The sequence below is a fragment of the Pongo pygmaeus genome, chromosome 13, assembly GCF_028885625.2.
Source record: "Pongo pygmaeus isolate AG05252 chromosome 13, NHGRI_mPonPyg2-v2.0_pri, whole genome shotgun sequence".
NCBI lineage: Eukaryota > Metazoa > Chordata > Mammalia > Primates > Hominidae > Pongo > Pongo pygmaeus.
In genome coordinates this window covers 83,168,486-83,283,994 of record NC_072386.2, presented here as the reverse complement: position 1 = coordinate 83,283,994, position 115,509 = coordinate 83,168,486, and the positions used below count along the sequence as shown (strand labels likewise).

Below are 115,509 nucleotides of genomic sequence, written 5' to 3'. Positions count from 1 at the left end.
CTCAGCTCTGTGGCCCTGCTAGAGCTTTAGCACTCAGCTTGGGCACCACCTTCTCCAGCAAGGATTCTCTAGCCATCCAGGCTGGGTTGGGCTGGACCATAGGTTTGCTCCCTCCTCAAACCCCCTGCAGACAAATCATACCTCAAGGGCAGGAACCATGCCTGGCTCATCTCTGTGGCCCCAGAGCCCAGCATGGGGCCAGGCACAGAGCAGGCACTGGTGACGGTCTGCGGAACATGCAAGTGAGACACAGTCCGAATAGGTAATGCGGTCAATGACACTGGAAAACACCTGTTCTTTTCTCTCCTCTCACCAAATTGAGCTATAGTTCAGAATATGGAATTTGGCATCAGACCACCCTGAGCTGAAACCCTGGTCCTGAGCCAGCTGACTTTGGGCTGGTCACCTGTAGCAGATGCTGTCTGTGCCTGCCATGTCTCCTCAGCCATGCCCACTCGGGGGGCCCTCAGCCCAACTTCCAACAGCTGGAGACTCCCTCTGTGGGCCCATATTAATCATATTTTTTTATTTTCTGTATTCTGATGCTTTGACATCTTGGGGACTTGCTGACCTGGAGTGACAGCCCCTCCCAGGGATAGCCAGTCCCTAGAGAGTAAAGGACTTCCTGTGATCATGCCTTTCAATTGCAAACCAACCAACCCAGAGCCCACATCCTATACCTCCTCTCCAGGGCTACCATACTCTGGGCCACCATCCCCCTGCACTTCTCACCCTGAGGCAGGTACCAGACACTCAGCAAGAGCCTCTGTGCCCCAGAGCTCACTGAAATGATTCACACCAGCCAGTACTCAGCCTGCTTACCCTGCCTTGCCCATGCCTTCCTTCAAAACCACAGTAAAGGCTCCGGCCCACACTTCCCCCATTCCCTCTGCCTCCTGACCAACCCTGGTGCTTCCCTGTGTGACCCTGCAAGGGTGGAGGCCTCTTCCACTTGGGATCTGTGATAGCAAGCTATCTTCTCAATGGTAGTTGTCTACTGATCTGCTGGCCTCACCATACCTGAATAATAATCAAGCCGGAATCATTTTCAAACAGGTCCAGGCCAGGCGCGGTGGCTCACACCTGTGATCCCAGCACTTTGGGAGGCCGAGGCAGGCGGCTCATGAGGTTAGGAGATCGAGACCATCCTGGCTAACACAGTGAAACCCCGTCTCTACTAAAAATACAAAAAATTAGCCAGGCATGGTAGCAGGCGCCTGTAGTCCCAGCTACTTGGGAGGCTGAGGCAGGAGAATGGCATGAACCCGGGAGGCAGAGCTTGCAGTGAGCCGAGATCGCGCCACTGCACTCCAGCCTGGGGGACAGCGAGACTCCGTTTCAAAAACAAAACAAAACAAAACAAAACAGGTCCAAAGCCCCTCTGCTCATGCAGGGCAGGTCAGAAATGTGGGGGAATGAATTAATGGTCCCAAGAGCAGCCCTCAACCAGTGTCTCCAAGTGTCTCCTGGTGTCTCCCAGGTGTTAGAGGGTAAATGCCCAGCTGGATGGTACCGGGGTGACTGTCTACCCTGTGAGAAGCTGGCATTCACAGCTCCTATTGAACATAAACAATCTCACAGGGCATCAATATCAGACAAGGCCACTTCAACATCTTATCTTGGCACAGAAAAAGTCACAGGCCAAGTGTGGTGGCTCACACCTGTAATCCCACCACTTTGGGAGGCTGACGCAGATGGATAACCTTGAGCCCAGGAGTTCAAGACCAGCCTGGCTAACATGGCGAAACCCCATCTCTACTAAAAAATACAAAAATTAGCTGGGCATGGTGGTGGGCACCTGTAATCCCAGCTATGTGAGAGGCTGAGGCAGGAGAATCATTTGAACCCGGGAGGCAGAGGTTGCAGTGAGCCGAGATCGTGCCATTGCACTCCACCTGGGTGACAGAGCAAGACTCAGTCTCAAAAAAAAAAAAAAAAAAAAAAAAAGGAAAAAAGTCCCTGGAAAGACAATACCAAAATCCTGGGTGATATGAGTGGCTGCTGTTTCATACCAATTGCAGCTTGAGCCTCATTTCATTCCTCTGCTTTCTGATGGAATGTATTAAAATACCAAAGCACAGAATTGCTCCCGATAGCATCCAGTGCAGACTGGCTTTTGAACCCCCCTCAAAACCACCTAACGCAGCCCAAATCCTACTCTACGTCCTCCCTAACAGCATCCCATTGCAATGCCCTAGGCTTTCCCAACGCATGTGCTCCCACTCATTGCAGCAAGTCTGCAAACCCAACTTTGTTCATCAGCAGATGTGTTCTAGGGCTTTTAACTGGAGGGATGGAGTAGTAGCTACCAGACTCCCCAGCAGACTAAGTTCCAGTTGCCTCCAGACCTAATAGCTTAATTACCCACCCTGTGTGTTAGTGTCCTATGGTCACTGCAACAAAGTACCACAAATCGGGGCCTCAAAGCAAAGGCATTCTTGGTACTCCTTGGCTTGTAGTGCACCACTCCAATCTCTACCTCCACCACCACATCTCTGTGTCTTCTCTTCTTATTGGGACACTAGTTATTGGATTTATGGCCCATCCTAATCCAGTATGACTTCTATATCTAACTATATCTGCAAAGATCTTATTTCCAAATAAGATCACATTCTGACATTCCAGGCAGACATAAATTTGCAGGTACACTATTCAACCCACTACAGTTGGAACTCCCAAAGGTCACTGTGGTCCCATGTTCAAAATACATTCACCTCATCCCAATATCCTCCAAAGTCTGAGCGCCTTCCAAAAGGGAGAAAAGGGGCCAGGCACGGTGGCTCACGCCTGTAATCCCAGCACTTTGGGAGGCTGAGGCGGGTGGATCACGAGGTCAGGAGATTGAGACCATCCTGGCTAACGAAACCCTATCTTTACTAAAAATACAAAAAATTAGCCAGGCATGGTGGCGGGCACCTATAGTCCCAGCTACTCAGGAGGCTGAGGCAAGAGAATGGTGTGAACCCGGGAGCCGGAGTTTGCAGTGAGCGGAGATCGCACCACTGCACTCCAGCCTGGGCAACAGAACGAGACTCCATCTCAAAAAACAAACAAACAACAACAAAAAACAAAAAACAAAAGGGAGAAAAGGGAAGAAACGAAAGGGTCACTTGGTCCTAAGCAAGTCTGAGGCCCAGCAGGCAAGTTCCATTAGGTTTCATGGTCTGAAAATAATCCTCAGTGGCTCAGTGTTCTGTCCTCTGGGCCCGTGTTGTTGGCACTGCACTCTGGGGCCTTGCCAGCAGCAGTAGCCACCCTCCTGCCACACCCCCCCGCCCCACCCCTAGCCTGTCTCTGCACCCATGTCTGCTGTCCTCCAAGACCTTCTTCCTTCATTTCATCCCATCCCCATGCCTTTCTTTTCTTTTTTTTTTTTTGAGACGGAGTCTCACTCTTTTGCCCAGGCTGGAGTGCAGTGGTGTGATCTCGGCTCACTGCAAGCTCTGCCTCCCGGGTTCACGCCATTCTCCTGCCTCAGCCTCCCAAGTAGCTGGGACTACAGGCACCCGCCACCACGCCTGGCTAATTTTTTTGTATTTTTTTAGTAGAGACGGGGTTTTCACCGTGTTAGCCAGGATGGTCTCCATCTCCTCACCTCATGATCCACCCACCTTGGCCTCCCAAAGTGCTGAGATTACAGGTGCGAGCCACCATGCCCAGCACCCCCATGCCTTTCAATCCAGGCTGGCAGCATTTCTGCTGGTGTAACATTCTCAGAAATCTTGTTGGTCTCCTGTGTAGTTTACAGGGACCCATGCCATCAGACAAGAGGCTGTATCCACAGATCATTCCTAGATAACCTCATCTCTATTCCTCAATTCCACTGAGATGGTTGATTGGATCCACGAGTCACATTCATAATGTCTTCAACAAAATGTCCAGCAACATCCTTGGTGTTCTCTTCACACTTTCTCAATAGTGAATTTGCTAATTTTAGCAATCTGGACAGGCTAAGGGCTTCCCAGATTACCAAGTACAGTTCCTTTTTGCTTAACAGTTCCTTCCTCAATTTATCTCTTTTCTCTTAAAAGAGATAAATTGCTACAAGCAGCAAAGACAAACCAGGCCATACCTTCTACACTGGAAATCTCCTACTTTCTTTTTTTTTTTTTTTTTTTTAGATGGAGTCTTGTTCTGTTGCCCAGCCTGGAGTGCAGTGGTGCGATCTCGGCTCACTGCAAGCTCCGCCTCCTGGGTTCGCACCATTCTCCTGCCTCAGCCTCCCGAGTAGCTGGGATTACAGGTGCCCGCCACCATGCCCGGCTAATTTTTTTTTGTATTTTTAGTAGAGATGGGCTTTCACCATGTTAGCCAGTATGGTCTCGATCTCCTGACCTCGTGATCTGCCCACCTTGGCCTCCCAAAGTGCTGGGATTACAGGCATGAGCCACCACGCCCAGCTGGAAGTCTCCTACTTTCTACCCAACACTAGAATGTAGTTCAGCCAACTTCTCTGCCACTCTATAACAAAGATCACTTTTCCTCCTCTTTCTAATAGCATGTTCCTTACTCTCTTCTAAGGCCTCACCAGAAGCACCTGTGATGTTCCTATTTCTACCAACATTCTCTTTTTTTTTTTGAGATGAAGTCTCGTTCTGCCACCCAGGCTAGAGTGTAGTGGTGCGATCTCAGCTCACTGCAACCTCCGCCTCCTGGGTTTAAGTGATTCTCCTGCCTCAGCCTCCCCAGTAGCTGGGACTACAGGCGTGTGCCACCACACCTGACTAATTTTTGTATTTTTAGTGGAGACAGGGTTTCACCATATTGGTCAAGCTAGTCTTTTTTTTTTAAAATTTTTTATTATTTTTTTTTTGAGATGGAGTCTCGCTCTGTCGCCCAGGCTGGAGTGCAGTGGCCCAATGTCGGCTCACTGCAAGCTCCGCCTCCTGGGTTCACACCATTCTCCTGCCTCAGCCTCCCGAGTAGCTGAGACTACAGGCGCCTGCCACCATGCCAGGCTAATTTTTTGTATTTTTAGTAGAGACAGGGTTTCACCGCGTTAGCCAGGATCGTCTCGATCTCCTGACCTCATGATCCGCCTGCCTCGGCCTCCCAAAGTGCTGGGATTGCAGGTGTGAGCCACCGCACCCAGCCTGTTCTTGATGATATATATATTCTTTAAGATTATAGATTTTGGTTGGGCATGGTGGCTTATGCCTCTAATCCCAGCACTTTGGGAGGCCAAGGCAGGTGGATCACCTCAGGTCAGAAGTTCGAGACCAGCCTGGCTAACATGGTGAAACCTCATCTCTACTAAAAATACAAAAAATTAGCCAGGCGTGGTGGCAGGCTCCTGTAATCCTAGCTACTCAGGAGGCTTAGGCAGGAGAATTGCTTGAACCCAGGAGGCAAAGTTTGCAGTGAGCCAAGACCACGTCATTTGCACTCCACCCTGGGCAACATGAGTGAGACTCTGTCTCAAAAAAAAAAAAAGGTGATAGATTTCTCTACATTTTTCTTTGATTTCTAAGCCTCATGAGGAGCACCTTAAATAAATGTCCACTTTTCTACCAACAAGCACTTGAAGGCCATCTAGGCTTTTTCTATCAAGCACCTCAAAACTCTTCCAGGTTCTACCCATTATTCAACTCCAAAGCTACTTTTGTATTTTCAAAAATTTGTCACAGCAGCACCTCACTTCCTGGTACAAAATCTGTATTAGTTTTCTAGGGCTACTGTACAAATTAATTCTCTCACAGTTCTGGAGGCCAGGAGTCTAAAATCAAGGTGTTGGTAGGGCCAAGACCCCTTTGAAAGCTCTAGGGGAGGAGGATCCTTTCTTGCCTCTTCCTAGTTTCTGGTGACTCCCAGAAATCCTTCATATTCTTTGGCTTGTAGAGGCATCACTCCACTCTCTGCCTCTGCTGTCCCATGGCCTTCTTCCCTGAGTGTATCTCTCCTCTTTTTCCTTTTTTTTTTTTTTTTTTGAGACAGAGTCCTGCTATGTTGCCCAGGCTGGAGTGCAGTGGTGCGATCTTGGCTCATTGCAACCTCCACTTCCTGGGTTCAAACGATTATCTTGCCTCAGCCTCCCGAGTAGCTGGGACTACAGCCATGCACCACCACACTGGTTAATTTTTGTATTTTTAGTAGAGATGGGGTTTCACCATGTTGGGCAGGCTGGTCTCGATCTCCTGACCTCGTGATCCACCCACCTTGGCCTCCCAAAGTGCTGGGATTACAGGTGTGAACCAACCGCACCCGGCCCTCTCCTCTTCTTATAGGGGCAAAAATAATCGGATTTAGGGCCTTTCCTAATCCAATATGGCTGTTATAACTCTCATTCATATTAATGCTGCCTCAACATCCATCTTGTCCTGTCCCTGGCTTGTCACACCTGACCTACATATTTTGACACAGTCTCCATGCAGTTCCTGTTTTTGCATTTTGGATAGATAAGGTCTCATACTCTGTACTGCAGGATCACATTACTTCTGCTTTAAGTCTGGTGAACTTGACAGTGTAGCCAAGTTCCGGTGCTTACCCTCACGCTCCCTTTAAATCAACCAATGAGCCCCTGACTCGGGAAACCCACGTAGGTAACACCCTGGACCCCAGTAAAGACTTCGGCCCCCAGATCCCTCTCTTTTTCTCCTTACCTGCTGCTGAGCACATGTGTCCCAGACGTCCCCTCCCCTTCCCATGGGCCTTGTGAACCATGCTGCCTTCTGCTCCCTGGGCTTTGTGAATTAGAAACTCAATCCTTTCACCATTTTGGTCTGAGGTCCCCCACTGACTAAACCGAACCTAACCTAAATGCCTCACTTAAGTCACAAACAGTGACCTCATCTTAATTTAACGAATTACATCTTATTTCCAAATCAGGCCATGTGCTGAGGTTCTGGATGGACATGAATTTGGAGGTGACATTATTCAACACACTATCCTTGAAAGGCTTTCAGCCTTTCTCTGCCTCAATCTCCACTCCCCTACTCGGTTTCCTGGATCACTTCCCAAATAAACTCCTTGCATTGAAATCTACATAGCAGGGCCTGCTACTAGAAGAACATGCCTAAGGCGTGGCCTCCCCATGCTGAGCTGCACGGTCCTTCTCTCCATGCAGGTGAGGGCAGTAGCGCTTTCCTCTGAGGTTTTGTTGAGGGCAGAGGAGAGAATCCTGTTGTCTCACAGAGCAAAATATTCATTTCATGACTCCGGGAAGAGGAGTGCTTTGAGACTATACCCCAATATAATTTTTCTTTTCTTGGTTTTTTTTTTTTTTTGAGAGAGTCTCACTCTGTCGCCAGGCTGGAGTGCAGTGGTGTGATCTCGGCTAACTGCAACCTCTGCCTCCCAGGTTCAAGCGATTCTCATGCCTCAGCCTCTTGAGTAGCTGGGACTACAGGCGCATGCCATCATGCCCAGCTAATTTTTGTATTTTTAGTAGAGATGAGGTTGTTTCACCATGTTGGCCAGAATGGTCTTGATTTCTTGACCTTGTGATCCGCCTGCCTTAGCCTCCCAAAGTGCTTTACAGGCGTGAGCCACCGCGCCTGGCCATGATTTTTCTTAAATGTGAATGGGCTATTCAGGTGTCAGCAGTTTTTCAATGTCTCTTTGGGACAGATGTTGATGGAAGGGGTGGATCTTTTTTTTTTTTTCCTGAGATGGAGTCTTGCTTTGTTGCCCAGACTGGAGTGCAGTGGTGCAATCTCAGCTCACTGCAACCTCCACCTCCTATGTTTAAGGGATTCTCCTGCCTCAGCCTCCTGAGTAGCTGGGATTATAGGCATCCACCACCACGCCTGGATGATGTTTTTGTGTTTTTAGTAGAGATGAGATTTCACCACGTTGGCCAGGCTGATCTCAAACTCCTGACCTCAGGTGATCTGCCTGCCTTGGCCTCCCAAAGTGCTGGGATTACAGGCGTGAGCCACCATGCCTGGCTGGGGGTGAATAATTTACGTGAGTTTTGGTAAGGTAAAGGGAAAGCCAAGCTTCCTTTCTGAGATGGAGATTCATGAGGAAGTTGTGGTAGAATTTATAGTGGGCAGCACTGGGGCACTGAAGACTGAGCTCTCCAAGGGGCCAGGCCTGGCCCCGGCAGAAAAGAGGAAGAGATGCTATGAGCCTGGCTGCTGGGTGGGGGAAATATGGCCAAGGCAGAAATTTTGGAGAGCAGAGGCTGATCCCTGCAACACAGTGGCTGCTGGGTGGACAAGGACAGCAGTTAGCAGAAAACCTGACTCCACGTGAAATTTATTGACTCATGTAACTACTCTAGATGAAACCAGAGATCTGACTTCCTCCAACCTCTGTTTGGGCCTCACTGGGAGGCTCTTCTAGTTCCAAGATGGCTGCCCAAGCTCAGCAGCCAGGCTCCCTCCTGCCATCAAGGGGTGGGGAGGCCATCTTGGGCCATGTGACCATGCAGACCAATCACTGTGGCCAAGGGAATGAGGATGCTGATTGGCTCGGGTCAGGTCACAGGATCCCAAGAGGTGGAGTCTGCTTCCTGAAACACCTTGACTTTCCAGAAATTCGGGGCTCAGCTGACACACACCCAGCCTCCAGCTCTTTCTCTCTTAGGTGATGATACCCATTGCTGTCCCCAAGCCTCCAGGGCACAGCCTTGTGTTTGCCCCGCCCTGACTAGACAGGGAGGGTTGAGTCCAGCCTGGGGCCAGTACTGGGCATCCGTCAACTAGGGTGGGAGGAGGCCCCAACGGAGCAAGGACAGAAGCGTGGAAGTGGGCAGGCTGCTGCCGTCAGGGACCCCGGGAACACTCATGTCCAAGGCAGCACTAAGGCCTGCACCTCCTGTGGCCCAGCTGGAAGGGGCCTTAGTGCACAAGGGGTTCAGGGGCCATGGAGCCTGACAGCTGGGAGATGGCATGTGGCTGCTGTCCGACCACACAGTTGTCATCCTGGCTAAGCTGCAGCCTTCTGGAGGCTTGCGGGAGCCTCTGTCAGAGCTTCCCACCTAGGAGCAGGGCACCAAGCCCAGAAATCCACCAAGGCAGTGTGAAGAGAGTGGGGTAGGCCCTGGGGCAGGGCAGCCCAGGCGGCTGCTTTCCAGGATAGAATGTGCAGAATGTGGGGTGTGGCCCTGGCTGCTCCCTGATGGCCTGCCCTGCCTCCCTTTTTGGCCTACCCAGACCTCCAGGTTTATCTAACAACCCTGGAACTGAGGGAGGAACCCTGGAGGTAGACGGAGCCCGTGGCTTCCAGTGGGTCCCTTTCCCCAACCTCAGTTTTCTCCCCAGTAAATGGAGAGGAATCCTTCACCCAGAGTAACGACGTGAATGATGTTGTGGGCAGGGAGCAGCCTGGCCTCTTGTCGCAGCCAGCTGCTACAGGGACCACCAGGTGCCCCTGGGGAACCATGACTGCTTCAATCTGGGGTGAGAGGGAGGTCCTGAGGGGAAGGGTGGAGGGGCCTGGACCATACCTGCCCAGTGCCAGGCGCTGCCTGCATGGACATAGTGTTTCAGCTTCAGAGCCAACCGCCACTGGCCCTGCCTACTGAGACCCAGAAAGTACGGTGTCTTGGGGTGGGTGCCTGAAGGAATGGGCTGTGGGGTCATGATGCAGCCACCCCCAGGCACCGGCTGGGCCCAAAGCTCTCCCTGGATGTCCCTGGAGGGATCGTCCAGAGGGAGTTTGTTGGCAGAAACAGAGCAAGCAACCCCAAGGGGAGGTGAGCCCACCCTTCTTCCTGCACGCTCACTGCCAGAACTGGCTGCTCAGAGGGGCTTGGATTCTGGGAAGTGGGTGATGCTCCTGGGGCAGCTGGTGATAAGACAGAGTTCTGAAGGCCCCCATGGCTGCAGGGAGGGCAGGGCTGGGACCACCCGAAGGCCTGGGCTCTGGCTTCTGGGGTAAGACGCCCTCTTAGGCTGGGGCTTGTGGGGGCCAGTGCCTTTTCAGAGGCCCTGTCCTACTGCAGATCCTGCTGCCTCCGTGGGACGGTGGGAGGCAGGCCCAGCGGGAATTGGACTGACCTGCATCCCAGTCTCCCTCTGCCCATGTCCTGGGGGCATGGAAGCTTGTCTGGGTCTTAGTGTGCCCGTCTTTACAACAGGACCAACCATCTGAGAAGGAGCTGACTCTAATGTCCCCGAGACCCAGGACGGTGAGTGAGGCAGGGGAGCACTGAGCCTTTATGGCCTCAGGCAGCCTCTACTTTCCCATCTATAAAATGAGGATTCCAGACCCAAAGTGCTCAGGGCCCCTATGGCAAGGCAGGAGTCACTGAGCCTTTCCAAGGCTATGGACAGGTATTCACTGAGCACCTACTGTGGGCCAGGCACTGCTAAAGGGGCTGCTCCCTGCCCTCTCGGAGCTTCTATTCTATGTGGGAAAAGAGAGATTAAACAAGAGAGCAAATGGCTAAACAAAAAAGTGGAAAGGCTGGAGGGCTGTCTGCAGAGGCAATGTCTGAGCACAGTAAGCGTTGAGGAGGCGGCCCACAAAGCCTTGCAGGAAGAGCCCCCAGGCCCAGGGAACAGCATGTGCCAAGGCCCCAGGGGGAAAGGAGGCTGGCGGTTCTGAAGGCCAGGTAGCTGCAGCCTGGTGATGGGGCTGAAAGTGTGACTCTGGCTGGGGCTACAGGTGGTGTTTTGTCCTCTGTCCCAGAAATCCAAATGATGCTCAGTGCACTTGCTTCCCTATGGGACAGGCACTTGGGAGGCCCGCCCCCGCTGTGTGGTGGCCCAGGCTGAGCCCCCAGAGAGTCTGCTAGCAGTACCTGGTACATGAGCAAATGGAAGAAAAATAAATTAGGGGCCGATCGCGGTGCTCATGCCTGTAATCCCAGCACTTTGGGAGGCTGAAGTGGGTAGATCACCTGAGGTCAGGAGTTCCGGACCAGCCTGGCCAACATGGTGAAACCCCGTCTCTACTAAAAATACAAAAATTAGCTAGGCGTGGTGTGATGGTGCACACCTGTAATCCCCATTACTCAGGAGGCTGAGGCGGAGGGTGCAGTGAGCTGAGATCGCACCACTGCACTCCAAGGCTGGGTGACAGAGTGAGACTCCGTCTCAAAAAAAAAAAAAAAAGTGAATGAGGAAATCCTGGCCAGTCCCTAACTTACTGTGTGACCTTGGGAAAGTGCACTTCCCTCTCTGGGTCTCAGTTTCACTACTGCCAAGACGCCTTCTCAGTCACAATTCTCCTCTCAGGCAGCTGGGGAGCACTGGGCTTGCAGCAGCCCCTCCTGGAGGCTCATTCATCTTCTCCAGGTCTGCCAGGCCACAGCCAGCACCCTGGTCTGGGCCTAGTGAGGTGTGGTGTGCTGGGTGGGGAACCTGCCCATGGCAGAAGCACACTCCCTCCCCTCTGCCCTGGTTTGCTCTCTCCTCCCCGCTTCAGCTCTTGCACCTGTGAAAGCCTTTCTGCTCTGGTGTCCAGTGTGCTCCAACCTCAGGCCCTGGGCTGGTACCAGGAGCCCCCATCCTACAGGCTATGGTGCGGGGGAGCCTCGGAAGGGCCCCCAGCCCAGTCCCTCCCTGACACCTGTGGTGATGGACTCCCCAGACTCTGTGCTGCCCCATTCGTTCTTCAGGCCCGAGACCCTGGGAGCCACCTCCTACTCAGCCACAGGCATCCCTTCCCCCACTGCCATCGGGTGGTCTCCTATGCCTCTGGAGGGGGGTGGCCTTGGGGAGAAAGGGGAGGGAGGATCGTAAAGAGGCCAAAAGCCAGCATGCGACCAGCCAGCATGTGTCCAGGCTCTGCCACTCCATGGTTGGGCAGTGGAGTGTGCCCACTCCACTGTGGGGTGGGGTGGGAGGGCTGGAGCGGGGGACAGGGCAGTGTGTGGTGAGAGGCCAGGCCCAGGCAGCCAGCTCCCCAGCAGCATCCTTGCTGGGGTGTCCCGCAGGAGGGGTCTCTGGGGACAGACCCTAGGAAGGCCAGCTTCTGTAAGGGCACAGCACGCAGGCTCTGCATGCTGGAGGCCTCTCACTGCCCCTGTCTGAGCCTCAGCTTCCTCTTTTGGAAAAAGTGGGAACAACAGACTACAGCCACCAGTATGACAGCAAACAAGCTCCCATCAGGACTGGCCTCGCAGCGGGCCTTGTCTCTGCCTCCCAGCAGACTAGCCAGGCTGGTGGGTGCAAGAGAGAGGGCTCGAGGCTAGGGGACTCGCCATGGTGACCCCACAGCAGAGTCTTTGGCCCCAGCAGACCCCTGCCCTGCTGGATTCACCATGGCCGGCAGGCCAATTCCAGGTGTCTGCTCGGTTCCGGAGCTGTGGGGCTCTGGGGGTGTCCTCTCTCTGACTCAGTTTCCTCAGCTGTCAAGTGGGGATTTCCTGGGGTTGTGGTGAGACGGCAGAAATAGAACTACTGAAGCAGGCAGAGGACGGAGCCCTGACCCTTCAAAGAAGGGCCTCATTAGGGCTGCAGCGGATGCTCAGTAGATGTGTGGGAGGGAGCGGCTCCGGCACTGCTCTGTAGGGGATGAATGTGGGTCAGAGCTCAGCTCTGCAGGGGAGAAGGCAGGGCCAACGGGCTGGGGTCCCCTCGAGGCCTCCTCCACCCACTGTCCCTGCTCCAGCCCGAGCTGGGTGAGGAGCTTTGCTGCTTCCTTGGGCAGCAGCCGGAGCCTATTGAGATGCCTCTGTGCAGCTGAAAGGGTCTGATTCCGTCTCCCCCTGGTGGGCACTGTCCAATGTGGAAGCATGCAGGTTGTTTAGCATCCCTGAGCCTCAGTTTCCTCAGTGTGAAGTGGGACCAGAACATCCAGCATAGCGTGGGAAGCTGTGGCAGAGGCCCAGGTAGCCAGCAGGGGCTCCGTGTGTAGTGGCTGCAGCAGCATCCCAAGCATGGCCCAGCTAGAGCTCACGGGAGCTCATCTGTGCCCTCACCTGTGTTCCCATCTCACCTGTCCCCCCCATCACCTGTGACCAGTCTCCCATTTCTGGCTCTTCCTCCTGCCCTCTCAGTCCCCCAGGTAGGTGCCCTGCTTGTCTTCCCAGGTGTCTCCACGTGGTGCTACATGAATATTAAAGGGGCGGGGGTCCTGACCAGTGAGCACCCCCAATCACTGGTCCCTAAATTCCCCCACTCTCTCCCAGAGGCCCTCAGGGCTCTGGTGCAAACAGCACCCCCACCCCAGTAGCCTTTGCAAGGTCCCCACTGGCACCATCTTGAGTGCCCTGCACTCCACCCTCCCCATCTCTCAGCCTGGCCATCTTCACCTGCCACCTGCCCACCCCCTGGCAGGACAACAGATGCAGAACTGCTTTCCAGGTGGTGTGTGTGGCCGATGTGATTCCATCACCCTTGTCCCTCAACCCTTTATCAGCCAGCCCACCTTGCGGGGGGACGCTGCTGAGGGGCTGGGGAGAGATCACCGAGGCTGCGCCCACTGCTGGTGGTCAGTGTTTATTTATGCAGATAAGCACTGTGTGCCACTAGCATCAGGAACAGCCACAAATCTCATGCGCCTGCCACTCAGTGGCTGGGGTAAGTCCTAGCAGAGCTTCTGAGCGCAGTTATTTAGGAACCATGAGTCCAGCTAGGATGGGGCAAGGCCCACCTCCTGGGGGCTGCAGGCAGAACCTCAGAAGAGGACAGAGAAAGGAGGTGGGAAGCGAGTCACGATTCAGCTCACACGGTGTAGACAGGCTGGGCAGAGGCAGGGTGGACCACACTGCAGACCAGCAGGATGTGGCTGTCCCTGGCAGTGCCCATGCTGCCTCCTTCTGCCTTCCGGGCCAGCATCACTACACGGCCCATATGGATGATGGTTACTTTGGCAGTCGGCCCCTGCTCTGGGCCACACTGCTGGGGCTGGAGGCCAGGCTCTTAGCCAAGACTTGCTGGGTGACCCTTGGCCAGTGGTTGCCCCTCTCTGGGCCTCAGTTTCCTTCCCTCCAAAGCCAAGTGTCCTGAACTCTGGGCTGCTGGCCCACCCTTAGCAGTCCAGGGCGCTCTTCATGGGGCCTCCGACACCACCTCCCAGGACAGCACAGGTCCAATGTGGTGTGGTGTGTAGGGCAGTGGAAGACTCAGCTCACGGAGCAGCTGCGCCCATAGGGACCTGAGGCTGCAGGGCCCCCGGGCTGTCCTGGGCTGTGTCCCCACGGGCAGCAGTGCTTAGGGTTTCCAGCCACCGCTGCTGCAGCTCTGCGGAGGAGGCGCTCAGGTACCAGGACTGCTTGGCCCACTGCAGCTTCCACACATGCCCCGAGTCCAGCCTCTCCTCAGGGTCCGGCACACTCAGTTTGCAGCTGGGGAGAGGGATGGTGCGGGGCAGCCAGCCGTCCTGCAGCAGAGGAGCAGATGGTCAGCGGGACCACAGCTTCCCGGCCTCGGGCTCACCTCAGTGATGGGGGCCTTTCCCAGGAAGCCACTCCCAGACCCTTGCAACGCAAGGCAAGTGCTGAGCCCGAGAGGTCTGGTGGCTGTGTCTGCACTGCCTTTTGTCAACAGGAGGACAGTTCGTGGGGGGACCCACTGGTTCTTCCCGAGGGAGATATAGGGAGGGGGATGCCTTCCCTACCTCACCAGACCCCCAGACTCCATGGCCTTCTTTGGGCTGTCTGGCCCCTGGGGAGGCGAGGCAGGACAGGCCAGCCCCTGTGACAGTAGCAACTGGGGCTCCAAGGGGCCAGGCCAGGGCTGCGTGGGTTCCTGAGTCTCACCTGACAGGTTCTGCGGCTCCTGGCCACCCTTTGTGCCCCCTTGGCCCACCCCTCCTTGCCCCCTGGCTGGTTCTGGGGTCCACCCAGGTGCCGGTGGGTTCTGTCTCCTGTGACTGGCAAGCAGAGGGAATTCTGCACTGCTGGGGAAACTGAGGCCCTAGGTAACACTGCTCAAGCAGGTGGGCCCCACCTGGTGGTGCAGGCCTGCTGTGGGTGCCTCAGGCCTGAGGCTCTGGGCTGCTCGCCTGAGGGCCTGGTGGGGTGGGGACACGTACCTGGCTGCCTCCCTGCAGGTGCAGCACCTGGGGATCTGACATGGGGATAGCGGCCCACACCTCACTCCAGGTCTCACCGCTCTCTGACAGCCGCAGGGGGCCGCAGAGCAGGCTGGGCTGGGGGTCTGCAGTGGGTGTCTTCTGGGAACACAAAGACACAGGTTAGGGGCAGTCTCGCCTGCAGTGGTCACGCCCTGTTCTGAGGAGGCTGGGGTAGGGCCAGGGCCACTGCTTGGGAGGAGCTGGCTGTGGAGACATGGCCAAGGCCTGCACAGAGACTGGGACCAGCCTCACCCGGCTTGCAAGGGTCACTAGAAGCCTGCAGGACATAGGCGTGTGTGGTATCAGATGGGGTTTGCAGGCTGGGCCCTCCAAGGGGAGAGCATCCATATGCTGGGTCAGGACACATCAAAATCATAGGAAAACCGGACAGCAAGTACCTGAGGGTGGGTCATGGGACAGGGACTTCAAGCGTGTCAGTTCTACACACACCATATACATGCACGTGCATGCACACACAGCACACACACCACACACGCCACACACACAGGCCCTCCCTCTGTCATGTCACTGTTGGAGCTACTGTCCACCATTTGGACATGGCTTAGACACCCCCTGCCAGAGCTGGACCCCTCAAACCTGGGCCCCCCTTCGAGGCCAGAGTCCACCTTGCAGGGCCCTGGAGGCCCATGCCCCAAGGACCTGGGGCTCTCAGAACACACCTCGGTATTTAAATTGCAGGCATGAGGGAGCTCGGTGGGCAGTGCAAGGTTCTTCTTCACCATTAAGACCATTTAACGCTCAGTCCTAATAGACTTATATCCTTGACTTCTTAGACCAAGGACCTAGGTCAGGGCTCCAACCACAGCTGTAAGTCAGAGCAGCTGGGACCCTGAAAACACACTGACCCCCTGATCACCTCACTGAGCCTCTAGGAGGGAGATCAACACTAGAAGCTTCCCAGGAGACCCCAACGTGCAGCTGGCGCTGCAAACCGCAGGCTGTGTCGAGTGGAGAGAAAGGGCGATGAGCTTTTCGGGAAACTCACGTTTTCTTTTTCAGCTTTCCTGCAACCCCCAGAATAGACTGTATTCTTGAGGAACGAAGGCAGGGAAAGCAGCAGCTACTCTCAGAAAGAGGAGTGGAGGAGGAAAAGAGGAAGAGAAAGAGAGGAGTGCCGGGGAGAAGAAGATGGGGAGGAGGAGAAGGGGAGAGGGAGGAGGAGAAGGGGAGGGGGAGGGGGAGGGAGAGAAAGGAGGAGGAGAAGGAGAGGGAAGAGTAGAAAAAGGGTACGGGGAGGAGAGGGAGCAGGAGGAGGAGGGAGAGGAGAAGGAGAAAGATAGGGAGGCGGAGGGAGAGGAAGGAGGGGGAGGAAGAGGAGAAGGAGACAGGGAGGAGGAGGAGAAGGGTATGGGGAGGAGGAGAAGGGTACAGGGAGGAGGAGGAGGGGGCGCCTGCCTCCAGGGCCCTGCTCACCCTCTGACAGCTGGAGGTGAGGCAGGCGGAGAGAAGGGCAGTATCTCCCCTCAGGTGGGCCTCAAGGCCTGGACTTGAGGGCAGCTTCAATCCATGCCCTCCAACCAGGTGACCAGGAGTGACACTTGTTCCCATCTAACTCCTGGATGCAAATGGTTCCCAAGTCTTGGCCCTGGCTGGTCCCGAGAAGCCAGCGTGCACACACAGGATCTTCTGAGTGTGTTCCCAGCCTGGGGGCCCCACTGAGACACACCCACATCTATCCTGGTCCCAGGGACCCTCCGAAAGCAGAGGCAGCTGGAGCTGCTGGGGCACAGGAGCAGGTAGGTGTCTGGAGGCTCTGCCGCGCCACCAGGAGGGGAGCAGGAGCTGGGAGCACACACCTCTGTGCTCTGCCTGGGCTTGGCCGGAGCCTCGGGGCTGGGGCTCTCGGGGGCCACTGGCTGTGTCAGGAAACACTCTCTGCAGACACGGCTCTGCCGGCTGTTCTCGGCCTTGAACTCGGAGCACTTCCCGCAGATGACCTGCCAAACAGAGGGCACCTGTGACCCCAGTGCCCTGGGACAGAGGATTATCCAGGAAGAGGCCAGAGGAGAAGTGGAGCGGGTGGGAGGTGGAGTGGGCTGGAGGAGACTTAACACAGTGTGGGGAGGGGTAAGAGCTTCTCCTTGAGGGGAGCCCTGTCTGAGGGCAGAGAGCAAGGCTGGCCCTGCTGGGTGTCTGGTACGCACCCTCCTGTCCTGGAGGATCCAGAGTCCAGGAGTCTTGTGTGCATGGGAGGAAGAGTGAGAAGAGCCACCAAGCACACGGGAAGACGCCCCATCACTGGCCATCAGGGAAATGCAAATCAAATTCATAACCAGAAACCACCTCTCACCCCTCAGCATGGCTATTTTCCAGACAAACAATGACAACAGCGACAAAAAGAAAATAGTGTTGGCACAAATGTGGAGAAATTGGAATCCTTGCACTGTTGGTGGGAAGTAAACTGGTGCAGCCTCTGTGGGAAGCAGTAGGGTGGTTCCTCAAAATGTTAAACACAGAGTTACCATATGATGCAACAGTTCCACTCGGGGTATGCACCCGCAAGAACTGAAAGGAGGATCTGAAGGGATGTTTGTACATTCATGTCCATAGCAGCGTTATTCACAATAGCCAAAAGCTGGAAGCAACCCGTGTCCATAGGCAGATGAATGGATGAAGTCGTCATGGTCTGTCTGTACAGTGGAATGTGATTCAGATGCATGGGTGGAGCATGGGAATTTAGCCAAGGAGTGCTCCTCAGTGACTTTTCCAGAGCTTTTCCTACCCTGGACACTCCCAGCAGGCCCCTTTGTGCCCCCTCCTCTGGCCCCTCCAGCTGCATCCCATCGATGGTCCTGTCTCTCTCTGCCTCGGTCTCCCTCCCTCTGCTGGATCCTTTTCCCAGCACACAGAGGCTCCTGCTGTCTCAGCGCCACCCACACCCACTTCTGCATCTGCTTCTCCTGTTCCATCCTGCCCCGAGTACTGAATGTTGCAGAGGACTTGGAGATCCTTGTTCAAACCTTGGGAAATTCTAGTTTGAACCTAAACCTGCAGGCACTGGCTGCTAAGGGACCATGGCACTCAAACACTGAGCTCATATCGCAGGTCTCAGGAGCCACAGCAGAGGGGAGATTGCTCTTTTTAAGTAGACGGAAGGCACCCTCTTCTGGAGTCCTACTTTTATGGGGATTTTTGGAATTTCTCTTTTCTCTATCACTTCTTGTGTGAGGAAGCAGGAATACTGGGCAAAGCAAGGCAATGAAAGCCAAGCTAAGCCCCAGCAGGCTGACACAGAGATGCAGTGACGTCACTGAGGGCACTGAGCCACCTCTGCTGTGCGGGGAAGTCCAGGTTGGCCATGAGGACGCTCACTCCAAGGAAGATTAACGGAGGCCGCAGCTTCCGATCCTGAGTAGTCACAAAGCCTGAAGCCTGGAGCTGAGCAGGGACCAGGGCATGTATTCTGAGGATGGCTCTTAAAGCAACAGATTCCCCTCACGTCTGATGGGGAAACCAGGTTTGAGTTAAATCCCCCAATTCTGGAGTACAAACTGGGCCCCAAACTGAGAGTTCTTTAAGAGGCACGGATCACATTTCCCACTTGCCTGCCCATCCATCCTCTACCATCCATTCATCCATCCATCATCCATCCATCCATCATCCCTTCATCCACCCATCCATCCATTCATCCACCCATTCATTATCCACTCATCCATTCATCCATCCATCCAACCATTCATCTATCCACCCATCCATCCATACTTCTGTATGCCATCCAACTATTCGTCTGTTCATCCATCCATCCATCCATCAAATCTCCAGTCATCCATTTATACTTCCTATATATCCACTTCCATTCATACTTCCATATGCCATTTATCTAACTACCCACCTATCCATCCATCCCCTCATCCATCCATCTCTCCATCCATCCATCCATGCATCCATCTACCTATCAATTCACCCACCTCTCCATCCACTCATCCACTCATCCATCCTTCCACCCACCCATCCATCCATCATCCATCCTTCCAAGGATTCATCTACTTATTCCCCTCCCCCTGCTGCCCCCCGCTATGTGGCAAAGGTATGACAAGCAACATCAACTGCTTCAGGCACAGGTTGCTGGTGCCCTTTGGAAAAACACCTCCAAAGCATACTGTGCTGAGATCCAGTTGCTAACACAGATTCAACTTTAATCTCTTAACCTAAAGATACTTAAATGATCCATTCCTCCCTCAGGGATACTTTTACATTCAACATTAAGCATTGAATTTTCTCCATTCTCAGGAGAAAGGGTTTTGGAGTGAGGGGAATGGAGATGGTGTGCAGCTGGGGCGCCAGTCGGAGGCATTGCCTCATCACATGGGCCCACTAGGCCTTCAGCATCACTGGAGCGCTGGGGCAAAGGCCAGCAGTAGGAGCTTCCAGCACAGCCACACCCTTCACCCGTCTCCAATACACCTTGCAAGGAATGAGGACTATCATCTCCTTGTTCTCAAGGTCACCCAGCTAGGGGTTCTGTGGTTCCAATTCCAGCACTTTTTCAACCACAAGGAGTGTTTGTTGAACACCAGAGCTGACCAGAGAAAAGTGATTCGATTCTACTTCGGACAGGACAGTTTTGCACTCAAGGGCATCTATATCCATGAGCCAGGATCAGGAAGCCCTTCTATGCAGGGCTGGTGTGCATGGCTGGTGTGCTGCTAGTGAGGACTCAGCTGCTCTGTCAGAGCAGAGGACGGGTGGCCTCCTGTCCCTGTCCCCCTCTCCCGGGACTCACCACCCCGCACAGCTTGCAGTGATGCCTCCTCTTGGTGATGGAGTTGAAGGTCTCACCACAGCTCTTACAGCTCTGCTTCTCCTTGTCACGTCTGGTCTTAGAGGATAGTTTTCTGGGCTCGAGCTACAAAGAGGCAAATAGATGCCATCAACTTCCGAATCATGTGTGCACCCTACCCCACACGGCAGTGGAGTGGCAGCTCTTGTGACTGTAAAAGCCACACAGGCTTAAGGCAAAAAGTGGAACATGCAGAAGGGAATGAAGAGCCAAGTCGGCCACGTCTCTCTTCCCTCCCTCACCTCCCAGCGGCTGCCTGTGCCCATTGCACCAAGTAAAGATTTTAAGTGGATCAAGATCTTCAGGTTTGGAACAACTTGGCCAATGACTTTATCTGGTGCATCTGAGAAACTATTGAAAGGAGCCACAGCTGGAGGAACACAGCACTTACTAGGGTGGGCAGTGGGCAGCACAGCCATGGCCTGCAGCCCTGGGGACGGGGGCATCCCTGCCTGCAACCGGAGCTGTGTGGCCATGCGCCTACTCTATGCTGGGCACCGGGGGCCACACCCTCCAGGCACGCCACATGGATGAATATGGGTGTGCACCCACATGGCTGAGTGTGCAGACAAGCATGGCAACATTTTAGGGGGAGGCTGGACGCAGTGGCTCATGCCTGTAATCCCAGCACTTTGGGAGGCTGAGGCGGGCAGATCACTTGAGGTCAGGAGTTTGAGACCAGCCTGGCCAACATGGTGAAACTCCATCTCTACTAAAAAAAAATACAAAAAATAGCCGGGCGTGGTAGTGATAGTGGATGCCTGTAATCCCAGCTACTCGGGAGGCTGAGGCAGGAGAATTGCTTCAACCCAGGAGGCAGAGGTTGGTTGCAGTGATGCAGTGAGCCGAGATCGCGCCATTGCACCCCAGCCTGGGTGATAGAGCGAGACTCTGTCTCAAAAAAAAAAAAAAAAAAAATCTGTGAGGACATGTGAGGAAGCCATGAAGAGCTGAGGCCAGGGTCAGGGGCTGTACCCTCCTCTGTCTCCTATGCCTGAACTGCCTACAGAGAAGGGTGGTGTGGAGGCTGGAGCAGGTGTAGCCTGGGGCTGCCCAGTCCAGCCTTGGTTTCCCTGTCTGATTATGAACAGTGCCAGGTGGAGAGACCCCAGGCTCCTGCCTCATGTCAGCCATGAGACCCTGGATGACTCACCTCTCCTTTCTGAGCCTCAGTTTCCTCACCTGTAAAATGGGATGGGTGACTGGTCCCTGGGTCCTAAGCCTCATCACAGTACATAAAACCCCGACTGCGTTTGGCAAGTTGCTAATTACCCTTTCCTGTTACAATAGCCTGCAGCCCCTGGAAAGGCCCCATCATTTGATGAAATAACTTCCTGGGCTTTTGAAGCTTGGTCCACACCCAGCATTTCCTCTGGGGAGGAGGCGCCTCCCTTGAGACACTTTGTTATGGGTGCAGAAACCACTGTTAAGAAGACTTTAGGAAAAGGCAAAGATATGTATCGAGTTCCCCAGGATGTCAGAGCTGGAGCTGCCACTAGAAATGTTTATCTCAACTTCTCCAGTCAGGGAAACTGAAGCCTGCAGGTGTTTTTCTTTCTTTCTTTTTTTTTCCTGTTTAAAAGAAAACTACCTAAAATAAGCTTACCATTACTGTAGCTGAGCAGAATAAAAAGAGGTCCGGGATATGCTTTAAAATATTACAGAAAATAGAAGTGTGTGTGTGTGTGTGTGTGTGTGTGCACGCGCGCGCGCCTGTGTGTGTGTGTGCGGGATATGCTTTAAAATATTACAGAAAATAGAAGTGTGTGTGTGTGTGTGTGTGTGTGTGTGTGTGTGTGTGTGTGTGTGTGTGGCAGGGCTGGGGGCCGAGGGGCCATAAGAACAGCACCAGGCTGAGGTTTCTGGAGCTGGGGAGGGATACTCACTGCGGTTATCCCCACTTGTATGGGTCCAAAACTGCCATAGGAAAATGCTAAACAACATATGCTTAAAAAAAGTTTAACATAAACTCTTCAGGTTTAAGGAGAAAGAGGGCCAGGCGCAGTGGCTCGCGCATGTAATTCCAGCACTTTGGGAGGCTGAGGCGGGAGGATTGCTTGAGGCCAGAAGTTCGAGACCAATCTGGGCAACATAGTGAGACCCCGTCTCAACAAAAATTCAAAAAATTAGCTGATGTGGTGGCACGTGCCTGTAGTCCCAGATATTTGGGGGGCTTAGGTAGGAGGATTGCTTGAGCCTGAGAGGTCAAGGCTACAGTGAGTTGTGATCACACCACTGCACTCCAGCCTGGAGAGCACAGCAAGATCCCAACTCAAAAAAAAAAAGAAAGAAAAAGATGAACTGAACTGGTTGGGGGTGAAGAAGCAAGAAAGGGGTGGCTCAGATTGGGCATAAGCATTGGAGGCTGTGATGGGCTGAACTATGTCCCCCCAAATTCATATGTTGAAAATATAATTCCCAGTAACTCTGAATGTGACTATATTTGTGTCTTTATAAGAAGAGATGAGGACACAGAGACACAGAGACACAGAGGGAAGACCATGTGTGGAAACAAGGAGGAAACTGACATCTCCAAGCCAAGGAGAGGCCTCAGGATAAACCAACCCTGCCCACACCTTGATCTCAGACTTCAGCCTCAGGTAGTATTTTGTTCTGGCAGCCCCAACAAATTGACACCAGTGCCTCTGTGCAAATTCTAGCCGGGCACTTCCAGCTGTGTGGCCTGGTCTGTGGTCCCCCTTCATTGGCCCACCTGCAGGTCCCCCCAGCGCCTGGCCTGCTTGGCACAGGAGCCCAAGGGCAGGGCTGGCTTCTTTGAGGGTGACAGGGACTCTCACTGGCTGTGCTGCAGCTCCCCAGCACCTCTGTTGAATGGGCCTTGCTCCAAAGACACAGGTGAGGCGGCCTGGGCTCCCTCTGCAGTTTCTCTCACACCCAAGACCACAGTGGGGGCTCCAAGCACACTAGGCAGGGAATGGGCATCACTGACCTGGCGGCAAAAACCTCTTCTCCAGATGGGCACCCAGAAAGGCTGGGAAGTGGGAGTGATTAGTGGAAGGGCGGCCCCGATGTGCACCTCAGCCCAGAACTGCCTGCTTTTGACCCCGGAAGGGGGACCCCGGCCACAGCACCCAGGGGCAGCACTGCATGGCAGCTGAGAACAACATAGGGCGTGCCCATGGGGCAGCGGGCAGCAGGGGCTGAAGGAGCAAAGAACAACCATGTGGGAGGACAGGTACCTGCGGGGCTGGGTGCACAGCAAGAGCTTGGCCTCTGAGGACCAGCGGGGACCGGGTCCCAGTGAAGGGACAGAGGACAATTCTGGAAGCAGCGAGTGTGGCTCAGGGCTGAGGCAGTGCCGGGAGTCCCACTGGCTTCCTTTATCTGGCAAATCTTCCCAGCTATGGAGCTGAGCTGAGCACTCGGGGTGGGTCCTGGCCCTGCACCCGCTCCCATGGAGCTGAGGTCTGCAGCCCACCGAGGCCAACCCTCCAGCTCCCATCATCAAGGTGTGGCTGAATTTGTAGGCATGACCCAGTAGCTGAGAGGCAAGAGGCCCACCTGAGTAGCCAGCGATGGTCTCTCGGCCATGCACACGCCCCTTTGTGGATGAAGTTACCACGCAGGTTGACCCAAAGAAGGGAGCTCAGGTTTTCGTTGTGGATGTCGGGATATCAGAAAACCTGAGCCCAAGTCTCTCCAGGAAGATGGAGAACTGTGGCTTCCTCAGTATCTGACCGAGTGACTTCACCCCCAAAGCGCCCAAAACACACCAGCGTTGACCCAAAAAGTGGTCTCCACCAAGGGCCAACGGGGCTGCTCCCTCCAGCATTTTTTCTTGAGCAAATTGAGCTGCACATCTAGGAACAGGGGGCACAGCTGAGTTACACAGAATTGGAGCCCAGTAAGTGGCCCTGATGAAACCGAGTCAGTTTCATCAGATGCTGGAAATGACCCAGCAGGGGACACAGGCTGTGAGGCGCAGGCACTGCCTGGGGCTATTCCAACAGGAGGGTGGCCAGGCTGAGGCCTCATGCCTCTGCTCCAGCCCTGCCCTGGAGCCCCGAGGGTTGACACAGGGCGTGGCCTTGTCCCAGGAGGGGCAGTGCCTGAGAAGAGGCCCTGGCACTGGCCTGTCAAGGGTGCCCTTAGATGCCTCACTGGCTCCTTGGAGGGGTTCGTGTGTCACCCATGGTGGGTCGTAGGCCCTAAGAGACCTTTTGGATTCTGACATTTTGTGTTTCTGTTAAGAGCAACTCGATGCTTGCCCATCAGGGAAGGCTTTGAATTCTGCAAGGCCTCTTGCAAAACTTCCTGGCTTGGGTGTAGCTTCTCGTAGGAAAGGGGCTTACAGGGACTATACCACTGAAGAAATTGGGCTCAGGAAGTAAGTTGAAGTTTGGTATACTGTAGCAAAAATCACTGTTGTTGGTGAGAGAATGAACTTGCTTTTGAGTGCTTTGTAAAATGCACACTGAGCTCACCTCCATCACACCACATTCACCCTGTGCAGCTTGACACAGACACTGAGCTGTCCCAGCTCCTACCCTCGTCTCAACTCTGCTGTTTTTGCTCACAGGAAGACACCAGTGAGGAACACAGGGCCAGGCCAGGCCACATCCACTGGGCGTAGGGAGGCCCTGGGCTGGAGCCGAGGTCTGTTGTTGTTTGGTGGTCTGTCGTGGGCCCAGCTCTGGCTTGGTGTGGATAAGGAACAGAGACAAGAGATCGGAACTGGAATTGTGACCCTGAGTACCTGGCTCCCCAGGCTGCTGCAGAACCTGAGGCAGCTGAGCCCTGGGCCAGGGGAAGTAAAGGGAGTGGGGCAGGCGGCGCTGTCCACCCAGCTGGGCGCACCCATCGAGGCACAGCGGGTCTGCTGGCCACAGCCTGGTCCAGCAGATGCCCGGACACTGACTGAAGCCCTGAGCCCCAGTTACCTTCTCGCCTGTGACGGAGGCAGGTGGCCAATAGGGGCATTGCCTGTGTGGCCAGCGGCGCCTGACAGCTTCTCTGATCTCTCTGCCCAGAGCCAAGTGAGGCTCAAGAGGCGGCATTTGCTCAAAGCCCTGCTCCAAGGCCATCTCCAAGCTGTGTCTTCCCACAAGTTAAAACATTTTAAACCATGGCCTTGCAGGTTCTTCCAGCTAGAACATTCTCCTGTCTGGGTACCAACCCGGGGTTAGACTCCCCAGGACCCTGTCCCACACTCAGATGCCCTATGTGGATCCCCTCAGCCAGGCCTGGGCTCCTGCTGTTCCTACAACCCGCCCAGGTCCTGCCCACCCAGGGCATCCCTCAGCACGTGGCCTCCACCCACTTCTGCTTCCTTGCCTCCCCAAGACACTGAAGGTGGCTCTCCATGTCCTGTGGGCTCACATCCAGGACAGATGCATTCACAAAGGACAGGTGGCTCTCACTGAGCCTTGATGCCTCTGTGGCAGGACTGTGACCACGGATGTCTCCATAAGCCTGGCCCAGGGCCCGGGGCTGGACATGGAGGGTCATCGGGCAGAGGCCAGCCAAGTTCATTCCTTATGTGAGCTGTGCGTGTGGGAGGCAGTGCTCTGTGCCAGCGCGTCACCATGGAAACTGTCAGGGATGTCTGCCCTGGCTGTGGGATGCCAGGCAGTGGGGCTGATCAGGCAGTGCCTCGCACGCATGGGTGTGGGCTGTCACATCCCCACTGTGACCCTGCGATTGTGTGTCCACTGTGGGCAGCTCACGCTTCTGTGGCTGCACTCACACTATGAGTACACATTGCTTTTCATAACTTTCCTAAATGCTCCAGAAAAGGGCCTAAAGAACTCTGTGAGTCTGGGGCACAGCCAGCCTCACACTTACTGTTTGGCAATACAAAAATTTGCTGATGGGCGGATTCTCATCATAGGCTGGGCATGGTGGCTTATGCCTGTAATCCCAGCTGAGGCGGGCGGATCACAAGGTCAAGAGATTGAGACCATCCTGGCTGACATAGTGAAACCCCGTCTCTACTAAAAATACAAAAAATTAGCTGGGCATGGTTGCATGTGCCTGTAGTCCCAGCTACTTGGGAGGCTGAGGCAGGAGGATCACTTGAACCTGGTAAGTGGAGGTTGCAGTGAGCTGAGATTGTGCCACCGCACTCCGGCCTGGGTGACAGAGCGAGACTCTGTCTCAAAAAAAAAAAAAGTTGCTGATGGGCGGGTTCCTGTCATTGAGACATTTTTATCAGGGGCCCCCGGGGCAGGATACGGGGCTTCATAGATTTGGACAGAGCAAACAGCAAGTGTCAAGGCCCTGGGGTCTAGCAGGGCAAGGGGAACCCAGGGCATCTCAGGGGAGGGTGGCCAGGAAGCCAGGTGAGGCCAGACACAAGAAGAAGAGACAAGTGAGAGGAGATTCTCTCCTAGAAGGCCAGGGCATCACTTTCCCCCAAGCTGCCCACCCCGTGTCAGACTTCCTCATTTCAGTGTTAATAAGATGTCCCCGCAGGGGGCCTGTCTGCTCTGCAGAGGCCAGGTGGCTGCGCTTTGTGAATCTGGGGTCTGTCCTCTTGCCCGTTGAGATGTATTTGCAAGCCCCCCACGCCTCCATACTCCGTCGTGCTCCTGAAGCACTACATCCTTCCCGAGACCTCCTGAGTTTCTTCATGGTTTCCCAATGCCCGGCCAGCCCAGATCATGATGGGTGGGGCCTGGTAAAGCTCAGGTCATGGGAGGGGGCAGCCAGCGGCCAGCCCACCTGGACACACCCGTCTTGGATGGGGTTAGGGCAGCAATCTGGGGCCACGTCATTCCTGGGCCTGCACAGCATGGGGTGAGGCGAGGTGCCTGGAGAATCACCCTCCTGCATCTCGGTGCAGCAGCCGCATCGGGGTGTTCCACGGTGATGTTGCTGTCAGCGTTGGTGAGTGCCAGGCCTGGGCGCCAATGATGATGGCTCCAGGTACAGATGTTCTCGGCACTCATCCTCTTTAACTTCCCAGATTAAATGGAGGGAGGCAGGCCTTATCCCAGTTCCCTCTCCCCTGGCAGGCGGGTGCGTGGACACAGGCTGCCTGGCCGGAGCAGCACCCTTGTGCCGAAGCAGCTGCCATAAGGCACACGAGAACACAGACGGGGAGAGGCAGGGAGGCTCAGGCCTCCCTGGCCGCGGCTTGGGGTGAAGGACTAAGCAGTCCTCTGCATTACCGAGCCTCCTAAGGACCTTGCACTGTTAATACATGCTTTATGGGACGATTCACACACGTTAAGAGCATAAATGTTCACTTGGAGCTCAGAGGATTCTCACATGTGTGCCCAGCTGTGTGACCACCTCCAGCCAGGTAATGGACATCCCCACACTGACAGGCCTCTGCGTGCCCGCCTTATAGAGTCCCCTGCAGTGACCACACAATTCATCAGTGCCTGGACTCAGACATAGCTTCACCTCCGCACACCCAGGCCCCCAGTCACGGTGAGCAGGGCAGGCTGGCACCTCAGCCCTCCGCCTCCAGGAGGCCCTGGTCTGACCCTCCCTCTCCATCTTCCCTATAGGTCATCCTGGTCTGACCCCCTGCTCCGCCTTTCACCCCTGCTGACTGCTGAGCATGGGGCACTTACCCCTGCTGCACCCGAACCGCCTTCGGTGGTCACCACAGGCTCCACAGGGCTGGTGCTCGTGATCTGGAAGGGACACAGAGGCGGAGTGAGAGGAGATTCTAGGGCCACGCAGCCACTGTGCAGCGGGGGGACAGTTCCTGAAGCCCCCAGCACCTCCATGCATTGAGGGCAGGCTCGGGAGCAGGAATTTCCAGGCCTAGGATTTGCTGTGCCTCTGGGGAAGCTGCTCCCTCCCTGGGCCTGGCCTGAGCTGGAGGCCTCTCCTAGAAGGAGCATCTCCCAGTGAGGTGGGTGGCTGGTGGGTGACGCCTCCCTCTGGCCCGCCCTGTTCAGGGGCTCTAATTTATACCAAGTCACCCAGTGAGTAAGGAGGGTCCCTTTGGGTTCTCTCTCATCCTCCAGGGTTCCTTGTGGAGTCTCTGCAGCCCCCCAACTTTCTCAGCACAGTGAGGCTCTGGACTCAGCCTCTGGACAGAAAGGGCTTGGCCAGATTTAAGGACAGCCAGGCTCAGTGTCTCACATTCCCAGGTCACCTCCACTCAAGGCAGTCCCAGGACTCTTTCTTTCTGGATGGTGCAAAGTTCTTGCAAAGTAAATGCAGAAAGCAGAAAAAACCTAGTGGACTTGATACAAATATGAAGTGGATATGGGGGAGGTGGGCTGTGCCAGGCAGACCCCTGGAGGTGGTAGGGAGGGCAGAACCAGCCTGGAGTTGGGATTCAGGCCTGCGGGGTCTGGACCAGGCGGCGAGAGTTGGGGCACCCTCACTCTGAGTCATGCCTGGTGCCCCCATGAAGGCTGGAGCAGAGGGCCTGGCATAGGGTTCAGGGCACCCCGGATATGTCCTTGCTACAGTTCCAACCCCTATGCCTTGTCCAGGGCCAGTGGCTCCAGGGCCTTCCTCGCAGCAGGCAAAGATCAGCCTCCTCACCCAATCCTCTCTCCCTGACTCCAGGGAAGCCCCGGGGGGAGAAATGGCCAAGGCTCGGCCCTGGGGCTGCAGCCCTGAATCCCTGGCCAGGCTTCTCGGCAAGGACCCTGCAGCCCCGCCTCTTTCCCAGTCTAAGTCTCCACATGAAATCCCCCTGGGCCCTTGGGGCAGCTCCACGTGAGGATGGGGAGTGAGGTGCTCCTATTGCTTCCCTCAAGGGGCTCTGAGCCACCATCTCCCAGGGCACAGGGGCACTGGGGGGGGGAAATACAATCACAGAAAGGTGTCTGCAGTCATGGGCTGTGCTGGGCCAGACAGAGTGGTATGCGGGCAGTGCACCACAGCCCTGTGATGCCAGTTTCACCACCTATGGCCTGGGGACGTCACAGAGCTCCTCAGACTCAGTTTATGTGGGGATGATGTAACATGCCTTGGTGTGTAGGATGCTGTGCAGAAGGCACCAGACAACCAAACAGGTCACACAGGAGCGCTTCCTCCACGCCCACATCCTGCTTTCCCGCCCACCTGGGCGCTGACCACAGGCCTGGGGCCCAGCAGGCTGCAGTGGCACTTAGTGGAGGGTGGGTAGGGGTGAAATTAAGTTCAGCCTAGAGCTGCCATGGAAAGGTGGCCGACTGTTCAAACCATGTCCAAATACGGCAAATGCGGAGCTGTAACCAACCCAGCTGTTTCTGTGCCTCACTTTCCTTTTTCTGTCCATAAATCCTCTCCGACCACACAGCAGCACAGGAGGCTCTCTGGACCTATTCTGGTCTCAGGGGTTGTAGGGGGCGGGTGCTATCCCATCCACAAATAGTTGTTTGCTCAATTAAATTGTTAAATTTAATTTGTCTTAAGTTTTTCTTTTAACACAAGGGAGTGCCCATTGTCCTGGTCCCTGGTGTAGCAGGAGGAAAGCCTGGAGGTCAAGCTGCCCACCCAGACGCCAGTGCCTTCTGCTCTCCACAGGCAGCCTGTCCCCTGGAGGTCCCTCTGCGCTCCAGGCCACTGACTCACAGGCATGTCTGGAGAGAGGCTGGGGTCCTCATCCTGGCTGAAGGCGCCACCGAAAGCCTTGAAGGTCTCGCTGTTCTGTTTGTGCTTCTCGATGGTGGCCTGGATGATCTGGACACAGCAACACAACAGTGAGGACTATCAAGGAGCATGGGAGGATGCTACCCACAGGAGGGACACGCCTGCCTCTGTCCCAACGACGGGCCTTGGCGTTCCCAGAACAATGCCCAGGCCACTGGCCATCTCCCTTCCCCCCTAGCAATGATGTGGTCTCCCCTTGGAGCTGTCCAGATTGAGGAGATCCACCCTGAGCGGGGAACCTGGCCTGTGACTCCACCAGGCTCGTTCATGTTTATTTGGGGGCCTTCAAAGAAATGAATGAGTTGAAAGGCTTGTGGCATCTGAAGGTGCTTATGAAGGCACAGTGTGGTCACTGCATCCCTGCAGGGTGCAGCACAAGGCCAGCAGTCCCGGAGGCCAGGGCCCCCACCCTCTGCCCCAACATGAATGGCCTTACTGCTCAATCACTTGGTCATTTGGTTACTTTACAACTTTAGAAGCTTCACCTGAATCCATTCTTTCTTCTCTTCCTCTGTCCTATAAAACCAAAACAGTCTTGTATTAATCCAGTCTTGGATACTGACTCTAAATGACCAGCCCTCTCTCAGCCCTGCAGCACACCCGAGCCACGCACTGGCTTGTCAACGCAGCTCAAGGATTGGAAGATTGGCCCCAAGGGCCTCAAAACACTCGTGACCTGGTGGGGCCAGGTGAGCCATGTGGAGCCCTCTGCAGTGGCTGTAATTTAGTGCCTCCTTGGACCATAATGGGTCATTATGAAGATCCCACTGTTGGTGAGGTGTGGGAGAACAGAACTCCCATGTATGGCTAGTCAGAGCACAGCCTGACATCACCTTAAAGGATAGTGTGACAACAGCCACCAAAATTTGAAACAGATGCACTACCCTGTGACCAGCAAATCTATGTCAGCAATCTGTCTGATGGCTATAATTACACATATGCAGAAACACCTAAAAACAAGGACACTACTTGCAGCAGCATTTGCGATGGCCAGGTTCGGGAGGAGCCCAGGTCCTCGTCAGTGGGAACTAGCTAATGATCATAATGGAAAATTATGTTGCTTTAGGAATGGTGTGCAGATATGGGATGATTCTTGACAAATTAAGTGAAAAAGCAAGGTGCATGACAGGTTATACAGTAAACAGCCATCTGTGATTTAAAACAGATATATATGCATGTGCATGGAAAATCCTAGAAGGGGCTGGGAGCGGTGGCTCACACCTGTAATCCCAGCACTTCGGGAGGCTGAGGGGGTGTGGATCACCTGAGGTCAAGAGTTCGAGACCAGCCTGGCCAACATGGTGAAACCCCGTTGGGTTTTCACTCAAACAAAAAATTAGCCTGGCGTGGTGATGGGCGCCTGTAATCCCTACTACCCAGGAGGCTGAGGCAGGAGAATCACTTGAACCTGGGAGGTGGAGGTTGCAGTGAGCCGAGGTTTTGCCACTGCACTCCAGCCTGGGCAACAAGAGCGAACCTCCGTCTCAAAAAAAAAAAAGAAAATCCTAGAAGGATACTCCAGAGAGTATAAGAATGTGCTGGGCCTGCTGAACAGGAGGTGGGCAGAGGCTTAATTTTCATCAACTTCCCTTGGTACTGAAACCGCCCTGAGTCCCATAGATAGTTTATCTGATAAACATACAAATTGACCCTTCTGGTCTTAAAGCTTGAAAGTTAACATTTGTTTTATCTGAGTTCCTTCCTCAGAAAACACCTTCAGGCCTCTCAAAAAAACCACCAAGGGACTGAAACTCACCAGGTCACCACATCCAGACAATGAGATGCCCAGACCCTTTATTCATCATGATTGCTTTCTTGCCCCTCCCTAGTTCCTGTTTTCTTACACATTGTTACATTTATTCCCTGCTGTGTATGCCCCTAGTTTTAGTTGGTCAGGGAGATGGATTTGAGACTGAGTTCCCATCTCCTCGGCCAATTAAAGCTTCTTCCTTGGCAATAATCATCTCAGTGATTGGCTTTCTGTGCAGCAAGCGCAGGACCTAGACGGAACCCTGGTGCTTCGGTAACAGTACTATTAAATTTTAAGCCATGCATAAATAAAAATATATTACAAGGTTAACCAGTTTAGAAAAAGAAGACATGAGGTCAAAGACATTCACTAGAAACAGCCCGTTCCGTACCGCGTCTGCAGCTCCAGGGACCTTTTTCTTCCCGTTATGATGAATGTATGTGCTGTGTTTGGCTTGACGATATCCTGCACCTGAAGGGGCAAGAACAAAGAACAAAGCAAACCCAAGCTGGTCATTTTAGCTCCAGCCTCATGTTTTCTGACTTAGAAGTGTTTCCCCAAGGAGGTAACAGAGGTGAGCCTGCAGCCCCACAGTTCTGCAGGGAGAGGGGCGCAGAGGCTCAGGTCACCGTGGCTGCTGCATGAGCTGGTCCATCAGGGACAGCGGGCCTCCCATCCTGCTCAGACACAGCTAGGACCACTCATCTTCTGTGCTTGGAGCTCTGCTGACCAAACCCACCCCCCAACACCCAGCCCGTCAGGCCTCCTCCCCATGTCGCCCCATCCATCCTCCTTGAAGCCAAGCCATTCCCCACAGGCACCACTGGGCACTGCCCCCCACAGCAGCCACGTCCCCTTAGGATGGAAAGAGATCTGATGAGAAGAGCGAGGATGGCCTTAGCCACCCTGCAGAGTCTGAGCCCCTGAGCAGGTGCGCCCTGAGATTAGAGATGTAAATAGGACAATGTGTGCCCAGAACTAATGAAAATGGGGTCACTTCTTCATAGAACCGCAGCCACAGATTCCATCCTCTTCCATCAGGATGAGACCACAGAGACCATGGCTGGGTGCAGTAGCTCACGCCTGTTCCATGTCTCATTGCAGTGGTAGCTGGGGGACTGGAATGGGTCCCTGTCCCCTGTAGGGAGGGCTTTGAATTAATGGGTGCTCCAAAAATATTTGCTAAATCAAAATATGTAATCATTTGCTTAATGCCACCAAAAATTCCTTCTTACCTTGAAATTCTCTGAATTCAGGTTAAGAAAAAAAACACTAACTACAGAAAATACCTTTTTTTTAAGGTTGTTTCATTATTATTTTTAAAATTATTTTTGAGACAGGGTCTTGCCCTGTCAGCTAAGCTGGAGCACTGTGAGTGGCACAATCATAGCTCACTGCAGCCTTGACCTCCTGGGCTCAAGCAATTCTCCCACCTCAGCCTCCCAAGTAGCTGGGAATAGAGATGTGTGCCACCATGCCTGGCTAATTTTTTATTTTTTATAGAGACACGGTTTCACTACATTGCCCAGGCTGGTCCCGAACTCCTGGGTTCAAGTGATCCTCCTACCTCAGCCTCCCAAAGTACTAGGATTGTAGGCGTGAGCCACCAAAACTACGTGTCCAGCTTTTTATAGTAGTTAGAATAAACCACTTTTCTAGTGTTTCTCTACAAAAAATCGGTCATGGCTGGGCATGGTGGCTGACGCCTGTAATCCCAGCACTTTGGGAGGCCAAGGCGGGTGGATCACGAGGTCAGGAGTTTGAGACCAGCCTGACCAACATGGTGAAACCCCGTCTCTACTAAAAATACAAAAATTAGCTGGGCATGGTGGCGCGCACCTGTAATCACAGCTATTCCGGAGGGTGAGGCAGGAGAATCCCTTGAACCTAGGAGGTGGAGGTCGCAGTGAGCCGAGATTGCGCCATTGCACTCCAGGTTAAGAAATACCATTAAAAATAATGACTAACTAGGCTGAGTGCAGTGGCTCACGCCTGTAATCCCAGCACTTTGGGAGGCCGAGGCGGGTGGATCACGAGGTCAGTTCGAGACCAGCCTGGCAAACATGGCAAAACCCCGTCTCTACTAAAAATACAAAAATTAGCTGGGCGTGGTGGCACGCACCTGTAATCGCAGCTACATGGGAGGGTGAGGCAGGAGAATCCCTTGAACCCAGGAGGTGGAGGTTGCAGTGAGCCAAGATCATGCCATTGTACTCCAGCCTGGGCGACAGAGCGAGACTCCGTCTCAAAAAAAAAAAAAAAAAAAAAAAAGAAGGTAATTCTGGACCATGCTACAGATCTGCCTGGAACTCTCCCCCGGCTCCGGTGCAGGAGGACAGGAAAGAGCTCAGGACCCAGGAACCAGGCAAGGGAAGCAGGTCCCCCCACCCCAGCCAGGATTTCTCCCTGCAACCCTGGGCTTCATGTTTGGGTTTGTAAATAGGGCCCCAAGTCCCAGTCTCACAGGTGACAGGGTTCAGTCCAGGTCCTGGTGCCATCCCTACTGCCCCCTGCATCCTCCAAGGCTCTGCAGAAAGGGGAGTTGACAGCAACGTGGCAGGTAGGCCAAGCAGAGAAGGGTGGAATCCTGCCCTTCCAGCCTGGGGCACCAGGACTGAGGCAATGCCTTGGTCACAGATAGGGTCTATGGCTCGGAAAAGCAGGTAGGGGTGCCAGGCTGCACAGAGGTGAGTGCCTCAGCGGCCAGAGCCCGGTGTCCCCAGCCCTGCTCAGTGCCCCTTCCAGGGGGACAGGTTTGAGATGGAGGAGCTCACCCACCTGGAGGCCTGAGATGTCCATCTTCTCCCGGACGCTGAACTTCTGGCCCATGAGCCGCAGCTTGGGCACGCAGTAAAGGATCATGCTGTTGAACTGCAAGAGGGATGGCACAGGTGAGGAACGAGAGCTGCCCGCAGGCCACCCCAGGGGCCCCAGCGAGCTTCTCACATGGGATCCTTTTCATTTTTTTTTAATGTTTTAAAGTGAAAAATATCTTTAAAAGATATGTGCAGTAATTTTAACTATGGTTACATCTTTGAGTGAGGAGACTCTAGTCGCTAGCTTTATTTTTGTTCATTTCTATTTTTAAATTTTTAAACCATGAACATGAGCTAACTGTATAATTTAAAAAAAAAACACTTTTTTAAATTTTTTTGAGATGGAGTCTTGCTCTTGTTGCCCAGGCTGAAGTGCAATGGCGCGATCTTGGCTCACTGCAAACTCCGTCTCCCGTGTTTAAATCTCCTGCCTCAGCCTCCCAAGTAGCTGGAATTACAGGCAGGTGCTACCATGCCCGGCTAATTTTTGCATATTTAGTAGAGACGGGGTTTTGCCATGTTGGTTAGGCTGGTCTCAAACTCCTGACCTCAGGTGATCCGCCTACCTCAGCCTCCCAAAGTGCTGGGATTACAGGTATGAGCCACCATGTCCAGCCAAACCAAATCTTTTGAATGAGCTACTGATACCTTCACCAACATGGATGAATCTCTCAAACCCACATGGTGAGCTAAAGGAGCCAGACTCATCTCATGGCATTGATGTGACATTTGGGAAAGGCAAAATTCTAGAAACAGAGAAGAGATCCATGGTTGCCAGGGCAGGCGAGCGCTTGCCCACAAAGGGGTGGGACAAGGGAACTTGGGGGGGTGGGCGGGGGTAGTGATCAAATTGTAACTTGGCCAGGTGAGGTGGCTCACACCTGTAATCCCAGCACTTTGGGTGGGCGGATCACCTGAAGTCAGGAGTTCGAGACCAGACTGGTCAACATGGTGAAACCCCATCTCTACTAAAAATACAAAAATTAGCCGGGCGTGGTGGCGCACGCCTGTAATCCCAGCTACTCAGGAGGCTGAGGCAGGACAACTGCTTGAACCTGGGAGGTGGAGGTTACAGTGAGCCGAGATTGAGCCATTGTACTCCAGCCTGGGCGACGGAGCGAGACTCTGTCTTAAAAAACAAAAACAAAAACAAAAACAAAAACTTGTTCTGTAACTTGATTGTGGTCACAACTGTATTAGTCAAAAGTCAGAATTGTAAAGCAAAAATGAGTTTTAGTTAACGTAATTTTTAAAAACTTAAAAACCTTTTGAAGAAATAATTGTTTATTCAAGGAGAATCAGAAGGTAGAGGAAAATGGAGGAGGAAAGAAGAACCACATCTGTTTCTACTGCGCCATGGCACCCGGGGTGGGTCTCGAATTACACTTCCATCCCACCTTCCCCCTCCCTCCCGGCCAGGGTTTGGCTCAGGAATAGTTGAAACTGTGATTCGCTGCTACAGTTCTCTGTGCTCTCCTGGTTGCTACAAGCTGGAGTCTGCTCATTTCTGGGGAGGAAAGAGGTATTGGCTGTGAGGGATTTAAAAATGAGATATTTGCAGCAAATGGGGAAGAGCCACTGGCAAAAGTTTGGTGTCTGGATGTGGAGGAGGGAGGCTCCCCATGGCTGGGGGAGGGATGCTGAGGGTCTCAGAGGGAGCCAGAGTCCCCAGTAGGAGAGGCCACAGAAGAGCCATGTCCTCGGGCAGCCAGAGCCCTCCTGGCACTGCCCTGGGCTTGAGGCAAATGGCAAGGGAGGCTCTGCGGCTGGGCTGGCAGGGGCCAGGCTCACCAGGAAGAGGTGGCGGTCCTGGGGGGTGCCGTTCTTGGCTGACAGCTTCTGGATTTGGCCCTCCTTGATCAGCTCATTGGCTGGGTTGACAATGTCTTCTTCCCCACCCAGCTGCTCGTACACCTCCAAGAGCTTGTGCATTTTCTCCTGCAAGAGACATGGGACTCAGGCACCAAAGGTCTGTGAGAGTGGCTGGTGACCTAGAAATGCGCTGAGTCCTTCCCTGCAACCGTGGCCCAGAATCCAGAGAGGGCAATGAGCTACTGACAAGGGTGGGAGGGAAAACAGAGTGATGTTTGAGTTGGGTATTGAAGGATGAATAGGAGTTCACCATGTAGAGCATAATAACAATGATAAACAGCAACAGAGCTAACCATTGCTGTGAGCCATGTGCTGTTCTACATGATACATGTTTTAACTCACCTAGTGAGGTGAGTGCCATTGTTATCTTCATTTTACAGACAAGGAAACTGAGGCACAGAGAGGTCAGTTGAGTATCTGAGACCCAGACTCAGACAATCCATGTCACCTTCCCCTGGCCATGGTGACTGGTGGGGCGGTCACATGGGTAACCAGCACCCAGAAGTGCGATGGGACAGGGTCAAAGCTCATGGTCCAGCTCTGAGCCAGACGCCAGTGTAGCAGAACGCAGAGCTGAGCCTGCGGCAACCTCGACAACAGCCACATGTCCAAGTCTGGACCTGCCGTGCCTCGGAAGCCCCATCCTTGGACCTGAGTGATCTCAGCCTGTACACCCTGGAGGCGGCTGGGTTTGGCTGACCCTTCCGTCTCTGGCACCAATGCAGGTAGGTGCAAGTGGGCATAGGGTGTGGGGGGCACTAGAGGAGCCAGCTGCAGAGAGCTTAGAGGAGCAGACTAAGGTAGGGGTGAGGGTCTTTTGACAACTGGGGGAATGGGCAGCTACCTGGTATATACACAGAGGAGCTGGGTGTGCACCTGCCCACTACTGGGGGCTGGGTGTGCAGTTGGTGTGTACCAGTGGGGCTGGGTGTGAACCTGGTACGTACTGGGGAGCTGGGTGTGTAGCTGGTGTGTACCGGGGGGGCTGGGTGTGAACCTGGTATGTACTGGGGAGCTGTGTGTGCAGCTGGTGTCTAACAGTGGAGAAATGCATGCACCTGGCATGTACTGGGAGGGCTGGGCAAGCACCTGGTGTGCACTAAGAGGGCTGGGTGTGTACCTGTCATGTCTTGGGGGGCTGGGTGAGCACAGAGCCAGTCCATGAAGGGACTAATGCAGCTTTAGTGAGTGAATGAATGACAATAACACTGAGCATTGACACTTCCTGCACCAGGCAGGTCCTGTTCTGAGCATTCTATGTAGACTGATTCTTTTTTTTCTTTTTTCCCTACACCTGGTGGCTTACAGGTGTGTGCCACCACGCCTGGCTAATTTTTGTATTTTTAGTAGAGACAGGGTTTCACCATGTTGGCCATGCTGGTCTTGAACTCCTGACCTCAAGTGATTCGCCCGCCTCGGCCTCCCAAAGTGCTGGGATTACACCACGCCTGTCCTTGCTGAGGCTTTTGAACACAGAAGTTGCCATGGGCTCAGGCCATTTAGGGCTGAGTTCCATGGTAACACATGGCCGACACTTTCCGGGGCAGGCCAGGGACCACTTTGTGGGGCAGGACTTGGGGCTGACCCTGGACATGTTGCAGCTCTCACTCTCCTTAGTGTTTTAGGAGTCATGAAACAGCCGTCTTCTGAGAGGCGTGTGAGTTTTGGGTGAAAAGACTCGGATTTGTATAATTAAATGAAACTGCCTAGGGAAAGTACCTGGAACATAATGGATACTTAGAAAACAAAGGAAATTCCTTTTTTTTCCCCTGGTTTTTGTTTGTTATACATTTTTGTTTTTATTATTATTTGAGACAGAGTCTTGCTCTGTTGCCCAGGCTGGAGTGCAGTGGCGTGATCTCGGCTCACTGCAAGCTCCGCCTCCCGGGTTCATGCCGTTCTCCTGCCTCAGCCTCTTGAGTAGCTGGGACTACAGTCGCCTGCCACCACGCCCAATTTTTTTGTATTTTTAGTAGAGACAGGGTTTCACTGTATTAGCCAGGATGGTCTCGATCTCCTGACCTCATGCTCCGCCCGCCTTGGCCTTCCAAAGTGCTGGAATTACAGGCGTGAGCCACCGCGCCTGGCCGTAGAGTGATTCTTTTTTTTTTGAGACGGAGTCTCACTCTGTTGCCCAGGCTGGAGTGCACTGGCACGATCTCGGCTCACTGCAACCTCTGCCTCCTAGGTTCAAGTGATTCTTCTGCCTCAGCCTCCCAAGTAGCTGGGACTACAGGCATACACCACTACGCCCAGCTAATTTTTGTACTTTTAGTAGAGACGGGGTTTCACCATATTGGCTAGGCTGGTCTCGAACTCCTGACCTCGTGATCTGCCCACCTCGGCCTCCGAAAGTGCTGGGATAACAGGAGTGAGCCACTGCGCCCGGCCCGTAGAGTGATTCTTTTACTCTCCACAGATGCCCAGTGAGACAGGCTCTGTCGGGGCTCCCATTTTATAGATGGAGAAACTAAGGCATAGAGTGCTAAATAAGTCCCAAGGACACAGATCTATTATAGCAAGGGGCGGGGCTGTCCAGCTGACCCCCCTGGGGATGGGGTTGGAAGGAGGTGTAAAAGAGTCACTCGTGGAGCCCCCTGAAGGATGGGGGTGAAGGGGCTGGCCCAAAAGGGCCCCTGGCCCTCACTCTTGCTGCACCACCCTGCCGGTTGCCGCCGGAGCCCCACACTCACCACTTTCCGAATAGCGGCATTGGAGTGGTTGGCGGCTGTGGAGATGAGCTCCAAGGACCCTGCAGGAGGAAGACTGGGTTCAGCCTGGGGCCACGGTGGCTCTGTTTTTGCTTGCCTGAGGGGCTCCAGGGCAGCTGCCTCCAGAGAGAGGATCTGTCTCTGCTCTCGGCCTTTCCCAGGGTGCCTGGGCTACTCTAGAGGACTGGCCCAGAGGAAGGCGGTGACCCTGCCTCAGACCCTCCAGACACATCCCTTCTGGGGCCAATACCAGGCAGGGGGCTCCCATGATTCTGCACAGACGCCTGTCCGGGTTGCCTGCCAGCCACACCAGTTGCTGCCCTTGGACCAGGAGCAGCCCCCACCAGCCCCATGAGGCCCATTCCTGAACAGGGCCAGCATTTAGTAGCACCTTCCCCAGACCAATGTCCACCCGCATACTTCAAGCAGGGGAGATTTTTCTCTGCCCTCAAAGACACTAAGTCCCTTCCTGGGCTGCTAGGGGGCTCACTCGTTCTCTCTCTTTCTCTCTCTCTGCCCCTCCTTTCTCTGTCTCTGTGTGTCTCTCTCTCCTCCCCTCCTCTGTCTGTTTCTCCCTCCCTCTCCCTCTCCCTGACGTCTCCCTATCTCTCTCTCTGTCTCCATCTCTCTCCCTCCCCGTCTCTGTCTCTTTCCCTCTGGTCTCTCTGTTTCTCTCTCCCGTACCCCCGTGACCCCACGACTCTCTCTCCCCCCCTCCCCACCCCCAGAGTTCTTGACAGGTGCCCCTGCACCCTCCTGGGAGCCCTTGGCCCCAGCTCACTCTCCGCATCCTTCTGGTCTGGGGCGTCCTGCGGGAGCCTCTTCAGATAGTCCTTGAGCAGCAGCTCGTACCGGGGGACCCTCTGCACGGGCTCCAGCATGTGGTGCTGCAGCGTCAGGTTCCCGCATACCTCCTGCTTCTGTGGGGACAGAGGGAGCATTGGGCACCCCAAGGACGCGTGTGTGGATGCCAGCCCCACCCCGGCTTCTGGCCACCACAGCCCCAGGAAGCTGCCCGGAACTGACTGTCCTTCAAGACATGGCTGGCACAGACCACACTTTACAATGGGGGAAACTGAGGCTCAGAGAGACTGACCAATGGAGCAAGAACTGGAACCCCAGGCAGGCTGGCCCTTGGCCCAGAGCTGGCTCTCTTACACGCATCCTCGGTGGTGAAAATAAATGCCTGGACAGGACTGTCTCCTCCCGTCAAGAGTGGCTTCTCCCCACTCTCACCCATCCGTGGGCCTAAGCAGGACTCCCTCGACCCCTCTGCTGAGAAATCAGGCAGAGCTTTGCCCAACCATCCCCACTGGGAATCAGGCCAGGGCTTGTCCTTATGACTAGAAGCAGCTTGGGGAGTTCTTCTGCAGATTGCTCTCGATGTAAATGCACCAGTGTTCCAATCGGGTGCTGAGACCCTCGCGCTCCACCCGTGCCCAGCTCTGCTCACCGGCTCCCTGTGCCTCCCCTCGCACCCTGCAGCACCTCCTCGCTGCCATGTCTCCATCTGGCATCTGAACCCCAGACACGTGCGCTGAATGCTGCCCACCTGTCACCTCTGTGCTCCCCAGTCGGGTCCTCCTGCCCGGGCCACGTTGCCTCTGCCTCCCCTGACGATGCCCACTGGGCAGCCTGTGAGGGCCTGCTGACTTTGTCGTCCTGCCCACCAGCTTCCCCACCCACCTGCCAGCAACTCGAGGGCCTCAACCACCCTCATCTGGCTCAGGGCCCAGAACAGAACGGCTTCCAGCTCAAATGAGTTCAAAAATGCCTGGGATACAACAGGGTGAGAAACCCAAGTCGACAATCTTCATAAAAACAACTGTTTCTGTCAAGATATTCACATAATCTCCAAGTATCTCCCTACAAGAAACTTTTTTTTTTTTGAGACGGAGTCTCGCTCTGTTGCCTGGGCTGGAGTGCAATGGCACGATCTCGGCTCACTGCAACCTCCGCCTCCCAGGTTCAAGCGATTCTCCTGCCTCAGCCTCCTAAGTAACTGGGATTACAGGTGCACACCACCACACCTGGCTAATTTTTGTATTTTTAGTAGAGATGGGGTTTCACTATATTGGTCAGGCTGGTCTCGAACTCCTGACCTTGTGATCTGCCTACCTCGGCCTCCCAAAGTGCTGGGATTACAGGTGTGAGCCATCGCGCCTGGCTGAAACTTTTTTTTTTTTTTTTTTTGATGGAGTCTTGCTCTGTCGCCCAGCCTGGAGTATAGTGGAGTGATCTTGGCTCACTACAGCCTCCGCCTCCCCAGCTCAAGCAATTCTGTCTCAGCCTCCCAAGTAGCTGGGATTACAGGTATGAGTGCGCCACCACACCCAGCTAATTTTTGTAGTTTTAGTAGAGATAGGGTTTCACTATGTTGCCCAGGCTGGTCTCGAACTTCTGACCTCAGGTGATCCGCCCACCTGGGCCTCCCAAAGTGCTGGGATTACAGGCGTGAGCTACCAAGCGCGGCCAAGAAACTTATTAATAGGGGAAGAAACCCAGCTTCACCTGAAGAGTCGTGACAGACACGCCCTTTATCAAGTGAATATCCCCAGGATTAGGATGCAGAGACTGCGTCACTGGGCAGGACGCAGGGAGAAGAGCACAGCCTCACTCCAGGAAAAGGCACAGCCTCAATCAAACTGTGGACAAACAGCAGAAAAACCCAAGCAGGCAGTCTACAAGTAACTAGGCTGCACCCCTCAAAAAGACAAGGACAGAGGCCTGTTCCAGACCCAAGAGAACAAATACAATAATGAGCGCAATGTGTGGCCCTGGGTTGGGTTATGGATCAGAAAACAAGAACGTTATTGGGACAATCGGTGACATCTGAGTGTGGGCTGCGGAGTAGATAGCACCAGGACGTCAGTGTAAAATCCCTAATTTTGATCACTGTGCTAGGAGTATGCAAGAGAATATCCTTGTTCACATATTTAGTGATAAAGGGTTACGGTGTCTGCAACTTAGTTTCAAAACGCTCAAAAGTCATCATCATCTGTATGAGTTTAGAGAGAATAATAAAGTAAGCCAGACAAAATGTTAATAATGCATAACAATTTGTCATTTTTGCAACTTTCCCATTAAGGTTTAAAGTTATTTCAAAATAAAAGTTTAACGTTTAAAATATGCTTTGAATTAAAGGAAGGAAACCTGCAAAAGGCCATGGGCAACTTGACTGTCACGCGATCCTGTTTTGTCCACACCAGGGCTTCTCAGCCTGGGCACTATGGACATTCGGGTTGGAGAATTCTCTGCGGTGGGCCATCCTGTCTGCTGCAACGTGTTTTGCAGCATCCCCGGACCCCACCCACCAGATGCTGGGTGTACCCAATGTCTGCAGATATGGCCTGGGATCCCCGGGGGGCAAAGTCACCTTCAGGGAATGGCTGGATGGTACTGAGTCCAGGTGGACAGCCCTCCCCACAGCCTGCCTGGCCCTGTGCCCAATCTGCCTAGGATGAGGGGATGCGCAGACCAGTGGCTGGCCTGCAACCGGGACCGTGTCTGCCTCGAGTGTCCCCAGGCAGACGTCATCCAGGACATGGCAGGCGTGATCTCAGCTCACTGCCACCTCTGCCTCTCGGTTCAAGCAATTCTCCTGAATCAGCCTTCATTTCAGAGTAGCTGGGACTATAGGCATGCCACGCCCAGCTAATTTTTGTATTTTTAGTAAAGATGGGGTTATATAGTCTTGGGTAGTGGGAAATGCATTTAAAAATAAGCTTTACATTTTAAGAAGTGGTGAGTGGAGGTACTTAAAAATAAAAAATTCTGGGCCAGGCGCGGTGGCTCACGCCTGTAATCCTAGCACTTTGGGAGGCCAAGGCGGGTGGATCACAAGGTCAGGAGATCAAGACATCCTGGCTAACACGGTGAAACCCCGTCTCTACTAAAAATACAAAAAATTAGCTGGGCGTGGTGGCGGGTGCCTGTAGTCCCAGCTACTCAGGAGGCTGAGGCAGGAGAATGGCGTGAATCTGGGAGGCGGAGCTTACAGTGAACTGAGATTGTGCCACTGCACTCCAGCCTGGGCTACAGAGCGAGACTCCGTCTCAAAAAAAATTAAAAAATAAATGAATAAAAATAAAAAATAAAAAATTCTGTATGGCAAACAACACCACAAAGTTAAAAGATCAGGCTGGGTATGGTGGCTCACGCCTGTAATCCCAGCACTTTGAGAGGACAAGGAGGGCGGATCATGAGGTCAGGCGATTAAGACCATCCTGGCTAACACAGTGAAACCCCATCTCTCCTAAAAATACAAAAAAATTAGCTGGGCGTGGTGGTGGGCGCCTGTATTCCCAGCTGCTCGGGAGGCTGAGGCAGGAGAATGGCGTGAACCCTGGAGGCAGAGGTTGCAGTGAGCCGAGATTGTGTCACCACACTCCAGCCTGGGAGACAGAGTGAGACTCTGTCTCAAAAATAAAATAAAAAAATAAAAGATCAATGGGGGAAAATAATCTGTGACATGCATGACAGAAAGCAGTTGATGTTCTTAGCATATAAAAGCCTTGTGAATCAAGAAGAAAGAGACCAGCCCTATAGGAGACAAGAGCAGCCAGGGCTGTGAGGAGGCTGTTAGCAGAAAGCGAAAAACAAAAAAGCAATGTAACATTTAAACAAAAATGCCTGCACTAGATATCGAGGGACACTGTGCCATCAAGAGACTGTCCTTTGAATTCAGGTTCCATCAGATAATAGCTCGTGATGCTGTAGCTTGCACAGCCTCTTGAGCCATGATTTTCCAATGGGAATGCTGATTCATCTCTGGGAGTTATTGTAAGGCTCAAAGCATCAACAGAGCATCTGGGCACATCCCATAATTTTCCTAATTTTCTCTATGTTCCAAAATTCCAGTAATGTCATATGTTACTTTTTGGAGTAAAATATACATATATATGTTTTTAAAAAATAAAACACTGGGCTCTGTGCATCTTGAGAATATCCGTGTCCACACTCCCACTGCCCGCCTTACCTGGATGCTGTGGACGACGTCTTTAAACAGTGGGGAGCGCTGGGTCCACGTGCTCACCAGCCCTACGGCTCGGTCAAAGTTCTTGACGTACTCGCCGTACATCTTCAGGAATGGGGCCAGCTTCTGCAGGATGTCCCCGAGCCGTGGGTTTGTGTCCCTTTGTGGAGAAATGAATCATCAGAGAAACAGCTGGGTGCAATGGGGGCTCTGAGGTTAGTGGACATGAACTCCACCAGGGGAGTGTGGGGTGGAGGCCAGCTCGGTGTGATGGTGAGCAAACTGTTCACCCTCTCTGAGCCTTAGCTTCCTCCCCTATGTCATGTAGAGTAGAAAATAGTTAACTGGGCACTTAAATGAAAGATGCCTGTAAAACAGTTAAAAGTGCAAGCTGCAAGCTTAGAACCAGTGACCCAGACACAGGAGATAACAGTAGTAGCAGAATCGCTTGAATGATGAACCACAGTTATCAAAGAGAACCAACAAAATACCATTATGCTCCTTTTAAATGGGCAAAGATTAGAAACAACGGTTCTATCCAATGCTGGCGAAGTCCTGGGGAAAGTAGCTCTTTGTAGTACTGATAATGAAAAAAGCTGCTTTGGACAGGGATTTGCAAATAATTTTCAAGAAACAGAAAAATATACTAATCGTCTTTGACCTTAGGACTGTTTCAAAAAGAAAGAAAAAAGCCACAGGCACAAAGCCATCACTAAGGCGTGACTGTGAACTGCACTCATACATTTAATTAAAGGTCCAGGCCGGGTGCGGTGGCTCATGCCTGTAATCCAGCACTTTGGGAGGCTGAGGTGGGCGGATCACGAGGTCAGGAGATGGAGACCATCCTGGCCAACACGGTGAAACCCCGTCTCTACTAAAAAAAAAATACAAATAATTAGACGGGCGTGGTGGCGGGCGCCTGTAGTCCCAGCTACTTGGGAGGCTGAGGCAGGGGAATGGCGTGAACCCAGGAGGCAGAGCTTGCAGTGAGCCGAGAGCGCGCCACTGCACTCCAGCCTGGGCGACAGAGTGAGACTCTGTTTCAAAAAAAAAAAAAAAAGTCCAAAGGGCAGAGTGGCTAAGTCATTGGACCCCTGTGCTGTTATAAAAGTTGCAGAGGAGGTCACACATGCACTCATGAGTTAGCAGTCTCCAGGGCCTTGCAGGAGAAAACCTGTCTCTACCAAGCATGGATTTTTGTCAGCCAGAAGGCTGCATCCAGTCCTGACTGCCTCGGGGACACAATGTAACCTGTTCGGCAGCTGGACCATGTCCTTGTACAGATTTATAAACTGACACAGCCCTCCCTGAGCAACAGGTGAAAGGACTCCCCCCGGCCTCCCATTCCAGTCAAGCCTCTGTGGTCTCCTGGGTTGCAGCTTGGAGAATGGGCTTGTGGAACACAGAAGGGCCAGGCTCCTGATGCAGAGGGAAGCTGGGCCTGCAAAGGACGCAGGCAGCAGAGACCCTAAGTCAAACAGCAGTGGCACCCAGAATGAGGGGAAACGCAACATGCAACGTGGGGAACTGATGAGTCTGGGGGCTAGCCTGGGATGTTTCATGAATTGTGACTTGCACTAAGCTGTCCCTCTGCTAATGAACAGAAGCAGCAGTGAGACAGAGGGACAGGCCACAGGGACAGCAGGAGGAGGATCTGAGGTCCACTGTTGAGAGGGAAAAACAGCATTTTTAAAACAAAGATGGAGTATAAGCTAGGAGGGAAAAGAAAACCAACTAGCACTATCCACTGTGTGGTGTTTCCAGATGTCAAATCTCATTTTAGTTTCAGAGCCCCAAGTGGGGCGTTAAAAGCCCTTCATTCCGCATCATCTGCTTTCTCAGGAACTAAGCCTTGGAGACCGTAAGTGGCCGGTCAAGGTCACCAACCAGGAAGGGGTGGAGTCTGGATCGGACCCAGGACCGTGCAGAGAAGGGAGGCGCCCAGCCACCATGAGACAGTACCCCAGCACTTGCCTGGCTCTCAGGCACATGAACCCAGGTCTAGAGACCACTTGAGGGGCCCCATGGGCATCCGCAGATGGTACTCACCACTCCTCCGTGATCCGCGTCTTCAGCTCCGGCAGCAGGAACTGCCCGTGGAAGCGGTGGATGGAAGAGATGTTAGAGAATATGCCCATGATGACTTCTGGAGGGATCCCCACATCCGTCAGCCTGGTGCAGAAAACCTGAGCACAGAAAAGCCCACGTGTGGCCAGTGAGCCTCTTCTTCCACTGAGCACAGTTGCCGCCCTGCTTCGGCCACTGGTGAGGGCGCTTGGGAGGGGCCGCTGCTGCCACGTTGTGTTTTCTTAATGAATTTCAGAATTATCGTCCTCCCTTTTCATCGAACTGGTTCAGACAACCTCATGGTCTTAATGCAAGCTCACTTATGACTTACGGATGTGGGTGAGGCAGGGACAGTCCCCTGAGGACAGGGAATGACATCTTTCCTCAGCCACCTCTCATGCAAAATGGAAGGTTCAGACTTCCTTTTCTTTCTCGTGAGGTAAAAACAGCAGCAGTACCATCTGTCAAAACCCCAGCTTCCATGGGTGCTTTATTTCCTGTGCTCATAAACCCCACGTTGTCATGTGGATAGAGATGAGTGGCAAACCCTGTCCCAAGTACTTATGCAGAAAAACATCCAGAAGCCATTTACATGCTCAGATCATGCAGCTGCCTAGAAGAAATGTCCCACAGGTGACTTGGCAAAGCCTTTTCCTCAGAGCTACAAGCACTGAAAACAAAAAATAAGTTTCTAGGACGGGCGTTGTGGCTCACACCTGTAATCCCAGGACTTTGGGAGGCTGAGGCTCGTGGACCACCTGAGGTCAGGAGTTCAAGACCAGCCTGATAAATATGGTGAAACCCTGTCTCTACTATAAATACAAAAATTAGCTGGGCGTGGTGGCGTGTGCCTGTAGTCCCAGCTACTCAGGAGGCTGAGATAGGAGAATTGCTTGAACCCGAGAGGCGGAGGTTGCAGTGAGCTAAGATCGCGCCACTGCACTCCAGCCTGGGTGACAGAGTGAGACTTTGTCTCAAAAAAAAAAAAAAAGTTTGTAGACCAGACTTAAATTTGTCTGAGTTTTAGTATTTAAGTCATTCATACTGCACCTATAATGCCCAGCCAATGCTAAGAGATACTGAAACTGCCCCCAAGCCATGTGGGCTACCTGGTCCAGCAGGTGCAGCCGCTTCACATAGGTCTCCTCGGTGTGCAGGAGCTCCTGGGCAATGTGGAGAAGCTTCTGGGGGCCAGAGTGCTGTGGAGAGAAGAGATGCAGCTCACCTGGGGAAGATGAGCCTTGGGGAATCGGCACCTAACGGGCTGCCACTGTGTGCAGGAGAACAAGGGGCCACGGGGGTGGCAGGAGGCCACTGAGGCAGGAGGGGCCACTGTGGTGGCGATGTGGTGCTCAGTTCTCGTAGATGGGCCTTTGACTACAGAGCAGTTGCAGCGACCACGTCAAAATATATTGCACAGTGATGTCAGCAAGATGATGGACTAAACAGCTCTCAGCCCTCCTTCTGCTCAGAGACATAAGGTTAACAACAATATATGGGCCAGAACACCTGTGTGAGAATTCCAGAGACCAGCTGAGAAGCTACAGCACCCAAGCCATTATAAAGCCAAGAAAAGATTTCAGTAAAAGGTGTAGGGAAATTGGTGATGTTTGGCAGGCTTGTCTTAGTCCATTTTACCTGCTCTACATGCGTACCACCATGTCCAGCTAGTTTTTTTCTATTTTCGTTTTGTAGAGATGAGGTTTTGCCATGTTGCCCAGGCTGGTTTTGAACTCCTGGACTCAACCTGTCTGTCCGCCTCAGCCTCCCAAAGTGCTGGGATTACAAGTGTGAGCCACTGTGCCTGGCCTCCTCCTGTTTTTGACATCGGGCAGGCTAACAAACCTCTGTAAGTTTCAGTGACCCCAAATGCAAAACAGCAGCGTCACCACCTAGTACCTACATCACAGGGATGTTATGAGGATTGAGTGGAACAACACATATGAAACACTTCATGCAGGACAGGGCACAGAGTATGAGCTAATCAAAGCTGGAAATCATCACTATGGAAATTTTCACTGAAAATGCCTGAGACTGGGTAATTTCTAAACAAAAGAAGTTTATTTCTCACACTTCTGAGGGTTGATCTCTGCTTCCAAGATGGTGGCCTGAACACTATCCCCTCACATAGTGGAAGCAGTAGAAGAGAAAAAGGGACATTAAGGCTGTGTCTTCACATGGTGGAAGAGCAGAGAGCAAACCCATGAACTTTCTCTTTTATAAAGGCCCTAATGCTATTCATGATGGCTCTGACCTCATTACTTAATCACCTCCTGAAGGCCCTATTGTGGCAGTCCAGTTCTCCCTGACAATCACATAGACAGGACTGCATGACAGTCACACAGACAGATTTCCACAGCATGGCCTTAACATGGAGCAAGTAGTTAAACCTAGGGAAATCAGTGCCCAGACATCAAAGCTAGAAATAAAACACAGTCAGTAGGAGCCTTGCATAAGCTTCTCCCTAACCTGGAGCAAGTCAAAATAATGGAGGCAGTCTTACATTCCTAGTGCCAGGACCCGTCTTGGGTCAACGGAATCTGAGACAAGTCAAGGTAACAGAGACAGCTGTTTAAATAGATTCATTGGAGAGTCTAAGGCGGCTCTCCAGACCAAGCTGTAAAGAAGATAATATAGAAATAATCACTCCAGTACCACAGTAGACAGGCCTTGAAGGTACTGGGGCTCTTTTAATCAGACTTAGCAAGCATTTTTTGCCTCTGACCTTCTAGATGAAACAAAATTAGCTACAAAGAAACAGAAAAATGTAGCCCAATCAAAGGAAAAAAATAAAATACTTCAAAACTGATCTTAAGGAAACACAGATCTATGAGCTGCTTGAGAAAAAAACATAGAAATAGTTGTCATAAAGATGCTCAATGAGATAAAAGAGAACAGATAGATGACTTTAAAAAAAATCAGGAAATGATGCATGAACAAAGTGAGAATATCAACAAAGAGATAGAAACTATTAAAAAGGACAAACCAGACATTCTGGAGCTGAAATACACTTTAATTGAACCGACAAATTTTTAAGAGGGGTTTGACAGCAGACTTGATCAGGCAGAAGAAAAACTCGGCAAACTTGAAGAGAGGTCATTTGAAATCATAGAGTCAGATAAGAAAAAAAAAAAGAAAGAAAGAAGAGCAAGGAGAGCCTAAGGGATGTATGGGCCACTATCAAGTAGATCAATATATGCACTTGTAAGTTCCAAAGGAGAAGAGAGAGAAGGGGGCAAAGAGTTTATTTACAGAAATAATGGCTGAAAATTTCCCAAATTTGAGGAAAGCAATGGACTTAAAAATTCAAGACTCTCAAAGATCTCCAACTGGGGTAAATCAACAGAGAACCATACCAAGACACATTATAATTATATAACTGTCTAAAGTCAAATACAAAGAAAATCTTGAAAGCAGTGAGAGAAAAATAATTTGTCTCATGTAAGGGGTCTTCCATAAGATTATGAGAGGATTTGTCAGTGGTAACTTTGCAAACCAGAAGGCAGAGGGAGGATACATTCAAAGTGCTGAAAGAAAAAAAACTGTCAACAAAGAATATTGTATTTGATAAAACTGTTCTTCAAAAATGGAGAAATAAACACTTTTCCAGTTAAACAAAAGCTGAGGGAGTTCTTTGCCATTAAATGTGCTCTAAAATAAAAAAGATTAAGGAGTACTTTATGTTGAAACAAAAGGATGGTAAAAAGCAACACAAAACCACAGGATAATATAAGGTTCTTCAGTAAAGGTGAACACATGGATAAATACAATAATTTGTACTATTATCCTTTTGGTGCATAGAATTCAAATCACAAAAACATTTAAACATTTAAATCTATATGAATAAATAAAGATGAATTCATGACATCAATCAGAGCAGGGAGAGGGAGGTGGAATTGTAAAAGAGTAGAGTTTTTGCATGTGATTGAAGTTGTTATTAGTTTAAAATAGAATGCTATAACTTTAAAATGTTTTATGTAATTGCAATGGTAAGCACAAATAAAATATCTATAGATAAAAGAGGAAATGAGAAAGAAATAAAAGCATATCACTACAAAAATAAAATCAATGAAACACAAAGAAAGATAGTAAGAGAGTAAAGGAGGGACACAAAAAACCTAAAAGACATCCAGAAAACAACCAGATGGCAGTAGTAGGTCCTTTCCTATCAGTAACTACTTTAAATGTAAACGGATTAAACTTCCCAATCAAAAGACATATTGGCAGCCAGGCGTGGCGGCTCACACCTGTAATCCCAGCACTTTGAGAGGACAAGGCGGGGGGATCATGAAGTCAGGAGTTTGAAACGAGCCTGACCAACATGGTGAAACCCCATCTCTACTAAAAATACAAAAATTAGCTGGGCATGGTGGTGGGCACCTGTAATCCCAGCTACTCAGGAGGCTGACGCAAGAGAATCGCTTGAACCTGGGAGGCGGAGGTTACAGCGAGCTGAGATTGTGCCACTGCACTCCAGACTGGGAAACAGAGCGAGACTCTGTCTTTAAAAAAAAAAAAGAGGTTCCAAGATGGCTGAATAGGAAAAGCTCCAGTCTGCAGCTCCCAGCATAAGCAATGCATTAGACGGGTGATTTCTGCATTTCCGATTGAGGTACTGGGTTGATCTCACTCGGGCTTGTCAGACAGTGGGTGCAGCCCATGGAGCAGGGTGGGGCATTGCCACACCCGGGAAGCACAAGGGGTTGGGGAATTCCCTTTCCTAGCAAAGGGAAGCTGTGACAGACAGTACCTGGAAAATCGAGACACTCCCACCCTAATACTGTGCTTTTCCAATGGCCTTAGTAAACGGCACACCAGGAGATTATATCCTGCACCTGGCTCAGAGGGTCCCATGCCCACGGAGCCCCACTCACTGCTTGCACAGCAGTCTGAGATGGAACTGCAAGGCAGCAGCAAGGCTGGGGGAGGGGCGTCCACCATTGCTGAGGCTTGAGTGGGTAAACATAGCGGCCGGGAAACTTGAACTGGGTGGAGCCCACCACAGCTCAAGGAAGCCTGCCTGCCTCTGTAGACTCCACCTCTGGGGGTAGGGCATAGCTGAACAAAAGGCAGCAGAAACTTCTGCAGACTTAAACATCCCTGTCTGACAGCTTTAAAGAGAGTAGTGCTTCTCCCAGCACAGAGTTTGAGATCTGAGAACGGACAGACTGCCTCCTCAAGTGGGTCCCTGACCTCCCGAGTAGCTTAACTGGGAGACACTTCCCAGTAGGGGCCGACTGACACCTCATACAGCCAGGTGCCCCTCTGAGGCAAAGCTTCCAGAAGAAGGATCAGACAGTAACATTTGCTGTTCTGCAATATTTGCTGTTCTGCAGCCTCCACTTGTGATACCCAGGCAAACAGGGAGTGGACCTCCAGCAAACTCCAACAGACCTGCAACTGAGGGTCCTGACTGTTAGAAAGAAAACTAACAAACAGAAAGGACATCCACACCCAAACCCCATCTGTACGTCACCATCATCAAAGACCAAAGGTAGATAAAACCACAAAGATGGGGAGAAACCAGAGCAGAAAAGCTGAAAATTCTAAAAATCAGAGCACCTCTTCTCCTCCAAAGGAATGCAGCTCCTTGCCAGCAACGGAACAAAGCTGGAAGGAGAGTGACTTTGGCGAGTTGACAAAAGTAAGCTTCAGACGATTGGTAATAACAAACTTCTCCAAGCTAAAGGAGGATGTTTGAACCCATCACAAAGAAGCTAAAAACCTTGAAAAAAGGTTAGATGAATGGCTAACTAGAATAACCAGTGTAGAGAAGTCCTTAAATGACCTGATGGAGCCGAAAACCATGGCAGGAGAACTATCTGATACATGCACAAGCTTCAGTAGCCGATTTGATCAAGTGGAAGAAAGGGTATCAGTGATTGAATATCAAATGAATGAAATGAAGTGAGAAGAGGAGTTTAGAGAAAAAAGAGTAAAAAGAAACAAACAAAGCCTCCAAGAAATATGAAACTGTGTGAAAATACCAAACCTGTGTCTGATTGGTGTACCTGAAATTGACGGGGAGAATGGAACCAAGTTGGAAAACACTCTGCAGGATATTATCCAGGAGAACTTCCCCAACCTCGTGAGGCAGGCCAACATTCAAATTCAGGAAATACAGAGAACGCCACAAAGATACTCCTCGAGAAGAGCAACCACAAGACACATAATTGTCAGATTCACCAAAGTTGAAATGAAGGAAAAAATGTTAAGGGCAGCCAGAGAGAAAGGTTGGGTTATCCACAAAGGGAAGCCCATCAGACTAACAGCGGATCTCTTGGCAGAAACTCTACAAGCCAGAAGACAGTGGGGGCCAATATTCAACATTCTTAAAGAAAAGTATTTTCAATCCAGAATTTCATATCCAGCCAAACAAAGCTTCACAAGTGAAGGAGAAATAAAATCCTTTACAGACAAACAAATGCTGAGAGGTTTTGTCACCACCAGGCCTGCCTTACAAGAGGTCCTGAAGGAAGCACTAAATACGGAAAGGAACAACCAGTACCAGCCACTGTAAAAATGTGCCAAATTGTAAACACCATCAATGCTAGGAAGAAACTGCATCAACTAATGAGCACAATAACCAGCTAACATCGTAATGACAGGATCAAATTCACACATAACAATATTAACCTTAAATGTAAATGGGCTAAATGCTCCAATTAAAAGACACAGACTAGCAAATTGGATAAAAAGTCAAGACCCATCAGTGTGCCGTATTCAAGAGACCCATCTCACGTGCAGAGACACACATAGGCTCAAAATAAAGGGATGGAGGAAGATCTATCAAGCAAATGGAAAACAAAAAAAAGCAGGGGTTGCAATCCTAGTCTCTGATAAAACAATCTTTAAACCAACAAAGATCAAAAGAGACAAAGAAGGCCATTGCATAATGGTAAAGGGACCAATTCAACAAGAAGAACTAACTATCCTAAATATATATGCACCCAATACAGGAGTACCCAGATTCATAAAGCAAGTCCTTAGAGACCTACAAAGAGACTTAGACTCCCACACAATAATAATGGGAGACTTTAACACCCCATTGTCAACATTAGACAGATCAACAAGACAGAAAGTTAAAAGGATATCCAGGAATTGAACTCAGCTCTGCACCAAGTGGACCTAATAGACATCTACAGAACTCTACACCCGAAATCAACAGAATATACATTCTTCTCAGCACCACATCACACTTATTCCAAAATAGACCACATAGTTGGAAGTAAAGCACTCTTCAGCAAATGTAAAAGAACAAAAATTATAACAAACTGTCTCTCAGACCACAGTGCAATCAAACTAGAACTCAGGATTAAGAAACTCACTCAAAACCGCTCAACTACATGGAAACTGAACAACCTGCTCCTGAATGACTACTGGGTACATAACAAAATGAAGGCAGAAATAAAGATGTTCTTTGAAACCAATGAGAACAAAGACACAACATACCAGAAGCTCTGGGACACATTTAAAGCAGTGTGTAGAGCGAAATTTATAGCACTAAATGCTCACAAGAGAAAGCAGGAAAGATCTAAAATTGACATCCTAACATCACAATTAAAAGAACTAGAGAAGCAAGAGCAAACACATTCAAAAGCTAGCAGAAGGCAAGAAATAACTAAGATCAGAGCAGAACTGAAGGAGATAGAGACACAAAAAACCCTTCAAAAAAGTTAATGAATCCAGGAGCTGGTTTTTTTAAAAGATCAACAAAATTGATATACTGTTAGCAAGACTAATAAAGAAGAAAAGAGAGAAAAATCAAATGGATGCAATAAAAAATGATAAAGAGGATATCACCACCGATCCCACAGAAATACAAACTACCATCAGCGAACACTATAAACACCTCTATGCAAATAAACTAGAAAATCTATAAGAAATGGATAAATTCCTGGACACATACACCCTCCCAAGACTAAACCAGGAAGAAGTTGAATCCCTGAATAGACCAATAACAGGTTCTGAAATTGAGGCAATAATTAATAGCCTACCAACCAAAAAAAGTCCAGGACCAGAAGGATTCACAGCTGAATTCTACCAGAGGTACAAAGAGGAGCTGGTACCATTCCTTCTGAAACTATTCCAATCAATATAAAAAAAGGTTATCCTCCCTATTTCATTTTATGAGGCCAACAACATCCTGATACCAAAGCCTGGCAGAGACACAACAAAAAAAAGAGAATTTTAGACCAATATCCCTGATGAACATTGATACAAAAATCCTCAGTAAAATACTGGCAAACCAAATCCAGCAGCACAGCAAAAGGCTTATCCATCACCATCAAGTTGGCCTTATCCCTGGGATGCAAGGCTGGTTCAATATACACAAATCAATAAACGTAATCCATCATATAAACAGAACCAAAGACAAAAACCACATGATTATCTCAATAGATGCAGAAAAGGCCTTCAACAAAATTCAACAGCCCTTCATGCTAAAAACTCTCGATAAACTAGATATTGATGGGACATATCTCAAAATAATAAGAGCTATTTATGACAAACCAACAGCCAATATCATACTGAATGGGCAAAAACTGGAAGCACTCCCTTTGAAAACTGGCACAAGACAGGGATGCCCTCTCTCACCACTCCTATTCAACATAGTGTTGGAAGTTCTGGCCAGGGCAATCAGGCAAGAGAAAGAAATAAAGCGTATTCAATTAGGAAAAGAGGAAGTCAAATTGTCCCTGTTTGCGGATGACATGATTGTATATGTAGAAAACCCCATCATCTCAGCCCAAAATCTCCTTAAGCTGATAAGCAACTTCAGCAAAGTCTCAGGATACAAAATCAATGTGCAAAAATCACAAGCATTCCTTTACACCAATAGCAGACAAACAGAGAGCCAAATCATGAGTGAACTCCCATTCACAATTGCTTCAAAGGGAATAAAATACCAGGAATCCAACTTATAAAGGATGTGAAGGACCTTTTCAGGAGAACTACAAACCACTGCTCAACGAAATAAAAGAGGACACAAACAAATGGAAGAACATTCCATGCTCGTGGATAGGAAGAATCAATATTGTGAAAATGGCCATACTGCCCAAGGTAATTTATAGATTCAATGCCATCCCCATCAAGCTACCAATGACTTTCTTCACAGAATTGGAAAAAACTACTTTAAAGTTCATATGGAACCAAAAAAGAGCCCTCATTGCCAAGACAATTCTAAGCCAAAAGAACAAAGCTGGAGGCATCATGCTACCTGACTTCAAACTATATTACAAGGCTGCAGTAACCAAAACAGCATGGTACTGGTACCAAAACAGAGATATAGACCAATGCAACAGAATGGAGCCCCCGAAAATAATACCACACATCTACAACAATCTGATCTTTGACAAACCTGACTAAAACAAGCAATGGGGAAGGATTCCCTATTTAATAAATGGTACTGGGAAAACTGGCTAGCCATATGTAGAAAGCTGAAACTGGACCGCTTCCTTACATCTTGTTGCCCGCACCACCATGCCCAGCTAACTTTTTAATTTTTTTGTATAGACAAGGTCTCACTATGTTGCTCAAGCTGGTCTTGAATTCCTTGGCTCAAGCAGTCCTCCCACCTCAGCCTCCCAAAGTTCTGGGATTACAGGTGTGAGCCACTAAACCTAGCTGATGTGATCTTATATATAGAAAGCCTACATTGTATCACAAAACTCTTAGAACTGATCAACAAACTTCATAAAGTTGAAGGGCACAAAATCAATATATGAACAACAGTAGTGTTTCTATACACAAACAACAAACTAGCTGAAAAAGAAATCAAGAAGGCAATCTTATATACAATAACTGCAAAATAAATACCTAGGAATACATTTAATGAAGGAGGTAAAAAATAAAAACCTCTACAAGGTGCGAAAGGAAAAAAAAAAAAACACAGGACCCCAATTCATGATGCCAAAAGAAAAAAATTAAGCTGAAAGCTGAGTCATGCAAGAAACTGCCTTTCCTTTTGTTCCTAAGCAGACAGCTATAGATGAAAGGTTAAATATCTCCACAGGTGGCTGCCCTACGTTTACCTCATCTTATGTAAAGTGCCGATTTACTGAGAACCAGATGAATACATAATTGACTATTCGCCTACTGGCTCCTTTTCTCTTGCAACATGTGGATTAACATACCTTCCCTTTCTCCCCTCCAGCCCACTTTTCCCCTTTAAATACTGAAGCCTTCAAAGTCCTCTTTGGAGAAAGGCACAGGCCACAGACAGTTTTTCTATGATTCCATGTTTATTTCTTCCAAGCATGACCTCAACCTTGGCAAAATAAACTTCTAAATTGGTTGAAACCAGTCTCAGATACTTTTTGGTTTACAAAAGAAAACTAAAAAACACTGATGAGGCCAGGTGTGGTGGCTCACGCCTGTAATTCCAGCACTTTGGGAGGCCAAGGTGGGTGGATGAAGAGGTCAGGGGTTGGCCAGGCGAGGTGGATCATGCCTGTAATCCCAGCACTTTGGGAGGCTGAGGCGGGTGGATCTTGAGGTCAGGAGATCAAGACCATCCTGGCTAACATGGTGAAACCCCGTCTCTACTAAAAACACAAAAATTATCCAGGTGTGGTGGCAGGCATCTGTAGTCCCAGCTACTCGGGAGGCTGAGGCAGGAGAATCACTTGAACCTGGGAGGCAGAGGTTGCAGTGAGCCTAGACTGCGCCCTTGCACTCCAGCCTGGGTGACAGAGCAAGACTCCATCTCAAAAACAAAACAAAACAAAAAAACACTGATGAAAGAAATTGAAGTGGATAATGTTTCATGAAAGGGCTGTGCATGCAGAGATCCCTAAATGCTGAAGGAGTTGAGGAACCAAAGAACAAGGCAGACTAATGTAGTTTCTCGGCAGAGGGTGATTTATTGGGGAACTTACAGACAGGAGCATGGTCTTGGGTGGCCACAAAACAGGTAGATCTTCACACTGTCAACCCTCAAATCCAGGACTTATATGCCATAGGGAAAGGGTATACAGTGCTTCAGAAGGAGTGTGTAGAACATTGAAATCAACCCCTCAGGGAAAGACAAGAATGTTGTATTTATCATAGCCTAAGGGCAGGATTTATGGTAAGTACGTGTTTATGATAACATCAAGGTTGTCATGACCTAAGGTTAAGATTTACAGTAAGTTCTTGCTCTTATATAAGGAACAGTAATAAGATAGAAATCTTAGAGGCATTCCTGGAACTATGATTAATCAGAAGTCAACATGGCAGATTAGTGTAAGGTAGGTAGCCAGGCAGACATGAGCAGGGGAGCAGGGGCCCCGCCACACCAGGAATATCAGGTGATGGTCTTGATAGATGCAGGAGGCAGATAAGAAAGGGTCCCTGGAGAATCTCCAACCTGCCCCACAAGCATTTATGCCAGATGTTTTTGTGTAGGTAAGGGAACCTGGGCAGGGTCTTGCCTGGGCATGCCCACAATGGACTGGAGGCCCACAGGTACTGGGGAAATGGGGTGGAGCTACCAGGAATTCGTGCCTTATGCAGGGGAGAAGCCTGGCTTCTTCAACTAGTGTGTGGTGGCCTGGTATTCAATCTGTGAGGTGGGAGCCTGTTGGCAGGACCCCCTCTTTCTTTGCTGAGAGCTTTGTTTTTGTCTAATAAATCCGCCCTCCTCACCCTTCAATGTGTCCTAATTTTTCCTGGTAATGAGACAAGAACCCGGATTTTAGCTGAACTAAGGAGCAAAAAATCCTGCATTGGTCAGGTGGTTGCTAAACAGCCTCTCTAAAATAATAACTGGTTGCAGCCAGCACCAGGGAAAGGCAGTCTCCCAATAGATAGAAAAACCTGAAACAGATAATCAGCTTCCTGATAAGATCTCAAGAGTTGGATAAATGGGCTCATGCATGCGCGCTAAGGGGTGAAATGGTGAAGTGTAATTGGTATATGACCTTCTAGGAACACTTGACAGGTACAGGAAGAACAGCTCAAGTGAGCATGCTCACAACTCCAGTAAACACACTACACATATGGCCCCTCCCAAGGGCTGGTGGGCCACTGGGCATGCAGACAGCCCACCACACGAAAGAATCAGGGGAGAAGAGATGTAACTCCCTGGAAGCATGCCAGTGCAGAATACCCCAAGTCAAAGGTTAAACGGAGCACTTGAATCTCTCAAGTCAGAGAGGAGGGACCTTGGAGTCTGCACTGAGTAGAATTGAGGCACCCATGGCCCTCCTAGACAGGAGGCTCATGAGAGTGGTAGGGCTAAAGCCTAACACCGTGCAATGTCTGTTGTTTCCTCTGCCTTTTCTTTCTTTTTTTTTTTTTTTGAGACAGAGTCTCGCTCTGTCGTCCAGGCTGGAGTGCAGTGGTGCTATCTCGGCTCTCTGCAAGCTCCGCCTCCTGGGTTCACACCATCCTTCTGCCTCAGCCCCCCAAGTAGCTGGGATTACAGGCACCCACCACCACGCTTAGCTAATTTTTTGTATTTTTAGTAGAGATGGGGTTTTACCGTGTTAGCCAGGATGGTCTCGATCTCCTGACCTCATGATCCGACCACCTCGGCCTCCCAAAGTGCTGGCATTACAGGCGTGAGCTACTGCACACAGCCTCCTCTGCTTTTTCAACTAAAATTGGTTCTTTTCCAAAAACCCATACTGCCTATTCTCCTGTTTTCTCTGTGTGTATTCTGAAATGGCTTGTGCACTCACTAGACTGTCTACCTCGGAGGCAAGTCTGCCTCTTTGTTTTCACTTTGTATGTCGCTGGACTTCTTAAACACACACTCCCTGTTATTCATGCACTCATGGCTCTTGCTGAATTTGTGTGGCAGCAAAGACACAGGCTCCCTTGGGGATACGCCATGAGATTTATACTTGTTTTTACCCTACCAGCTCGGATGACCTCTTACCCTTCCCCTGACTACTGGCACATGGCCAGGACAGACACTAATTGGAACCCTGGCTCTGCCAGCTCCTTCTGACTTACCATGTGCTTTTCATTCCTGTTATGCCCCAGGGCCAAGTTTTCCAGTGGCTTTTGAAGCAGTTTGTCTGCGGGCACAGGGCCTCACTCTGTGGTCCTTTAAGGATCCTGCCTACTTGCTTTTTTGAGTTAGCACCTTTTTGGGATAAGGGAACATTCTTCCTTTGCCATTATAAGTTCTTACCCCAAGCCCTAAGTCCTCCAGAGGTTCTTCTTTTATGTCAACGGGGAAAATAAACATTGCCCTCTCAAATGGAAGGGCTGCTATTTTTGTAAGCATATAAAGGCTTTCCATGAGTATTCCTCTCACCTCCTCCCACTTCCTCCTGTAGCCTCCATTTCTCTAATCACTTCCACACCCCTCTCAACATGCATCAAGACCTTCAAGGTCATATTCAAAGGCAGTGGAGTCAGCCCCCTTGTGGCAGTTAGCTGAAAAACAGGCTTCTCATCTACTTAAAGAACATGAGAAATGGGACTCTGAGAAAAGAGATCATCATTTTGTTGCCAGAATGCTCCGAGCAAGTCACTATAAGGTCATGGAGATAAGGATATAGGCCGGCTGAAGTCCACAGGCACAAGAGACCCATAGGACAGAGATAAAGGCTGACAGATTATCATTAAAACAGAGATGAAGGCAAGGTTAGGGGTACATGGTAAGACTGTTTCATTCCAGAACCCCAGGGATGAGCAGGGGGCCCACTGTTCACTCTGGTATTTCCTCTGTTGTCAAGTGGGTAATTGTGATGAAATGGGACCAAGGTTAAGGGTACACAGTAAGACTGGTTCATTCTGGAACCCTAAGGATGAATGGGGGATGCCCTATTCAAGATAATAGGAAAGTAAGAAGGAACACATTTTACCTTTTTCCTTTTTTTCTCCGCTGTTCTTTCTTCACAGATGGGTAATCACATCTCCATACCACAGGACACACCCTCAGATGTATTCCCAAAAAGTGGGAAAAGTTTGATCCCCCAAACCTTAAAACAGGAAAATGGGCCAGGCGCGGTGGTTCATGCTTGTAATCCCAGCACTTTGGGAGGTCGAGATGGGTGGATCACCTGAGGTGAGGAGTTTGAGACCAGCCTGACCAACGTGGTGAAATCCCATCTCTACTAAATACAAAAAATTAGCCAGGAATGATGGGTGACACCCGTAATCCCAGATACTTGGGAGGCTGAGGCAGGAGAATCACTTGAACTCGGGAGGCAGAGGTTACAGTGAGCTAAGATTGTGCCACTGCACTCCAGCCTGGGCAACAAGAGCAAAACTCTGTCAAAAAACAAACAAATAACAAACAAACAAAAATAGAAAAACTAGGTTTTCTTTGTAATACTGTTTTTCCTCAAAATTAACTGGGAAGAAATAACAAAAGTCATTGTCTCTATGCAGGAAATCCTCAAAGTCACCTCCTCAGTCTTTTATAACTGGGAGTAGAATAAGGAGGACAGGGCTAAGGAAAAGGAGAAATGCAGGGACCAGAGGCAGGCTTAACTACTGGCTGCTCTGGAAGCCCACCAGCCTCCTCCAGGTTACCCTACGGACACTCCTCCAGGTAACTGTCATTGGCGCGGGAAGCCAGGCCACTCGAAGGCAAACTGCCCCAGTGGGACAAACGGGAGGAAACCTCACATGGATTTCCCCCTCTGCCAAAAGCTTGGCCACTGGAAACGAGACTGCTTTGAAGGCTGAAGGGCCCCCAGGACAGAATCCCAACCCCTGATGGCCTTGAGCTGGAGAGCTCTCTGCTCTAGCTGGCTTCCAAATCAGACATTGGCACTAACAGGACAAAGCCAAGGGTGACTCTGGAGGCAGCAAATAAAATTATAAATTTCCCTTTTGGGTTCAAGAGCTGCCTACTCTGTGCTAATCTCCTCTGAGCAATTCTTCTCCAAATGCAGTCAGGTAATGTGGGCAAATAGCACTCCCTCCCTCCAAAAAAAAAAAAAAAAAGATTCACACCCTTTTATATTATTTAAGAGACCAATTACCACATTCCCACCAGTCCCTGGTAGTGTCTAAATACCTGACACCTCTTTGGGGCAAAAATATACTTTCCCAGATGGGTGTTTGCTTAACATTTACCTGACCTCTGAATTCATCTTTATCTCTAAGAGCTCTATTTCTCCTGGGAAAGCCACCTAAATCTTTAACCAATAACTTTAACCTGGACAGTCTAACCTCAGGGATTTAGAAATAGCCCACACTTATTTGGACAAACCCTAGCAAAAATCTAACCAAGGCATCTCTCAAGGAGGGATAACTTCTACAGTATGTAGATAACCTCTTTGTCTGCTCCCCCTTCACAGGACCCATACAGCAACATGTAGTATAAACCATAACTTCCTAACAGAAGGAAAATTAATTTGTCTAATTCAAAAGTTATAAAGGTAAAGGTATTGTTGGTAAGGAAGGTTATAAAGAAAAGTGATTTTGCATGAAAAGGATTTTGTATGGTAAATTCTTGTCCCAAAGTAAAATAACTGGTTGTTTAAAAGAGGGATGTTTAGGTCAAGTCAGAAAGTCCAAGCATGCCGTAGATGGTCAGTGCAAGTTGTAAAATGCTTTATAAACTGCGATCATGACTCTTAACTGTACAATTTGCCTGCTTTACAGCTAGGTAAGGCCTGGGGACATACAGAGCTAGCTGTATCCCCTCATCTATGCTGGAAAGAGTCAAACCTTATCTGCATTTCTGTTGGATGTCCTAGGCTCCAAACCTAGTGCATAATTAGAATTGCTTACTTACCAGGTTTTTCACCAAAAGTAAAAGTTGCTAAGAGTTAACAGTGTAACGTGTACTTGACACTACTGGAAAAACAGTTTACATGCAAGATGTGTAGGGAAAACAGAATGTGCTTTTGGTAAAAGATTATAAGAAGGCATGGAAATGTGGATATTTTTGCCTAGTTTAGAGGGTTAAAGGATTGTTTTAAATCATATACGATAAAGATAAAGGTTAAAGCAAGTTGTGGAAGGTTTGTAAAAATTAATCTTGTAAAAGAAATTCTGTATGTGACTATATTGGCTAGAGTTAAAGGAGTATTCAGTTTTTCCATAAATTGAACATTGGAATAAAAGCACAACAGAGTTTTATTAAAGCATTATTCTGCTCCTTATAAATGTGTTACTGGTACATGTTCCAAAATTATGCAAAACTTCTATAATTATGACATAACTTACTATGTTATCACTAATAATGATAATTGTTTTTTGTTTTTTGTTTTTTTTGAGATGGAGTCTCGCTCTGTTGCCCAGGCTGGAGTGCAGTGGCGTGATCTCGGCTCACTGAAAGCTCTGCCTCCCGGGTGCACGCCGTTCTCCTGCCTCAGCCTCCTGAGCAGCTGGGACTACAGGTGCCCGCCACCTCGCCCAGCTAATTTTTTTTTGTATTTTTAGTAGAGACGGGGTTTCACCATATTAGTCAGGATGGTCTTGATCTCCTGACCTCGTGATCTGCCCACCTCAGCCTCCCAAAGTGCTGGGATTACAGGAGTGAGCCACCGTGCCCAGCCAATAATGATAATTGTTATGTTAAATTAGTGTGCCACAGAGATAACAAATTTCTTTTTCAATTGTGTCTTTGACTGTGGCACCATAAGACTTTTTGTCATCCACAGACAATTGCTGACTTGTTTTAATCCTCTTTAAAAGGTGAATTTTTTTTTTTTTAGACAGAGTCTCACTCTGTTGCCCAGGTTGGGGTGCAGTGGTACGATCTTGGCTTACTGCCACCTCTGCCTCCCAGGTTCAAGCAATTCTCCTGCCTCAGCCTCCCAAGTAGCTGGGATTACAGGCAAGCACCATCATGCCCAGCTAATTTTTGTATTTTTAGTAGAGACAGGGTTTGGCCATGTTGGCCAGGCTGGTCTTGAACTCCTGACCTCAGGTGATCCATTTGCCTCAGCCTCCCAAAGTGCTGGGATTACAGGCATGAGCCACCATGCCTGGCCAAAAGGTGGTTTTTATAGTCAGCTATAGGACTCTAACAGGTGCTCCTACATGTAGGTTTCTGATAACGTTGGAGATTGTGATATTAGAATAGAGGAAAAACTTTCAGGACTCTTATGGAGAGCTGAAATGTTCATGAATATCAAGCAGAACAGGAGCTAACTGCATGAACAGTGATCTTGCCATTGCACTCTAGCCTGGGTGACAGAGCAAGACTCTGTCTCCAAAAAAAAAAATGAATGAATACATTCTTTTTAAAAAGAAAAACCATAGAACTACTATATGATCCAGCAATCACACTACTAGACATTTATCCAAAGGAAGGGAACTCAGTATATTGAAGGGACAGCTGCACCTCCATGTTTATTGCAGAACTATTCACAGCAGCCAAGATATGGAGTCAACCTGGGTGTCCAACAACAGATGAGTGAATAAGGAAAATGTGGTATATATAGGCAATGTCATACTACTGAGTCATGAAAATATGAAATCCTGTCATTTGTGGCAACATGGATGGAACTAGACAACATTTAGTTAAGCAAAATAAGCCAGGAACAGAAAGTTAAACACCACATATTCTCACTCATACGTGGAAGCTAAAAAAAGTTGATCTCACAGAAGTAAAAAGTACAGCAGAGAATACTAGAGACTAGGAAGGGTAGGAGGAAGAGAAGGATAGGGAGAGATTTGTTAAAAGATATAAAATTGCAGATAGATAAAAGGAGTAATTTCCAGTGTTCTATGACACTGTAGGAGGACTATTGTTAACAATCGTATAGTATATAGTTTCAATAGCTAGAAGGAGGGTATTGAGTGTTCCCAACATAAAGAAATGATAAATGTTTGAAATGATGGCTATGTTAATTGCCATGATCTAGTCACTATATATTATATGTATCAAAACATCACTATGTAACTCAGGTATATGTACAGCTAGTATCTGTCACTTAAAAAAAAAAAGAATCACTGCTGCCAACTGGAAAAAAAATAACTGTTACAAGAAGCAAAGAATGACATTATATAGTGATAAAAAGGTCAAGTCACCAAAAAGATGTAACAGTTATAAATATTTATGCACCAAACCTCAGAGCTCCTAAATATATGAAGGAAACTTTGGCAAAATTGAAGGAAGAAATAGAGAGTGGCAAAATAATATTAGGAGACTTTAATATCCCACTTTCAATAAACCAATAGAATCAACAGACAGAAGATCAATAAGGAAATAGAGAACTTGAGCAACTCTACAGACAGTTGAACCAAACAGACAATTACAGAACACGCTGCCCAAAAACAGCACAATATATGTTCTTCTCAAGTGTACATGAAACATTCTGCAGGATAGACCATATGTTAGGCATAAAACAAGTTTCAACAAACACACAAAGACTGAAATTATACAAACTATCTTTTTCTTTCTTTCTTTCTTTTTTTTTTTTTTGAGATGGAGTCTCGCTCTGTCACCCAGGCTGGAGTGCAGTGGTGCGATCTCAGGTCACTGCAAGCTCTGCCTCCCAGGTTAATGACATTCTCCTGCCTCAGCCTCCCGAGTAGCTGGGACTACAGGTGCCCACCACCATGCCTGGCTAATTTTTTGTATTTTTAGTAGAGACGGGTTTTCACCATGTTAGCCAGGATGGTCTCAATCTCCTGACCTCATGATCCGACCGCCTCAGCCTCCCAAAGTGCTGGGACTACAGGCGTGAGCCACCGCGCCTGGCCCAAACTATCTTTTTCAATCACAATGGAATGAAACTAGAATTCAATAACACATTGAAAATCCACAGACATGTGCAAATTAAACAACACATTTTTTTCTTTTTTCTTTTTTTTTTGAGATGGAGTCTTGCTCTGTTGCCCAGCCTAGAGCACAGTGGCGGGATCTAGGCTCACTGCAACCTCCACTTCCCCAGTTCAAGCAATTCTCCTGCCTCAGCCTCCCGAGTAGCTGGGATTACAAGTGCCCACCACCACGCCTGGCTAATTTTTGTATTTTTAGTAGAGACAGAGTTTCCCCATGTTGGTCAGGCTGGTCTCAAACTCCTGACCTCAGGCAATCCACCTGCCTCAGCCTCCCAAAGTGCTGGAATTACAGGAATGAGCCACTGCACCTGGCCTAAACAACACATTCTTAAACAACCAAAGGATAAAAGAAAAAAATGAAATCATCATATTTATGGAATGCAGTAAAAGCAGTGCTAAGAGGGAATTTTACAGCTATAAATACGTACATTTTTTAAAAAAGAAAAATCTTGAATCAACAGCCTAACTCTGCACATCAAGAAACTCAGAAGAGTAAACTGAAACTGAAGCTAGCAGGAGGAAGGAAGTAATAAAGATCAGACCTATAGAGATGTCTATATACATATAGGTATCTGCAATAGAGAATAGAAACACAATAGGCAAACCAACATGAAAAGTTGGTTTTTTGAAAAGAGCAAAAAAATTGACAAATATTTAGCTAGGTTAACTAAGAAAAAGGAGGCTGGGAATGGTGACTCACACCTGTAATCCCAGCACTTGGGAGGCCAAGGCAGGTGGATCACTTGAGGCCAGGAATTTGAGATCACCCTGGCCAAAATGATGAAACTTCATCTCTACTAGAAATACAAAAATTAGCTGGGCGTGGTGGCACATGCCTGTAATCTCAGCTACTTGAGAGGCTGGGGCAGGAGAATTGCTTGAATCCAGGAGGTGGAGGTTGCAGTTAGCACCACTATACTCCACCCTGGGCAGCAGAGTGAGTGAGACTCCATCTAAAAAAAAAAATCTATTCTATTGTCTAAATGTATAGATTTTTTTCTAAATGTTGTGATTTTTAAATAGACTGCCTAAAAAAAAAAAGAGAGAGAGAGAAGACTCAACTAAAATGAAAGAGGGGACATTACAAGAGGTGCCACAGAAATAAAAAGACTAAAAGAGATTACTATGAACAGTAATGGGTAAATTCCTAGAAACACACAACCTGGGATGACTGAATCATGAAGAAATAGAAAATTTGAAAGAGCAACAATGAGTATGCAGATTGAATTAGTAATAAAGAACCTCCAAACAAACAAATGTCCAGGACCAGATGGCTTCACTGATGGATTCTATAAACATTTTAAAAAGAAATAAAACCAATCCTCCTGGAATTCTTCCAAAACAATTGAAGAGGAGGGCATACTTCCAAGCTCATTCGATAAGGCCAGCATTATCCTGATACCAAGGCCATATAAAGACGATACAGGAAAATAAAACTACGGGTCAATATCCCTGATGAATATTGATGCAAAAGACCTCAACAAAATACTAGGAAATGAAATTCAACAGTACATTGAAAGGATTAATCACCATGACCAAGTTTATTCCTGGAATGCAACTCTGGTTCAACATAACAAAAATCAATTAATGTAATACACCACATTAACAGAATGAAGGACAAAAGCCACATGATCATCTCAATTGATGCAGAAAAAGCATTTGAAAGGATTCAACATCCTTTCATGATAAAAACACTCAACAAACTAGGAACAGAATGAAACTACCTCAATATAATAAAGCTCATATATGAGAAGCCCACAGCTAACATCATATTCAATGGTGAAAGACTAAAAGCTTTTCCTCTAAGATTAGAAATAAGACAAGGATGCCCACTCTCACCACTTCTATTTAATATAGTATGGGAAGTCCTAGCCAGAGCAATTAGGAGAGAAAAAGGAAGAAAAGTCATCCAAATTGGAAAGGAAAAAGTAAAATTAGTTCTGTTCACAGATGACATGATTTTATAGTAGAAAATGCTTAAGATTCCATTAAAAACTGTTAGGACTAATGAACCAGTTCAGTAAGGTTACAGGATACAAAATGAACACAAAAAAATCAGTTGGTGCTGGGCATGGTGGCTCACAGCTATAATCCTAACACCTTGGGAAGCCAAGGCAGGAGGATCACTTGAGTCCAGAAGTTTGAGATGAGCCTGGGCAATATAATGAGAGTCCGTCTCAAGGAAAGGGAAGGGAAGGAGAGGGGAGGGGAGGGGAGGGGAAGAGAGGAGTGGGGGGGATGGGGGAGGGGAGGGGGTGGGGGAGGGCGAGTGGGGGAAGGGAGGGGAGGGGAAAGAAGAGGGGGGAGGGGAGGGGAGGGTGCCTGTAACATGCAATTCATGTTCACCTTGGGGTGGAGCCTTAACATTTAAATGTATTACAGTCAGGCTCTATATGCCAAAAGGTCTTTTCAGGACACAAATGCACGCAAGTGTGCAGCCTCTGTAAACTGGCCAGAGCCAGTCCATACAGAGTCAGTGATCTTCTTACTGAAAGAAAGTTACTAAATCAGTCTCTTGTCCAATCAAAGCTGCAGTTATGGCTGGTGGAATGGGGGTGGGGTGGGGGGTGGGCGGTGGGAGTGTCAGTCAGCATCTGGTGGAGCTACAGTTGTTTTAATATTGCTTATTGCTTGTTTAGCTGCTAAAGAAAAAGAAAATACCTCGTGGCTATTAGAATATAGTTTATTCTTTTTTTTTTTTTGAGATGGAGTTTCGTTCTTGCTGCCCAGGCTGGAGTGCAATGGTTCGATATCGGCTCACCGCAACCTCCGCCTCCTGAGTTCAAGCGATTCTCCTGCCTCAGCCTCCCAATTAGCTGGGATTACAGGCATGTGCCACCACACCCAGCTAATTTTGTATTTTTAGTAGAGACAGGTTTTCTCCATGTTGGTCAGGCTGGTCTCAAACTCCCGACCTCAGGTGATCCACCCACCTCGGCCTCCCAAAGTGCTAGGATTACAGGTGTCAGCCACCGCGCCCAGCCAGAATATAGTTTATTCTTTAAGTGTATGGTGTGTACACTTGCCTGGTCCTGTTTATAATTTGGTATCTTATTGCCACAGAGTCTAGTCTGTCAGTCTTCTGATCTCTATTTTAAGATTAATGCTGATCAGTTGTGTGTAAACTACAAAAGTGAGGGAGTAGAACCAGGTGTGTCTGACCTCCCATCCCATCATGGCTGGGAACTCAAGTTTCCTGCAGAAACCACATTACCGTCTCAGGCCCACAGTTCCCCCTCGAGCCCTCTGCCTCCTGACTGACCCTGGGCTTCCCTGTGGCCCCACGGTGTGGTGTGACATGCCCCTTTCTCTTGGAAACTGAGGATGACAAACCATCTTGTCAATGGCAGTGGTCTCCTGATCCTTCCTACACCTGAGTGATAATAAAGCCTCCATTGAACACAGCCCTGGCCTCATCTCCGCGAAGCTGGCTCACAGTGGTCCAGGCACCGGACTGCCCTTCACCTGCCCAGCCCGTCTCCCGATGGTCCCCGTGTAAGCCAGCAACGTCCCCACCCAGGAGCCAGCAAGCCTGACGTGCAAAGCGCTCCGAGGACCTGGTCACTTGGCAACTTACATAAGCTGTGTGCTCCATACCCACAGTTTCTCTGAGCCTGAAGCCATCTGCTGCCTCTCCATCTCCCCAAGATCCCAGCACCGAGCCAAGAGCCCCATAAATGCTAATGAGAACGCAAACAAACTCCCTCTATGCAGCCCCATCGTGTTGTGCGAACTGTCTGCTCTGGTCTCCACACTGCACTGCGGGCCTCACAGGTCCTGCCCCACCATGTCCTGAAGAGCACAGGGCACCCAGCCTGTGCCACATCTCATGGGTGACCCTGGCCAGGTACCACGCCCTCTGTGCCTCAGTTTCCCATTGAGGAAAACAGTTTCCCCACTCACACTGTCTCCTCCCAGGAGTTTTATAAAGTCAGCAGTGAGCACTGTGCAAAGGGCGGCTTTGGCAGCACCACCAGTAGGACTGACCATCATACCTTCCCAGGGTCGGGAGGTGCCCACTGCGCAGTTGTGGAAACTGAGACTCAGGACTGAGGTCACTGCTGAAGGTGTCAGGTGGGCTTGGCCTGGCCTGCATGGATTTTTCCCACAGGCTTTTCTAGGGCAGACTGCATCCCAGTACCTCCCCTTGCACACAGCACGAGCCTGTGTGCCACATTCCTGGAAACAAGGTGTGGGATGATGCCCACTGAAAATCTCAAACCCCTCCTGAGGAAAGGCCTGCAGCCCACAGCGGGGACAGAGAAGGGGAAGCCTACCTGGGCCAGGCCGGCATCCTTGTCAGCCTTCTGGGGGGTGTTCTCAGAGTCAGGTTCCTCACCCACATCGCTGTCCGCCTCCTCCTGGGGGGTGACCTTCGGGACCTGGCTGTCCAGGGCCATCTCTGGGTGCGCCCCCAGTACAGTGGGGCTTGGGCCAGCCTCCAAGCCCTCCTCACAGGGGAAGTTCTCTCCAGCCACACTGGAGGATGGACTGTCGATCCCGCTGTCCCGGTTGGGGATCTTTAAGCTACCACTCAGCTCTCCCGTGGAGCCTGTGTCTAGAGAGCCGTCCCCTGCTGCAGCCAGGCTGCCAGGGTCCCCACAGTGGGCTCTGGGCCCGACAGGGAGCGCCTGAAGCTTCCCTAGGGAGGAACTGCCAGGCCCACTGTCTGGCATCCCTAGGGCAGCAATGGGTCCTGGAGGGGTTGAGGACCCCCCGCCTGACTCCATCCTTAAAGCTGAGCTCACTGGGCTCAGGTGGAGGCTGGCCAGGGGCTTCCTGTAGGGGAGAAACAAGCCGGAGTCAGTGCTAGCCAGGCATGGACCAGCCCCCTCAGGTGCAACCCCCAAATGCAGCCCCCAGGCAGTACCCTCCGCCCCCAACCCAAAGCCTGGAGCAGGTGGGCTGGGTGTTGTGTGTGAAGTGTGAATGCCCTGGTCAGCTTCAGCTGGGTCTTGTACAGACAGGCTTTTAAAGAACAGAAAATGGAAAATGTTTTGTTTTAAAATTGTTTCTTCCACATAAAAAAAATTAACCCTGTGGTGTCAAGCTATCTGCTGTTCAATAAATTCAAAATAGATGCTCAAGGTAGTGACCATAACCAAAAGGAACACAGTGGCTTCTGTTTATAGCGCATCCGTGGTGCTTTTCAATCCTCTGATACTGGCAGGACATGAGGCCAGTGTACTCCTCCTCCTCCCCACCACTGCCTGCTGGATAGGTCAGAAAACAGCCCCCAGGGGTCCAGGGTCCCAGCTGTCTCTACTATCTCCCTCAGGGGAGGGCTGGGGCAGGAGGTGTATCTTGCCAGAGGATGTGGACCAAGGTCTTTGCCCCAAAACTCCTCCTCCCTCCTGTGCACTGGAGCCACCTCACACTGGCCCACCACGCCTCTCATGGGCCAAATTCAAGTGTCAATTCTAAGTGCACAGAGAATTCACCAGGCACCTCTGAGGAGGAGCAAAGGTGAGACGGGCCTGGAGGGAGACTATCATCCCTCAAAATCATCCTCTTGAACCCAAAACACAGCTGCCGAGGAGCCTAGGGGCTGCAAGTGGCGGTCACTTATCCCCATACCTGATGCCACCAGCCTTTCCGAGGAGGGTGCTGAGGGTCGGCGGGCACAGGCGCCTGGCTCCGTGCTGGGGTCTGGGGTTGGCTGGCAGGGGCTCACACACGGTAGATGGTTTCCTTGAAAATCTCTTCCTTGCCCAGCAGGTTCAAAGTAGAGCCATTTAGGAGGTACTGAAAAGACATTAGAAGAGAAAGAAAACCACCTTCTCCAACTGGCATTTGGAGCAGCCAGAGGCCCCGGCTCTGCGGGGATGTGAAGGAGGGACGCTCCATGCCACCACCTAGCATGGTGGACCCCAGGATTGGGGCATGGCCATCTGCACAGTCATATCCTCAGCCCCCAGGCTGGCACACAATGCCTCCAAAAGGGTGGGGCCTGCACCAGCAGCCATGCACTGTGGGGTGGGCAGTGTCTTGCTCGGCTGGACATTCTGGGGCTAGGGCTGAGCTTGTCCCTTGCCATGCAGCATCTTGCGGCCCAGGGGAAAGGGTCACCTTGAACACGCAGGCGCTGTCTAGTGTGAGGCGAGCCGGTGGGCATCGCCAGGCCCCTCCCCAGCCCACACCTCACACCCTCCCCTAAGCACATACAGACAGGCTCCCTCAAACACTCACACTGATGGGCTGGCTCACACTCACAGTCACACACACACTCACACTCACAATTAGATATTCCTCTGCCAGCAGCTTCACATGTTCCTGCCTCACTTGCTAAGCGGAATAAAGAAGAAGCAGTGAAGAAACAGGCTTCACACAGTGACAGGCACACAGTGAACTGGCCCTGGCTGCCTTGAGCCTGCCCTGGTTGCCTTGAGCAGGCAGGTGTGCCTCTGGGCAGGGCGTGGCGCAGGCCTGGGCTCTGGCAGCGTCCCAGTGGCTGTGGATGCCGACCAGCTCCAGGGTGGAGCACCCCCACCCTGCACAGTCTCCTGAGTGCTCACTCTCCTGGGGCAAAACCCCTTTTGAGTGGACGTTTCTTTAAATGACTCCAGAATCACTCAGGTGGGCATTTATGATTGGCTACTGCCGCATTCCTAACGAGTTCAATGGGGGGCAATATTAAGATTTCTAAACAGAAAATACATGTTTTGCTGCATTCTTCTCATAGCACAAGAGATAAACTCAGGTTTCCAGAGGTCAAACATGGCACAGCAATAAAAACGCACCAGATGGAATGTGAGCTGTGCTCAGCCTCGGTGTGTTCAAAGGTAGCTGTCTGGCGAGACAGAGCCTGGTTCAACCCCATCTCAGGGGAATTATGCTTCTGGTTAGGATGGAGTAATAGAAACCAGATTTACTCTCACCTGGAACAACAACAAAAATGGACAAAACCTACGAAACAACTTTGCAAGGCTCTACACCAAGCAGTAAAACACTGTGGTCCCTGAGAGATGGGAATGAATGAGGTGAGCCCTCCTATTGCCCCACCTCACTGCCCGGAGACCATTTCTGGGCCATGGATCAGGGAAAGGGAGCCCTGTGGGGCCCAGTGGACTCTCTGAGTTGAGAAGACAAAACTGGGAGGCCCAGAAGACTAAGGTGGCCAGAGTCCACGGCATGGAGCCCTGAAGACGAGAGAGCTGCAGAGAGAGAGAGAACCCGGAGATCTCAGAGGGGCTCCTCGAGTACCGTTCAGCATGTGTGTGGTGGGGAGAGCACATGAGGCCAGAGAAAGAACCACCTGTGAGGACCACAGGGAGCTTTCACAGGGCAGGGCATGCCTGTGCCCACCAGCCAGCCCTAAAAGCCCCACAGGTCACGGGGCATTGCGTTGAATACTCAGAGGGTCTTGCTTCAGAAATGATGGATAATTAGCCCTGCAGTGATCACTGCTCTGGTCCCACCTAGCAAATATTAACAAACCTTAACAGGAAGAAGTCCATATGTTTACCCAACTGCATCCCTGAACAAAACTAAAAAATATTTATAGAACTACAAAAATATCTAGTGTATGGCAAGGTAAAATTCCCATAGTCTGGCATCCAATCAAAAATCACCAGGCAGAGGCCGGGCGCAGTGGCTCACGCCTGTAATCCCAGCACTTTAGGAGGCCAAGGCAGATGGATCACTTGAGGGCAGGAGTTCGAGACCAGCCTGGCCAACATGGAGAAACCCTGTCTCTACTAAAAATACAAAAATTAGCCAGGAATGGTGGTGCGCGCCTGTAATCCCAGCTACTCAGGAGGCTGAGGCAGGAGAATTGCTTGAACTCAAGAGGCGGATGTTGTGGTGAGCTGAAATTGCGCAACTGCACTCCAGCCTGGGTGACAGAGCAAGACTCTGTCTCAAAAAAAAAAAAAAAAAAAAAAAAGTTACTAGGCGTAAAAGGGACTATAGATAATGAAGAGAAAAAATTCAATATAAACTGACCCATAACTAACACAGATGTTGGAATTAGCAAAAAGGGACATTAAAAACTGCTATCATGTCTGTGTCATCCTATGTTCTAAAATCCAGTAGAGACGTGGAGAATGTAAGAAGGCCCACATTAAACTTCCAGAGATGAAAACTACGAAGTGTGAGACCAAAAACACACTGGAAGGAATTAACAACTAGTTAGACATTGCAGAAGAAAAACTAGTGAATTTGAAGAGATAGGAACAGAAACTACCCAAAATGAAACACACACACACAGAGAAACTGAGCAACAGTGAAACGTGGGAAAACTTCAAGTAGTGTAATACATGTGTGATTGGAGTCTCAAAAAGGGGTGGACAGAAAAAATATTTGAGGAAATAATGACAAGTTTTCTAGATTTGATGGAAACTATAAATCTACACATCTAAGAAGCTCAATGTAAAACAAGCACAAGAAATCCTTGTAGTTAAAACTTTTCCCACATGGAGAACTTCAGGCACAGAGATCTTCACTGGTGAATTCTACAAACATTTCAGGAAAATAATGACGCTAATTCTACACCTACATCTAATGAGTTTTCAGACCTTTTTTTTTTGTTTTGTTTTTGTTTTTGTTTTTGTTTTGTTTTTGTTTTGTTTGAGATGGAGTCTCGCTCTGTCACCCAGGCTGGAGTTCAGTGGCCGCAATCTAGGTTCACTGCAACCTCCTCCTCCTGGGTTCAAGTGATTCTCCCACCTCAGCCTCCTGAGTAGCTGGGATTACAGGCACCCACCACCACGCCTGGCTAATTTTTGTATTTTTTTTAGTAGAGATGTGTTTTCACCATGTTGGCCAGGCTGGTCTCGAACTCCTGACCTCAAGTGATCCTCCCACCTCAGCCTCCCAAAGTGCTGGGATTACAGGCATGAGCCACCACATCCAGCCAGATCTTTCAGACCATTTTTAAAAAGGGAATAGAATACAGATGAATCTAGAAATAATTATGCTGAACAAAAGGAGCCACAGAAGACCTACTGTTTTCTCATTACTACAGAATTCTAGGAAGTGCAAAGTAGCCATGGTGCTAGGAAGCAGATCAGTTGGGTGCCTGGAAGGAATGGGAGGGGCTGTGGGGGTTGGTGTGGGGGAGGGGGGTGGGTAGGTGGAGGGGGCTGGGGAGGTGGGGAGTGCTTACAAAGGAGCACAAGAGCTTTGTGGGATGTTGCACACATACTCATTACCTTGATTGTGGTGATAATTTCATGAGCATACCCCGTGTCAAAGTTTATCCAACTGTACACTTTAAACTTTATGCATCAACGGTACGCCAAGTATACCTCACAGGGCTGATCAAGAAAAATCCCACCCTAGCCAGGTGTGGTGGTGGGCTCCTGTAAACCCAGCTACTCGAAAGGCTGAGGCAGGAGAATCGCTTGAACCCTGGAGGCGGAGGTTGCAGTGAGCAGAGATCTCGCCACTGCACTCCAGCCTGGGAGAAAGAGCCCGATTCTGTCTCAAAAAAAAAAAAAAAGAAAAGAAAAGAAAAATCTCACCCTTATCACCTTTGAACTGTACAAACTTGGTGAGTTTCAGACATTCCTGAGCATCATTTTCCTTACCACAAAAGGGAGGATGGATCATGATGGATCATGAGGAGAGGTGAAGAGGTGTGTGGTCGCAGCCTGGGAGGCCCGAGCAGCCCGGGTCCCCAGACATCCTGTCCAGAGGAGAGGGGTGCACTGTGCTCATCGGAGGCCCTCAAATCACTCCCATCTTGGAAGGGCTTTTGTCCAAGAGCAGATGAACCAAAACAAATGAAGGACACTCACCTCCAGCTTTGCGTTTGCAACTCTGTATTGCAAACACCTGTGTTATGGATCCTGTCGGTACGCCCCAATTCACACACTGAAGTCCTAGCCCGCAGTACCTCAAAATGAAGGCATGTTTGGAGACACGGTCTTTACAAAGGTAATCAAATTAAAAGTGAGGTTTTTAGGGTGCCCTTGGTGGGGGCAACCTGGGTTGAGGAGCCCCTAATTGTCACTTCACTTCCTTCTATTCTGTTGCAAGGACTTTTTACAGAGTATGCGTTGTTTTAAAATAAAAGAGGTAATGAGAACAGAAAACAAAGAGAGCTGGATAGAGGAGCAGGAGAGGGATGAGCTACTTTGGGAAGTGTAGCTGGGCAGAGCCCCTCTGTGGCCAAAGGCTTTGCCAGCAGCAACCCTCCTGGGCTGGTGTGGCCACTGCCTGGCCTTCAAGGCACAGGTGCATGCACACATGCATAAACAAACGCACATGTGCACATACATACACATGTGTGCACACATATGCTGAAAAATAAAAAGACCTTTATCTGAGGAATGCCAGCCCCTTTATATAATCAGGCATTGAGAGGCGCTGGAATGCAACACAGTCACTCCCCATCGAGCAAAATAGGTCCCACCTGAAACCACTTGCTACGCAGGCTTGAGACTAACAGATGCCAAGTAGCCCTAAAATGCCACATTCTCTGTAGTTCAACAGTGGCTGGCCAATCACTAACCAGTGTTATTTCCGTGAACCAATGAGAGTTCCTGATGAACAACGGTCACCACCCCCTCTCCTGATTCATCCTTTCTTTTCTTTAAACACTTGAGCCTCTCTTTTGTTCTCCAGACATTCCTTGAGGCAACTTGGAAGTGTCTCCCTGGCTGCAGTCCTCAACCCTGTGCTTGAATAAACTCTCTTTAGACTATATTCTGATTCTCTTGATTATTTTAGGTTGGCAATGCATACACACATATAATGCAAGTACACCCATGCACACCCATGTGCAGGGTCAGTGCTGAGCCCTTTCTCACATTCGCAGGGGACGTTTCTGTCCTTCATATGAGGACGCCAAGGCTCAGAGAGGCTGGCCCTGGCACACAGGTGCTGGAAGCCCCTGGGCTTGGGTCACTCTGGTCCACCCAGGGCTATGCCTACGTTTCCACAGGGGCATTGAGGGAGCCGAGGTCAGTCTTCTGTATCCAGCCACCTCAGCTTTCCCTTTAGGAAGCCCTGAGCTGCCTGAGGTGAGCACAAGGCTAGAGCTGCTGACCCAGGTGAGCCGTGCCCACTGTGGACTCAGCCAGGGAACAGGTCCCAGACACTCAGGGCTGCCACCACGTAGCACGAGGAAATCCACAAATCTGAAGAAATTTAGAATGCCCCAGAATCCAGGGTGTCCTAGAACTGTTCATGTGTCTCCATCACAGCAGCCAGTGAGCAGGGGGAAGCGCTCTGGTCCCCGCCCCGTGTCCCTCCACAGTGCAGCGGCCCCCCAGATAGGCAGGGCTGGTCCCACAGATGGGCCACCAGTCTGCCTACCACCCAGCTCTATCTGCCACCAGATGTCCCTTCCCAGGGGCCATGCGGGAGTCCCCCCCCCCATCTGAAAGAAACCCACCACGGCACCTGTCTACTGTGCTGCCCGGAACCTAGCAGGCAGGGACCTCCCCTGTCCTGTCGCTGGAGTGGCCCAGTGGCCCCCCGGCACACAGGAGGCTCCATAACAACGGCATGTTATGTGGGGGGAGCAACAAACACGTTAGTGGTGGTTTTTAAACTGCCCGTATATTCTTTGACGCCACTTCAATCTAAAAGCCGACTCTGACATCCCTCCCCTAAATACAGAGCCCCTAAGAGACTCGCTGTAACTAGAGAGGGCAGCATGCGGGAGGCCAGGTCAGGAGGGAAGACAGCTCCGGGCTCTCACACTTGGAAGCCAGCACCTCACTGTGAGGGAGCCTTGGCCACTCAGAGAGGCATGCGGGGGCATCCCCACCGACAGCAGGTGGCAGCCAGGCCTGAAGCCTTTGGGGGAAGCCTTATGCAATGGGTCCCAGTCCTGTGGGCAAGAGCCGCCTGCTGCACCCGGGTGGCCCAGAATCATGAGGGATGATGACGACAAGATCTCCCTTGTGGGTTACCCTGTGATAGAGAATCCAGGCAATACTGTAAGTGCCTCTAGGTGATACAATAAACCATGTGAACTGCCTACATCTGCTGGTCCCCATATGGCTTCTCACTGGCTTAACTTTGGTCCCTTGAGGTCCCAAACCCACTGAGGCCACCCACAGTGAGCAAGGCCCAGGGCACCCTGGCCATGCCCAGGTGTAATGGCCGATGGCAGTCAATTAAAGCCACCAGGCTGAGCGCAGTGGCTCACACCTGCAATCCCAGCACTTTGGGAGGCCAAGGCACTTTGGCAGACCTCCACCTGAGGTCAGGAGTTCGAGACCAGCCTGATGAATGTGGTGAAACCCCATCTCTACTAAAAATACAAAAATTAGCCAGGCGTGATGGCTTGCATCTGTAGTCCCAGCTATTCTGGAGGCTGAGACAGGAGAATTGCTTGTACCCATGAGGCGGAGGTTGCAGTGAGGAGATCACACCACTGCACTCCAGCCTGGGCCACAGAGCGAGACCCCGTGTCAAAAAAAAAAAAAAAAAGAAAGAAAGAAAGAAAGAAAAAAGAAAAGAAAACAAAAATTAAAGCCACCTTGTGACCTAGAGGTGCCTGGAAGCCCAGAGTAATTACCTTGGGGTCTCAGCCTGGGAAATGCCCTGTCTGCTGTGGGCATGGATGGAGGGGGGTGTCTCCATCATCTCTGCTGAGAACTCAGTGAGGTGCCACATGCTCCTGAATTGGGATGGGGGTCAGAGGGACCTCGGAGAGGGCAGGAAGTGAGGGCAAGCTGAGCAGGGAGAAGAGGAGGCAGATCAACGCAGCAACTCCCCGTTTGCAGTCATGCCATGAGCAGACACTCACAAATATGGCTCACCCCACCACCTTTACAAGTTACTTCTACTGTTTAAGACTGTATGAGTCTTCATGACCCAAAGCCCTGGCATGACGCTGTGACTGTGGACTGGGAGAACAGGCTGGACAGCCTGGAATCGGGGGCTGGTGGGCGGGGGGTGTCTACCTCTCCCAAGGATGCAGCAGCTTTTCTTAGGGCAGCCACATTTCTCCAACACCAGTTTCCCATGTGAGTCCATCTAGTCAAGAATGTTTCTCCCAAAAGGTTTGAAAGCAGGGTCTTAAACAGGTACTTGTACACCCACATACACAGCAGCATTCCCTACAATAGCCAAAGGGTGGAAGCCCCTCAAGTGTCCATCCCTAGATACCTGGATAAAGAAAAGGTGGCCTCTCCATAGAACAGAATCATGTTCAGCCTTAAACAGAAGGAGGCCGGGCGCAGTGGTTCACGCCTGTAATCCCAGCATCTTGGGAGGCAGAGGCGGGTGGATCACAAGGTCAAGAGATCGAGACCAGCCTGGTCAACATGGTGAAACCCTGTCTCTACTAAAAATACAAAAATTAGCTGGACATGGTGGTGCATGCCTGTAGTCTCAGCTACTTGGGAGGCTGAGGCAGGAGAATAGCTTGAACCCAGGAGGCAGAGATAGCAGTGAGCTGAGATCGCGCCACTGCACTCCAGCCTGGCGACAGAGTGAGACTCCATCTCATAAATAAATAAATAAACCAGAAGGAAATACTGACCCATGCTGCAACAGGGGTGGACCCTGAGGACATTATGCTAAGTGAAATAAGCCAGTCACAAAGGGACGAATCCTGTGTGATTCCACCTACGTGAGGTCCTAGAGGAGTCAAATTCACAGAGACAGAAACCAGAATGGTGGCTGCCAGGGCCAGGGGAGGGAATGGAGAGTGACAGAGTTTCAGATAGGGAAGGTGAAGACGCTCTGGAGATGGATGGTGGTGATGGTTGCACAGCAATGTGAATGTGCTGAGGGCACTGTACTGATCACTTAAAAACGATGAAGGAGGCTGGGCACGGTGGCTCACGCCTGTAATCCCAGCACTTTGGGAGGCCAAGGCGGATGGATCACCTGAGGTCAGGAGTTCAAGACCAGCCTGACCAATATGGTAAAACCACCTCTCTACTAAAAATACAGGAAATTAGCTGGGCTTGGTGGTGGGCGCCTGTAATCCCAGCTACTTGGGAGGCTGAAGCAGGAGAATCGCTTGAACGCAGGAGACGGAGGTTGCACTGAGCCGAGATGGGCTCCGTTGCACTCCAGCCTGGGAGACAGAGTGAGACTCCATCCCGAAAAAAAAAAGAAAAAAGAAAAAAGATGAAGGTGCTAAGTTTTAGGTTATGTGTATTTTACTGCCATTTTTAAAAAGAAAACTTTTTTTAAACATATGCAGAAGATTCTCATAAGAAGTTTCTTGAATTTGCACCAAAATGACAAGGTGCAAAGGGCAAGGCCCTGCACCAGGCCAGCCTCCTTGTCAACCTTCCTGCCCAGCTGGGGGTGTCCGGGGGAGGCGGGATCGTTAGTGTCCCTTTCTGAGGCTGCAGAGCTCAGCCCGCATTCACACACTCTTGCCCTGCTTCCTTGGTCCACATGCACAGCCACTGCTGCTCCTCAGAAGACTGGCACCCTGGGCAGAGGCCTCATACAGACTCCCAACTGGGGTGGGCCCCGGGCAGGGCCCACGGGTGCAGCCTCCAGGCCTGAATCTGCGGTGCCCCCACCTGGGGGGTGGGGCTGGGGGACAGCACACCTTGTGGCACAGAGTGGGGGGGGCTCTGTCCTGGAGGGCTGAGATTATTGTTAGGGGTTCAATACTTGCTTTCGGGGAAATGCAGCAACTATTTGCCTGTGGGCTACTTTCCTGAGACCAGGGACACTCACCGGCAGGCGGCAAGCTCATAAGGAGGGAGTGGGGAAGCTCACGTGTGGGGACGGAGGCACCACAGGCACAGGTTCGTGTCACTAGGCAGCAGGCAGCTTGTCCCCAGACCCAGACGTGGCTGCCCCCATTTCACACAGGGCCTGCCCTGCACTGTCCTTGCAGCCAGCCAGATCAAACCGTGGCAGGCTCATGTCCCTGTCTCCCTCCTCAGACAATGGGCCCCTTGTCACCTACCAGGACCCACAATATCTGCAAAAGAGAAGGCAGCACATGGGGAGAAATGTAAGGGATGAATGAAGGTCCTCGTATCCTGTTTCCTTCCCGACCGGCTCAGTCCCCACGGCTGATGGTCGTCCCGCCTAGGGACAGGCAGGCACCACAGTGCCCGGCTCTGCTCTTCCTCCTGTCCTTGTTCATTGTTTTCGGCACATGCTTGCCTCTGAGCCTCCTTGTTCCACAAGCCCAGTCTCATCCTTGTCTAAGTATCACACCTGCCCAGCACTGCCCTTACTGAGGGGCCTCAGTTTCCTTATCTGTAAACCAGGTTCCTGATAGACCTATCGGGGCAGGTGGGGAGGATGTTTCGGGAGCTCCCAGCACATGCACCAGTGACTCCCAGGTCACTCTTCTAGCCCCAGGACTAACCTGGGAGTCCTCAAGGGGCACAGGCCAGGAAGGTCAGGCCCATCCTTGGACAGTGGTGAGGCTTCTCAGGAAAAGGTCATTTCAGCTCTAACCTCTGTACAACACGGCTGCAGGCCTCTGTGTGCAGGGCACTCGGCCTGGTGTCGCTCCAAGGGGTCTTGCACACTGCGTGGTGCTGGTTTTTGTGTAGACGTGGACCTCCGCCCCCTGAGGAGTGGAACCGGGGCCTCCTCCGGCCTCCTGTAACAGCCCAGCTGGGGACAAACCACTTCCTCCCTTTCACACCCAGCCGGCCAGCCCCACCCGCCTCTGGGGCCACTGAGCAAGTTGTGAAGATTTGTACTGGGGCTCAGTCAGACACTTTGCAGGCTGGGGGTCCCAGGGAAAGTCAGCTGTGTGCCTTGGTTTCCTCCCCTGCAAGAATGGCTGACCAGCATCCGCCCTGGGCGTTGGCAAGCCCCGATCTGAATGGCAGTGGCACCTGCTGAGCATGTCCATCCCTGAACTACAGTGAGCCTGGCACGACTCAGTCACCACTTTACAGATGAGTGTGGCCGTGCTGTGCGACCCGAACATGCCTCTGCCCCTCGGGCCCCCTCTGCACAGTGGGCACAATCACGGTGGCATCGGGTTGTGCCGCCACTGCTGCTGGGACCCTGCCATCAGTCCATGCACCTCTTGAGGTGGCCCCGCCACTGTCCCACACTGCCAGGCACAGCACGGAGTGCTGAGGAGGCTTTGGTGGGCGCAGCACTCCTTCCTCATAGCCCCATGCTACACAGGCCCGCATCTGCTAATATCTAAACTGCAGAGTGCAGAGGAAGCTTCTGGAGCCACACTGTGTGGGAAAGCCTAGCCCCCAGGGCACGTCTGGGACCACCCTCCTCTGTTCAGGCAGAGGAAGGCTCGCGCTACCCCCTGCCCCCCAGGCCTGGGTGACATGAGAGGGGCTGGCCGTTGTCTCGATGCCCTGGCTGATGTGCTGCCAGCCGATGGGAAAAGGCTCCCTGCATCTGGTCAGCCTCGGACCCGGGCCCCTGCCAGGCTTCGATGGGGACACAGGCAGGCAATGTTCATCTTGTGAGAGCCTAAGCCACCCCCAGACGATAGGCAACACTGTCCCAGCACTGAGCAGTTTACAAAGGCTTTTCACACTTGCCATTCAAGGCCCACAATAACTCTGAATTTTTACGCATCATGCTACAGGAACCCAGAGAAAGACAACAGAACAAAAACAAGACACCATTCCGTGCCACCACAGCAACTTCCTGCCTTGAAAACATCCGTCTCCCTCAAATGGCTCCTGCCCTGAATGTTCCTACCACCCCAAAGTTCCACAAAAGCAGTTAGGATCTCAGGGCTCGGCCAACACCTCAGGACCAACCCCACTCACCTGTCTTCTGAAGGTGAGCGAGTTTCTCCTCCGGGCTGAACTTCGTGCAATAGCGAAACACAACTTCCTTTTTTCTAATTTTCGCAATATGGGTCACAACATGATGGTGCATTTGCATTTCCGCATCATTATGCTGGGTGAGAGGCGCTTGGCTTGCTGGTTCTAGAAGGTGCAAACTGCAGGGTGGCGGGGGCAATGGCAAACAAACATGCAATCCACAGCTCTCCACTGATCAGGTGCTAGGCTCACAGCTGCGGCAGCCGTGCTGGTTTAAAGGTTAACAGGGCTGCGCACAGAGGACCCACAACCACCATCCTCCTGCTTCTGCTGGGTGGACTTTTGTGAGTAGATCTGCTGTGTAGATCTTCAGGGAGGAGGGGCCCAGCAGGGAATGAGGGGGCCGGCCCTAGAACAGACAAGCCCAGAGTGAGCCCAGAAACACACCATCAGAGGCTTCCTCAGACCCTCTTGGTTGGGAACAATGAAATGGCCACAAGTTAGAAGGTGAAGAGGCCCCCTGCAAACAGATATTTCAAGATGCTTCCTGGGAGACCTGACCCATGAGGGCTGCTCCAGCAGGCCCAGCACCTGCCCCGCTGAGCAGCCCCACCAGGAGGGCACCCTCATTGTTTTAGGGAGAGAGTCAATAAATAATAACACCAGGTCCTGAAGGGCTTAGAGTGCAAAGTCGGATTCAATTTTAATGATGTTTGTTAATCCAGCCTTAAATTCATTTTTTTAAAGCAATTTGTCACCTGGGCATGGTGGCTCATGCCTGAAATCCCAGCACTCTGGGAGGCCAAGGAGGGAGGATCACTTGAGGTCAGGAGTTTGAGACCAGTCCGGCCAACTTGGTGAAACCCTGTCTCTACTAAAAATACAAAAATCAACTGGGTGTTGTGACGCATGCTTGTAATCCCAGCTACTAAGGAGGCTGAGGCGGGAGGACTGCTCGAACCCTAGAGGTGGAGGTTGCAGTGAACTGAGATTGCGCAACTGCTCTCCAGCCTGGGGGACAGAAAGAGACTGTCTCAATAAAAATAAAATAAAATAATAAATAAATAAATAAATAAATGCAATTTATCTGGGCCTCAGTTTCCCTGTGCCAGGTGCTGCCGCAGGTGCCCTGTGAATGGTTGCTCATCGGGCCCCTTCATGCCCCTGTGAAGTATGGTTATCCCCGTCTGACAATAGGGAAACTGAGGCTCGGGACAGAGTGGTGTGCCCCTCCCTCCCAAAAGCTAAAGGCTGAGGTGATGTGGAGTTTGTCCCCAAGTTCCCTGCCTGTGTGAGGATGCAGAGCTACACCCAGCCGTGACAAGGATGGGGTGGACAGTGTCACCTGAGCTCGGACGCATGGGTGCTGTGGCCTCAGCCACATTGCTGAACTTCTTCTTCTTCTTCCTTTCTTTTTCCTTTTCTTTTCTTTTTTTTTTTTGAGACGGAGCCTCACTCTGTTGCCCAGGCTGGAGTGCAGTGGCACAAAGTCAGTTCACTTCAACCTCCACCTTCCGGTTTCAAAGATTCTCCTGCCTCATCCTTCCGAGTAGCTGGGATTATAGGTGCCCACCACAATGCCCAGCTAATTTTTTGTATTTTTAATAGAGACTGGGTTTCACCATGTTAGCCAGGCTGGTCTCAACTCCTGACCTCAGGTGATCTGTCTGCCTCGGCCTCCTAAAGTGCTGGGATTACAGGCATAAGCCACCACGCCCGGCCATTGATGAACTTCTTGAAGCCTCCATTCTTCCTCCACGAAATGGAGAAAATATGGGATGCATGTGGTGGAGTTTTTGTGAGAAATGAGGGCTTTGCCCATGGTAGGTACTCAAGGGATCCCAGCCACCAACATCTGAATCACCGTTGCTGTGCTGTCAATGCCCAGGCCCTGGAGTCTTGGCTCCTGCCCCCTGAGGAGGCAGCCCTGGACCATCCGGATGCTTCCATCCCAGGCCAGGAAGGACAGCGGTGCCTGCCACCACCACCTGGTTCAGCCTTCTCCTCTACAGACGTCCCCTGTGCCAGAAGGCCAGCAGTGGGGTCCCATGAGGACCAGGGACACAAACCCAGGTACACTAGGAATACACAACTGTCGTCCTAAGAGGGTCAAGACAAATTCTGGCAGCACATCAGCAGGCTGGCTGTGATGACCTGAAAGGTGAGGGGTTGTGGTAGGTGAGGAACAAAAAGAGGATGGGGAGGGGTTTGTGGCTTGAAAGTAGAACTGAGGCCAAGTGTCCTGTTGTCCCTGGTGGGGGTGAGTGGGAGGAAGTGGTGCCTCCACCTGGGAGTGACATCATTCAAAAAGAAACATGTTTGTGGCAGCCAGGCCCTCAATGGCCCAGTGATCATCAACTGCTGGTTATCTGCCTCTCCCACTGTGAATAGAGCTGACCTGTGGACACTACTGTACAATAGGACATTACAGAAATGATGAAGGTGACTTCCAAGGCCAGGCCATACATAATACTGCAGCTTTTGCCTTTCCTTGCTGAATCACTCACTGTGGGGGAGCTGGCTGCCATGTTGTGAGGATGCTCAAGCAGCCCTGCAGAGAGGCCCATGCGGAGAGGAACTGAGGCCCCCAGCCAACAGCCAGCAACAACTTGTGATGTGTGAATGACTCACCTTGAAAATGATCCTCAGTTTCAGTCAGGCTTTCAGATGACACTGCAGCCCCAGCCACCATCTGTAGCCTCATGAGAGATCTCCAAGCCATAGCCAAGCCACACCCCAATACTGACCCATCAAAACTAAAGAGTTAAGTGTTTCCTGTTGTTTTAAAGTGATGTAGTATTTTCATCAGGAAAAAGGGCAAGGGGTGACCTGAAGTTGGGGAATGGTGGGATCAGCCCACAGTGGAGAAGCGACCACCAGGAAGTATCAACGCATATTCCAATTTCTCTGACCAATTATTTCACTCATGTTCCAATGGCTCAAATGAGTCCTCTACCCTGGAGGGCTCCTGGTGACCATGGAGGGCTCCTGGGGACCACAGTGACAATCTATTGGTGCCACTCAGTCTCAAAGCCCTTGAATAACTTTGTGGAGTCAGAGACTCTGCAGAGAAGGACCTGTGCCTCCAGTGTCCCTTAGCCTGTCCCTCAGGGGTGCTGCTCATCCTCCCCCAGGTGGCTCACTTCATGAGGGATGGGAGCCTCTGCTGAGAAAGGGGGTTTCCCCAGGACTCCTGCTTTGTCCCAGGGACTCCCAGCCCTGTCTTCCAGGAAAGCTGGCCACGGCCGGGCAGAGGAGCTCTGAAGTCCAGGACCCAGAGTGGCCTGTGTGGGACCACAGAGGCCAGGATGGAGAGAGCCTATGGGCAGAGAACTGCCAACCAGGGGGAGTGGCTGCCCACCAGGAGAGAGGCCCAGGGGGAGCACCCCACTAGGAGAGAGGCCTGAAAGAGCACCCACTCACCAGGAGAGAGCCCCAGGGGGAGCACCCACTCACCAGGAGAGAGGCCTGGGTGGAGGGCCCACCCACCAGGAGAGAGGCCCAGGGGGATCACCCACTAGGAGAGAGGCCCAGGGGGAACACCCACTCACCAGGAGGGAAGCCCAGGGGCTCTACCCTATTCAGCATCCCCTGGCCTCATTTCTCTCAGCTGGCCTAGGGGCTCTTCCCTGGTGGGTGAGTGCTCTCCCTGGGCCTCTGTCCTGGTGGTGAGTGCCCCCCATCTGACTGCGAGGAACAGAGCCCCCACAACTCTCCCATTGCCAGCACTGCACTATGACTAAGCCTGGGACTGTTACAGCAGCCAGCTGGCCCTGGCTGTTACACCCCATTCCTTCCCAGGGTTGCTACCAGTTTATCCGCTGTGGGGGAAAGTGTCCATCTGACGTCTAGTAGTGACACTTGGGGTACATTTTTTCAGGGAAGCCATCTTACCCATGGTGATTCTGCAGCCTTTGAATGGAAGGTTTAAGGAGGAAGGCAGCTCATATTTACCAAGCACACAGCATAAGGCAAACTCTGCTCTGGGCTGGTTTATGGGTGACATGAGGACGTGGGGATAAGAGGGGTCCTCATGGGGGAATGAGGACATGGGGATGGGGGACTTGGGGACACGAGAGACATGGAGACATGCAGACATGGGGACATGACGACAGGACGTAGAGGACATGAGGATATGGGCATTTTGGGACATCAGAGCATGGGAAGTGGAGGTCATGGAGACATGGGGACGTGAGGATAAGTGGACATGGGAACCTGAAGACATAGGGATGTGAGGACATGAGGACACGGGGACATGACATGAGAAAATGGGGAAAGAGGACATGGAGACATGAAGAATATGGAGACTTGGGGCATGAGGACATGGAGACATGGGGATATGGAGACATGGGAACACAGGGACTCGGGGACGTGAGGGATACGGGGACATGAAGAATATGGAGATGTGGAGGTTATGGGGACATGAGGAATGAGAACACGCAGACATGAGGAATGTGGAGCCACATAGACATAGAGAAATGAGGGCATGGGGGTACAGGGGACGTGGGGACGTGAGGTCTTGGAGATATGGGGGCATGGGGACACAAGGACATAGGATACGCAGACATAAGGGACACTCGCCTCAGCCATCGACCTTCCAAAACACCCACACAAATGAGCAAGGACATTTTATACAGTCTTATTAGGGCTGATTTTTTTTTTTTTTTTTTTTTTTTTTTTTGAGACTGAGTTTCCCTCTTTGCCCAGGCTGAAATGCACTGGACCGATCATGACTCACTGTAGCCTCGACCTCCTATGCTCGAGGGATCCTCCCATCTCAGCCTCCTGAGTATCTGGGACCACAGGTGTGTGCCACTATGCCTGGCTAAGTTTTTATTATTTGCAGAGACGGACTCTGGCTATGTTTCCCAGGCTGACCTTGAACTCCCGGGCTCAAGCGATCCTTCTACCTCAGCCCTGCAAAGTGCTGGGATTTACAGGCATGAGCCACTGAGCCTTGTACAATGTCAGAGATGTGCTGAAGGTCCAACAACAGAGAACTAGTTCAACCAATTACCCTATTTCAAGACTTACTATAGTAATTATATTTTATTAACTAAAATAATTTTATTATAGTAATTATTTTCATTAATAAAATAATTACTATAATACAATAAATTTTGGCTGGGCGCAGTGGTTCACGCATGTAATCCCAGCACTTTGGGAGGCCAAGGTGGGCGGATTGCCTGAGGTCAGGAGTTCGAGACCAGCCTGGGCAACACGGTGAAACCCCGTCTCTACTAAAAATACAAAAAAATTAGCCGGGCATGACGGCGGGCGCCTGTAGTCCCAGCTACTGGAGAAGCTAAGGCAGGAGAATTGCTTGAACCCGGGAGGCAGAGGTTGCAGTGAGCCAAGATCATGCCACTGCACTCCAGCCTGGGCGACAGAGCAAGACTCCATCTCAAAACTAAATAAATAATAAAATAAAATAAATTCCAAAAGCAAGATAATGTGGTGTCGACATAAGGATAAATCAATGGAAATCAATGAACTAATAGATTTTCATTCATTTGTTCAATTGATTTTCAATGAAGGTGCCAGTACATATCAATAGGGAAAGATACTTCCTTTCAACAAATAGTAATGGAACATTTAGATAGCCGTACCAAAAAATGAACCTTGACTGCTTACACTATACGCAGAAAAAAGCTAGAAATGAATCCAAACCTTAATTGTGAATGCTAAAACTGTAAAGCTTCTGAAAACACATAGGTGAAAATATTTATGAATTTGCGGTTGGTAATGATATCTTAGGGTATAAAAGGCACTAAGCTGCACACACAAAAAACTTGATAAACAACTTCTTCAACCTGAAAATATGTTTCATCAACATAGAAAACTTCTGCTTATCAAAAGGCACCATTAGGAACGTGAAAAGGCCAGCCACACATGGACTCCAAGTGATAATGATGTGTCAGTGCAGGTTCATCAATTGTAACAAATGTCTCCTCTGGGGAGGATGTTGATAAAGCGAGTGTCTCTGAACGTGTGGGGTCAAGGAATATATGGGAAATCTCTGTACCTTCCTCTCAATTTTACTGTGAATGTAAAACTGCTGTAAAAAAATTAGGTCTTTAAGGCCGGGCACGGTGGCTCATGCCTGTAATCTCAGAACTTTGGAAGGCCAAGGAGGATGGGTCACCTGAAGTCAGGAGTTGGAGACCAGCCTGGCCAACATAGAGAAACCCTGTCTCTACTAAAAATACAAAAATTACCCGGGCATGGTGGTGCGCACCTGTAATCCCAGCTATTCAGGAGACTGAGGCAGGAGAATCACTTGAACCTGGGAGGTGGAGGTTGCAGTGAGCCGAGATCATGCCACTGTACTCCAGCCTGGGTGGCAGAATGAGATCCTGTCTCAAAAAAAAAAAAAAATTAAATCTTTTTAAAAAATTTCAAAGGCGGCCGGGTGCAGTGGCTCATGCCTGTATTCCCACTACTTTGGGAGGCTGAGGTGGGCAGACCACCTGAGGTCAGGAGTTTAAGACCAGGCTGGCCCACATAGCGAAACTTCATCTCTACAAAAATACAAAAATCAGCTGGGAATAGTGGTGCACACCTGTACTCCCAACTACTCTGGAGGCTGAGGCAGGAGAATCACTTGAACCTGGGAAGTGGAGGCTGCAGTGAGCAGAGATCATGCTACTGCTGCACTCCAGCCTGGGCAACAGAGCAAGACTCTGTCTCAAAAAAAAAAAAAAAAAAAAAAAGAAAATTTCAAAGACAAATCACAGATTGGGAGAAAACATTTGCAATACATATATCTGATGAAAGATTTGTGTCCAGAATACATAAAGATTCCTACAAATCAATGAAAAAAAAAGACAAACGATTCCATTTTTAAAATGAGAAAAAAAACTGGAATATATATTTGACTTGAGTTACCTAAATAGACAATAAGTATATGAGCTGGTGGGCAACACTGCCTGCCATCAGGGAAACTAAAAACCACACTGAGGAATGATTACAGCCCCAGCTGAATGGCTACAGTGAAAAAGACTGACAATGCCACCTGCTGGCAAGGATGTGGAGCAAACGTAACTCAGTGTGAAACTCTCATGCTGGTGGAAGCAGAAAATTGTTCAACCACTTTGGAAAACTGTTTGGCATTTTCTCACAAAGTTAAATATACACCTTCTCTGTGACCCAGCAATTGCACTTCTAGGTATCTACCCAAGAGGAAAGAAAACATCTGTCCGCACAAAGACCTGTACACAAATGTGCAGAGCAGCTGTATTCATAACTCAAAGCTGGAAACAACTTCAAGTGTCTGACAACTGGAGAATGCATAATAAGCAAAGTGTGGTGCAGCCACAATATGGATGGAACAGGATTCAGCAATAAAAAGGAGTAAGCCACTGATATAACAATGATGTAGAGCTGGGTATGGTGGCGTGTGCCTGTAGTCCCAACTACTCAGAGGCTGAGGCAGGAGATTGCTTGGGCCCCGGAGGTCAAGGTTGCAGGGAGCTATCATTGCACCATTGCACTCCAGACTGGGAGACAGAGCAAGGCTCTGTCTCGAAAAAAAAAAAAAGACAGCAATTATATGGATGGATCTCAAAGCCAGACACAAAAGACTGTTACATGAAGTTCAAAGACAGGCAGAACTAGTTTCTGAAGTATGAACAGAGGTGCCCTGTGGTACTCTGGAAGGCAGTGTCTTAGTTTATCGTGGTTATTATAACAAAGTCTCACTGGCTAGGTGGCTGAAAAGTCAAAAATTTACTTTCTCACATTCCAGGAGGCTGGAACTCTGAGATTAAGGTGTTGGCAGGGTTGGTTTCTCCTGAGGCCTCTCTCCCTGGCTTGTAGGCAGCCATCATCTTCCTGTGTCCTCACGTGGTTGTCCCTCTGTGAGTCCTCAGCTCTTCTTATTGGACACCAGTCATGACAGATCAGCACCCACTCTCAGCACCTCATTTTAACTTTGTTACCTCTATAAAGGCCCTGTCTCCAACACAGTTACATTCGGAGGTACTGGGGATTAGGGCTTCAACATGTATTTTGCAGTGACATAGGCAGGCCCATAATAGTCCCCCAAAGTGAGAACAAGGCAAGGATGCCTGCTCTCACCACTCTTATTCAACGTAGTGGAGAAGGTTCTAGCCAGTGCAATAAAACAAGAACAGAATCGAAAATGCATGCTGAGCAGAAAGGAAGAAATAAAATTGTCCATGTTTGCAAATGACATGATTGTCTACAAAGAAAATGCCAAGAAGCGAAAACAAACAAACAAACAAACAAAAACTCCCAGAACTAGTATGTGAATTTAGCAAGGTCAGGGATACAAAATCAAGTCACAAAAATCACTTTAATTTGTATATACTGGCAATGAACATGCAGACATGGAAATGAAAACTATGTTGTCATTTACACATTAACTGTGGTACATCCATGCCACACAACAGCACTCAGCAATAACAAGGAAACACTATTGACACACACAGCAGCCTAGATGTGTGATGATTCCCCTGCATGAATTCCCTTAGAGGAATCCCAAGGGATTATGCTGGTGGAAGAAAGATAATTTCAAAAGGTTACATGCTATATGACTCCATTTATATAACATTCTCAAAATGACAAAATTGTAGAAACAGAGAACAGATTGGCTGCTGTCAGGGGCAGGCAGGGAGCAGGTGGACATCAAAGGGCCACAGGAGGCTCCCTGTGCTGGTGCTGCTCTGTGTCTTGACTGTACCAGTGTCAAGGTCCGAGCTATGATATGGTCCTATATCGTTTTGCAAGCCGTTACCACTGGGGAATCCTGGGTAAAGGCCCACAGTATCTCTGCATTATCTCTTATGTGTCTATACAGTCATTTCAAAATAAAAAGTTTAATTAAACAACCAGCTAGTGGCATCCCTTGGCTCTATTTTATTTTTATTTTTTAGAGGGAGTTTTGCTCTCATTGCCCAGGCTGCCTCAGCCTCCCGGGTAGCTGGGATTACAGGCATGCGCCACCATGCCTGGCTAATTTTGTATTTTTTTAGTAGAGATGGGGTTTCTCCATGTTGGTCAGGCTGGTCTCGAACTCCTGACCTCAGGTGATCCGCCCACCTCAGCCTCCCAAAGTGCTGGGATTACAGGCGTGAGCCACTGTGCCTGGCCATCCCTTGCCTCTTAAGAGAAGCAGTGAGCCGACAAGTGACTCACAGTAAAGCTGGAATCCTCAGTGTCATCTCAGAGTTGGCCCAGCTGGAACCTGGCCATTGCAGCCTCCCAGCCTCATTCCCGGCCTCTACGATGATTGGGAGCACCTCTCCCTACCCTCACGGGCCCTGCCTCTCACGTCTGTTCCCTCCGCTCCTTGGCCACCTGACCACACCAGCTTTAGAGCTTCCCTCTGGGTGCAGCTGGCTCTCGGACACATAGACACCATATCGCCATCACTCTCCAGGCAGACCGTGAGTTCCATGAATGCAGGCAACGATGCTCCAAGCATCCTCTCATTTCTCCTTTTCCAGAAGACAAAGCTGTGGTTCAGAGAGGTGGAGGAAATGTCAAGGCCACGACACTCAGAGCCTAGCAAGATGCAGCTGAGGTGGCTGGTCTCTAGGACACAACCCAAGGTGTAGGACAAAGGGGAACCAGGGGGCCAGGGCTCAGGGGAGTAAAGAGCTTGGAAGTAAGAATCCCATTCAATGACCAGGACACTGAGGTTCAGAGAGGCCAAAGTGCCGTCACTCAGTCAGTCAACAACCATTTGCTGAGCGGCTCCTAGGACACAAGAATCCTCGGCAGGCTTGGGAGATGGCCCCTGAGGAAGGAGCAGCTCTGGCCTGCAGAGACCCTCATGGCTGCCACTCCTCCTGTGCAAGGTGACCCCGGCCCCTGCCCTTCTGCTCACTTATTAGGGTCACAGCCAGTCACTTGGGCCACACGGGCACAGGACTCAGAGCCCGGCTGCTTCTCCAATCACCTGCCTGCTTTTGGGAACCAAGAACCACAGCTCTTGGATCCTTCCCAGAACCCTTGAGACCCAAGGATTGGACAAAGTGCCCAGGTTGAGTTACTCTCATTCTTTTGACAAGACAGGAGAAAGCCACAAAAATACCACACTAGCCAGGGCAGGAAGTGGGTGGGACCAGAGTAGTCATTCCCGTGTGGCTTTGGATGGGGTCCTAGGGTGGTGCACCTTTGTCAGCGTTCAGGCTCCAAGACAAATCCTACTCAACATGTGACCTAACAATAGACAAGACCAAAGGAAATGAAAGCTCCCCGCAGGGAGGCTGTGTGAAACCCTGAGAGTGACCGTCTCTGGGTGGTGAGCTTCTGGGAATTTTCATTTGCTTCTTGATGCTTCTCAGTAACATATAAATTTCTACATAGAACATTATATTTGCAGTTGGGAGGAAAGCCAACCCGTTTAAAAATATGAGAATCGAAGCTGCTCATTGCTCATTGGAGATTCCCAGCCGGGAACTATTGCCCAGTGAAAGCCAGCTGTCTCCATGTCTGTTTACATATGGAAAATTTAATTTCTACTTAGCTGTCCTAAATCTCTCTAATGAAAGATGTGGTTGAGAAACCAAAAAAAGAAGGGATACTGAGTGTAATTCTGCTTTCTGAAAACACATTTTTTGCAAAACATTTTCTAGGTTACTTTAAATTGAAATTACATTTGGTCCAAAGGCAGACAATATTTCCTAAACCTTGGCACTGCCCTTAACTTTACCTGCCTTCCTCCCAGGCAGGCAGCTGGGAGAGTGGACCAGCCCAGATCTGGAACTGTGAGGCCCGTGTGCAGGTGACATTGTGTGAGCCCCTTCACCCCAACATGGGGAAAATATCCCTGGACACCAAGTTCCTGGGGGCTCCCTGGGAAAACGCGTGTAAAATGCTACAGTGTGAGCAGCGAGGAGCTGGCTAGTCATCACTCACTATACCTCATTTCTTAAAAGTTGCTTTAAAAATATGTGATGCTTTAGTCATCTTGGCCAAAGTGGAGGGGCAATCCCAGCTTCAAACTCTTAGACCAAGTGGCATGTTGAGAGCTTTCCACTCAGGAGACGTAATTACAGAGCGGCTCTGGCAGTTGGCTATGATAACATTAGAGCCCGAAGTGGAAGCGATTCTTTCTTATCCTTAACAAAGAGCCCTGATGTGTCTATACTTACACAAAAGTGCTGCATCTGGTGCATTTTTTTTTTTTTTACCCTGTAGAAAAAAATTATCAATGTGTAAATAGAGAATGATATACATTAAAAAATAAGTCAATAAAGGGGTGGCCACGCCCCCACTCAATCAGGCCCTGAATAAAGGATAATTCCAGCATTGTTATGGGGCAGCTGCACAGCGTCAACCAGAAACACTCATATGCCCAGGGAGGTGTGGGTCCCTTCCTATGCACTCCGTGTCCAATCCAGACGTCACATTCTGCCAAGTGGTATTCTCACAATCACTTGGATCCACCCTTTACTATTCAGTCCTTAGTCTAAGCTCCTGATCAACCAGAGGCTATTCAGAATGCAACAGCACATGTTTATTTAGGTTTCCTTTAAGGGCAGATGCTGAGCTGGGGGACCTCGGGGGAGGAAGTAATCAGAAAGCTTAGAATTGGAGGCACCTAAAGGTGATCACAGCAGCACTATCCTAAAGAAGAAAAAAGGGAAATAAGGAAGGAAGGAGCAAAAAAGGGAAGGAAAGAGAAAAGGAAGGAAGGAGAGAAAGAAGGAAACAGAGAAAGAAGGGAGGGAGTGGGGCCTTAGGATTGGAGGGTAGAGGATGAGGTGGGGGGGGCCTTCAGCTTTAAAACAGTTTGATTTTCAGGCCGGGCGCGGTGGCTCACGCCTGTAATCCCAGCACTTTGGGAGGCTGAGGCAGGCGGATCACGAGGTCAGGAGATCAAGACCATCCTGGCTAACACGGTGAAACTCCGTCTCTACTAAAAAATACAAAAAATTAGCCGGGCGTGGTGGCGGGTGCCTGTAGTCCCAGCTACTTGGGAGGTTGAGGCAGGAGAATGGGGTGAAGCCAGGAGGCGGAGCTTGCAGTGAGCCGAGATCGTGCCACTGCACTCCAGCCCGGGCGACAGAGCAAGACTTCATCTCCCAAAAAAAAAAAAAAAAATTGATTTTCAACAATGATACGTGTATATATCCTTTGCATACTTGAAAATAAACAGAGATGTGCTCTGGTCACCCCCTGCATTGACTCACATGAGCTGGAAACCAGGGATATTAAGAAGCCCTTGGGGAGTCAAGTGTGGTCTCTAATGGATGAATTAGGGCCACGAATTATTCCTTATGCAGCATAGTTTGTTTTGCAGACAAAATATTTTGGAACTTGTTTAAAAGCAAGATCAGGGAGAGGATCAAATAACCAGATGCCCCTTTTGCCACTGAAGATCTTAGACCCTTAGATTTTGTCTGCCCTGGAACTGGGGGCAGGGGCATCCTCTCTGCAGCCATAAAGTCAGGGTCTTCTGACTGGGATCCCCCCCAAGCCTCCTTTGCACCTACTTTGCATGGTCAAAGACCAGAGTTTTATTCATTCAGTTTACCACCTCCACAGCTACATGAATCCTTCAGGCACTGGTGTTTCAAGGACCAAGAACATAAGCGTGCTCAGACACAACCCTATATCTGGCAAAATCTACACAACTTTCATTAATTAATTAATTTTTTTGAGACAGGGTCTCGCTCTGTCACCCAGGCTAGAGTGCAGTGGCACAATCACAGCTCACTGCAGCCTCAACCTCTGGGTTCGAGCAATCCTCCCACCTCAGTCTCCCGAGTAGCTGGGACTACAGGCGCATGCCACCACACCTGGCTTATTTGTGTATTTTGTGCAGAGAAGGGTTTCACCGTGTTGCCCAGCCTGGTTTCTCAAACTCCTGGGCTCAAGCCATCCACCCACCTCGGCCTCTCAAAGTGTTGGGATTATAGGCATGAGCCATCCTGTTCGGCTATACAACTTTATTTTAGGAAGTTACAAGTTCCATGTAAGACACATTTCAATGAAAAATTCTACCTTATGGGTTGTGTCTAGCTGGCATATTCTGAGAAGCAAAATAATTTACCCAGGGAAGACAAGCTAGGAATACTTAGAATTACTGGATATCAGTAACTAGAAAAATAAAAGGCCTTTTTCATGTATTCATTCAACAAGCACATATTAGTATGCTATATACCATTTTCCTTCTAAAAGCCCCACATTCCTTAAAGGCCTGTTGGAATTCCCTCATGAACACACTAGACCTAGAGCGGGACCCCCAGAGCAACTGGTGTCTCAGCAGCCCCTGGCCACAACCCTCAGCCTGCAGGGCTCCCTCCACCTCTACCACCTTTCTCCTAGGCACCCTTGCCTCTCCTCATTCTCTTCAGGGCCTAAGCAGGCCAGGGGCAGCCAGATCTCGGGGAGAAGCCAATCTCCAGTGCTGGACGCAGGGGATATGGCACAACAAGGACCCTGGCTCCATTTCCATCTGCCTAGGCAGAAAGGGCAGCACTGTCCCTGAGCTGTCCCCAGGTCACTTAGGGGCTGTCGTCCACAGATCCCTCCTGGGTGGACTCATCTGCACTGGATTTAATTCTTTAGACCAAATGTCACCAGGCACCCTAGCCACAGACTACCACAGCCTCCACAGTTCATGAGGGCCCTACCAGGGGTCAGAAGGGACTCAGGCTACATTTGCCAGCCTTGAATGAACCCCTCCTGCCCCCTTCTTTCCCCACCATCAGTCAGGGACCCAGGAGTTTTGGTCCAAGTCCAGAATCCACACGGAACGGTCCTGGCCTCTGTGAACAAGGACTGCCAAGCTGCATGGGGCCGGAGCCTCCCCAGTGTCCTCAGACTTCGTCATCCCCATGACAAGTTCTGTCTAGCAAATCCAACCTGCTCTTCCTGCTCTTACTTTTTACCCGTTTGCTTTTTTTTTTTTTTTTTTTTTTTTTGAGATGGAATCTTGCTCTGTCACCCAGGCTGGATTGCGTAGTGGCCCGATCTCAGCTCACTGCAACCTCTGCCTCCTGGGTTCAAGCCATTCTCCTGCCTCAGCCTCCTGAGTAGCTGGGACTACAAGCACCCGCCACCACGCCCGGCTAATTTTTTGTATTTTTAGTAGAGGCGGGGTTTTACCGTGTTAGCCAGGATGGTCTCGATCTCCTGACCTCGTGATCCACCCGCCTCGGCCTCCCAAAGTGCTGGGATTACAGGCGTGAGCCACCGTGCCTGGCCCCATCTGCTTCTTTTTATCCTTTGCACTCTATGCTGAACCAGATCCTTCCTGGAATAACAGGTGAACAGATGAAGGGAGGAGAAAAAGAAAAAAAAAAGAGGAAGGAAAGAAGGGAGGGGGGAAGGAAGGGAGGACAAGAAGGGGTAGGAGGAAAAGGAGAAAACAGAGAAGAGAAAGGGAGTTGATGAATTAGCTGGTTGGTTAGTTGGTCAGCTGTTGGTTAGTTGGTTGGTCAGTTGAGCCTCTGCCGGTGGGCACAGGGCTCCTTGGCCAGCAGGACAGGGAGAGCTCCTCAGAGGGTTGTGGTGGGAGAAGGGAGCCCCACCCCTCACTGGCACACTCGAACAGGGGTGCTGTGGAGGAAGCCTGAGTCTCCCCTGTCCTTCCTGGCACATTTCTGCACACACGAGCACCTCGCCTCTTCTTGGACCACACAGATACACTCAGGGCCAAGAGCCGCTGCCTGGTGGCCCTGGGCAACCTGAGACTACGGAGCTATGGCTACCACCCAAACCCATCCTGTCCCTGAGGGTGGGACCCTCAAGGAGGGCTGCTGGATCCCTCGTTGGGATGTCCTGGAGAATGAAGACACCCCAAGACTGAACTGACGCTGCAGGACTGAGTCAGCACTGTTGCTCATGAGCTTGGGAAGGGACACGCAGGGATGATGGGGAAATGGGCCCACATGTCCCCATAGCCAGAGTGGAAGGATGCCCCGCTGCAGACTGGCAGGCGCTTGTCAGACACTGTCATGGATGACAGGCTTCCGTATAGGTTACACACAGCAAAAATGCAGTCCTCAGCTCTTTCACCCAACAGCAAGCCACCAGTGGGTGACACATAACCCCATTTACAAATGGAGAAACTGAGGCACTGGTCCACGGGATGAGGCCAGATTTCCTTCCACACTGCTCTGCGTTCCGGCACCAGTCCCTCAGTACATGTGCTTCATGGTGACAGGAGGATGTATCCTGCTCTGACCTCCCCCAGATCATGTGTGACCCCCTCTCCGGGGTGTCCAGAGAAAAGCCAGTACCACGATGGGCTTGGAGAAGGCTGCAGTCCCCTAGGAGCCCAACTAAAGGCTTTTGCAGATAAGGAAACTGAGGCCTCCAGTCCCAACCCAACCTCTGCCCAGTGAGTCCTGAGGTTTGAGGATGAGGAGGGGCACTTGGGACACAGCCCAATCCCAGAACAGATGGTGTGAGCCGCTAAGTCTCAGTGAATGAGCTGGGACCCTGGGCACAACACAGAGAAGGCGTTGTGTCCAAAGCCAGCTGGCTTTCAGCTGACCACCCCCTTCCCCAACACAAGGGCCTGGGAAGAAGAGCCATGGGCAGCGGCCAGAAAGCAGCCAGGTTTCCCTGCTGTTGAGAAATGTTTAACCTTTCTGCACAATATGAAAAAGAGGGTCAGCCTCACTGGGGCTGGAGTTTGCTATCATCCTAATAGTTCACAACATTAAATCCTGTGCACACACATACGTAGATGCAACACACACACACGCACTCATTGTTTACATTTCAAACTGATTTTAGGCAATGATACCTGTGTTTCCCAGCCATCCCAGAAAATGACAACATTCTAACTGCCCTAATTCACAGACACAGAGCATAGGAAACACGCAGTCAAAGAGCCGGGACAACCTGGATCCCCAAGGACCAGAGGCACGAACTACAAAAAGGGGCACCGCCAGCCTTGTGGCCTCTTTCCGCCCATGTCTATCCGAAGAACTGGAGGTCTTAATGAACCTCAAACTTCTGCCTAGCAGCGCCAAAGCACCCGCCTTCACCCTGGTTTTATATTCTCCCTTAAGAGAGGTGACACTTAGGGGAAATGCCGAGTGGCAAGAATAAGGTAACAAAAAGAAAAGACAATCTCAGCATCCGACATGGGGTCCCCGTTGCCATGGCAATCGCCCAGGCAATGACATGTGTTCTTTTTTTTCAAGCAGACTATTTTCCTTTCCCATCCATTTGAAAAGAAATGGGAAGAATGGCGAAGGGTGGAGAAGGGTGGAGAAGTCCAGAAATAAAACAGGTCTCATCACAGTCCAGCCCAGCACTTAATCATTCAGTAGGTATCCTGGAGAATCCTGTTCCAGAGCCGGGGGTCCCAGGACCCACCGCGAGGACTGCCAAGGTGGTCTTCTTCAGCTCAGTCTCCACTGGGCTGTGCTCAGGAGGGGGCAGAAAGCTGATTAAAACCCCTCTCCAAACTATACACCAGGCAGTCACCTCCTCCTTCTGCAGAAGGGTCCCGCCAGCCCGCCCCCTGGAGAAGCCCTGCTCAGCCGCGGACACCCAGAAAAATGAGCCCGCACAGGATCTCAAAGCCACCTGAAACAAGCGAAAATCGCCACCTTTTCCAATGTAACCTACTCACCGCCTTCCTCTGGGGACGAAAATAATTTACAAAGCAAACAGGAAAGCCGGAGGCTCCCCCAGCTCCGCACAGGCAAACTCAATGCTTGCCAGAGCCGCTTCCAGAGGAGCCCCAGGGAGGTCGCTCACAGTGGGCAGCAGGAGGCTGGGGTCTCCTTGGGGACCTGGAGGGCCGGGCTGTGCTTCCCGCGCCAATCAGCCCAGGACTGAAGCCGCTGGGGTTCTGAGGAGCGGTCCCGCCTCCCTGGCCCGCCCCGAAGGTCCACGGCACCCACAGGCAGCCGCCCTGCCTCCTCCTCTCCCAGCAGCTGCAGGGACGCGCTGAGCCCTGACAAAGCCGCCTGCGGAGAGCCAGCGGGAGGGCTAGGGGCGCCGGCTCGGGTGCACAGGCCGCTCTCCATGACAACAAGGGCTGGGGGCTGCGGGCGGAGCGGGTCCCTTAGGCCAAGGGGGAAATGCTGTTTATTTTTCCTGACACCTCTGCCCGGAGCCATTACCTCTGCCAGACTTTCTAGAGGGTCCTGGGGCAGCAGTAACTTTCTTTGCTCCTTCACCACAAGGAAACCCCTTTTTAGGTGTGTGCACTTTCCTCCAGGCTTAGAGAGGGTGGAGTGGGAAATAGGCACTTGCTTAAAGAGGTGTTGGTGCAGAGGCTGTGCGTGCATGTGCGTGTGTGTGCCGTGCGTGTGTGTGCTGTGCATGCTTGTGTGTGCGGTGTGTGTGCAGCGTGTGGCATGTATATGTGGTGTGTGTATGTGTGGTAGGCTGTGTATGGTGTATCTGATGTATGGTGTGTGTAATGTGCTTTGTGGTGTATGTGTGTTGTGTTGTGTGTACGTGTTGTATGTGGGATGTGATGTGTGTATGGTATGTTTTGTGGTTTTAGTGTGGTGTGGTATGTGTTGTGTTGTGTATGTGGTATGTTGTGTGTTGTGTGTGTGATATGGGGGTGTGTGCAATGTGTAGTGTGTGTTGTATGCATTGTGTGTGTATGGTTTATGTGGTGCATGTTGTGTTGTGGTATGTGTTGGGAATAGGCCCCCAAATTGGGCCATAAACTGGCCCCAAGACTGGCCATAAACAAAATCTCTGCAGCACTGTGACATGTTCGTGATGGCCATGACGCCCACGCTGAAGGTTGTGGGTTTACCGGAATGAGGGCAAGGAACACCTGGCCCACCCAGGGCGGAAAACTGCTTAAAGGCGTTCTTAAACCGCAAACAATAGCATGAGCGATCTGTGCCTTAAGGACATGCTCCTGCTGCAGATAACTAGCCATTCCTTTATTTCCCATAAGGAATACTTTTAGTTAATCTATAATCTATGGAAACAATGCTTATCACTGGCTTGCTGACAATAAATATGTGGGTAAATCTCTGTTCAAGGCTTTCAGCTCTGAAGGCTGTGAGACCCCTGATTTCCCACTCCACAATCTATATTTCTGTGTGTGTGTCTTTAATTCCTCTAGCGCCGCTGGGTTAGGGTCTCCTGGACAGAGCTGGTCTCAGCAGTATGTGTATGATGTTCAAATCGCTTGAACCCAGGAGGCAAAGGTTGCAGTGAGCTGAGATTGCACCACCGCACTCCATCCAGCCTGGGTGACAGAGAGACTCTGCCTCAAAAAAAAAAAAAAAAAAAAAAAAAAAAAGCAATGAAGAGAAAACACTTTGAAGGAAAAGGATGTCCCTAAGTGCCAAAACCCAGGTCCGAGCCTCGGCCCGCACCTCAGGAGAGGGGCCTTGTTACCCTCAGCTGTAAAGTGGACATCTTCTACATCTAGCCGGGCCTCCTTCGGCATTGCCAGAGAATTCCATGGGACACAAATGCACACACAGCCCAGCTCCCGCTCATTGCTCTGTTCATGCCAGCTGGTACCATTCTACTACTCTAGTATTTACATGTGCTTTTTATTTTTTAATCAGACTCTACCAGGCCTGTTATTTTAGGTGTGTTTTTCTCACCCTGCAACATATTGCAACATTTTTGCTTTTAATAAATGTTCTCTTATGGCCATGGGGTTCTTCCCACCCTGTCCTTCCTGGGTCCCAGCCAGTTCTCTGCTGGTGCTTCTCTACTCTTTGCCCTTGCAGTCCCTGACAGGAGGTAGACATGGGTGGAAATCAGCAATCAAGCGCTTTTTCCCTTCTCTGCCGGGGGCCTCTCTCTCACCAAGCCCTGAGCCACAGACCCTACTCTGCCCAGATAGTCTCAAGGCACCATGAACAATGGCTCATTTTTACACTCTCACACGCCTATCTTACAGAGGGACAGAGAAATTCCTGCAAACCCAGGACACCACACACCACCCAGAGCATGTGGACCCAAGACCCTCCAGACCCCTTGTTCTTTTTTTTTTTTTTTTTTTATTCTTGAGATGGAGTCTCACTCTGTTGCCCAGGCTGGAGTGCAGTGGCGTGATCTTGGCTCACTGCCATCTCTGCCTCCCGGGTTCAAATGATTCTCCTGCCTCAGCCTCCAGAGTAGCTGGGATTATAGGCGTAAGCCACCACACCCGGCCTAGACCCCTTGTTCTTACAAGGGGAGCGCAGGTCTGTCAAGCTGAGGACCTCCTGTGGGTCTGCATTTCTGGTTTGTTCTTGGGACTTGTGTTGGCCAAGAACCAGCAGTGAGGCAGGCAGCCTGCACCCTGGTCCCACAGGGTCAGCCTCACGGGGCTGCCAATTGGTCACTCCGTGCCCACATGGCAGGTGACTTCCCACGCAGTGTCTGGACCAAAAGGCAATGCCCGGGGATAGCTCTCGGGACTCAGGTAATCCTGTGCTTCTCGTCCCTTCCCGTGGAGACAGCTCTGGGTTCCTCACTCTAGCTGTCCTGATCTGGCCTTCGCTGTGCCGGGAAAAATCCCACAAATAAAAACATAGACTCGTGGTCTAGGAAAAATGCCGTCGTCTCACTAAATGGTTTTTTGCTCCTGAAGAGCTGATGCACAGAATACCATGTGGCTGTTAAAATAATCAGGAGTGTTATGTGGCAACATGGGAAAACACTGCAAACAATGAAAACAGAATCATGAAAGCTGCAATTACCACCTGGTCAAAACTATTTCTGCACGTGTGGAGGGGACAGAGCATGTGGTGGGACTCTGTGCAAATATTCTTCTTGTTTTCTTTTGTTGTGATGAGAAACGTATAATAGGCCGGGTGCAGTGGCTCACGCCTGTAATCCCAGGACTTTGGGAGGCCAAGGCAGGCAGATCACGTGGTCGGGAAATCGAGACCATCCTGGCTAACACAGTGAAACCCTGTCTCTACTAAAAATACAAAAAATTAGCTGGGCATGGTGGTGGGCACCTGTAGTCCCAGCTACTCAGGAGGCTGAGGCAGGAGAATGGTGTGAACCCAGGAGGTGGAGCTGGCAGTGAGCTGAGATTGCGCCACTGCACTCCAGCCTGGGCGACAGAGCAAGACTCTCTCTCAAAAAAAAAAAAAAAAAAAAAAAAAAAAGTAATATATAATAAACTAAAACCAGGGGAAAAAAAAAAGGAACTTCTTTTGTTTTCTAAGTATCCATTATGTTCCAGGTACTTTCCCTAGGCAGTATCATTTAATTATCCAAATCCTGGTCTTTTCACCCAAAACTCACACACCTCTTAGAGAACAGCTGTTTCATGACTCCTAAAACACTAAGGAGAGTGAGAGCTGCAATATGTCCAGGGTCAGCCCCAAGTCCTGCCCCACAAGGTGGTCCCCGGCCTGTCCTGGAAAGTGTTGGCCATGTGTTACCACGGAACTCAGCCCTAAATTGCCTGAGCCCATGGCAACTTTTGTGTTCAAAAGCTTCAGCAAGGCCAGGCGTGGTGGTTTACGACTGTAATCCCAGCACTTCGGGAGGCCGAGGCGGGCAAATCACTTGAGGTCAGGAGCTCGAGCCCAGCCTGGCCAACATGGTGAAACCCCATCTCTATTAAAAATACAAAAGTTAGCCCGGTGTGGTGGCTCACACCTGTAATCCCAGCTACTGGGGAGGCTGAGGCAGGATAATCACGTGAACCTGGGAGACAGAGGTTGCAGTGGGCTGAGATCGCGCCATTGCACTCCAGCCTGGGCAACAGAGTGAGACTCCATCTCAAAAAAAAAGCCTCAGCAAAGAAAAGGTGTCTTCACTTGAGGTTTGAGCAATGTGGATTTCCCCCAGAAAAATGAAGAAACACTTCAATTCCAAGCTTTATTTGTTGGGTTTTTAAATATCCAAGTGGCTGCCCACACCAATAAGATAGTCCTCCTTTGCTACCTAGGAGCACAAAGGTGCCAGTGCCTCATCCCAGAGGGATGCTCTCCTTTCTTTGCAGCTTTCAGCCATGAGCTTGTGACATTTCACAGGAGAAGCATCAACTACAGCTTCCTGTCACCCCAGCAGACGGTCTCACACCCGCTCCTGCTAGCCTCCACCCTCCGGTCTGATTCTGGAGGAGAAGGAACAGGTGGTGGCACCAACTGTTTCCAAACTGCTGAGCCAGGAACAAGCTTCAGCATCTGGGCACGTGGCCACAGGGCACTGGCTGTGTCTGACCTGCCAGGGCCCAGCAGCCTAGGAATGGCAGCCTCCCTCCGAGAGCCTACCCAGACATATAACACACTGTGCTGTGTTATATGTTATATAACATAGAACACACCAATCAGTGGCCTGAGGTGAAAGCCCAGCACAAAACAGAATTTGCTTTCTGTAGCAACTGGTCAAAAGGAAGGAGTAAAGTATTACATACTAAATTGGAATTAAATAAGAACTCTTTACGAAATAACTGCATATCCATCTGTACATGGAATATATGATGAACACATAGTTCTAAATACTTTGTACGTGCCAGGCCCTCACACAAGGATATCATTTGCTCCTGGGTGGTCCATCATTAATTCTGTTCCACAGAAGAGGAAACTGAGACTTAGAGGAGGGCATGGCTCAGCCAAGGCCCCACAGCTGGCCATCAGGGGCGCCCCACAGCAGCCCCTCTATTCCGGTCATGGAGACTGCTTGTCCCACTTGGCTCATCTCCGTCAGCGATGTGTAAAATCCTTCGGGAACAGCAGTTCTGGGTAAGGGTGGGCAGTGAGTGTCCCTGGACATGGGAGCTCCAAGATTCTCCTTCCTGGACTCCTGGGCTCTCTGACCTCAGTGCCAGCCCTGGCAGGCTCTGGAGCTGAATTGGTGGAGCCCTGTCAGCCCCTGGGGACATCAGCGTCCCTGAAAGAGAAGGCTGTTCCCCAGGTGGCCTCAAGAAGCACCCCACTACCTAGTCCAGGTTGCCCCTCCTGCCCTCTGGACTGCATCTGCAGGGGATGGCAGTTTTAATTTTCAGTGGCGATGGCTCCTGGAACACAGCACTGAGACCTGAGACCTGAGGATGCTGGCAGGTCAGAGTGCTGGTGGCCGCCACAGCCAGGTAAGGGACACCAGGGAGGGTAGACCTGCCGGGCATCCAGAATGTGGGAAAGAAGCTTTACTGACACCTGCGCTGCTCCAGATACTCCCTCAGGGGGACCTCACTTGCAAAATGATGAAATGATGTCTCCTTGCCACCAGGGCCCTCCCTGTCAGGGCCTCACTGCCTCCCTACTCCGTCCCTGCAGCTCCACTTTCCAGCTCCACCCAAGGCTCCAGCACTCTGGGATGATGCATCCCAGATCCCCAATCCTATCATTACCAGCTGTGCAAACCCACGAGAACTAAACACAGGGAAACACACAGTGTTTCCACCCGGCTGAGGCACGCTGCCTGCCCACAGCTGCTGGTCTGTGTATAGGCCCATGGCAGAATGATGGTAAGGGCTGCATCTGCCTGTCAATGTTCTGGGAATATGGTGTTTAAGACCAGTGCCAACTCAGCCTTGGTAAACGGCGTGTTAAAAACCTCAACTTAGACACTATTTCCACTTGGCATCAGGGGACCCAGAAGCCCAGTCAAGTCCCTGGCCTGGTGTCCTCTTAGCTTTGACGTCTGGACTTTGTGGGAGAGAAGACTCCAGGCCCCAAGCCATGACGGCAGCTGACAAGGTTCTCTCCTTAACCAGACTCTACTCAGGCTCCACTGAACTCTCTTTCAACCAAGCCCTGATTTGGGGGTTTCTATGTTTGTCTCTGCATTGTCCAATTTTTTTTTTTTTTGAGATGGAGTTTCCCTCTGTTGCCCAGACTGGAGTGCAGTGGTGCGATCTCGGCTCACTGCAACCTCCACTTCCAGGGTTCAAGCAATTCTCCTGCCTCAGCCTCCCAAGTAGCTGGGATTACAGGCACCTGCCACCGTGCCCGGCTAATTTTTGTGTTTTTAGTAGAGAGGGGGTTTCACCATGTTGGCCAGGCTGGTCTCGAACTCCTGATCTCAGGTGATCCACCCGCCTTGGCCTCCGAAAGTGCTGGGATTACAGGCGTGAGCCACAGCACCTGGCCTCCATTGTCCAGTTTTAGCAAGGATGCTACTAAATCAATTTAGCCAGAATACCCCATCCTCAGTCATCTGGTCACCTTCACTAACTGGCCAGACTCCCCATCCCCTACCACACCCTGGGTGCTGTCTGGTCGCCGTGGCCAGCTTTCAGCAACAATCCCGTTAGGCGGCTTGAGCCAGAATGGCCCTTCCCCCTGCTGTTTTCCCTCCATCATTCTCCGTCCGGCAACCCCCAACCTGCTCTTGGCTCTCAATCCCCAGTTGTCCAAGCTGTGTTTGGAACTGAGCCAAATATCTCTCTCCCACTACAAGACCCTGTACCTATCTCAATGGGCCTGAACAAAGTTGGCCTTATGGGGTTTTAAAAAGCACCAGGAATATTTTTTCTTTAACACAGCTGATCCCAACATCCTCCAGCTCTATGCTCCACCTCTGCAGCCCAACACTGCCCTAACCCAGAGTGGATCTCCACAACCACCCCCTCTTTGACCCTGGGGACAACCTGGATCTCACCCCTCCTTGTCCTGGAGGATGCTCTGATGTTCACCTTCAGGTACTGGCCAGAGTGAAGGTCCCCACCACAGTTCCCTGTGCTGTGTGAACTCCATGCTCCAACCTTCTCCCAAAAGTCTGGCGTGCATGCTGGCGTCAGCCCTACAGTAGCTCTTTGAGGGGCTGCTGCCATTGCCCCTGCACCTTAGGGAGACCCCAGGCCTGGCCAAGGGCCCAGTGGAGGGTGATGGTGGTGATAGCACACTGGACCACTGGATCTGGCTATGTGCTACGTCTTGGGCCTGGAAGACCTCAAGGATCCTGCCCTCCACATTCATCTAGCACAAGCTCAAGTTCCATCCAAGAGGGAATTGGGGCCCAGAAAAACTTTCAGATTCCCCACACCATGTGGTGGGTCAGGTCCAGGTCCCTCTGCCACCCTCACTGAGGGGGTGCCACTACCACTCTTGCTTAGTGGGCTTCCTTCAACCAACCAGCCTGGTTGGGGCTTGGTTGGGGCTTCCTTCGTCTGCAACCCAGCAGCTTCCATTAGCAAGACACCAGGTAGAATATCATTGCTGCACCAGGGCCACACAGGACCCTGCACACAGGAGAGCTCAGACAACTGACAAAATTTAAATGGGCTCTGCTCATCAGAGCAGCCAAATAATGACACCCTATAACAATGAGCATGCCTTGTGCCCAGAGCTTGGTCCCTAAGCACCAATTTCCGGTAATAGAAATCAGGGTTCTCAGGGGAAGTGACTGACTCCAGGGCTGGGGCAGAGAACATAGAAGATGAGCCTGGAGCATCTTGTATACCAGAAAGTGAAGAGGTACTAAGAGAAAGAAGGAAAGGAGGAGAGGGAGGGAGGAAGGGAGGGAGGAAGGAAGAAAGGAAGGAAGGGAGGAAGGAGAAAAGAAGGAAGGAAAGAAGGGAGGGAGGGAGGGAGGAAGGAAGGAAGGAAGGAAGGAAGGAAGAAAGGAAGGAATTTGTCCAAACAGGACCCAACCTGAAGGAGCTCCTAATTGCCAAGGATGGAATAATTTGAGCAACAAAATAAAGGATGATATTAGATTTTAACCCACAGAATAGAATATCCATCATGCTGATATTAGTAATGGCAAAAATCAATAAACAAATGGGGAAGAGATGATGCTTCTTCACATAATTCCAATGAAGAAATGAAGATAGAAACATTGCCAACAGGTAAACACCAGGAATAAAGGCTGCAGACACAATCCCACAGTAGAAGCAAAAATTAGTGGGTGAAATTTTGGGGGGAATGGAATGTACATAGTCTCCCCCAAGATACTGAACTACAACAAGAAAGATGGTAACTATAAAGTGGAGAAATTTCATCAAAGTGTACAGTGGAGAAATTTCATCAACTTAACCCAGTGGTCAAAGTTCACATGGCGAGTATCAGACACATAGACATCCTGGGCCTCTCGGTAGGATGCACCAAAAAGGGCATAACGTTTCCATGGTATTCAGATCAAGACCATCCTGGCTAACATGGTAAAACCCTGTCTCTACTTAAAAATACAAAAAAATTTGCTGGGTGTGGTGGCAGGCACCTGTAGTCCCAGCTACTCGGGAGGCTGAGGCAGAGGAATTGCATGAACCTGGGAGGTGGAGCTTGCAGTGAGACGAGATCGCGCCACTGCACTCCAGCCTGGGTGACAGAGTGAGAGTCCGTCTCAAAAAAAAAAAAAAAAATGCATACACATAGACATAGAGTGTGGACTGATAGACAATAGAGAGTTGGAAGCATGAGACAGTGGGAGGGAGTGGATAATGAGAACTTCCTTAATGAGTACAATGTACTTTATACAGGTGATGGATACCCTAAAATCCCTGACTTAACCACTATGCAACCTATGCACGTAACAAAATTGCACTAGTACCCTACCAATTCATTCAAATATAAATAAATAATGCTAGAGATGAGTGAGCAAGAGGAAGAAGGGGAAAGGGGTACAGACAAAGGGGAACGAGGAGTGACATGTTTTGTCTCATTTTGGTGGTTGGGTTGCTGCCTGGAGATAAAGTTGACAGGAACATTATCTTCTGACTTTCCCCATTAGGCGCAATCCCACAGGCAAGTGGGCTTGCCAAAGAAGAGTCCTGCTCCTGACGCCCAAACAGAGATGAGCCTCTCCCTCTCCTTTCCTGAAAAGTCTCTTCTCCATGGCTTAGACAAACTGTTACTGCTTCTCTAGAGGGAGACCCCATACAAGAAAAAGAAGGAATAACTTCCCTCCAGCCCTCCTTCTTACCATGAGGCAATTATCAGAATGGGATCTCAACATTCATGGGGTAAAATGTGAAATCAGATTCTGAAAGTGGAAGTCTGCATATTGACAGCATTTGAGATATTTGTTTATTAACGTCAACACAATTCCGAGGACTCTTTTGGAAAGTGGATTTTGAGGGTGATCCACCAAGGTGGGAGGAACATTATTTTACCTTAGGCTGAATTTCTCCACATGGGTAGATTTAACAGAGATTATGCATTCAGAGTATCATTTTGTACATCTGGATGTGATTCTACTAGTTTACTGAATTGGACAATAAATTACCCAATAGAGTTTTAGATGATGCAAAAGAAGTTTAGATGCCATAAAGCTCTTGACATCTTGCACAGACTTGGAAACATAAGAATGCTGGACTGTGCATCACGTATGCCCCATCCACACACTGTGTCCCTTAAGAGTACTGGGAAGATTCAGCCTGCACCAGGAGTGGTCCCCAATCTTTTTGGCACCTGGGAGAGTTTTCATGGAAGACAGTTTTTCCATGGATGGGGAGGGGATGAGGAGGATGGTTTCAGGGTGAAATTTTTCCACCTCAGATCATCAGGCAGTAAGTTAGATTTTCATAAGGAGCACGCAACATAGATCCCTCCCGTGCATAGTTTGCAATAGGGTTTGTGGTCCTATGAGACTCTAATGCCGCTGCTGACCTGACAAGAAGTGGAGCTCAGGCAGTAAAGCTGCCTCACCAGCGCTCAACTTCTGCTGTGCTGCCTGCTTCCTAACAGGCCATCAACCAGGCCTGGTGCCTAGGGGCTGGGGACCGCTGCTCACCAGGATTGAGAAACATATCGATATGAGAAGCAACAGTTCTTTTAAATGAGTTTTACCAGCTCTTCTAAGAAATTAAATAAGAAGACAAATGAGGGTTGCACAATGACCATGGGTTTTATTTTCTCTGTTCAGTGATTTTTTAATTTCACTAGTGGCCTCTGCATACAGTAAAATTACTCACTCAATTATCTGAATTTTGATTTAGATCATGGTCCCTAAACAATTAAGAAATTTAGAAAGTGCCCTATGTTAATACCATAGAACACAATCACTATTGAAAATAAGCACTGATTGCAACACTGCACTCCAGTGTGGGCAACAGAATGAGACTGTCTCAAAACAAAAAACAAACAACAACAACAACAAAAAAAAGCAAAAAAAGAAAGAAAAAGAGAAAATAAGCATTTGTCAGAAAAATATGACATCTTGAAACTTTTTATCTTAACTGTGTAGATACACATATTTTTCCATTTTATCTGATACTTACAAGAACCAGTTTATAAAGCAAATTTAGGAAGTTAAATTTACTTTGCCGTTTAAAAAAATCTATATTCTTGCATGAGCTAAAATATCATTTTGCATTTTTATTTCTCACTGGGGAAAATCTCCAGATTTTCACACCACAAAGAGCCATCTTTTACCCAAAATGTACCCCCCAGATTTAATCAATCAAATAGTTTGCCTTGATTTGGAATACAGAGTTATTAAAATATACTTCTCTCATTTTTCTCTTACTGAGTACTATTACACTCATCTATATCTTGATTAAAAGTCTAAATACAGGCCAGGCGCAATGGCTCACGCCTGTAATCCCAGCACTTTGGGAGGCTGAGGCGTGTGGATCACCAGGTCAGGAGATCAAGACCATCCTGGCTAACACGGTGAAACCCCATCTCTACTAAAAATACAAAAAATTAGTCGGGCATGGTGGTGGGCGCCTGTAGTCTCTCTACTAGGGAGGCTGAGGCAGGAGAATGGTGTGAACCTGGGAGGCGGAGCTTGCAGTGAGCCGAGATCACGCCACTGCATTCCAGCCTGGGTGACAAAGGGAGACTCTGTCTCAAAAGAAAAAAAAAAGTCTAAATATAAAGTGTTCTTTAAAGATTTTTGGCTGAGCACAATAACTCATGCCTGTAATCCAAAGGCTATGGGAGACTGAGGTGGGAGGATCACTTGAAGCCAGGAGTTCCAGACCAGCCTATGCAACAAAGTGAGTCTCCTATCTCTATAAAAAGTAAAATACAGATTTGTTGAGGCACACCTGTAGTCTTAGCTGCTCGGGAAGCTGAGGCAGGGGGATCCCTTGAGCCCAGGAGTTTGAGGGTGGACTGAGCTGGCATTCCACCACTGCACTCCAATCTGGGCGACAGAGTGAGACACTGTCTCCTAATAAGTAAATAAATAAATAAATAAATAAAAACATTTTAGGATTTTTTATGGCTAGGTATTGTGGCTCACACCTGTAATCTTAGCACTTTAGGAGACCAAGGCAGGCAGATCGCTTGAGCCCAGGAGTTTAAGACCAGCCTGGGCAACATGGAAGGATCCCATCTTAAAAAAATAAAATTTAAAAAATAAGAGTTTTTATGACCACTAATTGTTGGCATGATATAAATTCGCATGTTTGTTCTTTAGCTTATAATTCAGCAGGAATGATTAGAATTTTCCTTTCACTCATCCAAAAGCTTTTGAGAGATAGAATGTTTTTAAAAATAAGAATACTGCGGCCAGGCGCGGTGGCTCATGCCTGTAATCCCAGCACTTTGGGAGGCTGAGGTGGGCGGATCACGAGGTCAGGAGATCGGGACCACCCTGGCTAACACGGTAAAACCCCGTCTCTACTTAAAAATACAAAAAAATTAGTGGGGCGTGGTGGCGGGCGCCTGTAGTCCCAGCTACTCGGGAGGCTGAGGCAGGAGAACGGCTTGAACCCGGGAGGCGGAGCTTGCAGTGAGCCGAGATTGCGCCACTGCACTCAGCCTGGGTGACAGAGCAAGTCTCCATCTCAAAAAATAAACAAATAAATAAGAATACTGATTACATTTTTATTAATAAATTTGTATTAATTTGTTTTGTATAGTTATATGGATTCATTTTTCCTTATCAGAACGTAATATTTATCTTTTCATTAAATGTCACATAACTTAATTCAGTGATTTTTTTCACTTAAAAATATCCTTTTTCAACATGAAAACCATAAGATTCTGTCCCTTCAAGACTAATTCAATTAACCTATGTAATATATTTCTGAAAGATAATAAGTATAATTAGTGACTTGGCTCTCTTTTCAAACACTGTGAAGTTTTAAGGTGTCTTTTTGTTTTTTTTTTTTTTTTGAGATGGAGTCTTCTCTGCCACCCAGGCTGGAGTGCAGTGGCGCGATCTTGGCTCACTGCAAAAAGTTCCGCCTTCCGGGTTCACGCCATTCTCCTGGCTCAGCCTCCCGAGAAGCTGGGACTACAGGCGCCCGCCACCACGGCCGGCTAATTTTGTTCTTGTATTTTTAGTAGAGACAGCGTTTTACCGTGTTAGCCGGGATGGTCTGGATTTCCTGACCTCATGATCCGCCCACCTCGGCCTCCCAAAGTGCTGGGATTACAGGCGTGAGCCACCGGGCCCGGCCAAGACGTCATTTTTTTTTTCCTGACAATTATTACCTTTTCACCTGGCCTAGAGAGAATCTTTCTTAAAGATTATTATATGTAAAACATTATCAGTTTTGTTTTTAATTTTACTTAACTTCTCCCTACACCCGTACAGCAGTCTTTGAGATTTTTTATTTTAGATTTTTATAAGCACTTACAAATTTCTTGGATTTAAACAAAATAGAAACTGTTTAATTTGAAATATCTTACAACCTTTATTTTCTAACACCTCCAATTCAAAGATGCTCTCTGAAGGAAATTATTTTTCTTTGTCATCCATGGAGTATACATAGCCCTAATCCTTGGGGGAATTAACAACTTTGGCAAGCATACTATTCATTACTAGAAAGGCTGGAGTCTCTACTAGGGTCTTTGAATTCTCTTAGAATTTCAATTCTCAATTCATATGGGTTTGGACTTAAGAAAAAAATATATTCAAACAATGAAAAAATATTATTTGGTGGCAAGTTGAAGATAATATGGAATCTCTTCTTTCATGGAAAGGAAAGGGGTAACAGAAACTGCTATCTGTCCTTCACTATCCATTCTATCCTTATCCCATACAACTGAAAGTGTAGCCTGTCACATGACTAGCCAGCTACACCATATTTCCCAGCATCCTTTGCAGTTAGATATGGTCACGTGACTTGGTCTTTTCAGTAAAATGCAAGCAGATGTGATGTCTGCCACTTGTAGTTCAACACCCTAAGACCCGACTGTGTCCCCTCCATTTTCTCTTCCTCATTCCCGCTGGTTACAACCCAGTTTTAATAAAAAAGACGAGTATAATACACTCTGGAGGGGAAGAAAGACAAGATGAAAAGAACCTGGGCTCTTGAATTGTGGAGTAGAGTTCTTCACTGACTTCTGTTCTAGCTACTTCATGTTTGGGAGCTCTCCATCATGGCAGTTTAACCTACTCTAAGCCCTAATGTTAGATTTTTCTCAGCAAGATAGAGCTTTAACAGTGTTCTCTGCTGGTTAGAAACACGTGGCAGAGGCAGGTGAGACTCCTGACTGATAATCAGTCGTGGTAAAACTTAATTCCTTTCATTGCCTCATACATTGGCTCATACTATCCTTAGTGCTCTACTTTCAGCTCGGTTTATCCAAATCACATCACAGCCTCAGCTGTTCATTTCCATGAGGCAAGACTGTAAATCTTTGATTAAATAAGAAATCTAGCCCAAGTCTTATTTTTTCTTACTTCACGCATGGAGGAGAAGGGAGAAGTGTCCGTGACCCTTTTTGTATTCACAAGTATTTATACTTTTTGAAAAACACAAATGTCCATTTCAATATTTTTGCCAGAACAATATGCTATTAATTAAATCAACCAATCAGAACTTACAACTCTTCTAGAAGTTAAGGAACACTTTCACAGGATATAGCAATAGTATCTAAGTTCTAGTGACTTTTCAGACTACCTAAACAGTACATATACAGAAACAGTTTTATCATGCAGGATACCATCTGCCTTTCTCTACATCTATAAGGGAAGGAGGAATATTTTCTCTTATGTTATAGAGACTTTTTGTACCAACAGTTAGAAGAGCCTAGAGTTTCAAAGTCATGCAGTAAAGTTCCATTAGTAAACCTGGCCTGGGGAGCCCAAAATTTACAATAGATAAGACAGAATAGGATTATTAGCAAGTGGAATACATAACATGTAATATTTTACATCTATTTATCAATAGTTGATATAGGGTTGCTACTACAGGATGGATTTGAAAGGAAACTGGTTATAAGGATTACATGAAAGAGAAGAAATATTCAGGGAAAAGGCCGGGCGCAGTGGCTCACACCTGTAATCCCAGCACTTTGGGAGTCCAAGGCAGGCGGATCACGAGGTCAGGAGTTCAAGACCAGCCTGGCCAACATGGTGAAACCCTGTCTCTACTAAAAATACAAAATTAGCCTGGTGTGGTGGTGGGCACCTGTAATCCCAGCTACTCGGGAGGCTGAGGCAGGAGAATCACTTGAACCTGGGAGATGGAGGTTGCAGTGAGCTGAGATCACACCATTGCATTCCAGCCTGGGCAACAAGAACAAAACTCCATCAAAAAAAAAAAAAAGAAATATTTGGGGAAATTATGAAAAATTGATATCAAAATATAGATAAATGCAGAGTGCTATTGACATAAGAGGCAAACATCAGTAAAGCAATAGAATACAGGAAAAAAGAGAAAGAAATTCAGACTATGATACAGGAAGTTTCAAATTTGTGGAGAATGAGTGAACCATAAAATAAGAGAACTTGGGACATTTGGCAATCCACTATTTTCATAAGGTTAGTTCCTACCTAATGCCGTACCCCAAAGTAAATTCCATGTGAATTTTAAAAACATCAAAACAGAGTAAATTATTACAAGAAAATATAAAGGTACCACTTTTATACTTCCAGCAGTACAACAAACTAGGTACTTTGAAGTACTCTCCACTACAATAAACAAACATGTTGCTACTACAATACCGTCTGCAATACCAAAAAGTAAGGGAAGTCAGTAAGTATTGGTGACAAAGTAAGTAAGGAACTAAGTACAAGAAACTAAGTGTGAATGGTCCCAGTAAGCCAATGATCAAGAAGACCTTTCATGGACCAAATAAATGCCTGTTCTAGAGCTAGAACATACAGACTAAGCCCAGGACCATCTGCTAGACTGAGGCATTGAACCCCAGACTTGGCATTAAGCTAGGGTCCCTTTAGCTAGAGCTAAGGTCATCTTAGGTGAGACGCACCCACCTTGACTCCTGGAATAAGCAAACTACAAATGATCTATGGGGAACAGCCATCCCAATTGAGGCCCTCAAAGTTCCCACAGATTAACTTCCATCAGGTATAAGTTCACAATCAGAAACCGTTTCACTCAGAAGAAAACAAACACACCATGAGTGAGAACCAGCAGAAAGAATGACTGCAGATTTAGTTACCCGGGGATTTCATATACTGGACTTTGATACAGAATACAAAATAACTATCTGTCAAAGCTTAAAAAAATGAAAGATGGAATCCAAAAAATCAATAAAGAACAAGGGATTTAATTCCCAAGAAGTTTCAAAAAGAACTCAACAGAACTTTTAGATATAAAAATTGAATAGAATTCCACTTCTGGCCATGACAAAGTAACTATTATCAGACCAGCCCTCCTGCTATAAACAACTTAAAAAATGAAACAAAATATGGAAGGACTGTGTTCAGACATTGTATCATAGCCATCAGAGGACTGTGGCCCCTGAAAAGGGGTAAGCCATGAGCCCTACAACCACCCCAGCCTTCTTTCCAGAGGCAGTTTCTAGACCACAGGGCAGAAGAGAGGACACAAGCAGAGCACAGTGACTTCATTGTGCTTGGGAGAAACAAAACCAAGTCCAGGAAAGGAAAGGGGACTGAAATATACAGGAAGGAGTGTGAGAGAGAAGCCAGCATGCAGAGCAAAGGCTCCAGAAATGTGCATAGGGGATTTGTACATGTTTCCTATTGCTGCTGTGTCAAGTCACCACAAACTCAATAACAACATAAGTTTATTATATCATAGTTCCAGAGGTCAGAAGTCCAACCTGCATGGACTAAAGTAAAAGTCTCAGCAGGACTGATTCCTTCTGGAGGCTTTGGGGGTTCATCTATTCCTTGCCTCTTCAGCTTCTAGCAGCTTCTGGCATTCCTTGGCTCATGACTGCATCACTAAAACCTCTATTCCTGTCACCACATTGCTTTCTCCAGCTTTGACCTTCTTGCCTCTTCTCACAAAGATGCTTGTGATTACATTGAGCCCATCCAGATGATCTAAGATCATCTCCCCATTTTAAGATTCTTTTTTTTTTTTTTTGAGACAGAGTCTTGCTCTGTCACCGAGGCTGGAGTGCAATGGCATGATCTCAGCTTACTGCAACCTCCGCTTCCCAGGTTCAAGTGATTCTCCTGCCTCAGCCTCCCTAGTAGCTCGGATTACAGGCACGTGCCACCATGCCTGGCTAATTTTTGTATTTTTAGTAGAGACGGGGTTTCACCATGTTGGCCAGACTGACCTTGAACTCCTGACCTCAACTGATCTGCCCACCTCAGCCTACCAAAGTGCTGGGATTACAGGCCTGAGCCACCGCGCCCGGCCATTTTAAGATTCTTAATAACTTCTGCAAAGTTGCTTTTGCTATGTAAAGTAATATATTCAAAAGTTCTGGGGATTAAGATATGAACATCTTTCAGGAACCATTATTCTGTCCTCTGCAGGGTTCCTTGAGTCTTTGTCTGAATACTAAGCTCCACAGCACAAGGTAAGACTCAAGGAATCAAAGTAAAGAGCAATTTGTGGCAAACTATAAGCTTATAAAGTGAACCAAACCCTCACAGGACTTTAGAGACAATCCAGTTCCCATTAGCCAGAGTGAAGAAACCTTGTTGAATACCTAGGCAATTTAGCAGAAACCCCAGAAAGGCAACACCTTAGGAATATGATGAAGCAAGCCCTAAACGAACCTTGAAAGGCTGAAGCTGCATACCAGAACAATACCTGACTTTTTTTTTTTTCGGGACGGAGTCTTGCTCTGTCACACAGGCTGGAGTGCAGTGGCACGATCTCGGCTCACAGCAAGCTCCGCCTCCTGAGTTCACACCATTCTCCTGCCTCAGCCTCCCGAGTAGCTGGGACTACAGGTGCCCACCACCATGCCCGACTAATTTTTTGCATTTTTAGTAGAGACGGTTTCACCATGTTAGCCAGGATGGTCTCGATCTCCTGACCTCGTGATCCGCCCGCCTTGGCCTCCCAAAGTGCTGGGATTACAGGCGTGAGCCACCATGCCCGGACAATACCTGATATTCTTTAAAGAAGACCAAAAAATCCTACTCAACAAGATAGCATCCATAATGTCTAGTGTCCAGTTAAAAATTACTAGACATGACAGAGCAAAAAAAAAGTGACCCATAACTTGGAGAAAAAAATACTCAGCAAAACAGCCTCAGAAATGATAAAGATAATGGGATTTGTATATAAGGACTTTAAAATAGTTAAAAGTATATATACTTTTTACTTATTTATTAAATAATAAATAGTTATGTTTGCATCCATAATAGAATGACTTATCCTCCCACTATAAACAACCAGAAAAACAGGACAAATATATGAGACAGTTGTTTTAAGACATTTAATAGCAGGCAAATCAGGGCTGTAATCATGGAGGAAAAGAAAAGAAATTAGATAAGTTTATGACAAGGTTTCTGCCTGAAGGCAACTGGGAGCCCAGGAACAAGGGACCCAAATAGCCCCCAGTGGACTCGCTGAATTGAGGAGACAGAAATCAGGATATAGGGAGGCTGAGACAGCTACAAGTTACTGGACAGAGTTCTAGAGAGGTGGGACCAGTGCAGAAAAAATATTTCAAGTAATCTGCATATGGGCTGGGCGAGGTGGTTCACATCTGTAATCCCATCACTTTGAGAGGCTGAGGCAGGCGGATCACTTGACAAGGTCAGGAGTTTGAGACCAGCCTGGCCAACATGGTGAAACCC

The 115,509-nt window shown here is 49.7% G+C and overlaps 1 protein-coding gene and 1 long non-coding RNA gene across 5 annotated transcripts; one reads left to right on the top strand and one right to left on the bottom strand.

Annotated features, from left to right (window-relative positions):
• Positions 1-13,319: 13,319 nt before the first annotated feature.
• Positions 13,320-81,165, bottom strand: FGD3 (FYVE, RhoGEF and PH domain containing 3). 4 transcript variants are annotated; one of them, XM_054500419.2, is made up of 18 exons: positions 80,809-81,164; positions 69,740-69,907; positions 68,440-68,941; positions 46,585-46,674; positions 45,458-45,594; positions 43,412-43,568; positions 39,215-39,353; positions 38,416-38,474; positions 35,642-35,788; positions 33,813-33,905; positions 31,426-31,505; positions 29,770-29,800; positions 29,207-29,314; positions 27,259-27,321; positions 19,658-19,780; positions 16,731-16,871; positions 14,872-15,012; positions 13,320-14,217 (listed from the first exon to the last, which is right to left on the bottom strand). In XM_054500419.2, exons 3-18 carry the CDS (start codon positions 68,890-68,892, stop codon positions 13,966-13,968), a joined length of 2,214 nt encoding a protein of 737 aa, XP_054356394.1. In that variant the 5' UTR covers positions 68,893-68,941; positions 69,740-69,907; positions 80,809-81,164; the 3' UTR covers positions 13,320-13,965. The 4 variants fall into 4 exon arrangements, with proteins under 4 accessions (XP_054356394.1, XP_054356396.1, XP_054356395.1 ...); XM_054500421.2 differs by having other exon boundaries at positions 13,332-14,217; positions 14,872-15,009; positions 80,809-81,165; XM_054500420.2 differs by lacking the exon at positions 80,809-81,164 and adding an exon at positions 70,400-70,445 and having other exon boundaries at positions 13,332-14,217.
• Positions 34,698-41,477, top strand: LOC129043646 (uncharacterized). The gene is made up of 3 exons (XR_008504492.1): positions 34,698-34,715; positions 35,144-36,447; positions 39,162-41,477. It is a non-coding gene; the product is annotated as an uncharacterized LOC129043646 (long non-coding RNA).
• Positions 81,166-115,509: the final 34,344 nt, after the last annotated feature.

What these genes read in the sequence shown, in the direction of transcription:
- FGD3 (XM_054500419.2), bottom strand. Translation starts at nt 68,892, where the DNA reads ATGGAGTCAGGCGGGGGGTCCTCAACCCCTCCAGGACCCATTGCTGCC. An exon ending in AGGACCGCCACCTCTTCCTG is followed by an intron (nt 33,906 to 35,641) that starts GTGAGCCTGGCC and finishes TCCCTCTTGCAG; the next exon opens with TTCAACAGCATGATCCTTTA. An exon ending in ACTGCAAGCTGTGCGGGGTG is followed by an intron (nt 16,872 to 19,657) that starts GTGAGTCCCGGG and finishes TCTGTTTGGCAG; the next exon opens with GTCATCTGCGGGAAGTGCTC.